This window comes from Vanellus vanellus, assembly GCF_965231255.1.
Source record: "Vanellus vanellus genome assembly, chromosome: Z".
Classification (NCBI taxonomy): Eukaryota; Metazoa; Chordata; class Aves; order Charadriiformes; family Charadriidae; genus Vanellus; species Vanellus vanellus.
Genome location: NC_138908.1, coordinates 50,812,051 through 50,954,208, shown reverse-complemented (window position 1 = coordinate 50,954,208; position 142,158 = coordinate 50,812,051). Strand labels below are relative to the sequence as shown.

The 142,158-nt window shown below is 40.1% G+C and overlaps 1 protein-coding gene across 2 annotated transcripts; it reads right to left on the bottom strand.

Annotated features, from left to right (window-relative positions):
* Positions 1 to 22,983: 22,983 nt before the first annotated feature.
* SLC24A2 (solute carrier family 24 member 2) lies at positions 22,984 to 129,949 on the bottom strand (the record flags this gene model as incomplete). 2 transcript variants are annotated; one of them, XM_082497512.1, is made up of 10 exons in its annotated part: positions 22,984 to 23,233; positions 25,314 to 25,480; positions 25,928 to 26,017; positions 32,642 to 32,770; positions 49,000 to 49,085; positions 50,756 to 50,851; positions 57,130 to 57,180; positions 72,981 to 73,089; positions 74,144 to 74,182; positions 129,014 to 129,949. In XM_082497512.1, 10 exons carry the CDS (start codon positions 129,947 to 129,949, stop codon positions 22,984 to 22,986), a joined length of 1,953 nt encoding a protein of 650 aa, XP_082353638.1. The 2 variants fall into 2 exon arrangements, with proteins under 2 accessions (XP_082353638.1, XP_082353639.1); XM_082497513.1 differs by lacking the exon at positions 57,130 to 57,180.
* Between the last annotated feature and the right edge of the window lie 12,209 nt (positions 129,950 to 142,158).

Here is a 142,158-nt window from a genome sequence, read left to right as displayed (position 1 = left end):
CAAGAGAGAGGTGGGAAGCAGGCTGTGAATGATAGCCTTGCTGGTAGGTAAGAATTAAGAAGTAATAAGCAGACAGCTGCTTAGGAAGAGACTAAAAGAAAAACCTTGAAGGAAAAGTGGGAATTGTAAGACATGTGCAGAGAAGGGAAGATGACCCACTTTGTTGTAGAAACCCATCCAGCACTGCAATGTGATTCTCTACATGAATGTTTTGGAGTGATGCCCTCCTTATAGTTCTGTCTAAAGGGATGTGGTCTGCTTCTCAGCTGGCAGTGCACAGAGCAACAATTGCAGTGTCCTAGGCAAATGGATAACTCTATGTTTCAATATTGTACCATCACAGCTGCACACAGTATCTCCTCAGAAGTGTGATGTGGTCTGTCTTGCTGACCACAGTGCCTGGACTACCTTTGTTAATTGCTAACCTCTGTTGCTAAAAGGAGAGAAGTTGATCAAGACAGCAAAACCAATGCCTAAAGTCTGCTCTCAAGAAGTCAAAATAAGGCTAGAAAGGTTCTTGGGACATCATCTAAACCACCAGCACCTCAAAAGCAGGCTCCAGCCTTCAAAAAAATCCCATGAAGATTTTTGTCTAGCCGGTTCTTCAAAACTTCCAATGCTCCAATACCCGCATTTTCCCTTGGTTGCAGTCACACAAGCAGAAAGGACTGGTGGACAAATGGGCTGCAAGCCTTTTACTATCAGCACACTTGTGCGGTATGAGGAAGAAAGATGTGGTAGCGGAAAGCCTCTCTGCTGGTCCAGTACTCGCTGGTCTGGCTGGGCCAGAGCTTTAACAGCGCAGAAGCACCCTGAGTAACGTGCCAGATAATTTGTCACCTCTGCGAATAGCAGTGAAAGGGATGGGAAGATTTTAACTTAACCTACCTTCTGAATTAACCATCAAAAAAAACCCCAAAACCCTAACCCCAAACTTAAACACAACAGAATAAAAAGCATGGCAGAAGGGACTCACTAAATTAGTGATGCTTATTACATCTTCCTGTAAAACCAAATAGGTGCAATCAAAATATGACTTCCACTGATCCTTTCTTGTAATCTGAATAAGTTCTGGTCCAGAAAAAGGCAGGACCTAATGGCAGCTATCTTTGAAGTCCCATTATGGTATTTAGAATAAATCAAGATGCAGTGATGTAAAGAGTAGATTAATTCAAAACTTAGACTGAAGCAATATGTTTCCAGAACCTGCCCTTGACATTTTCATAAAATGGAATAGTTTATCTTGGTTTCTCTAAACTCTTGGCAGTTATTAGGGCCACTAGAAGAATGAAATGTTAAACACATGAGCAGGATCATAACCTGCCCTGACCTGCTCTTTGCCCCTCAGTATATGCTCTGGATTTAGTACTTCTGAATTTTTTTCAGAAATCTTTAGCATTGTAACTTGCGATACTAGTACACTGTGTTCCAAGCTCTCTCTCTCCAGATGCCCTAACCTGTGGTTTTTCCTGATATTCATGAAGCTGCAGTCTTCTGAAGAGCTGCTGAATTGATTTTTGTGGCTGTGTTGAAGTGCTGTCCCACCTTTGAAGGTCAACGTAAATACTGCCTCTGGTGGCATGTAATCAGGCAGAGGGCTCCAATGCCTTGAAAAGCATATCACCAATGAGACTGCTCTGGCATATTCATGTATGTCTTTGTGTGAGTCCCCTGAAATGCCATTGTAACCATATCCCATACCTGCGGGGTCTTGCTGATATGCTACCCTCAAATAAGGTTCTTGCTCACTGCTCAGAGGTGATTAAGGAAATCCTCATCAAATTCAGTGATAGTCTCCTGCATGTTACAAATCTGATGACCAGGTATGAAGGCAAGACAGGCAGGCTCTAGGTATGTTGTTGTGAGCCTTTCCACAGGATCGTGAAGAAGTTTGTGTCAAGATGCTACACTATTTTAAACTGTGTGAAAGTGAGAATTCATTCTCATAGTAGCTCACACACATGCAGTGTCTCCATTCCTTGCTTTGAAATAAGAGCTATGCCTTTGAGCCAGAAATCAATAGTCTATGTTATTTCTACAGAACCAGATATCACAATCCATACACAGACCTGAGGCAGATCATCAAGAAGTTTGAGTGACCTGTCCTTCATCCATTCAGGAGAATGAAGTCCTCTCGGGCTTGGGTCTTCTGGTCTCTGAACTGCAGCATGATGTCAACTCCCAAAGAGTGCCTGTTTCTTTAATAAGGTGCATTTATAAAAGGTTTAGAGATAAAGAAAGATCTTTGTGCTATGTTTCCTCCACAGGAAGTCTTTGCTCAGCTTAGATCATGAGGAGCAGACTGGGTAAGTGGCACTTGTCTTCCCCACAGGTACAAGGGAGAGGACAAGGGTTAATGACAAAGAGCAATGTCTCCTAGAGCACAACGTGAGGCACCCAGCAAAGGGGGGGCTACATCTGCTGCCTGTCTAACAAATGCTCACTTCTTACTTCATGCTCTCTGTTCATTTTGGGTCACTTCCCAAACTGAGATGGACAGGACTATGTATTTCCACTGAGAGAAAGAGGTAATTATCCTGGGAAAGGAAGAGGCCTAGTGCGCCAGAAAAGAGCTGTGATGCCAATACCAGTTTTAGCTTGTCTGCAGAAAGGGAGAAGTGCTGCAAGGAAACAAACACATAGGAAAGGAAAAAATCCACAGTATGATAAGTGATATTGGTGAGAGTGCTCAGGGGTTTTTGCAATCAGAGACCATATGGCCCAACACACTTGTCCTTTGCACTGCTTGGTGCTTTTCCCTCAGATCTTCCGATGCTGGTCATCTATTTTGTTTGTTACCCTGACGTGTGGTTGTCCAGTTTGTCATTTCTTTGAATTTCTCATCTTTTCACAGAATCACAGAATCACAGAATCATCAGAGTTGGAAGGGACCTCTAGAGATCATCTAGTCCAACTCCCCTGCTAAAGCAGGATTGCCTAGAGCACATTACTCAGGACTGCAGAGTCCTGAGTATTTTCTTCTATTTTCTTCTATCTCTTTCCCTCTGCAGCAAATAAAACTGCTGTGTCTTGGCTTTCAAGCCAGTACCTGTGCTAGCAGTTATTCAGTCTTTAATTCTCTGTCTGTGCAGCCACTGCCAGCGATTGCAGCAGTGAAAACTAATACAGACAGGAGAGCTACCTGTTGCCATCTAACCTGCTAATACTGGTGGCAGTTTGTAGCCACGGTGTTCAGTGGCATAGAAATGCCTTTATACACTAACATACATTGGACCTGAGTATACAAAGTGTAAGAAATTTTACTGTATGCCCTAATATAAAGATCCATCCACAAGGAGTGCTCTGCTTGTGTCTAAAGTGAAAGGTGTTACATCTCTTGCAAGAGGGATCAACTCCTGCTTAAGGACTACGTTATCTCAATGCTGCACGTTGCTGTCATTTATACGAATGGCCAGTCCTCCACTGCACCATGATGAATGCCTGGCTTCAAATATAACTTGTAGCTATGAGCATCAATTTAACTGTAAAATGTGAGGGTTTGTTCCTTTTCACAAGTGCTAATGCTTTTGATTCATTATTTTCATACTGGGGGAAAAATGAGGAATACAACTCTAGATCTGTCCATCCTCAGACTGTAGCATGCTGTTTTATAGCTGATAATTATCTACAATAATGAGGAATAATTAAGATAACTTAATGTATGTTTTATCCTGTTCAGTAGTTAGGTGCAAAGATTAGGTTTTGCTGTAAGGCTCTATGGCTTTTTTTCTAATAAAGGTGAGCATTTAGATAAGAAAATAATTCTTACAATTTTAATTAACCACAGCTTGTTTCTTGCTTATTTACCGCTAGAGAAGTGTATTATCTGTTAAGACTACTACTTCCTTTTGGGAAGCTTAGATATGGCATTTGTAAGACAATTCATTGTCTGTATCTCACTGGTCGCTGAAGCAATCAAAGTTATAGCACAGGCAGGACAGTGACAAATGTAATAAAGAGTGGAAGACAGACTGAAGAAAATCACAAAAATCTTTCCACCTGCCAGCCTTGACTGGCATTTCTGGCAGACTGAAGTATTATCTCATAGAAAAGGCCCCATATGCTGCATTAGTAATGTTATTTATTTGACCTAAACAGCCTTTAAGAAGCACTTGCAATCTTGGGAATTTCAGCCCATTTAGTACCACAGCTGGATTCAGAAATGGAAGGGACAGAAATGCAGTAAGAACTGTCATTTTTTGTTATCATTTAACTTGAATGGGTGGATGATAGCATCTTGATAGTGTGAAAAAATACATAGAAAAAATCCCTAGACTGTGGAAACAGCTTTGAAATCACTGACAGAAGGTTGCAGCTGAATGCAGCTTAGGTGCTCCATGAGAGCTCACATCAGGGTCTCTGAGGACCATCTCTTTGTTCCTTTTTTATGCAGAACTGGCATAATGGAATATGTGATTGACTCTTAAGCTGTACCTATCAATAATCACACTGGCAGGAAAGACTGGACATCCTAATGGAAAAAAAACTTTGAAATATTCCACAGTGATCTCATGTTTTGCTCTGTTCCAATTGCTCCTCCCTTCTCTGACCCTAAATGTTAATTCTAGGAAAAGGATGACTAACACAACAGAAAACTGTCTGAGGTGAATGCAAGCATGTATGGCATTATTTGTTATTGTACAAATGTTTATCTTAAATGGTTGTACAGCCCTGGACCTTGCTTTAAAAGCAGAAAGGTCTTACAAGGTCAAAGCATTCAGAAAAATGGGTGAGATATGGCTTTCTGTACATACCACAGGATCTGAGTACTAAAATGCATGCTAGCTGATAGAGAAGATTAAACTGGTATTTGCATCATCTAACAAAGATATTTCCTTGTTTCTTAGAATCATAGAACCACAGAATTGTCTAGATTGGAAGAGACCCTTGGGACCATCGAGTCCAACCATCTACCCTACTCTACAAAGTTCTCCCCTACACCATATCCCCCAAGACCACATCTAAACGTCTCTTAAACACATCCAGGGATGGTGACAACCACCTCCCTGGGCAGTCTATTCCAATGCCCGACCACTCTTTCTGTGAAAAATTCTTTCCTAATGTTCAGTCTAAATCTACCCTGTTGGAGCTTGAAGCCATTCCCTCTTGTTCTGTCATTAATTACCTGTGAGAAGAGACCAGCACCAACCTCTCTACAGTCTCCTTTCAAATATTTGTAGAGAGTGATGAGGTCTCCCCTCAGCCTCCTCCTCCTCAAACTAAACAGTCCCAGCTCCTTCAACCGCTCTTCATATGATTTGTTTGCTAGGCCCTTCACCAGCTTCGTTGCTCTCCTCTGCACTCACTCCAGCACCTCGATATCTCTCTTGTATTGAGGTGCCCAAAACTGGACACAATACTCGAGGTGCGGCCTCACCAGTGCTGAGTACAGGGGCACAATCACCTCCCTACTTCTGCTGGCCACGCTATTTCGAATACAAGCCAGGGTACCATTGGCTTTCTTGGCCACCTGGGCACACTGCCGGCTCATATTCAGCCGTTTGTCAATTAGAACCCCCAGGTCTCTTTCTGCCACAGCTTCCAGCCACACTTCCCCAAGCCTGTAGCGCTTCACGGGGTTATTGTGGCTCAAGTGCAGAACCTGGCACTTGCCCTTGTTGAAACTCATACCATTGATGTTGGCCCAATGATCGAGGTTTAGGGTTTTTTTTAGAACTGGGGGATTTTACACTCCCGTTAAACACAGGAGTACTTCTTGGTGCCTCTCATCACTCAGCTAGGAAAGGCAGTGACAGGGACCCTGCTGTGCTATATAGGATGTGGACATTCAAAAGTATTTCTTTCAACATCTCACTTTACAGACCCCAGAGGAAGAGGAGGGTGCTGTTCATTTTGGATTAGGTGTATGGTGAGGGAAATGATGGGGCTGATAGCTGTCAACTGCTGTTGCACTTTACGAATAGCCCAGCCACTCCATATCCCCTTCCAAAATTCTTGGTGTGAACTGTTCCCCTTCATGGTTCCAGGGGAAGAGTTGCTGTCTGAGGTTGTGATCTTGCAGGGGTCCCATCCCATGAAATATCACTGAACAGAATAGACAAACCTAGGAACATGACCTTGCACGTGATAGAGACAGGTTGCAGAAGCTGCTATAGTTTGTGTTCCTGACTAAAAGGCAGATGATCAGTGGAGGGTTAAGTCCAAGCAGCAGGAGTTCGTTATGGTACTTTTGCTTCTTCTTTAGCGCCATCTGTGAGCTTACCTGCACTAGATTTATCATCAACTGTATGACTGTCATCTGGATGGTACTGTTCTTCAGGGAGTAAGAACAGGGAATGGTGCAGTCATTTCAATTCAATCCAATCACCCAAATATTCTGTCATTGGAGTCTCTGTTGTCTTCATGTGAACCTTAACAGCACTAAATAGACCTGCAAAAAGAATCTCTTTTCTTTGCGTCTCCGTGAGACAGGCTTTTTAAATGAAGCAATAGTTCACAACAATGATTTTCTTTCATGGTCTGGTTGGTACAGCCTGCAAATGACTCAGCTGTATTTTGTGATCCAGTACAGTAATATTTGACAGTAGTATTTCCTGAAAACCATAAATAGACCCAGCAGTATGATTATCTCTAACTGGCTAGATGGGATACTTTAGAAAGATTTCAATGGGCTTGCTTCTAGAAAAAGAGTGGTGAACTGCTAAGAAATAGTTTGTGAGGTTAGCTGGGTCTAGCAATAATTTCCTGAGCACCACTGAGACTGCTTTTGTTGGTTTTGTTGTTTTTTTTTTTTTTCCAGATGGTGGTAATTTTTACCTTAAAGGGTTGAGGTTGTCTGATTTTAAGGGTTACTGGTGGTATTACCTTTCCTTTGTTGCCAGGATGTACCCATGACATCATATTTACAATTAGCACAATCATGGGGAAGAATCTGAAAATTCTGTTAGAGTCTACTGGGGCAAGTTAGGAAACATAGTCTGTTTATTTGGGCTACATTTGGCATGTTGCCACTGTTGTCAAAATCAGTCTTGTTGGTGGCATGCAGGATAGCTTTTCTGTGAGCTAGATTACTCATTCCTTGCTGCAAGAAGTGCTGGGCTTTAAAATAAAATAAAAACTAAATGGATGAGTATGATGCAAACTCATCAGGCCATTGGTCAGTGGATACTAAGGGGAAGACCTGTTGCAAGGATTCTCCTGTTTTCAGCCAGCACTGGGGTGGGGCCCCAGGCTGTGATAAACATCTTATGAGTCTCATTCTTTTGCCACTAGAGATCCGTAAGAAAACCAAGGGCAGATTACCACGCATTTCTGTTGAAGTTAATCACTAGAGAGAAAGAATTCATCTTTTTTGTCACTCAAAACATGCTTAGCTGTACTTTAATCAGAAGGCTAGGAGTTAATCCAATAGGCAACCTTCCAAGAAAGACTACAAAAATATCATCATCCATCAGTATTAGGTCTGCAATTCAGATACAAAGGTCATCTTTCTTTCTGCATGTTTTCTTTCAGATATCCTCAATAGGAGGAATCAGACATCAAATTTCCTTCTTAATAGAATCCTTATAGCCTTTTTAGTAAAGAATGTAGAAATACTTTCTAAAAGATAAGAATTTGTGCAGTCCACTCAGAAGAAGAAACTTGTCATGTTAAGCAACTAAAGGTCTCTGACAAATGTTAGCCTTTAACAGTGTTTAAAAAACCCCACAACATATTCAGCCAGGATACACCTCAGAGATGTATGTGGTGCAATTCGCATAGAAGAATGGCCCAGATGTTACCTCATTGCAATGGAGCATGATATGCAGATTGGTTTTTTTTTGTCGTTCAGAAGTTCTTATATTTCTTCCTCCCAGGTGACTGATTTTACACTCAGCAATGCCAAACTGTTAACCCTGCTGGGGAACGATCCTCTGGAATAACTAACAGTCCTCCTCCCTGTGCTGCCTGCTGGCTGGCACTGCCACCAGGGTGGTACTTGCCTCAGCCCCAGCCTGGGGACTCTGGGAAGGAGCCTGTAGTAGGCAACCTGTGTCTTCAGACCCTCCAGTGCTCCACAGTTTTTGGAACCCCACACACTACTTGCAGGACTGCTACTACAGAAAAGGCTTTAGTCATTATAAAAGCCAGCCAGCTGGCCAAGGAAAGCAAAGAACGCGTGGAGCTCCACAAACTGATAAATTTGATCTTAACTACAGTTCGCTGCCCTACCCACAAATTGAGACACTTCATGTCATTGCGGTATTTGTAAGGTCTCTAGCTCTCCCTCTCATGACTTCTTTATGTCTAATAGTGCAGAATGTCATTCACCTCTTTTTAAGCAGAGGCACTTGGTATCAACCATCTCCTCCGCACTAAGGTGGCTGCTTCCATGAAGCTCATGGGAACTGAATTGCCTTTGAGATCTTTGCCTTTCTGTCAAATCTGAGTGAAACTAGCCAATGAGTAAAATACAAGAAAAAGTCCTGACTGGGAGAGGTATAGGAGCAGGCATCCTGCTGTGTTTCCTAGGGAAATCATATCAGATCTTTAAAGGAAACGGGGACAACTGAGATACTTGGGTAATGGGTCTATTGATTCACTATTATTATGACTGCAGTAGACTTCATACTTTCAGGCTATTTCTTCATTATACCTTGCAAGACTGAGGTAATTGTCTAAAACCAGCAATTACTGTTCTACAGGATGCATTTTATCATTTTTTTGGCCTATAACAATATAATGAATTTGACCTCAATGTACTGTCTCCCCAGCCCTTTGGTTCATGAAGTTCTGCACAAATTGTACTCATCTCTGTGTGTTTTCAATCTTTCGTATTCACTAATGGATTTATTTTGCTTTCAGTCCTCTTGATACAATCTCTGAAAGCAGTGGTCCAACAACAAAGACACAAAGTCCCTCCTTTAGACTCAGTCTTCGTGCATATACTCATCTACTACATCTCCCACAGTGAAGTCAATGGAGATTTTGCTACTACTCAGGGCAAGACCAGGCCTACAGAGGCTGTTTAGACTGTGAAACAGGCTAACTTGATAGTTAACTCAGGCCGCACTGCAAAATTAAAGAAAATACAGAGTCCAGTAGGAATAATCCAGACTGGTTAAATGGGAGAAAAAAAATATGGAACTGACGGAAATAAGACAATGGAATGTGTCATGCAGAAATGGAAATGTCCCCCCACCCTGCCTCCTTCCTTTTGTTGTCATACATGTCTCTCCCTTTTATGTTCTCTCCCTGACCTCTGCTGTCTGTAGCTACAGGATGATCATCACTCAGGCCGCAGAGCTGTGCTGACTGTGGCTTTGAGCTGAGGTCTTTAGATAACCCCATCACTGAGGTCTCCTGCCTGAACTTTCCCCCATTATCCTCCAGACAAAGGCACTGAAGGTAAAGTGAATAGATTGTTCTTCAGAGCTACTCAAGGGGCATTTTCTCCCCCCTGATGTGAATCCTCTGATTCCCAGTATTGCCCTTGACCCAGGTAACATCCCACAGTTAGGGAACTCACAGCCCCTTTTCAGCCTCAAGATCTGAGCATTGTCTATCCACCACAGAAATACCTTCTTTCACACACAGTCATGGAAAGATGAACAATGTGTTGCTTTGGTTAGATCTCTCAGGGACCAGAGATCATAATTTCTCATGGGTTTTCACCCACACTGCTGTGAATAGAAAGCTGAAATGCACACTATAGTGTGTGCTATCAGATTAAAAAAAAGTCAGTAACAGGAATGCTATAGTCAAGAGATATCACCTACCTCAAAACTATTTTAGCAGAGGGAGCTCTATTATTTATCATGTGCTGAACTGAAAAATGACATATGCACTGGTTTCCAGCAGCACTGGATTTTTAAGGTGTAAAAACTATCTCAGCATAATAATGCACACGAAGCATGTGTTTGTTTTGCTAGACTTTCATCCTGTGTTAGATACCACACCCCAGTTAGCAGGGTGTAAGGGCAGAAAGATGTTAACAGGGCCTGTCAATGCAAGGGAATCAAGTTTTCCTCTCCCATAGGTTTCTGTATGTCTTCTTGTCATAGTCCAGAGAGAGCGGGGACCTTTATGTCAAAGGACGGTTTTGCCCTAAAGCAAATGCTCACAACTCATAAAGATGAGCATCTCTGCAGGATGACTTTCAGTAGGACAAAACAAGTGACTAACTGTTTCATAGGCTGGAGGACAGAAGCAGAGGAGGAGCTGTAACTTCTGGAACTCGCTGTGTTACTACCCACAGGTTAAAAGAAATATAGGTACGGAAGACAGTTTCACCAGGAAAACATTTAGGTCTACAGTAGTCTTATGAAGGTAATAACATGGGAAGCAATGCATAAACACTGAACACCTGAAAATTGCGGCATAACCTATATTTCAGCAGTGTATGTGAAACAAGTTGTCAGACATACTGTAGCTATAGCATGTTCTATTTCATTTATATCATAGGTGACAGGGGTAGGGGAGGGCGTTAATTAAAGGGACACTGCTACATGAGGGCAAGGCTTACTCCAAGTGAAGGACACTAAATACAATAAAGCACAGATACATTTTTAATACCTGTTTTGTAATTCTAGTGGAAACAAACATACATTTTCACAATTTAAAATTTTCCAAATAGTTGAGATCCTTAGCATGGGTTTTGTTTGTAATTTTGGTTTCACAAAGTGGATTGGATTCACCTTATCCCATAGTAAATACCTCCATATTAGCATGCAAAGTGTGTCTTCCTAGAAACAGACTCATATGCCCAGGTGGTGTCTCCCAGATCTACAGAAATTCCAGATCAAATGCACTCACTTGATTTCTCCTAGTTCTGATTAGACAGCCTTTCCCAGAGCTAAATAAAGGTATTATCTTCTCAGACTAACTCTGCCCACAGTAAATGAAAAGTCCAGGAAGAAGTGAAGTTTTGGCTAGAAAAATGACCGTTCCTATATGAATTTGACTTTCCTGGTTGCTAGTTCATTCAAATTAGCTGCATATTAACTGAGATTAAAACAAGTCTCCAACCTAAGGGAAAGAGAGAGGTTCATTGAGCTTCCTCCCTTTGCTGTTTCTAGATCTATGTAGGGTGACATACTCCCCCTTCCTGGCTTCTCAAAGTCATGAAAGCCTTTTTCACACTGCTGCTGACTCATTGGTGTCCACAGATTAAAATCAGCATGGACTATGTCTCAGATGCAACCAGTCCAGACAAATCACGCCCTGCAGCCTTCTGGCAGGTTATGGGCCACATGGTGAGTTTGTGTAGCTCTGGATGCTGAGCAGATGTGTGCTTTCACCCAGTGCTCTCCTGCAGGTACATAGAGACCTTCACTGTCTCTTCCTCAGGAAATGGCAGGAAATGCCCCCGTTACTTGGCATGCAATTGGGACACATAGTGGCCTGGAGAAGGAAATCTGTTGAATTCTCAGTGTAGAAGGAAAACACCATCCAAAGTTCTTCACAGGCATGTGGTGGGGCTGAGGAAATTCACCCTGTGTGAGTCTAAGTAAGAAGCTACTCCCCACATGGCTGACAAAGAAAGGCAATGATCTGTCTAAGCCAAGATGCTGTCTGACTTAGCCGGGACTGGTGCAGAAGCCTACAGCTTTGTTTAGACACCTACCCTGTGCTGGCAGATGTAGTCAATGTTTACTGCACTCTCCCTGCTGTCTCTGTCACTGCCCTTATTTTGCAACATCCAGAATTGAAATCAGCCCAGAGGACGATGCTTTTGTCACAAGGCAGGCCAGCAGGGATTTCAACTGGGGAGGACAACAGCTGCCGTAACGCAAAGAGAAGTGTATATTTGGATCAAGGACACAAAGAGGTGTACCACCCTGCTTACTTCGCTTGCCTTGGTTGCATGGTGCTCCCTTTTTCATTAGGGGTTTTATTATTATCTCCTTGTTGTCAGCAGGGATGAGTGCCTGCAAATGTCCACAAACACACCTGCTGCCGGACACTTTGTTATTGATGAAATTCCAAGAAAATAAGAGCTTCAGCAACAATGCTTGCACCAGTTACTAATCCGATAAGGCACCTTCCGTGCACTGAGGACGTGATCTCTGTGTGTTGCAGTCCACCTACCACCCTTGGTACCTCCCAAGACTTGCACCTCTCTGGGACACCACTGTGCCCACTTCTTCCTGATGCAGTTTGCGGCAGAGCTGGTGGCTGGCAGATTTTAATTTTTTCACAGAATCACAGGATCTCCTCGATTGGAAAAGACCTGTAAGATCATCTAGTCCAATCATTAACCTAACACTGACAAGCCCACCACTAAACCATGTCCCTAAACGTTATATCTACGTGACCCTTAAATACCTGCAGGGACAGGGACTCCACCACTGCCCTGGGTAACGTGTTCCAATGCCCGATGACCCTTTCAGTAAAGTAATTCTTCCTAAAGAAGAATTTGCCCCTTCCCAGAAGTGCCTGCTCACAAGGGCCTGCATGTTGGGGGTCTGTGACTAAATTTTGCTGCTCTCAACAAGCTGAAGCAGGTGCCAAAGCACCATTATCCCAATAAATTGTTTCTGCTTCCCTTCTGTAAGCCAGGAGTGGTAGAGTTCACCAGGGCAGGTGAAGCAGCGGGTGCATGTACATAGTGTCACCTCTCTGTTGGTATCCAGACTTTGGCACAAACCGGCCTGGCCTGGAGGATGGCAGCACCTGCAGCCTACCTGGAGCAGCATCGTCTCGGCATCAGTCCCTTACACTGGTCTTGTCTGTGAGCAAAACCCACACTTCTCTCAGGGGTATGATAAGAATACAGAAGGACAAGAGGCCTACTGAGATATTAATTAAGATTAAAAAGGGTGAAAATCCCAGTTATAAATAAAACGAAACTTCAAGCCATGAACCTGAGTTACAGCAAGACTGTTTCATGCTCGTTTAGCCAGGGCTGTGGTTTTGCTTCTAGACGGGGGTCCTTCCTACTGTCCTTCCCCACTGTGTGAGGCGTAAAAAAAGGCCTGAGCCCTTCAGGCTCTGAGCATCGCCTGCCTCCACTTGCTGGGGAACCCCTTGTGTCGGCATTTATTTTGGAAGCTGGGCAGTGTGAGGAGCAGAGGGGACAGCAGCGCAGAGGCCTCCGGAGCAGTAAAAAAAGGCCTGAGGAGAGGGCACGTTTGGCTCCACCATGCTTGCCCCTGCCCTTCTCAGGACAACACCCTAGCAGTTTTAAACAGGTTTTTAGCAGGACAGGTGTGTGTGGGGGAGAGGTTGTCCAGGAAACTTCTTTTTTGGGGGAAAAATTGCTTATTAATAATAATGAAACTTAAGGAATTTCTGCTTTTCAGTCAGTTTCTGTAAGAGCTTTGCTGAAAATCATTGTTCTGAGTTGGGAGTAAACTGGATTTTAGGAATTTTTTTTTTTTTTAATTGGCTATAAAATATAACAGAAAATGGGTTTACTGACACTTTCAACGCAGGCATAAATGCTGAACAACACAGCACGTTAGCTTGGCAAGAGCCAATGTTTCCAATGCCCAAACTAATTTTTCTTAATTAGTCTTGCATGTTATGAGGTACTTAAGTCAAACTCTTCAGAACTAGTTTTGCTGGCAGTATTTCATAGCTCTAAAGGATCAGGCTACAAGCCCTTAGTCAAGAAAATGCAGATAGCAAGTTAGCAAGAGTTGGTCATTGCCAGGGGAGGCAAATTCTGACCAGTGATATGGCATGGTATCAAGGCAGGCAGTAGAGGATGACAAGAGTAGGTCTACATCTTCACAGGGGCTTAAAAAATTCTGGGAGTAGTTTCCCTTTTCCTTCATCCCAGTTAGCAGTCAAGAATAGCAAATAAGCTGGTGGGGGGGAGGGGAGCAGTGTTTTTTTCACTGCCACCGAATTGAAACAGTGCACAAACCCATTCCTTCATTTTACAATGCAATTAAACTGAGAGACAGGAAGGAAAGCAGTCTATTAAGTGTCCTTTTAGACATAAATTGTAACTGGTGATTTTCTTGCATGTTTTCCTCATAGTCTTCCCCTCCTGCCCTGTTCTCTGGAATACAGCATCAAACACACGGTCCAGTGAAGTGGCATATTTTCCCCAGCAAGACAGTATACATAAACATACCCTCACACCCACCTCCCCCTCTGCTTCAGAGAGCAAACCAGACCTCCTCTTCGGCTCTGGCCCAGCCTTGCTGCAGTCAGTCCTCCACTACAGAGGAACCAGCACCAGCGTTGTCACACATTTATGGCAGCAGTCAGGGGAAAGTTGTAGCGGAGGGCTGGTATTTACTCATCATGGCTGGTGGACAGGGGAAAAGTGGATGCAGGTAACTCAAAAGCTTTGTGGGACACCTCTTGTTCATTGAAAGATCCTTGTCAATTTTTGCTTAAACATCCAATTTGATGCTCCTTAACTTAGGGGATACTGGTAACTTCTCTGCCTATGACCCTCATATTTGGCATGTGAGAAATAGTTCAGTTTGGGTTTGAGGCCTCAGAGACAATACTGTAGATTTACAGTCTGATAACTGATAACCTCATCACCCTGCCCAAAAAATCCCATGCCCACAACAAATGTATGTTATCTGAACCATGATGAGGAAATTTGCATAAATAGGAGATGAAGGGATGTTAGGGTTATAATCCGTAGGCTCTCTCTGTATTTTTTTGCAAGTATCTGACACAAATATTTATTTTTCTGAGACATGTGTTAATGGGAAGGGAATTCCCTGTTTGAAAGGGAAGCTCTGAAGCCTTTCCAGGGGAGGGATCAAATAGTTTTAACAACACACATTGCTTTTCTCCTTGTCAATAAACACCCCAAATATAACTACTTGTAAATGAAAAAGTAATAGTAAATGAACAGAGCTTTGTTTTTTCAGGCACTACAAATAAAGCAGTAAACTACTTGCTCGTGGAAGGGGAAACACGTGGCAAGGAAACTTGCCATCATTCCCCCAGGCGGGACTGAGGAAGGTATTTAATGTATTTTTCTCCTCCTACTCACACCAGTCATATACTGTAAAGGCCTGCTGTGGTAATGAAGGATTTTAAATCCTCTAATTCCTTTCAAAAGTGGCTGAAGTTGAGGCAGGGATCCAATGTTACCAAGTAGTGAGGTAAGACAACATGCACCTACAGAACACAGTGTGTGCGGGCGCGCGCATGCATGCATGTGTTCATTTCTCAGATAAAACCTAATGCAGTCTTTCTTTCAAACTCTCCATCTCCAACCTAAATTTCAAAGCATCCCACATGTGCATCTGTGACTTGCAGCATACATCAACTTGCTTTTCGCAAGATGAGCCTGACTTTGTTTTTTTTCCCATTTGGCAGGCAGGGATGGCTCGGGACAATCACCACTCTCAACTCTTTCTTAGTCTATTTGCAAATTTCTTTCACTGTTTCTAATCTAAAAATTTTTAAGCTCCAATGTGGTTAAAGGTGAATGGAAAATCTCTGTCCCGAGCTCACACCTGTAGGGTTGGCACAATGCCTCACAAAATGTCACTGTGGAGGATGACTTCCTGGGCCTACTATGGGAGAAATAGTAATAACATCTATTGCAACCTTTTATAACTTGTGAAGATGAGAAGTTTGGTTGTTTATGGGAAATCTTTAACATTGCTGATTTTCTTTTGCTATTATTTATTGAAGAGCATTCTCTTGTTTAAAAGTATCATTCGCCCAATGACAGACTAAAAAAAAAAAAAAAGCCAAACATACTAGCTGGCAAGGATGAAAGACTGTGCAGCCTGAAGATTAAACAAGGTGTCAAACTGAAGAATGGCATTCAAAACAACCTGTGAGCAAATGTGTCAGTAAAAAAATGTAGGGCACCTTGACCCAAATGGGACCACAGGGCTTCAGACATACACAGCTCCAGGAAGTTGTCAACTGGTGGATTCATACTGGGCTGTAGACAAAAAATCCTTGCTTAGCTAAATTTTAAGCTCACTGGAACACAGATGTTTTCCTTACTCTGCATATGCACAGCAGGTAGCAGCACAGAGATGTGGCAAGAGGCAGTCAGTGCTGCTCGAACACTTACGATGAAGAGTAGCACTGCAGATCACCATTCAATCCAGAGCAGGTAGTTAAAGTACCATTTTCAGAGCCATTGCAAGTTCAAGACAATTAAGTCAGAAGACACTGAGCAAAATGACACACTGTTAAGTCTTTTTATTAGTATTTATTGTTGTTATTGTTATTCACACTTAGACAACTCAATTACATAAAGTGATTTATATGGAGAGCTCTGTATTAATATCATAAGGTGAGAAAGTGTACACACCACAGTGAAACATTCTGTTGATACAGTGAAGTAGAACCTTTGATAGAAGGGATTATTTCCGAGAGCTTATGTACAAATAAAGGTAACTTTCATATTATATACAAACTTATATTCACAGAGAATATACTGATTCAGAGATACAAGAGTTTCATCTAGTGAATAATGATCCATACACATAAACACATAAGAAAAACTGGAATTGTCAGGGGGTTGCCTGGACTGGCTTCCATGGCAATGTACTTTTTTTTTAAGTTTGAAATGAGTAAGATGGGGGACTTCTGATTTTTCTTACATTAAGTTGAAAATGAGAGATGAAAGAGTATGAAACCTACAAAGTGAAACAAACAAGCTAAAAAAGCTTTATTACAAAAATAACATCTGATTGTCAATTATAACATGCTACTATTATTTTCACATGACAATACAGTGACCTGATCTTGCCATCTTAAGTGACAGAAATAATTTCTACTCATGTGAGTCAACTCCCCAGAGTCAGGATTGCAAAATCACAACTGTGTAACAGAGATCTCAGTAATGGAAATAACACAAAACCAAGCAAAATCCCTTTGGCATTATTTAATTTTGATGGGGGATTAAAAGAAATGGTTGATTTCTGTTGGATATCCTGACCCTGAAAACTTTAACTCTTTTGTAAAACAGATGTGGCAGAAGTAATTAATCTCTTATAAACTTACTGAAATATGAGGAGCTTCCTTTACTGTAGTGGGAGTAAGCATTAGAGCAACAGGATGATTTCATTGCTTCATTGTGCCTGACTCTGCAAGCATTGTACTCCTTCTTCTGGGGTGAACCAGGATGGCAGGATTGAGCCCCTGCTGCAAAGACAGTGTGCAGCACTTTGTACAGTCCCACAGGGAAGCTCAAGAGAATGAGCAAACTCCCCCACACTTACTCACAGCTTCACTAAGGCAAAACCAGATCCTGCTTTACTGTACATTTATTTGACAGTATTTTACATTATACCTTAAACAGAGACATGAAATGGATTCTTTACTTCAAAATTAACAATCCCCTTATTTAGAAACCCCATACTAGTCTTCTGGGTTTTTTATGGCTTCTTTTTTGCATTAAGACAACTATGTGACATAAAATAAAAGTAAAAAAAAAATAGTAAAGTGCAAGATCTGTAAAAACACATACAAATTTCATTGTTTGGATTGGTTTTGTGTTTGATGAGCAGTGAATTTACAATAAATCTACATGAATGTACAGTTCATTTACCAATCTCAAATTACATATTATTTCTTACTCAATCTTGTCCTGGGCCACTTATGGCTCATGTAGGAACGATGTGGCCAGTTGTGTGTCTGGTCTACCCGTGCTCTAAGTATTTACATGGCTTCTAGGCTGGGGCTGACCTACATCTGGCTGGCTGGGAGAAGGGGCTCAGCGCCACACTAGTGTGATTACATGGCTTCTGGAGAAGACATGGCTTATGTCCAGCCAGGCAGGAGCATGGGGAGGGGAACGTGCAAAGCACCTGCACCCATCCAGGCAGACAAGTCCTGAGATGCCATACACTGACAACAAGCAACACACATCAGACCTACAGGATGACTTGTCTGGACTATGGGGCTGTGATCCACAAACGACTTCTGTATCGGATGGGTGCACTGAATTGCCTAACTTCAATCTGGAAGTTACTCTCCCCAGTCCCAATGGAAATGACGGACATCTCAGTACTGATATTCCTGTAACTGATGGCAACAGATCCAAGAAGGAGCATTTTAACATCAACCAGGAGTGAAACCCACATCTGTTGGAGGGCTGGAGCAGGACTCTTCTCCGCACTGTTGAATGCAAACTATCCTATTTGCTAATCTCAAAATCACTTTCTGCAAATATGCTTCCAGCTGTAAGTTCTTCAAACTTTCCAGGAATAGCAGGAAAACAAGAATCCCCTGCTCAAAGGAACTAACCATGCCTCCTTCTCAGTTGGTTGTGTCATTGTTATTTACAAGAGGTAAAATGGTTTCCAAGAATACAAGTGAATGCAATTTTTCTCTTTGTACATAGCTCCCAGGACAATTATGTTTGTTATGCAAGAGCATTTATGAAATACAGGATCCTAAGATAAAAATCTGTATCTTGCCCAAGTTAATGGGAGAAATCTTCTGGATTTCAGTGGGCCAGTTGTAGGAGAAGGGATTATTTCTTTGTTATAAATTAAATAAATCCATCTGATACAGACTCATATTTGATTCAGAACATAAGTTATATGGACCACAAGATGCTATTTTAAGGAATTACTGCTGAAAAAAAAATCAAAAAGCATTGTATATCCCCTTTTTTGCAAAATATGTAATGAAGTAAAAGACAAACAGAGAAATAATCCCTTAAAAAACACCCAAACATTAAGAATATTTCTAAGCATCTATTTTTTTACAGTACTTGGATTAACCACGTTTAACCTACTGCTTTGTGGACCTTCATATCCACACACAACAGTACCATGAGTGACAGTGACCATAAACTACTTCAGAGTAGCATATGTGGCAATTACATGGTAGGTTCATTGCCATTACAAACATTGAATGACATCTAGATAAGTTTCTTTGTCACCCACTGTGCTTTATGCTTCATGAAGATTATGCAGACAGCCACATCAATTCAATAAATAAGCAGAGGCATACAGGCACAGAGAGCCTGTCTGCACTACTAGAAAGCACTAGCTTTCAGTAAAATAGTTAATTTGAAACATGCAGAGCTTTGCTGAAAGATTTTTCCATGTCTACATGTAGTTCTTGAGGAGATTATCCTCATATCACACTTTTTATCACACTTCTATAGCACTTACCATGCAGATTTGACCACGGTGGCTTCTGCAGAGGGAAGCCGGCTTTTTTGGTTTTGTTTTTGTTTTCTTTTTTTTTTTTTAGTGGAAAACAGCAAGTACTTGTAGGACTCTAAGGGCATTTTGTACTGATGGGGCCCATTCTCTTCTTTAATTCCAATCTTTAAAACAGGTTACAATCTGACCCACACTACTACTCAAATGCTACTGGAAATCCTTTCCAAAAATCATGTCCAACATTGGTTCTGTTCAGGTGTGACAGTGCCACAGGGAGTTGGCTATTTAACCTGAAGGTGCACTCTTATCTTACTGACTGTGTTGCCAACCTGGTGGTGTCCTGAGAACACTAAGCTAGAGCAGGATCTTGATTATAACACTGATTTCTGTATTAATTATTCGTTTATGCTTTGTAAGGATCATGCAGACAGCAGCATCAACTGGATAAATGAGCACAGGCATACAGGCAGGTGGCAGAGGCTTCAATGCTGACCAACTTGCTGTAGAATTTGGGCAGTTTGCAGTACCAGGTCCCTAGTGAAGTCATTCAGAACTTTAAAGAAAACAGAAATTTGATTTTGACTTGTAGGTGTACAATGTTGAGAAACATTCATGGATCCCACACGGAAACAGTTATGAACAATGAGAAACGCTTTGTGCTGGGAAATTTGCTGTCATTGCAGAATAGGAGCGTTCTAACAAGTGTCCTAACGATTTTTGCCAGCATTGGGCCTGGACAGCTTATGGACGTCCAGTCACTGGGTTGCAGCAGCTCTCAGCTGTTCTCTCAGCACTCCAGTTTAATATTTTCAAGCTCCTCCTGCATGGTAGAAGGAGCCATGCTTCTCCCTCCATCCCACTCCTGTCTTTTCTCTACCAGCACAGCTGTTGCATTACAATCAAAGGGCACATCAAGCGTGCGAGGATCCTGAAACAGTTTACCCCAGCACTTATGTAGAAAGCTGCCGTGGTAAGCATAACCAGCTTTCACAGCCATCCTCCACAGAAAGCACTACACGACCGAGATCTCTCCTATTACCTCTGGAGCTGAGCTGCCCACTGACCACAGAGTTATTCAGCCATTTGAATAATGATCTGCCCAGCAGATGCAAGGCAAGGGGAGATGTGAGGTGTCTCATTCCTGAGGGGAAAAAATTACTTTGAATCCCTTCCAAGACAAATATGTTCATAGGGGCAATCAGTCCCAGGAAAGAAACGAGTCAGACATATTTTAAGACAGTATACAAATGCCATTACAGGATACCAGCCCTTAGCCCTACACAAAAATTATTCCTCCAAGCTGTTGATGCCAGCTTTTGGACTGAAATGTTCACAGTGCCTCAGGCTTTGGGTCAGTTACTCTTTTCTCCCTGCCTGCCCTCGGTGGGGCAGTAGTCTCTGCTGCTGCTGCCCTCACTTTGTAGAGTGCACCTGAGTGCTCTTACAGCTCTAAAGGTCAGGCAGGACTTTCTTTTTCCTTTCCAGTGTGGGAGTTACATCGTGCTTGTCACAAAGTCATTAACAACAGAAAAAAAAAAAAAAAAAGAAAAAAAGGAGTAATGTACTGAACAGAGATCAGACTCTTGCCCTTCCTTGGTTTCTTGGTTTGAAACACCAGACCAGTGCATCTTGGCATCTTTGTATATTGTAAGCGCCCACGTACACAGACCTACCGTGATCGCACTGAAAGGATCGCCTGTTTTGAGCACTGTCATCAGAAATAAAAGCTTTTGGTGACTGCTCTGAGACAGATTGTACTGTGGAGTCAGCTCTGTATTTTAGGGCACCCGTTTCATTTGAGCTCAGAATTTGAGTTACAGGTTTGCTTTTACAAGATCGCTGTTCTTGTCAGTAGAGGGCACTGTAGGTACGTATTTACATATCTTTCCATTGTGTACACCCGTAGAAACAAAGGTGGGCAGCTCTATCGTTAAGACAGGTAAGGGTTCTGGAGCAATGAAGGATCTTAAATACACGGACAAATTTTTGCTCACAGTGAGAGAACCTCACACTAAAAAGCACTAAGAAGCAAGAGATGTTGCAAATGTATGGTTAAGATCAAATACTGATTCTGAACGTAGCTAGGACTTAATATCGTAGGACAAGACATCAGTAGCAGACATTGTAACTTCTAGTTTTCTTGATTTTTTTCATTAGTATCTCACTTTTTTCTTCATGATAACACATAATATTAACATTTCAGTAATTTATAATATGTATTTTTTACCGTTTTCTCTACCATTGTTTTCTGTAAAGTCCTTACTCTCTAACCAGATACTGTTATATACAAACACATGTAACAGGAAAACAGTAAAGGACAAAGGGATGAGTGAGAAGCAAACAGCATGGAACACAGGAAAACAGACAAGACAAAATGTGCTGAGCCTTCTGTTACACAGCTGTGAGCATGGCATTGCCATTGTGAGCACATACGAATACAAAACAATGCTGAAACAGGTCACAGAAATGCGCTGAAATTTCATGAACTCTAACTGCACAAAAGACTTGAACAAACAAACAACGATTATCTGAAATACTTCCTTAACACCCATTTCAGTCCTCCCATTTCTTTTTTTTTAATCATCCAACCTACAGGAAAGATGAACACTTCGTTGCTTTTTCCCTCCTTGTTTTTTTGTTCGAAGTTTGGACCTTCTTCTCTCAGGATTTCAGTAAATGAATATTGCATTTTCACTCCTTCCTGTGCTTCTTTAGACATTTCAGCAATATTAAAAAATTTTCATGTAGGCTTTCTGTAGCTCCACTATATTTAAATTGTTAGTTTCTCCTACCTACTTTCAAGATTTATAAGAGCAAATATAACTACCCCAGCTTTCTACAGCAGCTGGGGATGTCTTCCAGCAATGGCTATATGTAGCTGTGAAGGTCCTTACACTCCAAGTAATAATGAAAGACAGCCTGTAAAATATACATCCACTTCAGCAATTAGGCTGCCATTTTACAACTACTTTCTGTCTGAAATACTATGCATAAGCAAATTAGCCTTTTTCTTCTGGCACGAAAAGGCAAACTCATAATGATAATAACATCTGAAAGCCATTGGTACTGTTGTTGGTATTGCTGCATTAGAAAAAATGGTGTGTTCACATAGTAGTTATATGATCTCTCTGCATGCTGTGTTGCTATTAGAGAAAAAAAGAGTATCCCCATTCTGGTCTTTGCATGTGAATGCAATGTAAATCTGCACCAGTTACAAAATGGCTAGGCAGTATGGCCCCTTCACTGCCAGAGCCAGAGTTTCTGGAATCTGAAGAGTTTTGCAAGATGTAATAAACCACCATTAACATCCTGCTGATTGCCTTTACAGACCTGTGATGCAGAAGATCAAAACACTGATGAACTCCCTGGCTTGGCCGAAATCACATCATACAAATCCACTTACATGAAGAGATGTGCAAGCTCTTCCCTGTCTGTCACTCATGTGCTCGGTGTATGCTTTCCACTGGGGAGTTTCAGCAGATTATCAGAAAAATCCCATACCAGGGTGTGTGGCGGGTGGTCCCTCCACAAAGTTAGTATTAGCATTCCCCTTAGAAGATGAGAGGTGCAAGAGCTGAGCACGCTGTGTGTCTGTGTATACTACTACAGAGAACGAGAAGTCTGCGGATATGTACGATAGGCATGGTAGAAGCAGTAGCTTTCACGGTTTCCATGCGTGCGCGTCTCCAGTACTGAGCGGCGACAAAGAAAACCTCAGTGCATCTGGACTCAGCCCTTCACGTGCGACTGGCACTGTCCAGCAGCGGTCGTTCTTCAGCTCTGAGATCCACCCTTTGTATCCTTTTCTTTCTTTCTCTCTTTTGAAATTGAGGGAGAGGAAATTTACAAATCCAAGGGTTATTCTCATAGAAGCTTTCCATTGTGGTTTTTCGCTGTTTAATTTTGGTATTTTTCTTTTAAAATATATATATATATGTTTTGTTGTTTTTTTGTCAAGAAACAGCACTTTCCACTAGACGGAGACAGGACACTGGATCACTTTGTCCTCCAGGAGGACGCTGACAATCAGGAATACAAAATAAAGCCCAAACATGAGAAAGCCCAGGATTTTATTCATCCTCCACTTGCAGAAAGCGATGGAGAGGATGACAAAGAGCAGCATGATGAAGAGGAGGACAATCGCACAGAACAGACCATTGCTGCTGACTGTGACGGGGGCAAAGCTGTTAATCACAGCATACAGGAGCCACGGAAGAGGAAGGCTGTTAAGAAAAAGAAAAATTAATTGGAAACATTGCAGAGCTGCAGAAAGGGGCACTAGAAAGCTTCTGAAAGCACTCCAAAACACAACCAGAGGCTTCCTGCATAAAGTAAAGCAGGAAGACTTTCAACTCTTCTAATATGCACATAAATCTAACTTGTCAGCTTGCTCGTGGTTCTTGGGGAGAACACATGGCTCCTCGCTCTTCCCCTAGTACACTGGTGAATTATATTTCCCTTGGCTGACAAATGACCTGGCACCCTGTCTGTGAGCAGGACAACCCCTTTCATTTGTTTCTGGATTTCAGACCTGCAGAAGAATTTACTTCCATTCTCTTTCCAAGAGCCTGCATGATAGGAGGGTGGGTTGCATGTAGACATGTCCTTGCTGTGAAGAACCAGCACCCTGCAAGGCACTGCCCCCAAAATTTGGCCCTTAAAAGCCTTGATCCCCATTTACTGTGTAAACCTGTGTTAAAATGTGAACTTCAACTGAACTCCAGATGAATTTCTATTTCTGCATTTGCTGTCATTGCATTTCTCATCTCTGATGCCCCAGAATGAGGCAACATCCCTCTGGAAGATGTCAAGCTGGAATAAATATTTAAGCCACTGATTGGAGCTTAGCAGGCTTAGAAAGCATGAAGAGAGCTGTCAGAAGCTCACAACATTCAAACTTTGAATAAGCAGCTCAAGAGAGAATAATTTATTACAGCCTCAGTATGAACTACACCAGCCTACATCTCAACTGTACCATTTCAGCTGTCAGTATACCAGGTCCAGCAGACTCATACAGGACAACAAAATTTCCATTGGCAGGAACACTAAAAATTTTAAGAAAAGTAAGAAAGCACAGCAAAAGAGAAAAGTCTTGTAATGCACCCTACATACTCTTAAGTTGAAGCACATGGTAGTGAATAATGTTTTCATATATTTTGCGGGTCTGCTGCTTATAGATGTTATTTCAAACACTTCACAATTCTGGATTAATAGAAAAAAGTGGCGCAGTTTTTCTGCTGTGTCCAAAGGTACTGCCATTAGCTAAAAGACAGAGTGAAAAAGCCATTTACTATCCACTCTAACTTCAGGATCCCTTTTTGTACTGGTGAAGTTGCTGGTATATTTTCACCAGCAAAACCCATCATCTGTTCTACAACTAGGCTGTTTGGGACTACGACTATGACTAGACCTGTGCCTCTGCATGTGCAATAGCAAGAAACAACCAAAGATGGAGAAACTGAGAGTATGGACATGATTCTCAGTGCCTCTGTCTTGAGCTGAAGATGGGAATGTGGGAATAAAGACAGAGTTCGTCTGTGTATTTCCTGCACATTTTTGAAACAATGAGGCGTAAATTACAACATTTCTGGACCTGATCTAGCTTGGTCTCAAAAGGTCAAAAAGGAATTTGAATTCCAACCACAGGCCACGCATCATTATCCCAGAGCTGCCGTGAAGCAGTAAAGTGCAAATAGCACATTTCTGCACAATCTTATGTTGCTTCACGTTGCCAGAGCTATAAAAACGGTCCTTTGTGTTAATAGAGAATTGGTTTGTAATTTGGGACGTGCCAGGTATATATAAAATCAGATGTCAACAACAGCCAAACGAGCTACACAAGACAATGACATTCTGTTTTCAATACAGCAAACATGTTGAACACTGCAGAGGCAATGAATTGTTTTCCATCATCATATTTATAAAGAAAGCTCTAGTATAAGCACAGTGAGTGGTAATATAAGCAAACAACAGCAACCTGACAAAACCATAAAAAGCTTCAGAAATTCCTTCTTGGAACAATGCTCGTCCATACTTTTCTAAGTGCAATTCATTTGCCTAGGCAGCTCTGCAATGTATCAAAGAGAGAATTAGGCAAAAAATTTGTAAAAATTCTGACATGCAAATGTCTATAAACTTCTGAGCACTTGAAATAGTAACATCCATTGCCTATTTGGATCACTCTCCTTTTTAAGTATCAATGGCAGATAAATGTTTTAGGCAACACCTTGGCAAAACCACAGCAACATGCTAAGAATGAAAGACTTGTTAAAATAGACACAATTTTCTTGCTGTAGGACTTACCCCACTGTGATGTCAAATATGTTGCTTCCAACGGAACTGGATACAGCCATGTCCCCCAGACCTTTGCGTGCTACAATGACACTGGTAATAAGGTCAGGAATGGATGTGCCAGCTGCTAGAATAGTCAATCCCATGATTTCTTCACTAATACCGATAGTCTCTCCAACCTAAAAGGGTTTAAGCAAAAACAGCAAAAAAACATCCTGCAGTGAAGAAATGCTTTCTGCTGTAAATCTGTTTAACCAGGAATACTACCCCGGAGCTTGCTGACTAGCTTAGAGAATACAGACAAGATTGGAGAATTAGTTGTTTTCACAGATTTCCACATGTTTCAGGAGAAAGATAATATTGTCAAATAGAACCAGTAGGTATTGACAAGAGGTTGCTGATGGATATGATGTTACCAGAATGATCAAGTCCTGTGGTCAGGACAACCACAGCTCTCTGAACTACTTTTCATTTGCTGAGTAGTGATTTACTTCCTCCATGGTTGCAGCTCCTAAAATAAAGCACTACTCAGCATGAGATAGATGATGGACTCCGATTCTAAATGATCTCTCACAGTGCGAAACACAATGCAGGGCATGTATTTTGTACCAGTATCACCTCCTTACCTGATGTGCCCACCAGACCATTAAGTAAGAAAAAAATGCAATCCAGCTGATAGAGCCAAAAAATGTGATAGGAAAAAATTTTCTTGACCTCTGAAACAGAAACAAAGAGAAATAGTGAACAACTACATTGAAGGCTGACGTGCTGTACTCTTATTTGCCTCTCAAAATGAGAGTGGCCTCTCATTTTTTCCGATTGCCTGTTCTGACCAACTGTTCTGGCCATCATCAGATGATCAAAATAAATGTCAAGAATGGTAAGAAACCGACTCCCTATACTGGTATATACTTATCTATGCCTCATTCTTCCAACTGCTTCAGTTCGAAAATAATACCTCCTAACAACTTGTATGATGAATGACAAGTTTTAGGTTGTAATTTGTATCATATTCTGTTATGCTGCAGTTTGCATATGTGTTCAGGGCAGTTTGACGTCTAAATTTATTAATAATGCCATGATTATTCAGAAAGAATGTTTTCAAACTGCAAAACGAGGTATCCATACCTTTAATTGGTACATCAATAACTGTGCAACACCTTTCACAGTCAGTATAACAAAGGCTGCCATACAGACAGAGCTAAAAAATACACATCTAAAATTTATTAGGGCATTTACTTTTCTTGGGAAAACAATTCACTTTCTCAATTAGAACAGGACATACTTTAAGCATGTATTTGCCACGCTTTTTTTTTTAGAGAAGTTTGTTATAAAAACATGTAAAACACACTTTGAGGCCCTTCAATGAATTAAAAAAATCTGTATAACACCAAAGTAACTTCATTTTCATTTTTAGTGCCTCCCTTACTAATGTCTAACTTTGAATAGATAATGTTCTTGCAGCCAATGAATGGGTTATATTAAGATTAATGATTTATTTTGCTTTGTATTCTTTCCAGTCTTTTGCATCATCCATATTTCCTATTGGCTAGCTAGATCTGTGCAAAAAAAAGAGTTCAAGTTAACCACTAAAGGAAGAAAACACAAGAGCAGTATTGTACCAGGTAATCGCTGTCTAAATCAAATTAGTGTTTAAAATGAAATTTGTACTGTGAATGAATGCTACCAGTCTTGAATGAAACTGAATTATGGGCATTGACCTTCTGAACACAGATCCTCACCCCTGAGGACTTCTGACGTGCCACTAGGAGAGCCCTACAAATTTTCATGAATAACCAGTAGGACTGCTTGTGGAAGTAAGGTAAATCACTTTGAATACTTGTTCCTGCTGCTGCTCGATGCTGCGCTACCTTTTCCTGTTAAGTCCTCGCTAAATACACTTCCACTTTTTCTCTGCAGGGGCCTCCAGAATTTTTGGGCACCCCTCTCCACTGCAGGGCTTGCCTCTGCTGCAGAAGGAGACTCATTAGCCTAAGGGTCATTCCTAGGTGTTGTGGGAGCAGAGGGGACTGCAGGGCTTTTCCGGAATGTGACTTTTGGAGAGAAAATACTCTTTTGATTTTGCCAATTCAGCTTGCTCAAGCCCTGCTAAAGCCCTCTTTTTTAGGGAGTTTACAGAGCTGCACAGCCAGCTTTTCTCGTACAACAGACACAAGAGGCATTTATATGTGACAGCCTCGTGTTTAGGAACTGATCAGCATGTGTGGCTGTGGACTAAGAGGTGCTCGGTGAATTGGGCTGGCCATTAGAGTGTGTCATGCCGGAATGACACTGCCTTTTGTCAGCTGAATCAGAAAACGGTGAGGCTGGTCCACAGCTCATTGAAATTGTGTAGACTTTCTGCTGATGTAAATGGAATGAGATTAGGTCATTACGGATGGGAAAAAGGTAAAGTCAGCAATGGCAATTGTGCACACTCATCCACAGGATGGGACAATTGGAAGGTCCATATCTGCTTTAGCAGCAGGTGCAGCTGTCGGCTGTGCTACAGAACACTTAACTCACTCCCTGTAGGCACTCTGCGTAATGCTGAATGCCCTCCTGAAAACTGAGCTTGCAGATATCGACTGCCACGACCTATACAACTCCACAATTGGATACACATAGGAACAAACATTAAAGATGGCACAGATTTAACAAGCTCCCCAAACCCCTCATATATAAATAAATAACTGAAATTCTATTAGAGTAAGAAAACCATTCCAGTAGGTGTTTTAAATGAATTATCTTTAAATATAGGCATAAATAGCCACAATGGCACCTGGAAACATCCTTTTCATATAAATTGCATTCCTGCCACAAGCACTGTTTCTAGAACTGCCCAGGGTACTTTGGCTGATCTGCTTCTTAACTCTTTACCAAGCAAACAGAGTTACTTTTTCAAAACACAGTTCTAAATTTTTATCAGATCAGAAAATCTGATTATGATGTTTAAACCTCCTCAGATGGGCTTTTAATTTTAAAATCAAAACTTTACATGCATTGGGGGACAGAAGACCTTACTCGGAAAAGGAACACAATTTGAAAGGAACACAAAGATCGCTTTTGAAATAGTTATTTGACACCAGTGGGAGCAGAATTGAGTCTGGAAGGGATAAATGATTCTAAACAGCAATTTCCTTTTTTTAAACTAAATAGCTAGCACTTCTTTTTCAACATTCTTAGTAGCTAGCCAACTCTTTCAGCTTTCAACATTTTTTGTCTTCCTTGTAAAAACTGGGACTTTCTGGCAACACATATGGTGAATGAGATGATGAAGCGATCAGCTTGTTGCAGCTGGTCACAAAATCTACACAGAGCACCCCACAGCAATGCAATTTGAATAATCACTATACAACACTCAAGATATAAGCATACATTGGCTTACGCAAAACTAAAACAGCAAGAGCTGTAGTGGCCAGTAATAGCTCTCTGTCAGTGTGATTATATATACCAAATGGTTCTTGCAAAATAATGAGACATTGCCTATCTGAGTCAGACACCCACAGAATATGGATGGCTAAGAATTACGAGTCAGTAACTTCTCAGCATGTGTATTCCTAGCTTGTCTTAGCCAGTCCTCTCCCAGTAAAATTACCTGATAAGCAGCAGTTCAAGACTAAGAGCACTTTAATGGGCTTAGCAGTTTAATTACCTATTTTAAAAGGGGGAACGTTTAACCTCAGAAAGGGCAAAATTTAAATCTTTTACATATTACAGGTGATGAAATCAAAAATGGACTCCATAGGTGCCCCTACATAATTTGCATATAGATGAAATTTTTTAAAAGGAGTAATGAGAGTGCTGATTCTTTTTTGGATGATGCATTTTATTTCCAGAGTATAATAATAATCATGCTTATTTTGTAACTAATGACAGCATTCTTTTGAGATTTATCTCATGGCAACTCCCTAGCTCTTGGAAATATAGAGAGCTGCCAATTCCAAGTATTTTCCTAGAAGAATTAGTCAGCGACAGCAGACAGCAATACTTCTCTCCACCTTTTCTGGTAGCTGTTGTGATGGTTGCCTTGGAAAGACAGAGAGCCCAGTTTATTACCAATTGGTTCTGTTGTGGTCATGGTAACAGACAAATGAGAAAAGCCATGGCTCATTCAGTTCATATGCTATTTTCTCTTAACAAAAGAGAAAGAATTTTGTAGTTTCACTGTAGATTGGTTGGATTGGTACTGTTCCTGTCTATCAGCTATCTTAAGGGCATTTTTCTTGGTACATTTCTGTATTGATTTCACGCCAGTGTCTAAAAAACAGGATTTAAGTAGCAAGAATGATCCAAGTATGAAGGTTTTTCTTCTAAGCACCTGATCCTGAAAGATAGTGAGTGCTTAAGAATTTGCAAAGGAATTGTCTTAATTTTCGCCAGTATTATTACCAACACCTTTACTTTACCTTTAACCTGAATGAATCATATGCTTGTCTCGTACATAAATTTATCTGCATTGCAAGCTTTGATTTTCCTTTCATACTTGACAGTGCTTAAATCTGATTACTCACAACATGCTCCTGTAACTGGATCTGTGCTAGAACATCTTGTCCTTATCCCCTTGGTAACAGTGCATCTCTGTATGGCAACAAGAGTTCATGTAAGTTGTACCTCTTCGTTGGTAATAGAAATTTGCAGAGGTACAATAAACTGCCCCATATGGGCAGTGACAGCAGGACTGGAGTCTCAATAGCCATTTTTCTGGCATGTAACACAAAGAGATGGACAGTGCAGTATGGCTATAAGAAAAGGGATGGTGTCCAGTATCTGCCACTGACCCACTGGGCCACCTTGGTCATGTCATTTTCCTTTCAATCTTTCAATATCCCTTGCTGCTGGAGGCGGATACTTACGTTTGTGACCTTTACAGAGACACTGGGGAAATAAGTTATTAGTACAGGAAAAATACCCGTTATTGTTCAAAACACCTGAACAAAAAGTCAGGTAAAAAATTCCCCAAGGGCACACCTACCTCTGGTGTACTGCCAGCAACATCACTGATGTTATAGTAAGGTTTCTAATCTATATTGGCTTAATGTAAGCAGGTATTATTAAGGCACTAAACACACCTTAAAAGATGTCAGCTATTGAATCAGCTGAGAGTTAGCTGAACTAAAGCATAGTCTAAGTATATAAAAACCTGGATATGTGTACACCAGAGCAACAAGGATTTTGCTAACTTTATAACCAGAGACCTTGTATATGAAATAATATCTGGGTCTCATGGAGCTAAATATAGCTTGGTATGGTACAAGTAAATGTAGTCAAATAATCTCCATTATGTGGAGATAAAATATACTTTGGAAAAGAGACTCTAGGAGGAAAGGAGAACTCATTTTTGAGAAGTGGACACCCACAGAGGATGTCAAAGGCTCCATATGGTCTCTCAAATCAGTATATAGCACACAAGTGTTCATTTTATGTATCTGAACGCTAATCTGAGCATCCTGATGCAGAATTTGGGTTTCTGACTAAAATTACCACACTTGCAAATCAAGCTCCTCACAGCAGGCCTACCTACAAAATCTATTTAACTATTATTTTAGGTTTGTTTTAACTTTTACCTCACAGATTTCATGGAAAGTTGTTTTCTGATGCACATGCTGAGCTGTGATATTGTTTGTGGTGTTATTTTTTTTTGTTAGGAAGGGAATAGGGGGGATGGCGCACAGGCATAAATGAGAATATTTGAGAGACAAACACACTAACGAAGTGTCCTTGAAAAGTTAGACAGTTTATGCAACCATCTGGCTAAGTCTTTGACGGCAATGTTCAAAGTAAGTAGCTTGTCATACTGATACAGCCTGTTACCTCTTCTATAACTACCACATGTAATTACAAACTACATTTCTTTTGCTTGTGTACAAAAAGCTACTCCTTTCAGTGAATGAAATTTTAAAACTCTGTCGCCCATTGACGTACCTGGCATATACAACTATGCTTATCTTTTGTGTTACGGCAGGATATTTTAGCTGTAGGATGTCAGCACGAGTTCCGTTGTGAAAAATAAGAGTGTTACTAATCACGCGTATCACACAGTTGCACGCAACTTCTTGAGATATTCACTTTCCGAGCCCATTATTGTAACAACTGTTCTCATTTGTACAGTACAGAATATTGGATAAGGCTACATGTCTACCGATGTTAACTTCAGATTTTCAAAATTCAAAATAATGCACATACTTATTTCTTAGCAGTACTTGCTCATTTTGGGCCAAATTGTGAACAAAATTATAGGGATATTTTTGAATGATAAAAGGATGGCATAAATACAGAAATAAACAATCTTGAAATTCATGTAGTATGCTCTCTGTGTTATCAAACAAAAAGTGTTTACCGGAGTTGTTTGAAAACTTTAAGAAATGAAAGCTTAAAGATTGGAAGGGAAAATGTCAGTTTATATCCTTTGAGAAACCTTTATCTAAAAACAAATCAGAGGTCTTATTTTAGCTTGTTTCTTGCACTGAATTGCAGTTTTTCAGTGTGTGGGATGGGAAAGGTTTTTCAGTGTGTGTGAGAAGGAAAAAAGAATTCAGGGTGTTGATATATAACCTTCTAAGCTGTGCATCCTCTCCTGCAGCAGTTTTAAATCTATTTTTGATCCAGAAAGGAAAAGAGATTAAAACACTACTAAAGGATTTTTTCATCTCTTGACTTTTTTTCTTTTACTTTCCATGAGCCTACCCAATCAGGTCTATTTGTATATGTGAATATAAAAGTAGTAAGACTTGATAACTTCTCTCAGTAAGTAATTTGTATTAATAATCAGTCTTACATTACTTCAAGCTGTGTTTGGGATGAAACTAGAAAGTATTTTTCACATGTAAGGACTTAATGATCTTGTTCTAGTATGAAAATTAAAAGACAACAAGTAGAAGACAAAGGTCTAGTAGAACATGCATTTAAAAGAAATGTGTATCATTACTTTTGTACCGCAGAGAAAACTTGAACAGTCTAAAATCTTCCCAGTTGTACCCTTTATGGCACTGCAGATGGACAGACTTCCTCAGCTCTTATGTGATATTCAGTGGAGATCTAGAAACACAGATGTGAAGGCCCCAAAGAAGGGGGCCTTTTTTAACAGCTTTCACTTTGTGTCATAAAATAGTAGTAAATATGAATGGCAGTCTTTATAGAGCTATTACCACCCAGTTTTCCATAAGCGCCCATTTGAAGATTTTAAGACTGATGTTGTGACCTCTTCTTCAAAGAAGAAACTATTAAAAAAAATGATTAGCTCTATTTTTACAGAAATCCACTACAGTCCCTTTTTGGCATTTAGCTAGAGAGCCACCCTGCTGTGCAGAACACACCGACTTACAGCAAGAGTTACTTACAGGTTTTCTGACATCTGGGAGGGAAGCCCACAGTGGAAAAACAATGGGTAATACAAGAAGGTAGGTGAGCTGCTTGCGTGGGGTGTCAGGCCAGGCCAGGCTGAGAGGCTGGTCCTCATCCTCTTCATTCTGTAAGAAAAGCCGCAGTGAGCAGAATATTGCAGTGGATGAATGAGGTGAGGGATTCTCTAAAGAGGAGTCCTGAGGACTGTGCTGTGTTCCAGTGAGAACCCACAGGGTCTGAAAACATTGCATTAACGCCACACCTACCTAACAACATTAGCTAGGACACAGTAAAAAGATTTGGGCCAGACTATGAAGTATCCCTGCAACACAGGCTGCCTGAGGATGTCTGTTCGTGGCTAGGCTGACGGTGAAGCTGATCCCTTGGGATGCGTGGGGCAATGCTTTCTCCCTGGAGGGGAACCTTGTGCCTGTGATACGTCTTTTCACGGGGGTCTCCCTTGGGATGTGGGCTAGTCTAGTGAGGGATCAAAACTGGTCAGTGCTGCATCAAGCCTGGCCACATAGAGATAGGGATAGAGACAGATCGAGATAGAGATAGAGATAAAGAGAAGAGAGAGACAGAGACAGATGTATGTGTGTTTGTGTGTGTGTACACACGCGCACATATGTACATATAAATAGTAATATATGTGTGTATACATATGTCTAACTCAGCTTTTACAAGTAACTTAGAAACTTACTATCTAAATATATATATATATGTATTTTCTCATTCATAGGACCATAGGGTAATTCAGGCTGGCAGGGACCTGGGGAGCTCCGCTGCTTTGCTGGGGAGGTCAGACTGGGCTGCTCTGGGCTCTGCCCAGTCAAGCTACGAAACCACCAAGGATGGAGATGGCCCAACCTCCCTGGGCCCCTGCTCCACCCCTGGGCAGTCCTCCTAGGGAAAAGGCTTCTCCTTATCTTCAGCCTGAGGCTCTTCTGTTTAGACCAGTCACAATGCAGCACTCTTCTTAATAACTGGGTGCTAAAATTAACGGAAAGATAGTCCTCTCCTATTTGTGTAGCTGATTTTCACACTTATCTCTGGTCTCTGTTTCTGTGCATGCTGTTCACCTGTCATTTGTATTACACAGTAGGTATATAGGGACCTTCTCCCAGGACAGAAAACCTTCTGGGTGCCGTACACTTCTTTTTCCTTAGGCTGCTTCTGCTAACAAAATGGAGCCCTCTCAGACTGCCACAGAAAAAAAGCAAAGTGAGCATGATTCAGCCTTTTTGTGTGTATGTATTAAAGTAACTTTTTAACTTTTAACATATGTAGGCAATGTCTTTGGAATTGCACATGGATCTAACTTATTCCACAGAATAAGGCAACAGAAAAAATGGCCTAAACGGTTCTTTCACATAGGTGTGTGTAATGCAAACCCTGTTAAGTCTGTGGGAATATTCCTAGGGAGCTAAGTGAAAGCTAAAGTCGTCCAAAAAAGAGTACCTGGTGAAAACTGTTTGTTTGAGAGAATGAGAGATATACAACTACTTCTTCATGTAGTGTTCTGGTTTTCTACTTTTGCAAAAAGATAATAATTGAGAATTCAGTCCTCCCTACAGTGTGCAAATGCTCAGAACTCAGCTTGGCCACTGCAGTTAAAGACAATAAGAAGAGATTCTTTCAGTATATCAATAGAAAAAGGAAGACTAGGGAAAATGTGGGCCCACTGGTGAATGAGACAGGTGCCCTAGTGGTGGAAGGCACAGAGAAGGCAGAGTTACTGAATGCCTTCTTTTCTTCGGTCTTCACTGCTAAAGCTGTCCCTCATGAATCCCACACTCTGAAGGCAAAGGGGAAGGTCTGGAGAGAGGAAGATTTTCCCTCAGTTGAGGAGGACCGGGTCAGAGACCACTTGGCCAAGCTGGACATTCATAAGTCCATGGGCCCTGATGGCATGCACCCGCGAGTGCTGAGAGAGATGGCAGATGTTATTGCTAGACTACTCTCCATTTTCTTTGAAAGGTCATGGAGAACTGGAGAGGTGCCTGAGGACTGGAGTAAGGCTGACATCACTCCGATCTTCAAAAAAGGCAAGAAGGAGGACGCAGGGAACTGCAGACCAGTTAGTCTCACCTCTGTCCCTGGGAAGGTAATGGAGCGACTCATTCTGGATGTCATCTCCAAACACATTGAGGAACAGGAAGTTATTGGAAGTGGTCAACATGGATTTACCAAGGGTAAATCGTGCTTGACCAATATGATAGCTTTCTATGATGTTATAACTGGTTGGCTGGATGAGGGGAGAGTCATAGATGTCATCTACCTTGACTTTAGCAAGGCTTTTGACACTGTCTCCCATGACATCCTCATTAGGAAGCTGAGGAAGTATGGGCTAGATGAGGTGACAGTGAGGTGGATTGAGAGTTGGCTGCAGGACAGAACTCAGAGGGTTGTGATCAGCGGCACAGAGTCTAGTTGGAGGCCTGTAACCAGTGTTGTCCCCCAAGGGTCAATACTCGGTCCAATTCTGTTTAATATATTCATTAATGACCTGGATGAGGGGGCAGAGTGTATCCTCAGCAAGTTTGCTGATGATACCAACTGGGTGGGGTGGCTGACACCCCAGAGGGCCGTGCTGCCATCCAGCGTGACCTGGACAGGCTGGAGAGCTGGGCAGAGAAGAACCTAATGAGGTTCAACAAAAGCAAGTGCAAGGTTCTGCACCTGGGGAGGAAGAATGTAAAGCACCAGTATAGGTTAGGGGTGGACCTGCTGGGAAGTAGTTCTGAGGAGAAGGATCTGGGGGTCGTGGTAGACAGTAAATTATACATGGCCCAGCAATGTGCCCTTGTTGCCAAAAAGGCCAATGGAATCTTGGGCTGCACAGGGAAGAGTGTTGCCAGTAGGTCAAGGGAGGTCATTCTCCCCCTCTACTCTGCACTGGTGAGGCCACAACTGGAATACCGTGTCCAGTTTTGGGATCCCCAGTTCAAGAGGGACAGGGAACTACTGGAGCGAGTCCAGTGAAGGGCAACTAAGATGATTAAGGGATTGGAGCATCTGCCTTATGAGGAAAGGCTGAGAGAGCTGGGAATCTTTAGCCTGGAGAGGAGAAGGCTGAGGGGAGACCTTATTATGGCGTACGAATATCGAAAGGGTGGGTTGAAGGAGGATGGAGCCAGGCTCTTTTCGATGGTTCCCAGTAACAGGAGAGGGGTAATGGGCACAAGTTAGAACACAGGAAGTTCTGTTCAAATACACAGAAAAACTTTACGGTGAGGGTGACAGAGCACTGGCACAGGCTGCCCAGGGAGGTTGTGGAGTCCCCTTCTCTGGCGATTTTCAAGACCCGCCTGGATGCGGTCCTGAGTAATGTGCTCTGGGCAATCCTGCTTTAGCAGGGGAGTTGGACTAGATGATCTCTAGAGGTCCCTTCCAACTCTGAAAATTCCGTGATTCTGTGAAATTACTCTGCCCATAGATTTACAATACAGGTTTCTTGTCAGTTATTGCCCTGTCTTGAGATTGCATACGTAAACCTTATGACAATGCTGTAAGAAGCAGACCTTTGAATGACCACGGCAGTTATTTTTTTCTAAGTAAAAGAGTTATTGATGAAATGTCACCATTTGTTGGTATTGTTCATAACATTTCCTACTTAGTGCTAATTTTGATTCAAGAACTAGTCTTAATTATTCTATTATGAACTCCTGAATTGTTCAACCACCCAGCTACCTGAACTGATCAGTACCTGCAGAAGCAAGCTCAACTCTTAGCTCAGGGTCTTACATCATGACTGTATCACCTGATACCGACGGACTGGACGCAAATCCCTATCTATCTCTTGAGATATTGACAGGCTGCAGCTACTTTGGCAGTTATGTGTTGATGTCAACAGAAGACAGTATTTTGTAACCCCTACACTTTGTGAAACTCCCAAGTTGCATGACTATAAAACGACAGTAAAGTCAACAGGTCGTAATAGGTATAATCACTAAAAGATTTTTAAAATGTAGATAGGCACAGTTCATAACACTCCACACAGTAATTAAGAGGCTCCTGAGCTAGCTTTCACCTTTACCTTTCCGCTCTTTACCAAAGTGGGCAGATGATCTGTATTTCACTGCTGCAATCTATTGAAGCCTGACTTTTGGGGGACTGGACGGGTGCAGGAGTTTGTGGGGCTGCATCCTAAAAACCAAATCCATTCCTTTTCCATTTTGGTAGATGCTGTTGGAGTCAGAAAATCAATCTGAGATGGATGCTCAGCTTTGAAATATGACGACTGAAATAAAATTTGAGCACAAAAGGACCAATTGAAGGGTTGCCTAGGTAACTCTTTCTGAGTGGCCTGTGTATAATTTAAGCAGCAGACTCATCTGGAATAAAGCTCCATAAATGACTGCTTCATAAACAGCCCGGAGTGACAAAGTACTTCCTGAATTGCCATCTTTAGAGTTTAGCCATGATTAACAACTGTATTTAATCACAACAAAAGCTTCACATTAGCCTGAGTTTCCACATGAGTCTGCAAAATGTACGCATGAGTCTGCAAAATTAGAAATCCTAATTCCCATGTGACTGTTGTCAGGTGCTTTCGTGGTTTCTAACGTACTGACAACCCTTACGTCTTTGCTGCTGTGTGGATCCCCATCCCCTGCCTCCACTGAGACGGGCAAGGTGCTGCGTGCATTAGGACAGGGACATTTCCAATGCGCTCCAGTGTACTCAGCACATTGTAGACTGGAGACCTTGCTAGCACACTGTTCCTCAAATACCCAAATACTGGCATGCTGCCACCAGGCTTATCTCTAGCGAGCCTGGTTTTGTCCCTTTCCCCCTTCAAGCTAGTTTAAAGACCTTTCTATGATGTCTGGTAACTCCTGGGCAAAGATCTTTTTCCCCTTTTGAGACACGTGTACTGTGTCTGTTGCCAGCAGGCCTGGTGTTTTGTAGACCAACCGATGATAAAAAAAAAACAAAATTCTGCCAGTGACACCAGTCTTGGAGCCAGTTCTTGATCTGCTGGGTCTTCCTGTTTCTTCCCTCATCATTCCCTGGAACTGGAAGGATAGAGGAGAAGAACACTACTTGTGGTCCTGATCCCTTAACCAGTCATCAAAGGTTTAGACATAAGCTGCATTAGATCTTCATATCTAATAGTAATTAATGTGTTTCTATGAAATTCTCATTAGCTGTTATGATTCTTTCCACTTTTCAGTTAGTGTATCCTCATTTCTTCGTGCTTGTGCTTGGAACTGTCTTTTTGTTACATATACATTTGCAGTGCTGAATATCGTATCTATACTCATGCCTAGATGGGATGGACATGGTACCCTAGAACATGTTAATCAATAATGATAACCAAATTAATTCTCGAATAGGAAAATGCTGCCATTGCATATTCTACCAGGGTTAATAAGGTACATCTTTAAACTACAAAAAAATAGTTATGATGCCCTCTGTTCCAGAAATGAGATCAGATGCATTGTTTTGCTCTGTGTTCTCTTTTATGTATGTGTAACAAATTTTCTTTTCTTTTAAAACAATCTATGTATATTCATAACCCTATTCTTGCTACTTCAATTCTTCTTGTATGTAACTCATTACAAACAATGAAAAAGGTACCAAATCTCTGGACCCTCCATCTTTCACAAATTTTTCATCCAAGATGATTTATCTAATACTAATCTGTGATCTCACAGAAGAAATCTTTTACTGGTTTGCTCAGGACTGGTCTGACAACTTTTCCCAATCTCCCAAGAAAATCTTTCCAAACAGGGGAAATGATGGTGTGTTTCACATTATATAAACAAGACAAACATATGGTGACATTTCATCAATAACTGTTTTGTTTATAAACAACAGCTTATAGCGAACTCCATCTGCCAAAGTCACAATGCAGCCACTGCTTCTAGCAAACATCATAAAATCATTGTCTCCATGGAGGACAATGATTTTATCATTGTTATTATCTTAGTTGCTTTTCTGGCACAACATAAAGCTGTATTTTTACACTTTTTTTTTTCTGACAGTAAGACAAAATGGAAAACAAGTACAATGAACCACCTCAAACTTATCTGAAATACTGAATCTAACACTATTTACCAACTAGTCTGTATTGTATGACAGCTATAGCATATGATTTATAAATATTACATTCTGATTATTCTGTTAGCCCAACTAAACTGAAGAGCTGAGCTATATATTCTCATACTTGCACACTTCTTGTGCATTTTAGACAGTGCATTGTAGACAGTACAGACATCCATGGCCCAGCAATGTGCCCTTGTTGCCAAAAAGGCCAATGGAATCTTGGGCTGCACAGGGAAGAGTATGGCCAGTAGGTCGACGGAGGTCATTCTCCCCCTCTACTCTGCACTGGTGAGGCCACAACTGGAATACTGTGTCCAGTTCAAGAGGGACAGGGAACTGCTGGAGCGAGTCCAGCGAAGGGCAACTAAGATGATTAAGGGCTTGGAGCATCTCCCTTATGAGGAAAGGCTGAGAGAGCTGGGACTCTTTAGCCTGGAGAAGAGAAGGCTGAGGGGAGACCTTATTATGGCATACAAGTATCTAAAGGGTGGGTTGAAGGAGGATGGAGCCAGGCTCTTTTCGATGGTTCCAAGTGACAGGACGAGGGGTAATGGGCACAAGTTAGAACACAGGAAGTTCCGTTCAAATACACGGAAACACTTCTTTACGGTGAGGGTGACAGAGCACTGGCACAGGCTGCCCAGGGAGGTTGTGGAGTCCCCTTCCCTGGAGATTTTCAAGACCCGCCTGGATGCAGTCCTGAGTAACGTGCTCTAGGCAATCCTGCTTTAGCAGGGGAGTTGGACTAGATGATCTCTAGAGGTCCCTTCCAACTCTGAAAATTCCGTGATTCTGTGATTTTGACTTCTGATGTCATTAATCAATATAGAATTAGCATTAGGACTCCAGAATAAAGGAAACTGCAGACAGGAAGTATTTGCAGTTCAATTTGTTTATGCTAAAGTATAGATATTGTACAACCTATAAAAAGGCAATTTCTTTCTTTGCCTGATAGTGCTATGAAAGACTGATGAGCTTTTTTTCTTTTGGAAGTGAAGAGCTCTGTACAACCCAACTTCTCACAATGAGTGAATCAAGAAAAAATTATGATGTCTCAAAATGTTACCTGCCTGAGAGGTAAGGACTGATTTTCAGAATTGAGATTGATTTTTTTTCTTTAGAATAGCAAATCTCACATTAATTTATTTGACTAGAAAGGAAGAGGACAAAGGCAATCGGAGCTCTACTGTGAACAGCCTCAAATCTCTGCTTTCTGTTTCTTGTCTGCAACTTGAATTGCTCCTTTGTCTTCTACCTCTCATTTGCAAAAAAAAAAATGGTGAAAGAAGGAGATACTAAGCTAGTACATGAATTCTTGAGTAAAATTAAATCCCTGAGCTTTCCGAATGCTTTCTGTATATACGGACATGCTTCTTCGGGCAGCTAATTTGTATTAATCCTCTCTGCATGATGAACTCACGGAAAAGAGATACCATTAGAGTAGAGCCTACGGGAATGAGCAAGGCTCAGGTAGATATTTGCTCCAGATTCTGCTGTTGCTGCTTGCGTCCTCTTGGGCTCTTGCACAAATACCTGAAAGCACAGCTCCCAGAGATTATATGCAGGGTTTTATGCCCATGTTACTGCCAGCACTCTTTGGGTAATTTGAAAAGTAATACTCAGAATGCAGTAGTCAAAACTGCACTCAGCCCACTAAGAGAAGTAACAGCTGTGGTGTGATGGAGATTTATCTGAAGAATAAGCCTTTGTCTTCATGCCACTTTTCACTGTCCTAGTTTTCAAGTAAGTCAAACTGGTATAGAGCAGAAAAAAAATGTGGAATAGGGATTGGCAGCCTTGGGAAAATAAGGATCAATACCTTTTGATGGCAGCACCAATCTTATTAAGTTACAAAGAGCCATACCGGCAAACAAGACGCAGGCATTTACTTTAGATTGAGTGTGGCAACTGAAGAAAACGTTTGGGCTTTGGAAAATGTATTTTTAATGACCGATCAAACAAATACCAGGGATGCTGGAATATATCATCGCCTTACAACAAAGGCAGCTCTAATCTCCTCTACCCTCTCTCTACGAAATAGAAATGTTTAATATAGTCCAGAATCATAGCCTGAGAGACAGAGAATGCAACAGTACTCTGATTCACATCATGCTAATGTGATGCAGAGTGGGTACTCCAGGGCAGGGGAGATCTGTGCCCACCAGGGGCTCTGACCTGAAACACAGCGCATCGTGCTGGCTGCTCTTTGGTTGGGGAGAGCAAAACATGCTTTACCACACTGTTGCTCAGGTAAACGGATTGGGTCCAATGAAAGCAATAAAGCATTTGTGGCATTTTCCTACAACATACAAGTTGCCTTATATTTTCATGGGAAAGTTCTCTCTGACATGGTTGGCATGTAAACATTTTCCAGTGGGGTTTCCATGGAAACAGGTAAAAGTGTGCGCATGTGTATGTGTGCGTGCGTATGTGTGCGTGTGTGTGTGTGTAGGTGGGAGGAAAAGGTGTTATCTGCAGATTGGAAACTATTTTTAGGCAACCCACAGGTTAAAATGACTATGACTGAACACAATCAAATGCTTGTTAAGAAGGTGGCGGCGGGGAGGGGAGACAATTGGACTTCTCAGAAGGCTCATTTCTCTGAAGGGCACCCTATAAAACATTTAATGAGATAGTCAGTGTCCTTTTAGTCTTCTTTCATTTTCTCATACACGCTAGGTACCACTCTATGAAGTTTTATATAACAAAGTCCTTCTCCTTTGTGGCAGCCTGCTAAAGGTTAAGAGACAGAATGCCATAAGCTGAACAAAATCCCTGAGGAAGATGCAACATCCAGCAGGAGGGAAGGCAATTTCTGTCTGCAAATGAAGCAGGAACGTCTTGCAGACCGTATGGTGGGAGGAGGTTTTGTTCCCTGCTGTGCTGTTTAGGGGCTGGGAAGGAGACTACAGACATCTGTCCTTCTCAGCTGAGGATCCCCATCTTCTCAAAGTGTAGGAGATCTACTGCAGCTTACAGTGGGAGTGGGATTATATGAGTCTTACTGTCCGGGACAAATGATTGGGTTGCTGGGGACATTTTCTGGAAAGCCTTTTTGAATTTCTGCAAGAAGCATCAGGACAGAGTTTATCTGGTTGCTCAAGGGCTTGGGCTAGCAGGAGGACAGCTGAGGTTCTCTGGAGGACAGCGGAGTAAGAAGAATGGAGCTAAGGGCCTGGGAAAAAAGGAAAAGCAAGACAGTGGAGTTTGGAAGAGAGAAATAAAGAAATTAAAAGTAAACAAAAAGAACAGGAAATGAAGGATATAAAGTGAAATTCACCTAGTTCATGAAACCTTGTGAAAATCATTAACTACCAGTGTCCTTGACTCAGTCTTGGGTAGTTTCAGCTTTGTGCAATTGAAAAAGAAGGAAAGGAGAAAAGAATAAGAGTCTGGAAAAAATATATAAAGATGACCAAAAAAACCCTAAAGAAAGCAGGAGAGGTATAAGGAAAACTAAATCATGGCATTTTCAGTATTATGCTTTTTTAAAAAGAAGTTTAATTTACAAATATATGAAAATTAAAATACAAGATAAAATCTACGTTTTTCCCCTTTTCTTCCAGTCATAGCCTGAGGCCTTCCTTTCACAAGGGTCCTTTGCTCAACACTGTCCTTTTAAAAGAATAGGGGTTTTATAAGTAAGATGGATTTATTTGCATATTCTCTTTGTTCTAGTGGAACATACAATTTTTAATGTACTTATTTTCAGACAATTCTAACTCCAGTATAGAACTTTGACAGTATAGCATTTGACTAAAATGCTTGCTTCTAAAATGCTTGCGTCTAAAATGCTTGCGTCTAAATCTACGGATTTAGACCCAAGCACCACAATCTGCACCAGTGAAAAGTAAAAAAACCCAAAAATACGACTATGCTTGTTTTTGCAAGAGGGAAAAGCATGAAGACTATAGTGGAACTTGACAATGGAGGACAAAGAATTAGATCCCTATGTGTGTCTTCTGTATCCTCACTGCAAACACATTTTAGGTAGGAATACTGGATGACCTGCCATGTGAGGACACCCATTTCCCAGCCCACAGTTTTCAGGACAACATTTTTTTGTGTATTTGTAGCTTGGTTCCTCAAGATGGACAGTGTCTCTAATTTTCTCAGTTCTAAATGATCATCACTGGGACATGGAGGCACTAATGGTAAGTTTTCTTAAGAGATTTTTAAACAGTGCTTATGGATCATAAAAACATCTTTGGACATATACAAGAGGAAAATTGCAGACAAGCCATTTCATACTATATTTCCAAATTCTGACACTACAGCACTTCCTTTTGCATGAGAGTAAGGAAAAATCATCAAAAATTCAAGCCACCAGATTGAATTCTACTCATGGAACAGAAGCAAATGATGCTCTCAGTGTAAAATTGAGAATACTTATTCATAAAAAGATGAAAATTCAAGAGCATTTGTAGGTCAAGACTGAGCTATAATGAGTTTGTTCTTGTTGCTCAGCTTTAATGAGTGAGTTTTTGAAAGAGAAGGAGAACCTATTGATGAGTACTGGCTGGCATACTATCCTGTGCCTTCAGTATTACTTCCCTGAACAGAGCTGCTCTTAGAACTGATACCATTGTCTTTGAAGATTTTGAAGACTATTTCCTAAGGGTACATAGTGTCTGCATAAAGTTTGGAAAAGCTAAAAAAAGGTTTGGGAGGGCAATGACCAATTTCCCTTCTTCAAATTCTAATCTTCTTCAAAGAAAAAGGTCACGTGAATGCTGTGTGTCTGATTCTGTTGTTGCCTACGCTTCTATAAATCAGGGGTAATCCTATTAGTGTTCTTTAAGTTCAATATGGGAATCGGAAGCAAACTGAATAGCCCAGTGTTAGCTTCAGAGTGATGCCACAGCTTGGGAAGGTGTATCAGGAAGTGGTGCAGAAAAAACTAGGCAATACATTGAGGAAGGGTCCCTGTACAGCACATAGTAGGCAGAGAACCTCACAGTGAAGTAGGGTCCTAAGTAGCATAGAGACCTATTTATTTGTTACATGGATGAGCAGACTACTTTTATTACAACTTTTCACAAATTCTAATATATACTTTTACATTACAAAATAGGTTACAGCTTATCAATAACTGAAGCAGCACCTGTCAGGTTATCACTGGAAGAGGACAAAATTAGAAAGGCCACTGGGGAGGAAGCCAGCATGGGCCATCTCAAAACATTATTAGGGGATTTTTTATTTTTTATCGTGACAGCAGACACCTACAATCCTTTCTTTCAGATTGATGGAGCTAAATCTGCAGAATCACTCCTCAATCATTTACAAACCTCCCTGCTTGCTCCATCTTGTCCTTTGGATAAGGATAAATAATGTATCCCACCTTTGATACAGCACAACAGTTTTTCAGAAGGTCCTAATACTTGCTGAAATTAACATAAAATTTCCAAACTCTGCCTCATTGAAAGTTTAAAATGTCTAAAGGGAAATGAGAGGAAGAGATTGCTGAGTAATGTACTCTTGCAATAATTTTCCCTTCTTACCCTGCAGTTGCTTGAAATTGAAACCATTGTCTTGAATGATGAGGCTGCTTGACCTTGCAGATTTCTGAACAGGCTTAGAAACTGCTTCATTATAATGCAAAATGATAGCATATGGGCATTGCTGTGAGATGTGATTGCTTAAGATTGCTTTTCCTTCATTGTATTCACTGAACAATCTCAGTGGAAAAAATCTTACAAAGCAAGACCAGTTTCCTTCTGAAGCTGCTGAACTCTATTAGAGTCTATTAGAGTTTTCATACATCCAACAGACTGATTTATGTACACCCTAACAGGTTACACCAGGCTATGTCATCCCTTATTGACCTTTGAGAATAAAAGTCTAAAAGCTGCTCTGCTTTGGATTTTTTTTTTTTTCCTGAAGCTAAAAAATAGTCAAAAGAGACATTTTACTGCAGCAGTGAGGTTGGACTCTCAGAACAGGATCCAAATGGATCTGAAAATTGATCTTTCCTTACCTTAAAATGTTGACTGTTGAAATGTGATGCAGAGATTTTTTATTACATAGATTTTATTAATCTCATTTACCTAAGAGTAATGCTTTGTTGGGCTGACAAGGATGTTTAAGTGGTATGTCAGTCTGAACAACTGAGATTAACAGAAAAGGTAATTTAATATTCTACTATGCTTTCCTTTGCACCAAAGACTCATTATCATTAGTGATCATTCTGGACATCAAAAACTACCCTTCTTTTTTAGATTTTTGATTCTGATTCTCAATTTCTATTTCCAAAGACCAAAATTATCTGCAAACAGTGAAGAATTAAAGCTATCTGCCAATATTTGGTGCACTAACACACCAGCTGGCCAGCATCACCTTGTCATTTCTCCACCTTCAGCTATGTAAAGCAAACAGAATCTTTTCCCAAAGATTCAGCCTACTACACATTGCAGTGCTTTCTCCCAGCCCTGTAGAAAAAATCAGATAACCTCTCCCTGTTATAAGTATGTTTCAGTATAAATTATGCTCCTTGTGAAGGGTAATTCTGTTTAGGAAGCTGCCAACAGACATAAACAGACTCTGTTACTCGTACACCACTTGTAATTTTTCCTGTGGCTTGCAGAACCTTTCCAGGAAAGAATTTCACCTACAGTGATATTGCTCAGGTCATGAAGAAGGCAAGATGATCTCTGACTTGGACTAACAATTTTGTTAAATGATAAATAATTGAAAGCAACCAAAATATCAAAACCTAACACTGGAATGACTCAAAATAAAACACAGCCTTTGCCTTTTTTTGCATGATTTTGCTGTATGTAAAGGCAACACATCTTATCCCACTTTTAATGCGGGGAAGCTCATAGAATCATAGAATCATAGAATGGTTTAGGTTGGAAAGGACCTTGAAGATCATCGAGTTCCAACCCCCCTGCCATAGGCAGGGACACCTCCCACTAGACCAGGTTGCCCAAGACCACATCCAGCCTGGCCTTGAACACCTCCAGGGATGGGGCCTCAACAACCTCTCTGGGCAACCTGTTCCAGTGCCTTACCACCCTCAGAGTGAAAACTTTCTTCCCAATGTTTAATCTGAACCTGCCCTCTTCCAGTTTAATCTCATTCCCCCTCGTCCTATCACTACATGCCCTAGTAAAAAGTCCTTCCCCAGCTCTCCTGTAGGCCCCCTTTAGCTACTGGAAGGCCGCAATAAGATCTCCCCAGAGCCTTCTCTTCTCTAGGCTGAACACCCCCAACTCTCTCAGCCTCTCCTCAGAGGAGACGTGCTCCAGCCCTCGGATCATCCTTGTGGCCCTCCTCTGGACACACTCCAGCAGGTCCGTGTCCTTCTTCTGTTGGGGACTCCAGAGCTGGATGCAGTACGCCAGGTGGGGTCCCATGAGAGGGGCAGAATCACCTCCTTTGACCTGCTGGCTGCACTTCTTTTGATGCAGCCCAGGATACGGTTGGCCCTCTGGGCTGCAATCGCACTTGCTGGCTCATGTTGAGCTTCTCGTCAATCAGCACACCCAGGTCCTTCTCCTCAGGGCTGCTTTCCAGCCATTCCCCGCCAAGCCTGTATTTGTGCTTGGGATTGCCCCGACCCAGATGTAGGATCTTGCACTTGGCCTTGTTGAACTGCATGAGGTTGGCTTGGGCCCACCTCTCCAGCCTGTCCAGGTCCCTCTGGATGGCATCCCTCCCCTCCGGTGTGTCTACCTCGCCAAACAGCTTGGTGTCATTGGCAAACTTGCTGAAGGTGCACTCGACCCCACTGTCCATGTTGCCGACAAAGATGTTGAACAGTACAGGCCCCAGTACTGACCCCTGAGGAACGCCACTCATCACTGCTCTCTACTTGGACATTGAGCCGTTGATTGCAACTCTTTGGGTGCGACCGTCCAGCCAGTTGTTTATCCACCGAGTGGTCCATTTGTCGAATCCATATCTCTTCAATTTAGAGACCAGGATATTGTGTGGGACGGTGTCAAACGCTTTGTACAAGTCCAGGTAGATGACATCAGTTAATCTTCCCTTGTCCACTGCTGCTGTAGCCCCTTCGTAGAAGGCCATCAAATTTGTCAGGCATGACTTGCCCTTGGTGAAGCCATGCTGGCTGTTACCAATCACCTCCTTGTTTTCTACGTGCCTCAGCAGAGTTTCCAGGAGGATCTGCTCCATGATCTTGCCAGGCACAGAGGTGAGACTGACTGGCCTGTAGTTCCCTGGGTCTTCCTTATTTCCCTTTTTTGAAAATAGGGGTTATGTTTCCCCTTTTCCAGTTGGCAGGAACCTCGCCAGACCGCCACGACTTCTCAGATATGATGGCTAGTGGCTTACAGACTTGATCTGCCAGTTCCCTCAGGACCCGTGGATGTATCTCATCAGGTCCCATGGACTTGTGCACCTTCAGATTCCTCAGGTGGTCTCATACTTGATCTTCACTCAATCCTTGCCTTTGCATTCTGCGTCACGGGCAGTGCGGCTGCAGTCTTTGCCAGTGAAGACTGAGGCAAAAAAGTCATTGAGTACCTCAGCTCTGTCTCTGTCCCAGGTAACCAGTTCTTACGTTTCCGTCCGGAGAGGGCCCACATCTTCCCTAGTCTTTCTTTTCTCACTGACATACTTAAAGAAGGATTTTTTGTTTGTCTTAATGTCCCTGGCCAGATTTAGTTCTATCTGGGCTTTAGCTTGTCTAACCCGATCCCTGGCTGCTCAAGCGATTCCTCTGTATTTCTCCCAGGCTACCCGCCCCTGTTTCCACTCCCTATAGGCCTCCTTTTTCCTTTCGGTCATGTACAGGAGCTCCTTGTTCATCCACACAGGCTTCCTGCCTGCCTTCCTCTTTGTAGGGATAAATCGCTCCTGAGCTTGGAGGAGGTGGTCCTTGAACACTAACCAATTTTCTTGGGCCCCTCTTCCCTCCAGCGCTTCATCCCATGGCACTATACCAAGCAGGTTCTTCAAGAGGCCAAAGTCAGCTCTCCCAAAGTCCAGGGTCATCAGCCTGCTGCGCACCTTCTTCACTGCCTCGAGGATCTCAAACTCCAGCATTTCATGGTCACTACAACCCAGGCTACACTTGAGTTTGACACTGTCTACCAGCCCCGCCTTGTTGGTAAGAACAACGTCCAGCATAGCTCCTCTCCTTGTTGGCTCCTCAACCACTTGGAGGTGCAATCCAAGAACCTCCCGGATTGCCTATGCCTGGCTGTGTTACCCTTCCAACAGATGTTGGGGTGGTTGAAGTCACCCATGAGAACCAGGGTTTATGAACACGATGCCGCCCCTATCTGTCTATAGAGGGCTTCATCCACTTGGTCTTCTTGTTCGGGTGGCCTATAGCAGACCCCCACTGCTCAGGCATCTCTTGCAGTACCTTTCTTGTGTCACTATAGCCTAAGGAGAAGGCTAAGAAGTAAACTGTATAAACAAAATCATTACAAAAGCTTCTGTGTTAAGGATTATTTTTAACAAGACTTTCTCTCTCTATGCAGGTTTTGCTGTGTCAGTCTAAAAGAGCAGTCTCCAAGCTGAGCAAAATCCATTCACCAGCATTTTTCCACTTGTTTGCCTACTTGGGATGCAGGTGTATTAATAAAATTTGAAAAAAAAAATCAAAAGACATTAAAAAGGGGTTGGCAGGGCCAAATTTTGCAGTCAGCTATTCTTGAGAATTACAACTCTTTAAGAAAGAAGCTAGATCAACTCTATAGCGATTTCAGTAGCCATTGTGCAAGCTAGACATAGTTATGCAATTACTTATCAGCTACAAAAGGCATATGTTAAAATAAATACAGTGGAGTATTTAATTACTTCTTTTCAGATTTTAGCCATATGCAATAACACTCAGAGAAACACTAGTATACTATTCAGCTTAATTTGTTATTTGTCTCAAGTTAACAAAGGGCAGGATGGAGAAGAAGTTTTTGTACAGCTCCTCTTTTATAACTACTTTTAACTATCCCATGAAGCACAATATGACAGGCTACCCTCTTAAGAGAACAAGTTTTGTCCAATGTGATGATAATCAGACAAGCAATTTCCATTAGCTCTACTTAGGGCTGTGAACATCTTATCAGATAAGTAAAAATACATTTCCTAAAAGAATACATTCCAGACTACCTTCTTACTTTACACGGAAGGGCAGGGGCACAGAAGAGCTTTTATATATGGCAAACCATGCATTGGGTTCCATTGTAAATAAAGATTAAATATATTGTAGACAGTTTATATTAACAGCTTCTTGCTATTAAGATGTATACTGTCAGTGAAAAGCACAATCAAGCATGCAATATATTTACCAATATAAAAATAAAAAGAGAATAAAAAAGACATTAACCTCTTCAACGTTATGGGCGATTCCATTCTGCACTGGTCCTGAATCACTCGGTGGTGTTACTGCAACTTCGACTTTCGCACTTTTTTCTGTGGCATCATCCATAAATAAGCATGGGATAACAACAGAATAGTATATTAAGTAACAAATCTATTAGTGAAACTGCTGCCATATATTCAGTCTGAATCACCAAATATTGAAGGTGGACCAACATCTACCTTTAAAACAGAGAGATGAAAATTCTGTCTTCCATTTGACCAGTATGCATTTTGAATAAAATTCTTATGAGTGGTGAGCTTGCATTTGAAGAGACTATTCTACTGGTACTCATGTCCTAGAAAAATTTACATCCTTTGCAATATTCAGTGCTCTTTGTTTATGCTAAACTCACTGAACCTAATAGTTCAGGTAAAAACTGACATACAGCATTCTCCCCAGACATTAAAGAAAGCAACATGTTGCATTTACAGGTGAGGGGATATATTCAACAAGATATTACTTTTAGAACATTAACCTTAGCAATTAGTGAAGTTACTTCCAAGGTGTAATCATCCTCCTTCTCATGCAAAAATGTGTGAAAAGAGTAAGTGGATGGTCTAATAACATCCAATAACAGAAGATGATCTTTAAAACAGAATCCTGTAGTCCTTGTACCAAACTTTTACAGGAATTTAAGGGATAAAATTGGGCCTTTGGTTTCTGATGTCAAATTTATTCAAATTTATTCTTACTTTGACTATCTTACAATTCTCTAGACAGTAATTATCTCTTTAAGTATGTCCCAGACAAAAATGTCAATGGCCAAAAAATCCCTTGGACAATATAAAGTTATGGGGAATAGCAACATGAAATGTCTAACTCAAGTTCAACATGCCTTATGGTATGCTCTTGTGCACAGAAGTAAATACAGCTGTCTAGTTACATTACTGCTATCCTGAGATTCTTCTAAATTAAAAATCTGAGATCACAGCCACAGTGGAGTGCCAGACTATCTGTAATTATTTCAGTGCATGTGTGTTGTCTCTTAACCCCACAGCCAGCATTATGGTTTATTAACAGTGTCCCACCCAACTGCTTGATTCTGGAAGCAAATAGTATCTAAACATAGCACAAGGTCAGAAAAAGTGTCAACTAACAAAACGATTCAGGTTTTATCAGACACATTTGCATCTAGTTTTCTAATGCAGAGAACATGCTGAGGAAAATTAGAGAAAACAGGACATTAGTACACATTTTCTTTTAGTATAGGAACTTTTGAACTGAAATAAAAATTCTTAACCTTAATGAAAAACCATAGTAAGCTAATTTTGCACAATTAGCATAGATGGGCCTAAATGATGCTCAGCAAGTAGTAGATAGACAAGTCAAATCTTAAATATGAAGGTTGTTCCTTTTTATGCAAGGGCGATACCACATAGAGCAGCTCAATAAATTAATTAAATTTTCACATATAGACTGCTAGTAAGCTTTTGTCCCTCTCTTTCTGTCACTTCAACACATACCCAAAATCAGCATTGCTTTTTTCTTTTCAACCCTGCCAGGAGGCTTTCTAGATGCCTTAACTGACTTTCTCTTCTTGCACTTAACTTCTGTCCCATCCATAAGTTTCATACTCTTTTGTATAGGCAATCAGAATATTTTTACTAAGACAGCACAAATGAAGTAGAAGGAGAAATTGACCACTAAGGATTTTCAAGCAAAATAAAACACTGAAAAAGGCCCTCAGGTGCAGGTGTTAAATCTGTACTGCTGCACTCACCATGATTAGCAGCTCCATTCTGCCTTTCACTGTCTTCCACCTGGCACTTCTTTTTGGCGATCTTATGCAGAATTGAGGCCCTTTCCTTGAACTTTCCTAAAAGAAAGCATTGTCATTATTACAACGCAGCCATTTAGAGAAGCAAAGTTTCTTTGCCATAGCTTAGGCTCCATAAATCAATGCGGTTAATCCATTTCCATTTCTCCTCAAACAGCAAACATTATTAAACACTACCTGATGTTTCCATATATACCTTTTTTTCTTTTTAGTGGAAATAAAAATGTATTTTTTTTTCTAACCTAAGAACTCAGCAACAAACTGAACAAGAAATTGAAAACAAAAACTATTGTTTTTCTTCAGAAGCAGTCAGCAAACTTCCACCTATGTAAGTGCTGGTGTAGGATTTCAGCCTAAACAGAAGATAAATACAGATGAATAAAGATATTCTAAACAAACACAATCTGTTTCAGGTCTCAATTAATAGTACAGTTACACAGAATTTCAGACGAACCCATAAATTGCATCATGGTGACTGTGGTCAACTTTGTCACTTTGCACTCAGCTATATGCCTGTGACTTCTACAGATACTTCAGAAGGGGAAGAAGAAATCTCCAGAATACATGATTTCCATACCAGCTTCTGAAAGGTAAATTTTCTTCACAGCCTGTCTGGTGGTTTTTGTCTCCTGTGAGTTTAACCGTGCAGCTCATCATCTAGACTTGTCTCCAGGGGCAACTCATCCCATTCTAAGAGAAGACCCAGGTCCTGTTGCTCTTTATTGTTCACTGAGTCCAAATGACACATTCAAACTAGGCAATGTGAAAGATGGCAAATATTAAGTGAAATCAATTTAATCCTTCCTCTATATTGGTTGATCTTTCTCTTTGGACAGTTTATGACAGTCTGTGTCGTGTAGAAAGATGATGTATCTGCCTTTCTTGTTATCCTCATTGCTGTTGCTCTTTAAGTATTTTTTTTTTATCTTTTTTAAAAGGAAACTGGTGGCTATAGTACATTACACTTCTAATTAAGAACACTATTACCATACAGGGCTCATGATTGTTTTAATTCTTCGTCTCCGTTTAAAAAAATCCATTGAAAACTATTGGTTTCCCTGCAGCAAAAGCAGTGCAGGCTTAAAACCAAAAGATATTTCAACAGAATCACATAATTGATAACGGTGGCCAGTAACAGTGAGAAGTCATGAATGAATTCAGCTAGTTGGATAGTAGTCACTGTTTCCAAGCTAAAATAAAAGACACACAAGAATAAATCATTAGTCAAGGAAGAAATCCTCTCCTCCTTTCTCACAAGCAGAAGCTTCAAACCCCTGTACCAACAGTTTTGTATGTGAAGAAGCATATGCACAGTCCAGAGTGACTAGCAGCTATCATTTGCTGGGAAGTGGAATTAATTTGTCAACAGCAAATCACTTGGAAAGTAATAAAAATACCACAAAGATTTAATAAGCAGAACTATCCTTTCAGCAGCCCCTATCTTTTCACAAACACATTATGCCCCAAAAAAATAATTAGCCATTCACAATATATTGCAAATATTATCTTTTTTGGTACAGGGTAACATAGAGTAAAATTGCCTACATAAGAGTATCTAAGCGTAGAACACAATCACATGTAGCGAGTTGTCTCATTATTTCAGTGCAAAGGGTCAGTAGCAGAGACTTTTGTTAGAAGGCGAAGAAGAAACAAAGAGTTAAAGAAAGAAAGAGAGAGAGGGAAAGGGAATTGCTTGGGATGTCAGACAAGAGAAAGAAAAAACAAAGGAAAAAATGCAAATCATATTTCCAAATATTTTAAGCTGAAATGCTAAGACTCAAGTCTGTTCTTAACTTCTTTTGAAACACTAGGGGCATTTGAAAAGTGCTTATCCAGAAGCATGTGTAGATACTGAAAGGTACTTGCATAGTTTTCATACAACATGTATGTCAGTTTGCTAAAGGATTGCTTTAGGCTTCAGACTTCAACTCAGCTTCATATCTTCGAGAATTTGGCTTGTGATGCCCCAAATACACAAATGCACTTTTTTGCAAGCAATGCAAATGATGCAACTGAGACATTTTCTGAGAAATATCTGTGGAAACATCCATGTCTCCACCTACTCCAGGATGGTGTAGACCTTTTAATTTAAGGCTCAATTTAAAAAGTTTAATTAAAGTGATGCAGAATTCTACAAGGATATTCTAGTCTTTTGTTTGAGACTCTTTGAAATTCTTTAAGCTTTTCTAATAGAGGAACTTGAGCCACTGTTGAACTGAATAGAAAATGTCTCCACAGAGATTCACAGTTTTAGATTAGCTTAAATGAAGTAGTCTTCAATTTTTTTCACGCTTCCAAAAGCCTCCTCCCATCTTTAGGAAGAATTTCTTACACTGCCTTTTAACATTGTAAGTTACACCGCTTCATTCAGGAGACTGTTCCACAGTTTTAAGTCACTGTCATGGAAATTAACCTCAACATTTGAAATGGAAACTACATTTTGGTTTATTTCTATTTCTCAGTACATGCACGGTTCAACTTACATTGTTTTACATCATTACCTTCCATTTGGTTCACTGTGTAGGTAACAGTGTGAGGAAACGATTAAAAGACAGAATATTGACCATCAAAAGCATGAAACTGAGGAAAGCAGTAGTACTAGCCTGCATGAAGACACTAAGACCTAAAATGACAGCAGAGCTATGCCTCCTCCCTCTCTTTCCCTGCCATTTTCCTCCTTCAAACCAAATCAAAACTCTTTCAGTGCAGGGGAATCACAGAGCCACCAGGAAAAAGGACCAGCTCAGGATATTTCTAAGTCATTCAAACTTACAGAAAGTCCCAAAGTTTTCATCTTATGCACAGATCTTCTCTCATGCATTTTTTCTCATCTTTAGGTGGGGTTACTAAAACAATCCATAGGAATTTTATGTTACTATTCCTATTTCTAGGAGAAGGTAGGAGCTTATGTTTCCTCTTTAACAGCCCTATGTACTATGGGTTTGACTACCTAAGAGTAATTTTCAGACCATCTGGTACCATAAGAGTTTAGGTGAATGAAAATGCTTGATTCCACAGACCCAAAATAGGATAGACTGTTACAGAAATTTCTTAATTAATCTAGATTCGCTGAACACAGATTTTGCAGCTCATTTTAGTTTACAAAGGATGGAGTAGAAGGAACAGGAGATCAAGCCCAGGTGATTAGCAAAGAAGGTAGCTTAAAACCGAACTGATTTTATTTGAATATATGCAAACAAATCAGTATTGTATAATATAGATATGCCTTGATCTGCATGAGTAACTCCAGCTGGCATCAGTTGGCAGAGATTCTCCTCCTGATCAAGGATACACTAAAAAGCCAGTCCTTTCACTACAATCTAAACTGCAGACTACAGATTCTCTGGGTCAGAAAATCCTTTGATTTGATAGGAAAATAGTTTATATTCAGAAATTCACTTATTTAAAAAATTCAAGACTCTACCATTCATTGAGTTTTCAGTCTCTGATCAAATGGAAATTACTACATCTATGCAGCTACAGCCAAGCTTTCATGAGTCTGAAGATGTCAAATCTGTGGCTGTTGAGTAGTCTGAACTGTACCTGAACTGTACCAAGTCCTGCTCATGGCCAGTTGTGGAACACAACTAGCGGGTCACAACTGATCTATTCCACAAATCCACCTCACATGATTTCTCCTTTAACTTTAAAATCCCACAGAAGCATCAAATGAAAATATATGCAGTTTTTCATGTTGTAAGCTGTTGGTGGAGGTTACTTGGCAGCACAAGGTTACTGTGAGGTTCTCTTCCCATCTGGTAGGGTATATTTTCTCTCGCAGCTGGGCCTGATTAATCTGCAATTAATTTAAAGTCACTTTCAGACCAAACAGGAGCAAACAAAACAATAGAGATCAGTTTCTAAGAGCTGGACCACGCTGGCCGCCTGGCCATTAGGCTATATCTGATTGTGTATTGCAAACCTAACCATTACTTTTTGTCTCTGATTGTTCTGATGTAGCAGTAAGAATACATGTGCCCATGTTTCTCCACTGGAGGACTGAAAGATTTGCTACCTATCTTCACTCAGGGTTTGAGGACCTGAAGATAAGGATGTACAACATAAGAAGGACATGGACCTATTGGACTGGGTCCAGAGGAGGGCCACAAAGATGATTAGAGGGCTGGAGCACCTCTCCTTTGAGGACAGGCTGAGAGAGTTGAGGTTGTTCAGCCTGGAGAAGAGAAGGCCCTGGGGAGACTTTACAGCAGCTTTCCAGTACCTAAAGGGGGCCTACAAGGAAGCTGGGGAGGAACTTTTTACTAGGGCATGTAGTAAAAAGCAAGGACAAGGGGGAATGGCTTGAAACTGAAAGAGGGCAGAATTCGATTGGGTATCAGGAAGAAAGTTTTCACTCTGAGGGTGGTGAGACATTGGAACAAGTTGCCCAGAGAAGTTGTGGATGCCTCATCCCTGGAAGTGTTCAAGGCCAGGCTGGATGGAACTTTGAGCAACCCGGTCTGGTGGGAGGTGTCCGTGACCATGGCAGGGGGGTTGGAAGTAGGTGATCTTTAAGGTCTCTTCCAACCTAAACTGTTCTATGATTCTATGTATTGTATTAGAAAAAAATCCATGAAACTGTAACTGGGTTTACATGTTCCTGTGACTACATTTATGTACAAAACATATAAAAGGCTCAGTCAAAAAAGGAAGAGAAAGAGGAAAGAAGAAAACAGATAACGCAAGTAAGCGTGATGCAGAGTAAAAACCCAAACAGAAAGATCAAAATATAGCACACTTTGATCTAAATACAGCTTCTGGGATATACTATTCATTACTTGCTTTGTGGAAGACATGTGAAAACGATGTTGACAGTCGTATTTGAGAAAGTAAACTGTATCATAGACTCTTGTCAGTGTTAATTCTCCTAAAGACAAAGGGCTTCCTTTCTTACTGTTGCTACTGTACGAATTTTGCTACTGCCACAGTATGGTCCTGGATTATTCCTTCATGAGGAGTGCTTTCTGAGATGACACTGCATATTAACAGCATAACTTCAGCATAGACACAGTATTAATATATACAGATGTTGTATGCATCATACTTGCAGGGGTATTTTTCCACAAAGAGCTCCATTTAACCATCAACAGAGTATTTATGAATATCAGAAGGCTACTAATGTAGTGACTGCTTTTGAAATGGACTGCCCTATGGGCTCCTACAGAAGAAACCAGCATCTTCCTACATCAGGCACAAAGGTGGAAGGAACCGTCTCCTACGGCCAGCCTCAGAATAGTACGGTTATATTTGAGTATCAACAGCAGATACAGAAAATGGGAAATAGTCAGCAGTTATCACTTTCCCCCTCTACCCCCCGGAGAAATGATCATGAGTAAGTCATATAATGAAGGTTTTCATAAAACCTTTTTAACTTCAAGATTAATTTAAACTAGAAAATAACTGTGTTTTTAAAAACAGAGAATTAAGCTATTTGTCTTATATTCCCAACATTAAAACTAAGTAGGAATAGGCTGATAACTTTTCTACAGGCCTCAAGCTTATCCCCATTCTCGAACACGCCACTAATTAGTGAACTGAACATTCATGAAACCATCTGCCTGGCATTATAATCAGAGAGCTGGACAAAAGGCCTTGATCCTACCGACAGTCAGGTCTTAGTTCAGGGAAACTTCCAAATTATAGAAATGCTGACTGCACTAGTAACTGAAAGCATGTGCTGGAAATTTAGTACACAGTTAACTGCTTTCCTGCAACACTTCTGAATCAGCAGAAAAATTTCCCAAGATTTCATTGAGCCCTGATTCAGGCCCTAATTACTTCCTTCTTGTATTGCTAGAATGAGGATTTTAAATTGCATACTTTTTGCACTGCAATTAGGCATACACTTAACACTCCAGGAATAGTCATGCCTAGTTTTTAAAGTTTATTCATTACTTTTGAGTAATACAGTAAACTGAAGTCACTTAATAATTGTTCTCAAACTGAGTGATTTGAACATCCATGAATTAATCATCTTCTTGAATGCATTGTAAAACATGGCATAAAACAAGCATCTACAATCTATGTTATACTGTGCCATATAATTTGCAAGTGTGGTTTTGCATGTATGTTCTTTAATAAAAGCATTCCATTGTATTTCCTTATCTGAAATAGCAAAACTGAAATGCTGAAAACAAAAACCTGAAAAAAGAGCCATAACTGATCGCACCGTCAATGAAGACATGCAAAAAGGAGTCACTAAAAAATGGAGAAACTGAAAATAGGACTAAGAAAAATGAAGGAAAAAGTAAACACATAAAAGGCGCATAAAGGGCTTCAAAAAAAGCTGATACAAAAAATTCTAAAATATTTCTTACCTTCTTCAGTCATTGTGTCATAATATTTTAGGTTTCCATATGATCCAAGCTCTACAACATCACAGTAAAAGACACAAAGATAAGGAACCAGCAGACATTCAAGAAATGTACACGTTTTTGCATGTGCTTCATAAACTCGAACAGTGATTATGCAAAAAAATCTGCACGACAGCGAAACACGGATTACAGAAATGGCAGTGCCTTCCCCTCCCGGAATTTCAAAAATCACTGGCTTTAGATAAGTGACTTGCTAAAGTGAGATGTAGGAGAAGCATTGAAATATAAAACTCAGCCTTTTCAAGATGATTGCTAGTTTGTTGCCTCTACATTTGGGAAAACATAATAAACCTTGACAGTACCTCATCAGCAGGAGCTCTGGAAACTAAGCTCTGCTCTTCAACATTCCCCAGGTCAGACATTCAAATACTTACGCATCCAAATTAAACAAAAAAATCTCAAAACATTTAATCTAAGGAACTGTTCTTAATGCTGTCCCACAAATACTGTTTTGATACCAGTGCTGTTGACTTGCTTTGGATGAGTTACTTAACCACTCTCTTGCGCCTTGAGAAATCAGAAAAAAAGTATTTACTCACTTCATTGGGTGGTATGAAATCTAGATTAATTAAATAGTTAAATAGATCTGAGTATATTGCATTACTATATTCTAGCAGGGCAGAGAAAATAATGGAATACAGGGGTCTCCAGATCTTTAGGGCTACTATTATTTTTTTGTGTGATACAGTCTTGCATGAAATTACCTTTTTTCTCCAGATGTTGCTTTACACTTCACTTCTTAAAGCAATTTTTCCTTAAAGTTTGGCATATATATAAATATATTAAAAATATAATATATATGTATATAAAGATACAATATACAATTTAATTTAAATATTAGTACAATTTATATCTGTAAATTAATGTAGGATAGAGAAAAATTAAGCACAAAGAGGAATTTGTAAATGATTTGTCTGAGGAATTTGTGGATGATTTCACTCATCAGTTTTATGTGAAGTTTTACAACTGAGCTTCCGAACATCCAACCTTTGATAGAGTGTAGTCATTAAAAAAAAGATACTTAACAGTTTGGTAGCACTCTCTCTTCATGTTTATGAAACAGCTTAAGCAATTAAATGTACAAATGATGTCCAATTATTTTGGTTTTAGCTGATGCACCTCATGATCTTTCAATATTTTTCCACAAAGGTGAATTGCAATTAACGTCTGGCTATTAGTTTTTAAGTGTAAAATACTGTGATGATATGCAAATCTGATACTTTCGAAGTTCTTTTTTTTTCAATCTAGTTGCAGATACCTGAATCTGCCAAATGAACATTTTTTACATCATTTGCAGAGATGGAGAAAGCTTTATGCCATGTAACTAAAAAACCCTAGGATATTATTGCTGTTAAATTTTAAAAGTATTTCTGATTGGATTGTAATGATTTTTTCATAGACTTACTTTTATCAAAACCAGTTATAAATATTGACATACTCTGGCTTGTACAATGCAGTGTCTTACTTGCACATGAGTATACCTAATAGAATATAACATTACTCTAAGTCTCTCTTAAAGGAAATAAAGACATTTAAAGACAGAATTTAATATATTGTTTTATAATGATATACAATGCATATACTGTTTTTTAAAAATGTTCTTAGTGTTGCAACATAACCTCTGTAGCTGCTTTCACATAAAAGAAGCTATTGTCCTACCATCTTGATTTTAGTGCTATAGATTTTCGTTTCTTTCCTGGGAAGAGCTCCTGATAACTTCAATACAGCATCTGGGATCTTATGTGGTGTTTAATTAGGGCTCAGTACCTGCTGACTCTACAGCCAGGACCTTTGCTTAAACTTATTCTCACTGATCTCTGCCTTGATGTGTCTGGGGTCAAATTTGCTGGAGCCTGGGGTGAGGCATCTACTGGAGGATGAGGACAGGAGTAGAAAACAGATGCCAAAAGGACTCCGAGAGTAATCAGAGAAATGGAAGAACACGCAGGAGACAAGACTGCCAGAGAGGGTCTGTATAAACTCATGGAGAAAAAAGAGTAAGGATGGGGGAGCAGAAGGACAAAGCTGAGAAGAAGGTTGTACCATAGCAACAAACTTAAGAATTAACAGAATGATAGCATGAGACCTCTGACTTAATGGATGAAGCAGAAGATGCTTTAGAGGAGGCCAACGACAATGGTGAATTATGCTAAATCTGCAGAAGAAATAAAAGCAGCAGCAGAAAGGCAGGGCACTTGACATACTGGCAATCTGGTTTAGATCTATTTGCTTCCCATCTGCAGTGAGAGGTAAACAGGAGAGAAAAAAAGGAGACTCTGACCTTACTGAGACCAAAGAGAAAAGAAACAAGGAGATGCATGAGAGTGTATGATTCTGATGATAATAATGTTCTGGGCACTTCAGCAGTTCAACATGCCAAGGATTAAACCAGGTTAATTCTTGCAGTTATAAAAATTATTTCCAGGAAAACTCTAATCTTGCTGGTCAGATTACGTTAGTCAAAGCTTTTATAGTCCTATACCCAGAGCGGAACATTTTAGACAATAACCAGCCCACTGACTGCAATGGACAATGATGATGCCAGAAATTGTCAGCTGCACATATTCATATAAATTATTTTGTGGATTTCAAGATTACTTGGGTCAGTGGTGCTCAGCAATATGAAAGGTCTGCCTCTATACAGTCTGCCTCAAATATAATGCATTGGCTTCTGCTGTAAAATTTGAACTAAATCTGCTCTTTGGTAGTTATTTTTGAATTTTCCTGTTACAGTAAGATTCTGTTCAATATGACTCTAAGTAAACTCAAACTGAATTGAAGTACTTTTTGAAAACAATGTGGTATTGGAAAAAGTTCTCAGCTTTTAAAATAAACTGATTTTAAATTGAACTGGAAGTCTGAAATACTGTGAAAAAGGGTATTTGAAAAAAATATCCCCAAATCCAACACTATTAAAATTTGGTAATTCCGGTTTCATGAACATGCTATGTGGTTCCCACAGGGAGGTCATAGCTGACAGACTGGCTGACAGCCAGTACCTGCATCCCTGCTGGTCACATGAAGCAGAGAGGATGCAGAGATGAGGCTTAACAGCTGATCCTCGACAGTGACAGAGTCATTGAATTAATTTGTTCCCTTCTGCATATTTTTACACCAGAAGAGAACAGAGGGTTCTTGGTAATCCTGTCTGACATTCCTGAAGTATTACAGTAACATTTGCCTTATTACCCACTGTTCTCTGCTGTGTATGTAGGTGCCACACCATATCAAAGTAAACAGAAAGAGTAATGTTTTCAGTCGACAGTGCTACATTATTTGTAATCTCAATTACATTTGAGACAGCCAGCAAGGCTTCACCAAGGGCAAGTCCCGCCTGACCAACCTAGTGGCCTTCTATGATGGAGTGACTACATCAGTGGACAAGGGAAGAACCACAGACGTAGTCTATCTGGATTTCTGTAAGGCCTTTGACGTGGTCCCCCACAACATCCTTCTCTCTAAATTGGAGACATATGGATTTGATGGATGGACTGTGTAGTGGATGAGTAATCGGCTGGATGGTCGCATCCAGAGGGTAGTAGTCAATGGCTCAATGTCCAGAGGGTGGTAAGTCGTGTCACTCAGGGGTCTGTACTGGGACCACTATTGTTTAACAACTTCATCAGCAACAGAGGCAGTGGGATCGAGCGCACCCCTCAGCAAGTTTGCAGATGACACCAAGCTGAGTGGTGCAGCTGACACACCTGAGGGATGATACCATCCAGAGGGGCCTGAACAAGATCAAGAAGTGGGTCTAAGTGAACGTCATGAGGTTCAACAAGGCCAAATGCACAGTCCTGCACCTGGTTCGAGGCAACCCCTGGTATCAATACAGGCTGGGGGATAAAGGGATTGGGAGCAGTCCTGCTGAGAGGGCCTGGGGGTACTGGTGGATGAAAAGCTGGACATAAGTTGACACTATATGGTTGCAGCCTAGAAGGTCAACCATATCTTGGGACGCATCAAAAGAAACATGGCCAGCAGGTCAAGGGAGGTAATTCTGCCCCTCTGCTCTTGTGTAGACCCCATCTGGAGTGTGGCATCCAGCTCTGGAGTCCTCAGCACAGGAAAGTCATGGACCTGTTGGAGCAGGTCCAGAGGAGGGCCACAGAAACAATCAGAGGGATGAAACACATCTCCTATGTAGAAAGGCTGAAAGAGTTGGGATCGTTCAGTCTGGAGATGAGAACACTCTGGGAAGACCTTATTGCAGCCTTTCAATACTTAGAAGGGGACTATAAGAAAGATGGGGACAAACTTTTGAGTAGGACCTGTTGCAATAAGACAAGACGTAGTGTTTTTAAACTACAAGAGAGTAGATTTAGACTAGATATCAGGAAGAATTTTTTTATGATGAGGGTGGTGAGACACTGGCATAGGTCACCCAGAGAGGTGGTAGATGCCCCATCCCTGGAAACATTCAAGGTCAGGTTAGACAGGGCTCTGAGCAGCCTGATCTAGTGGAAGATATCCCTGCTTATTGCAGGGGGTGGTTGGACCTTTAAAGGTCTCTTCCAAACCAAACCATTCTATGAAATAAAATACCTAATTACTCAGTTTATTTTCAATGTTCACTCACTAAGCATTGTAGGTGAAGTCTGCGGTGAAACACTCATTTCTCCCTTTTAACCATAGTGCCCCGGGCTACCACAGAAGGAAAGCGTAGTCAGTATTTCTCTTTGCTCTCCTGCTACAAAGATCTCAGATATAGACTGCAGTTGTCCTTAGTTATGTCTGAAATGAGACTGGCTCAGAGTTTCTCAAAATACTCCTAAGACATACAGATATTTTACAGATAGCAGCCTGCATTGCTAAAGGTGCGTATGCCTTCATGAAAAATGTGAACTCAGACTCTCAAAACAAAGCAATGCATTGTGGGTTTCTTTGACAAGCATAAGATTTTCACTTTGCATAAAAAATATATTTCTATGAAAATTCATGTCACACTTCTCCAAGGTAATCAAACAGCTTCAGAGTTGACATATCTGTTATTCAAAACAAAACTGCTACAGAGAAATCACCGAAGGCAATCCCTGAATTTTTAATGCAATTCCACCATTGGATTTACTTGACCTTTCTTGTGTTTGACTTCCACAGTTATGAAGGTGTCACGGCATAATCCTTTATCAGCGCCAGTGGGAGCTTCGCTTAAAAGAAATTCTGGAACAACCAGATGGAGAGCATATATTTTGCTGAGTTTTCATACCCATAAATTCAACCTACCAAAAGGTTGAGTATGTAGGTCACAGAGAAAAGTGAAATGAGACAGTAAGGGCTCAAAACAGATAATGAAATTGAGAATGAGCAGACAGCCAAGAACTGCAACTTCAAAGGAAGCAAATAATTCTTAAATAGATTGTAAACATGAAGCCTCACTGAGTATTGGAGACAGAAGAGCATTTTTGTGTGAGAGGTTGCACACATAATTCTGAAAGTCAGCAAGTTCCTGACAGCGAAAGACATTAATTTGCTAATCCACTCTTCCTCTTTACATCTTTCTGATATGACCTCTGATTTGCACTTACTCTTGTCATCATGTTTAACAGGATCTCCTTTTTTTTATTTTCATTTTTTAAAAGAAGGCTGAGGAGTTATATCCCATCAGGGATAGACTGGGCTGGCTGTGGGAGTTTGTATGTATTATCACTGCAGAATGCAGAGGAGAGAAAACAAATGTTGTTCTAAAAAGCAAAAGACTTTTTCTCCTACTACGTCCAGATAACCCAAACTATGCAAGTTATAATTAAACATTGTAGCCCAGAGTTTTACTTGTGGACCTTGAAGCTGCCATTTTTTGCAAAATGGAGGCTTTGCCACTGAGCCGGTGCCATGGAAAATACAAAGGGACCTCTTTTGGATCTGAGTAATACAGTAAATAACAATAGTTGCACGCATTTTAGAATTACATCTTTTTGGATTATGCTACTAACAATATGCAATACATTGGGAGTAACGAAATTATGCAATACTTTGTGCATCTGCGCTCTAAAAACACATGGTCACCTTTTGTCTTGTAAGACTTCTATTCCTGTTCCTGTCTTCACATGTCCTTATTCTGTTTTTCATTGTAGGTGTTTTTGTCCTGATAGTGATCTTATTAAAGTTGTCTGCTTTTGCTATTAGCAGTTTATTGCAATTTTAACAAACTGGAGTGTGACTAGAGATATAATTAAAAATTTATACAATCATACCAGTAGAGTTCTGGGCAGCTCAGGATAGTCACAACACCCAAAAGCACGATCTGCCTACTTGCTCCTACTGGAGAGTTTAAAATGAAGACTGAAACTGCCCCACTATTCTTACAGTCCACACTGTCTAGCAAATCTTCTTGTGGTGACAAAAGGAAATTTGTCAGAGGATCCACAGGGTTTTAATTGATACGGGTTAAAGAGCAAATATTTTTAAGGAGGTAATCAATGGCGTGTTATTAACACACACCACAGAGAATAATATAATTTAAATTACTATTATGTGTCAGACCCTACTTTCAGTATTTTTAGTTTTTTTTTTTAAATTTAAGAAAAGCGTGAAGTTGCTTGTTCCTGATGGCTTTGTTTCCTTTTCCATCTTCTTTCACTCATAAGTTACCACTGTGCCATCTGCCACCGAACTCTTGAAGGCAGGTGCCATACATTCCCTAGAATGTAGTAACACCAAAAGACAACCGTTATATAACAGAATTGACCCTGCCTGGATCAAACATAATTCCTGCTGACTTTGAAGGGCGTATTTATCTTTAAAGAATTTTCAGATATTCACAAAAATGGGAATTCCAAGATGTAGAGGTGAAAACCTCATCCTATTGATAATATTAGCTTTACCACTGATTCTGGTGGGGTCAAAACTCCACCAAGTGTCTGTGGGATACCGGACACATACAACTCCAACTGCAGTAAATTCCAAATGTTCTGGTTTTCAGCATGTCCAAGGAGAATAATGCAAGGGCAGCATATGTTTCTGTCACTATCCAGTCATAAAATCCAACCAACCTATGCAGGATAAAGTAATTTGTCATGTACAAACTGTACCGAAGGAAATCTTCCACTTTCAGCTTCAATAGAAAGTCCCTCATAGCTACTATTATTCCCTGATGTGTACAGGTTTATAAATTATTCATGTTCTTTGTTGTTAATATTTTTAACAAGGAAAGTCAGAGTTAAGAAGAAACTTAAAATGAAGCTAATGCCATTAAGCATGGAAACGCATAGTCAGGACAGCTGTACTCTGCTCTGGGATCACACTTGTATTTAAATATTCATGTCTTCCTTGCACACTCTGTAGGGAATCCCAAGAAGAATCTGCTGTCTGAAGAACAGGGCATCACTGGAAAATATCATGGAGATGAGAGGCAAGAATTTTGCCTGCAGTGAGCTGCTTCGGTAGATTCTAGTTAAAAGAATAAAACATGACATGCAGAAATAATTTTTTGCGACAACTAACATTTACCACAAAACAAACACAAGGATTAAGTTTCAGATTTTCAAAAATAAATTTAAAAAAGGCATCAGAAAACTTTCATTATTTAACATTTGCTACCTATAAAGAGCAATACTGATTTTAAAGGGAGATCTGTTCTTCAATTTTCAAATAGCTAGAAATTCCGTCAGTGAAACTAGCAATGAGTGCTGCCTTCTCTCTGCATTTTGGGATCATCTCGAGTTAAGCACACCTGACTTTTATTGCTGCAGAGTTTGAGAGCATCATAACAAAGAGCTACATTTTGCCATTGAACTGGCCATTCTGAGAGAAATTTGTAAGGGTTTCTTTGCACCCCCAGTTATGTATAACAAAAACATACCCAATCTTTGACACGTCACTAACTGTAGACACATTCTGTGGATAGGATAAAAGCAGCAAGCCCGCTCACCCTGCAGTTATGGAAGTGCAGCCACTGGCTTTAGAAAAAGCAAGATCAACGTCCCCAAAATATGACAAGAATTTAGTGGTCCCAGCATGTATGCCAAATAAACCCACTCAGCAAAATAATTCAGACTTCAAAAGTCTACTTCTTTGGTTGTAGATATACATTTATGATTGACATTTAACTAAATCAGCTGAACCAAAACGTAATAATAAAATTCTCTTCATTAGCCTACGATATTTTCCCTATACCAAAAGCACACATCTTTGTAGACAGCTCAGGTTCCACAGCTGTTACAGTGACATTTATATCTTGTGTGTGTACTATATGGAAGTTTCTAAATTCAACAGCCGTTCATTTTTGGCTTTGAAATCTTAAGTAATACTGGGGGAAACAGCTACTTAATGTCCCCCTCTCTCAACTTTCTGACAGATATTAACATGTCTATCTAAAATATCATTTCATGTAGGGACTGGAGCATCTCCTATATGAGGAGAGGCTGAGAGAGCCGGGACTGTTCAGCCTAGAGGAGAGAAGGCTCAGGGAGATCTTATCCACATGTATAAATACCTGATGGGAGGCAAAGAAAAAGAGGGAAGGAAACTATTGTCAGAAGTGCCCATAGACATGGGGAGAGTCAATGGGCACAAATTAAAACCCAGAAAATTCCATCTGGACACAAGAAAACACCTTTTACTGTGATGATGGTCAAACACTTGAATGGGTTTCCCAGAAAGATTGTGGAGTCTCCGTTTGTGGAGGTATTCAAAACATGACTGGACACTGTCCACGGCAACCCGCTCTAGCTGATCCTGCTTAAGCAGGGGGTTGGACTAGCTGGATTCTGTAACTCAAGATGTGCCTTCCAACCGACATGAAAAAAATATTTGTGAAAGCTATCTGCATAAAGAGGGTATGAGTATTTGCCTTCGTAAGACATGACACTCCATTTTGAAGGTAAGCCTAATTGCTTTTTTATTGGTTTCCTATCTTCATATCAGACTGAGATACCATGGGATGGAGATAAAGGGAAGACACTAGATTATAACTAACAGCTATTAATTTGTATGTGAGCCTGGCAGGGAGCCCCCATCTTCTCTGGCAGAAGTCTCTTGCAAACATTTCAGCCTTCAGCAGAGAAGGAAGCCAAAATGCTCTGAACATCCTGCTCAGAGGACTGTTTTTCCCTGGTGGGCTGGAAGAGGAAGCAAGAACTGTTACAAGCTGGGTAAGAAAAAGTATGCAAGAAGGATGCTGAGCTCCTTTGCAAGCCATGAGTATGCCTAAAGGACGCTCAAGAATGATGAAATATCTAAAGCAGAGATGGTTAATAACACACACAATTATTTTTATTATTTTTGTTTAGATTTGCTTATTTCCTCATGTTAGATAAAATGGTTGCGCTTATAAGCCACTGAAGAACTACTTCTTTCATCTCTGGCATGGTGCTAGGAAGTCCTGCTGCATCCACACACTGGAACTGAGGAAAGTGGAAGTGCCCAGGTTACTTCAGCAACGCAGGAGCTGAGCGCTACCCATGAGTTGGTGTAAGCTGAGCTGCCTGCTTTTTCTTCTCCGATGACATAACAAATGAACAGCTTCAGCCAAAAAAGGTTCCCAATGGGAGTGAACACAGACATGATGGTGCAGCTTACCGAGGCCAAGGGAAGAACAAGAGCACAAGGGTTTTGCAAAATGAGACCAAAGCTGGGAGCCTGCTAAGTGACCAGGCAGCTGAAGGTTACCCAAACTTTTTCAGCCGTCTTTGGGGTAAGCTGACATTTTTTGTGACATCTCAGAAAAGAACACAAGTAGCAGCAGCAAATTAAGCAAAGGAGTTTGAGGTGAACGGAAAAGCTGGGAAATTCTTAAGATCAGTACCTAGGAACACAACAGGATCTAGTGAGTAATTATAAATAATTCACTACTATGTCAAAAACTTGGAGGATCACATCATTCTTTATTTTCCTCAGAAGCATGAATGCAGGTTTCTGTTTTTTCTTTGTCAGAGCAGACAGTGACAGTACTGTATTTTTCTGCATTCATTGAAGGAAGTGACAGAATTGTCAGCTCAGCTTTATGTAACAGAAGGTTACTTCTCTCACCAATAACATACACCATATTTACGCTTAAAAAAAGTAAAGCACTTAAGATAAATAACAACTTTTCTGCAGAAGTACATCCTGTAGTTTTCCACTTTGGAAGTAGGACTAGAGATGGGAATAGGAGAGAACTGCCAAAGGTACCTACTTCTGACTGGGGACTGAGCCACGACAGAGATTTATATCACACTCATTTTCATGCAGAGGATGCCATTTGCATATGAGTTACAGCCTTGCCACAGGGGAGCGAGGGAGTCAGCATCTACCTAAATACTCCCTTGTGGTAGATGTTCTGTTGGCCTGTGGCACCTTATCAGCAGACAGAAAAGGGGCAGCATGATAAGGAAAAGATCTCATTTTTCCTGTGCCCTGCTGAAGCTCAGGTTGCACTGGTGCTCTGAATCCTCACTTCACCACTAGTATCTTCTCTTTTCAACAGAGTACCCGTAGGAGCCTCCAGAGAGGAAAACCTCGCTCCACAATCCTGAAGGAATCACTCTTTAAAGTGACCTACAGCTTCTAGGGAGAAGGTAGGCTTACTAGTCATGGCAGACACTTTCATACAAAATACTTTCCATGCTTTTCCTTTCCCTGCTCACAACTGCAAAACAACATCACTCTTCTATTAAAAAAATGTAAAGAGATCTTTGTAAATCCTACACTTTCATAACCCAGGAATGTCTGTTTCAAAACTAGGACAAAGTTATATGAGGTATGGGACTCAGAAGGAAAAAAGGCACAAATGATCAATGATTGCCACAATTTATGTTTGAATTGCTTGGATTTTGGATTGGGGCCTGACCAACACAGCAGGTCTGATGATGCCATCTTTATTCATACGAGTAATGCTGTTATGAACAGTCCAGCTCTCTACTCGATGAATAAAGGATTGCCAGACCAGCACTTAAGCAGAAGCAAATATGGCACAGGATTTCCTGGGGATTAATGACTGGCTGGGAGTTGATGATAGCCTGATGCACAGGCAGTCATTAATCTTAATCCTCAGGAAATGATCTCTACCAAGGTCATTATTTCTGTAATAAGATAAAAGCAAACAAAAACTAATGTCATACAGATATTTTTATTTATAATGAACGATGAGGTTTCAGCTGTAATGTAAAGTTCATGTCCTATTAACGAATACCCTACGTATTTGCCTGTTAGAGTGGCCAAACTCTTATCTTCTTAGAAGCTTTATGCCACGACCAAGATTTTGAAGAGGAGAAGCCTCCTTTGTCTTAGACTGTAAATCCACAGCACGGCTGCACACCTGCCTGAATGCAAAGTGACAAATGTCCAGCCGCTCCTGCTGATCTTGGATGTTACTCATCTGTCAGAGGTGGGCCGAACACTTTGCAAGCCCACGGATTCCAGACAGTTTACAAGCTGACTTTTGCAACACAGGCACAAGCCACAGCAAAATCACACTTGTGTGAAAAGAGAAAAGGAAGGACAGGTTCCCAAGTGTGTGATCTTATCTCAGGATTGCTCTGTTTATCTACATTTTGTGGAAAGTAAAAACTTCTGAAGGTCATTTCTCTCTCATTTCCTATTTTCCTACTTACAATCAAGTGCATTTTTAAGAGGCTCTCAATTAAAGTAGAGGTTGGTTCTGACTTCACAAATGAATTATTCAGGAGTAAATATGATGAGCTGGTTTTCTATAAATACTTTGCATGTTAATGTAAGAACAATACTGTGTAGGTCAAGCTGACCTTTAATTGTCACACAGCCTGCTTATACATTCTATACTGCTTATGCTATCAAGAGGACTTAGATGGGACTTCTTTTCTGTCAGCCTTGCAAAGCCCACACAAGTCCAAATGACAGAGCAGTGTGCCTTTTCATGCCCCCATTTTCCTTGCAGTTATTCAAGACAATGTAGCAGTGAACTTTATGATTGATGTAAAGAGAAAGAAAAGCTGGATCTTCCAGCAGCAGTCCAACAACTAGAAATTTTACTTCTAACGGCAACATTTTCTTTGGAAGCTGTGAAGAGTCAAGCACAGAGCTCCCAGACTTTATGAGTGCTCTTCCAGTGACTGAAAACCCAGTTCACTTGGCCGTGCCAGCGGCAGGGCTGCTGGCGTCTGCTTGGGAAGTGCACTGACTGATGGACCCACCAGCCAAGAAGGAGAACAAGTGCTGAGGAAGCCATCCTACGGGAAGAGACCAAAAGAAGGTGGGTGCAGGCTAGTGAGATGCAGTATGAGGAAAGGGAAGGGAAGTCAACAGTAGCAAAATGGGGAGAGGGGAAATGAGAAGGGGAGCAGGACAGAAGGAGTATGCTCAAGTGCAGGGGGTGCCAGAGTACCTGTGTATGTGTCAGCTTTGATTTACACCTTTCACACTTCTTTCCTTTGAGAATGGCACTTTGCAATGTTGTTTGCTGCAAACCCAACAAATACAGCTAATGATGCAATGTTTTTGACCTATTGATCTGAGTCATCATCTGGCAGAAATACTGAGGGGATCTAAGCCGACTAAAATGGGACAGAAAAATGCTCAGAACCTCTTTCAGCTATTTCTTTGAGTCTGATCCATACTTGCATTAAACGATTTCAAGGAAATCCTTTGATCTCACAGGTTGTGCACCAGGTCCATCGTCAGTCGTTTACTTTATTATGTCTGGGGTTTGTTTTTTGTTTTTTGTTTTGTAGTAGGAAAGGGCGTGTGAAGTGGAGAAAGCCATGTGGGCCAGAGAAGGCACCAGGTAACCCTTTACATTTCTACATCCCCCCAAATGATGGGTTTATATAGCAAAGGACGGCACTTCTCAGACGCTTCTGATAAATACTACCTCTTCTTTTAATTCTTAACAATGAAATGCTATCAGCTTAAAAAATTACTTAGCTAGAATGGTAAAGGTCTTTTAAAGTAAGTACCATGCACCAGTTGATTGTTCGATGTCCATTACACACAGGAAGATTAAAACACAAGAATATGGTGAGAGTTTGGTAGGTAAAATTCATACAGAGCCAAACAGGTAATCAATATTGTATACAGCAGGTACACGTATCAGTTATCACCCATATTTTTGAATTGAATGTAAGATTCAAGTACAACACCATCCAAATTAGTTAACTAGTATTACCTACCTTGGCCAGCCACAGTACTTACATCAAACTAAAATGCCTTTTCTTTTATGGAGGTTTGCAGAATTATCTGAATATAGAATAACGAATGTGCGACATTTAAAAGCTCAAAATCTCAGGAAACAATATGCGTGTTCAGTGGAGATATTCAACACTCCCTGTGTCTGCCTCCCAAACTGCCTGCAGTGCAAAAGATCTTGAAAGCCAAGTCTGCCTACAAATGATGTGGAGCCTCAGAAAAGGTTAATGACCATAACGTGTGACAGAAAAGTGGGTGGATTTTTTTTCACATTTCTCCTACACATCTGGGCGTATTTCTTAAAAACTAAAAGCAGAGTTGCACATGCAAACATATTTGTTGAACTGCAGTCCTATATCATCACTTCCATGTTGTCACGTCAGTGGAAATTCGAAACATTAGTTCCTTTAGTATTAACACCAACTTAGATGTCTGCATGTATGCAGGCTATTTTTCATTGTCTTCTTGGCCACTTCTTCATGAAAGTTGTGCATTAAAATACAATATTTACAGCAAATGTAGGTAGATTTTTTTACCTTTTGTAAATTTGCACTCAGTGTATCTGTTTTCATTAAACATACAGGTGGTTACTGCCTTGCATTTATTTAAAGGCCACAAGACCTTTATATTCTGTTTTTTTAAAGAATATTAATTCCAGAACAAATATAAAGAGTTTGGAGAGGGAAAAACCTCCTCAAACAAACAGTAAAGTATTATGAGCAAAGAAAGGATGAAGAAAATTTTACTGGAGTAATGTAAATAAGATTTATCCATTGCAACCATCTCTATTAATCCACATTGATCTCAAGTGTTTTACTTACATAATAAATAGCACTGAGTTACTTAATAAACTTAATTATAATACCTAATTTTCAAAAGTGCTGGGCTTCTGTGACTCCCAAGATAGTTTTCAGATTTCAAACCCTTTTTTCCTGTGCTGTTGTGAAGGGCGAAGCCTCTGGATTACAGTATATGGTGCAAGCTTGCTACACGGGAAAAGGTAGCAAGGAAAGGTCTGAATGCTGAAAAAGCTGTGTCTAAAAAACAAGTGAAATAAGCTTGAGCAATGGAAAAATAGCTGAGAGCTGATCTTATTTCTGAATCTTTGTTAAGTCCAAATTGAACTCCGGTACTCCAGTTAATGTTTCTACCTTTCCTGTGGCCTTCAATCTGTCATAAAGGTTCTGTCCCTATTAATGAGCTCTTCCCAACCTGATTCTGTTCTCTCTTGTTTTTAAAACATATTTGATGAAGTCTATTTACTGCTTCAGAGGATTGTTATTTTTGTTTGTGCTAGCACTATTTGAGACAACACAGATGCATCCACAACCCAGGAGTTCTGCTTTAAGGGAAAAGAGGAGTGCAATGGATTGGAATGAAAAATTAAAACTTTTCATTAAAAAGGGAAAAATTGAGATTGGAAGTCTTTTCTTCTTCTAGCAGAGTGAAAAGCTTGGCTACCAGGTGGGTAAAGATGAGACTTACTGGGTGCAGCAGTCAGAAAGCCTGCTGACCTGCTGTAATGATGCAAATAAAGGAAGCCAAACACGTAACTGCAATAAATTTCCTATGTCCTTTTTCCGCATTTAATGGGAATAGATTGGGCACAGTCTGTGATGACTCCACTCTAAGATGCGACAGACTTTGGCAGGGAATAGTGCAGCATTAACCAAAAAGAGAAGCGTTGTGAATCATGAGCAGAGTAGAAATAATGGTGTGGAGATTGCAAGGACTAAAATTTCCCTTGTGTTGACAAAATGAGTGTCAGCTTCAGCTTCTGAAGGGGAAATAATAAAGTAGCTTTGCCTTGTCCAAGAGATACAGAGCAATTTTAAAAGCTGTACGCAATGTTGCAATGACAAACACAAAGGAACTTAAATGCAAGGAAGTGCTACATATCCCTTTTGATCACTGAAGTTTGGAAGGTCTCACTGTCAGTAATATTTTAGGTCTCTCTAGTACCTCACAATTCCTTCACAAGTGCTGTTCCTTGAGACATTTATTACTACAGCAAGACACACGTTCCCCAGATAAACACCTGGTCTTTAATTTCTTTGGAAGTCCACCAGAAGCTGAGATTCAAATCACCCCGCAGTTGCAAAGTAATTATGGTGTTCCTGCCAACTTCTCAGACCAAAGCAATCATGGTCTTCCTGCTAACTTCTCAAAGAAAAAAAAAAAATTACACCACATTTGGATAAAGCTAGCAAACTGTTAACATGTATGTAACACAGAGGGACGTCGCATTTTTTTCTAATGTCAGCATTAAAACACCTGAAGTCAAACCAGCAGAGCCTCATTCTTTTCTATATTTCACATGACAAATTACCCACCGTTTTGACTTTTTTTTTCTGATGTACTAAAATCAAAACCAGGAAAGAAAACCAAAAAACTCTTTACAAAAGTACAAGATTATAGAGTTTTTCTAACTTTTAAATTGCTGCTGAAGCTAGAGGCAAAGCAAAACTATGATATGCATCAACCAAGTGATCAGTTTTAGTTAGCACTGCAAAGAACACACTTCCTAAGTTGCAAGTCTTGGTGGGAGTATGTACGCCATGCCATAAGAGTGCAAAATTCTCTCAGAAAACTCAGACACATTCAGAAAAGGCTGGTGAAAGCAACAGAAATGCAAAAAATAGTTTCATGGGGAGAAGGGAAAAGGAAAGTACTTGTTTGCTTTTGCAACATAAACCCAAAAAAAATAACAAGAATACCTTCGGCAAGTGGGTCAAGTGTGTGAATCATGAGTTGGAAGATGCTGTTCCTCATTAGACTGTTGTGGAGCGATGCAGAGCTTCCTCCCCGCTGGAGCCGTGGCTTGGTCTAGGTGAAAAAAAAAGGGAAAGAATTTAGGTTGGTGTTTTTTGCTCTTTGTGTGGAAACAGGTCTGAAACACTATGAATTAATCTCACACTCACCACACAGTAAAATATTTTCAATCGTCACCTATAGCTGATTATATGAAACTATACACTGTACTAAACCTTGCCACACGTATAAACAATTTCTCTAGAGGGGATGGATTATCAGATTAGTCATAAGTATCCCAGGGCTCAGGAAAAGAGCAGGGAAGAAAGAATCCTTCTCTGTGAAAACTCTTAAAAAGTTAAGAAATAAAAACCTCATACTTGCATCAGGAACAATTCATAATCTGTTTCTTTGTAGAACCTGAACTTCAATCCTTGAAGTAAGTTCTAGTTTTCATTGCCTGGGTACCTTGCAAATATGTGTCCTATCAAAATTATGCAGAAAAGGGGCAGAGGGTACTCTTTTCAAATGGCAAAACCCTAAAGCTTAGTCAGAGCGAAACATGCTCCTTGCTTTGGTTCAACCCATTAAGTACTGATTGCAAAAACAGACTGCAAGTGAGGTGAGGAAGTGCAGACATCTACAGCAATGGAGCTAACACACAAGCATCTTTTACATGCTTTTAAAGAAATTTAAAACATATCCTGAGGTTCTTTTCCCCACGCCATTGTTTAGTACAATAAACGATGCATTTAATATATCCCATAGAGTAAGACTCCTTTGTGGATGGCTGTCTGCTTGTTTCGATAAAAAGGATAATCAGAGCCAACAGACTGCTGACTAATAAGACCCTGAAATCCAATTATAGGGAAAAAACAACCCTGAAGAAAATAGTGTTTTGCAATAACACATGGTACATGGATTAATCTTTGGTGTCATACAAATACTAAATATGATAGAAACTGAACAAGAAAATTAATTCACTGCTTTGTCTTTGGAAATAAATTATTTAAATTTTCTAGCAGCATAGGAGGGGGAAAGAAATCCCAGTAATTTAGAAGAACCCTGATGTGTGTCAAACCAATGCAAGGCTTGTCTCACCACCCTCCTGAGAAATAAATCTGCCTACCGTCAGTGTTTGGTCATCCTTGTCGCCAGCATTAGGTGACTGCATGAATGGGAAAAAGAACAAAAAGAAGTGTCAGATGGAGCATGCATAGAATGGAAATGCAGTAAAACACCAGACGTCTGATCCTATGAATACTGTTGTGATAGGTTTTTGAACCGCCCCAACTAAATCATCCTAGTTATCAAGTATTTCAGAGTAAATTCACACTGCAATGTTGCAGGAATCTTTTATTCTTGTCAGTTTCTTGGACAGGAACTGTTGTCATTTCAGGGCCTGGCACACAGCAGCTGGGCTGCAGATCACGATGTTCAGTTCGTACAAATAACGCAGGGAGGCAAACTGCCTGTACTTCAACCAGTCTGAGATAGTGAGGACTGAAAAACTAAAAGCGATAAGAAACTCAGGATTGATCAACTCTTCAAAGGAAAGCCTAAAAAGCGGTAACATTACCTGGGTATTTTGCAGGAAAGAACTAGCAAGGAAATGACAAAAAGGTGTTTCATTTTAACCACTTCCAGCAAATAGCCATTGAGCCCAAACTGGCAGCTCGAGCTAAGGGCACGCAACATGGCACATACTGCTCTGCCATGAAGGCGAATGAGACAATGAGACTCCGAATGGATTTTAAAGGCAATTAATGCTTTCAAGTAAGTGGTGTATCCTGGAGATGACTTGAGGTCCTATCTCTAGGACAAAAGCAGCAGAGCACATCACCCGGAGACACTTCTGAGGAAGAACAGAATTTGCACTGAAAACAAAATGCAAAATTTTGTATTTGATTGGTAGTCCTGAGTTTTGCTTGTTTCTTTAACAGAATTAACACTTGCGTTAAATGGAAACCTAGAACTTTTGTAATGGAATCTGTTTTGACACCTTAAAAGTTGTGTGATAAAGTCGTGTTATTTTTCTAGTGATTCTGCTTATCCCAAGGAAGGAAAGTTAACACCAGAATACAAGAAATATGAAACTCCAGTCATCAAGTACTAATTAAAATAGGACACAGTGCAAACTCCAGCTGTCTCACATTCATTCTTATTTGATCATAACCTCTTCCCCACAAGCTGGCATATAAATAATTTCCTCCGTCTCAAGCCTCATGTTCCATCCAAGTTCTGCTTTCAGCTGGGATAGAATTAACTTTCTTTCTAGTAGCTACTGTGTTCTAGATTTAGGATGAGAATAATGCTGGTAAAGCGTATTGTTTTAGTTGTTGCTAAGTGATGTTTACATTAGTTGAGGACCTTTTCAGCTTCCCATAGAAACTGAGAGGGTGCATAGACAGGACAAGCTGGCCAATGGAATATTCCATACCACAGATGTCATGCTCAGTGTATAAATGGGGGTTGGCCAGGGGAGCTGGAATCCGTGATTGCTGCTTGGGACGGGCTGGGAAACCAATCATCGGGTGGTGAAAACGACTTGTGTTACATCAATTTAGTTTGTATATTCTTTTACCATTATTAATGCTGTTGTCATATTATTATTGCTGTTGTTGTTGTTGTTCTATAAAACTGTCTCTATCTCAACCTATGAGTTTGCCTTTTTTGTTTTTCTTTTTTCCCCCTCTCCTTTTCTTTCTCTTCTCCCTTCCCTACCTGCTGCGAGCAGCTGCATGGTCTTAGACACTGGCTGGGGTTAAACCACGACAGTGCATTACATAAAAAACAAATTATGTCGCAATTGTTCTATGGAAAAATCTCCCTACTGCAGTGAAACCCAGTTTTTGGATACACATCACCACTAACTTTCAGGACATGCCTTTTGAGTTAGTGAAGGTTAAGTGGAAGGCAAGCAGTTATGAGCAAACACTGATAACACAGAAGATCCCTTCTCTTCCATAATAAGTAAAAGAATAACCAGAACTGAACTCTTTGTCAAAGACTGCATATCAACTTCAGTTGTGCATATCAACTTCAAGAAGAGATAATGAGGGAAAGATCTGTTCTGATAAAGGAACTACCTGTCTCCTCTGAAATTCGACTGCCCTCGTATGAGAAAAGGTTAGGAAAAAACAGTTTTATGCCTCTACTGAAGACCACCATCATGGACAGAACTGTTAACAGAGTGGAAAGAAAAGGAAAGAAAAGAAAATACAAAATCTGTGTTCTAAAATGTCATTGAAACAGTGGATGTATCTTAGAAAATTTTTGTATAATGCGTATATATATATACACAGTATAGATACATATGCTCTTTCAGATACAAATCTGCACACACATTTGCAAATCCATGATTTATTTGTGCATACTTTGAGAGAACGTCATAGGAGGGAAAATTTTTCTTGCAACAAAATTTGCAAGAAAGCAAAAAGGGCAAAACAGGAAAAGTTCTTATTGTCTCCAAAGAAACAATTTAGGGCAGTAAAGTCCTAAAGATCAGTGGGTATACTTACAGAAGTAAAGTTTGTGAGATGGGAATGAGTGTTAAGAACTGCAACTTTAATAAAAGTTTGAAAAATTACTATTTGGGAGTTAGAACTTTTGAAGCTAGGAAATTTGTTTCTTAATTTTAATATTGAAAGACACGAGAATATATAATTGATAAATCTGAGTAATTTTTCATGTTCTACCCGACAAAGGGCTGAAGAATGTCATTTTTCTTACGGCCAAGAGGAGTTCAGTGCATTCAACATGCCTCGAAAATGCTCTAGGCTCAATATGAGGGCATTCCTAAAAAAACAAAATCATGTTGAAGGGAACACTATTATTTACTTGGAAGGGCATGTGATGAAGCTGCCTGAATGTGTAAAAACAACTAGATGACAATTTTTTACCATATAATTTAATTGGTAGAGGATAATTATGTTACAAAGAGAAAGAATAATGAAATACATATTGCATACACATTAAGAAAATAAAAGAAAAGTGAAAAACACATCTGAAATAATTTAATTCTTTGTCAGTACAGAATGGGATATAACACCGTGAAACAGGTTTTTAAATTGTTTTTTCCACACATGATTAGTAACGCAATTGTTTCTGAGCTTAACTTGCCAGTCAAGTTACATCCTAGAAGAAACGTCCAAGACTGGAACATAAATGGAATTTTAAGGCAGAAGTGCCTCCTCAGTTTTAAAAACAGGAAGGTAAACAATGGTTTGACATTTTGGTGATATTAAATACTTATAATGCCTGGAAAATCTCCTGGATTAACAATAATAACACTTTAAAAGTGTTTTGAACTATGGCAGTGAAACATTGAGTTGTGGTGGAGTTGTTTATATCATGTATTTGATGGCATTTTGTCCCCATTAGGATGGCAAATTAAACTATTTTCCCTTTGTTTACAGTGAGTTTTGCATTTACATGTTCATTGTCATGTAATTTGGGTATCAAACACTGTATGGCAAAGTACTTTGAAGTACCATTTTTCCCTTGTAGAGGCATCTAGTATTCAGACATTTTATGTAACCTTTTAATTTAAGACAACACTTTAAACCTGATCCAAGGTTAAAATGGTTGTGTTTCTTTGCACTAGGAGTGAATACTATGTTTTTGGACATACTCAACAGTGATTTCTTTAAAGAAAAGACACATTCTCTGTAAAGGTAAGTTTGCTCTTAAATCATGACAACCGTTGCATGTGAGTTCCCGCAGGAGACGAAAATTCTGTGTCAACTATGCATTACATGTATTTCTGAAGGAATTACTAGTAAAAAAAAAAATCTTTTGCAATTACATGTTATAATTTATTTAAACCCACAAATTTATTATAGTTCTGCAAAACGCAAACAATGCATTCTTGTATACTGTCTTATTCAAAAGCACCTGGGGCATGATCCCTTATTATGTTTTTATCAGAATTATAAAAAGATTAATCATGAGACAGCTCACTAATTTTTTTTAGAGAATTCACCAAAATATTTGTTGGTTCTCCTATATGCCATGGCAGGATGTAGGAGTTTGTCCATATTCCTGCCTCTATCGGTGATCATGTAGTCAAGTTTGCTCCACCTGTGCTAAAAGTCTTAAAAGATTTTAATTCAAGAATAATAATAATAAAAAAAGTCTACTTGCTATGAAGAAAGGGCCTATGGTATCCTTTTCACACATCTATTTTTCTTAGTGAGGTAAGTCCATCAGTGATCAAGCCTGACATCTTCCTTGCCTTTTTTGGGAATGTGTGTTCTTGAGAAACAGGCTCCTGAAGTAATTCATGCAAGAGAAGACGCCTCACTAACTATGTGGCGCATCTCCTCATGCTTTCCTTTAAAATAAAGGGCATCATGACAGTCAAATGAGGAGCGGAATCTATAAAAAGCTCTGGGTATTTGATACCAAATATCCTTGTTAATAAAAGATGGCTATTAACTTGAATCATCTATTAGACAGTGATTCCAAAACCAGAACCAGAGAGCTGACTGCCGGCAGCTCCAGCAATTGCTGCTCTCGTTGAAGTTTCCATGTTACAGGTTCAATAGCCTGAAACGATTAGCGAACTGGACTGCCCACCACCTTCTCCTAACAGGAGAAAAGCATAACTAAAAAGTTTGTGTTTTTTTTTTTTTTAATCAGCTCCTATGGGAATAATGAAAGTTCATGGTGTTTTGTGGCTGGCAGTGTGGTCCTGAATGCAGCATGGTGTCTCTAATTACGTCAGAGTATGAGCCCAGATAGGGTTTTGCTAAATTGTCTCAAGATGTTTTATAGTGAAGGACTTCTGCTACTCTCTCTTATGCCTGTTTTCAAAAGCAGCATCTGGACTCGGCAATTTTATATCTATCAGTGAGTCACTGCTTGTCAGCCCTGAAGTAAATTACAGGTGATAGTTTTCTTGGTGCACAGGGCTCTCTAATCTTTGCAAGACACTTATGCTTAAGGTCTGTGGATTTTTTGTTAGGCTGAACTGCAGAAAACAGAGATGCATTTCAAAGACAGCCACTGAATTCAATCTAGTTAACTTAAGAGGCTCTAGATCATTTCTAAAAATCGGTATCCTAAGGAGCGCTATTAATGTATTTGGAATAAAACCATTCTGCATTTATTTGAAATTATATCACAAACTAGGTTAATGCATAACTAATATCCAAAGCAACAAACTCAGATAGACAGACTTCAGAAATAAGCATAATAAGCTCAGTAAAGGAACAAAAAAATAAAGTAAGGTATAATTTTAGCTAGTTCTCGTAATATCTTTGGATTTTACCAAATTAGAATCCCTTAGACTTCCTTTCTGCGAATATCCCCAAACAATCCAATGTTATAACCCTTGCCAACTGGATGGTTAGGCTTTATATGACTGGCAGAAAGCTGAAAAGTGCATGTTCCAATGGTCTCAATATACTTAAACTAAAATTTATGTAGATATGCATGGAATTAAAAGTTGACCAACAACATCACAGTCTACAGAAGCTCTGTCAGGTGCCGCAATGGGGCCAGTACAGCTCACTAACCAAAGGGGACACATCTCACTGCCCCACTTTCTAGATTCATTATGTAGAAAGGCTGTAAGTGGCTGTAGGGCAATATTTCTGTATTTAAGCTACAGTAAACTGATGGTAAGGATTTTAACTTACATATTACTGCTCAGTAGATCATTACCTGAATCCAGATTGTGAACCAATGTGGGCTACAGAACCTTGGACCTTACTTAAAACAGAGGAGGAAAAAGCTTTAGTAAACACTCTGTAGAACAACAAACTAAAATTCCCTTTCACTTTGCCTGCCTTCTTCCTTCCTTTTTCTTTCCCAAAAGTAAAGTAAAACAGGGAATTCTACCTAAAGAAGCAGACTTCTGTATTGCTGAATAAAATAAATACGATTCATAAGAATCATATCCAAAATTAAATTGAGGTTGTAAGCTCGCTTTACTCGTCAAAAGGAAGAATTTGTTGAATTAAGCTTGAACTTTTAAAGACATTGAGCTGGATCATCAAATTGGGATACCTGGCTGCATTTACAACTGCTTGTTTACATGCACCTAGTGTGAAAGTTGTAGCCCTGGGCAAAGCAAAATGGCTTTGTTCAGTCAGATCCGTTGCCTCTTTTATGCCACTTTGTTCACGCAATTACCCAATGTGCATACACATAGTGAATCCCCATAAATGGTCAGAAGAGATGCATCCTAGCTGGTCTAAGCAGTGACAAATGGCTGGTTTAAGGTATCAGTTGCTAAATCACGTGCTAATGTTAGATCAACTGGTTTAATTTTTATGCATACCATTACATGAAATAGGACTCTTCCCGTCAGCCTGTAGGACAAACCATAAGATATTTAGTTATTCAACATGTGTAAGAAAGTCAGAGACTGCCCCATGTCTCTTACCTTCTCTGAACTTACTTAAAGTCAGGTATCTTTGGCTTAGGACGGCAATGTAATAGCTCAAGCTTTAAGAGTTGATAAGGTTTTAATCACCTTAATGTCAGATGCAATTATGCAGCTTTAAGTTGTCCTCTTATCCTCGTTTCAAGACGTGTCAATGAAGTCACCTTTTGCTATTTTTTAAATTGTATAAATTAGCACCATAGCTCTATGTCTACGCAACTTTCAGGGGGACAAAAGAATCTTTAAAAAAACCCCCAAACCAAACCAAAACTGAAGCTAGGTACTTACAGCCATCATTAGATACTCGTGAACACAAAACATTTGTTCCTAAGTGACAGTTTAAGTACTTCATTATGGATTTATGTGGCTAGCTTTAAAATACCTGGATTTAAAGCGTTTAATATGCTGCTACTTCATCAACAATATTACATGGGAAAGCATTAGTAAGTGTTCCAAGATTAAGTTCTCAAAATCTAAAAAATGTCTGAATTAAAGTCACCCATGAAACAAGCTGCAAATTCTGGGCAGGGGGCTGAGAGGGTTTTCAGCTGAACTCCAACTACACCACAGAGAATACAGACAGAGGAAATGCCTGCTCTTCATTTCTTACAACTCAATCCAACATGAACGGCTTAGTAAGAAGCCAGCAAAAAAGCATTTCCTAGGACCTCTGCTTACGTAAATACACAAAGGATCTGCTACAGATTCTGGAGGTTTTAGAGTTTGCCTTATAAGTAGTCACAATAATTCCCAGAGAGGAAAGTGTTTGACAAATCTTAGTGCTTGCTGATGCTATGCTGATTTGCAGCAACTGCAGAATAAATCTCATTTCTGTAAGCTGGCTGTGCATTGCAGAGGATTCATCACACAGGCAAAAAGGCTGCAGTTTCACTGCTTTTCCACCTCCAACGCCCTGGAGATCCTGAAGGACATGGGCACCTCCAGCTGCAGAGAAGAAGAACCCAGCCTGAACAGCCTGTAGGGAGGAAATGCTGAATCAGTGCATCCTCAGCTGCCTGGTCACGTTACCTTTCCACCAAGCTCTGCTTGCTCCCGTCTTTTATTTCACAGCTGCCTTTCCCCTTTAGGTGACTTTTTCTCACCAGGATCTCTGCTGACTTTAATGTCAGCTGGCAGAAATTTACCCAGATCTCTCTCTCAGGACAGCGACTGCAAGAAGAATGTAATCAACTGTGAGAGGGGCATATAAAATAATGAACAATATTGAGAAAGCTAGCTTGAGCATTGCTAATGGTTGATGTTTCCCACCGTGTTGGAAAGGGACAGAGAATAGAAGGTAGAAAGCCAGCCCTTAAATGAGACAAAGGGAAAGGCTCGGCATGCTGTATCTATCCTGCAGGACTACCTTTTCTATAAGACAGTAATAACATTTAAAGTCGTCTACCTCACACATTTTAAAAAAGTGGGAGCAGGGAGAAAGGGAAGCAGCAGCAAAACAGTTAGGATGATGCTTAAGGGACAAATATTTCTAATAACTGTGCTTCAAAACGCAAAATCCTCATTCACTGGGAGCACACCACCAGCTCCAGGCTGCAGGGTTCTGGGTGTCAGTTTTACACCAACCTAATAGACAAAATCGAGCAGTTGGCTTCTGTTCCCCCGTTTCCCCATCTGTAAACTAGGATTAGAGATGCTGTTCGTAAAGAATTTTGTTGTGATGAAGAGGGCTTTTATTGCTTCAGGGGCAGGTTACCAGATATGACTGCCTTCTCTTCAGCAATTAACTGTGCTCTTTGGGTTTTGCATCTTCTACTGAGCACAGCACACATGTTCATCACAGTAATCTACAAAGCAGAATTTCTCTGAGAGCAGCATCTCCAGTAACTACAGATAAAGGATCAAAATGTATGTCTTGCAATATTTTGTTAGCTAACAACCATAATTTTTTAATTTTATTTTATTTTTGGACTATTTATGTCTCTAACAGGTCTGAGACTATGGGTTCACAAGATTATGTGACAATCAATGCAATCAAAGCATACAAAACACTTGTACTTTTTACATCCAATAGGATGTTACACTGAACATTCAACATTGTAAAAGGAAAACCAATGAAAACATGTTGGTTTTATTTTTTAATTCACCCCCTAACTGGATTATATTACACTTTCTTGGTTTTAAAATGTGGAACTAGACATTAAGTCTGAGGCAAGCCAAAGTATTGCTAAAAGCAAACACCTTAATTTTGCATATTAGACTGAACAGTATTTCAGGCTCACTGTCTTTATAACTGACATTGAATAGCATCTGCCTCCATATTCATCCTTCAAATAAACATTTTCAGCTATTTTCACCACTGCCTCCTAGGTCTTTCTGATCACTTGAAACATGCAAATGCTACCTAAGAGTTTGTCTAATACTTAGTGAGGGTGTAAGAAATGGCAGGGAGGAAAACTGCTAAGGAGAAATAGAAAATAAATTTTATAGATAAGATACGTAACCAGCACTGTACTGCTGGTGAGCCTGATAGAGCTGTGGACAGAAAGCAAGTCCAAATTTGCAAATTTCATCTGCAACCATGAAGCAAAACAAATTGTTTTCTTCACATTAGGTGAAGAATAAATGGACCACATCGACTCCTGTCTTACTCTGGTTCCTCCTGCCTTTTAACTATTTTTCTACAATGTTTTGCATTAAGATGAAAGAGATCTGTAGCTCTGAAATCAAGAGCATCCCTGTATGGTGGGATTCTGGAGACCACCAGGCATGTGTTCTGGAGAATCTGCAGCATGCACGTGCCAGGTTACTTTTAACTCCTTTGGAGCCAAGAGGTGAAACCGAGGCAGGAAGACCCGAACGGTACTGGTTCTAAATGCAGAGTTACAACATTAAGAACTTAAACCAGACATCCCCCATTTTGGCTCTCAAGTGTTTGGACACTTCATTTGGAGAATTACGTCCTACATGGCATAGCAAAGGATAGACAGAAAATCTTTGTGCTTGCCTTCCTTCATCACTCTATTTCACACTGCCTTTCATGCTGTTGATTTGTCTCTGCAGCTATGAACCAGATGCCTGCAGGTAACCCACTGCCATACATAATGCAGAAGCAGTGGCTCTGCTACTTTCCTCTGCAAAGCCTGGTCCTCCCAGAACAGCCTCCTAATATTTAAGGTGAACCTACAGCTCCAAACGGAACTCCCACTGTGGTCAAAGAGGCATTAGGGGAAACAGATGTTCTGGTGTTAGGGAGGACTGAATCATGGAACGGCATAGTAGGAGACCATAGCTACAAGAAAGCACGAGGGAGTTCATGGTGAAGTAGTGAGGGTGGCAGCAGAAGCAGCTAGTGGCCCTAGCTCAGGCTCATGTCTGCTTTCCACCTCTCTTTCCTGTTCACAGCCTAGGACAAAAGCATTTCTTTACCTCCAAGCTGCCAGGTAAGCTTCCTTGCAAATCTTGAGATTTCTCAGAGACTTTTGCTGAGATATGTTATTTTGGACACCAGCCAAAATCACAATCTGCAAGGTTTTTCAATTAGTAACTCCATCCATCTTTTACATAATCCCATTCCACTACAAAAAAAACTTGAAGTCTGGTTTCAGTAAGCACGGCAGGAGTCACAAGCAGGAGACCATGCCATTAACCCCAGTGGTAAGCCTCCTTTTAGCCAACAGTTGCTCCCCAAATGCTCAGTTTGCCTCTATCTTTTCTTCTTATGACTTTTCTCCCAGAACCTGTGCTTCTTTCATCATGTCTCGGACTTTACTGCTGCTTTTTTTTTCCTTCTGTGTCGTTGGCAGGCACATCACACAATGCCCATGGAAATGCAGTCTAGCATGAATACCTCTGTACCAGGAACTGGCAGACCTCTTTATCCGAGATGGATGCTCCTACTGTTTCAGCTCTCTGCCTGCACTAACAAGTGTGATCATCACTATCTGCATTTACTGCAGGACAGCGCTGTTATATCCCACCGGCTCCACCATCGCACCACTCCACCAGGCTTTCTCCAGTGTAAAAGGTAGAAGAAATGGAAAGATCAGGGGAAGCCTTTAACAAAAACAACGCCCTCGCATTAAGTGAAGTCAGCATGACAGAGGGGATACTTGGACTTGCATAGCAACGCGGAGCCCTCATAATGAAACATACTGGGTGTGAATTCCATTAAAACACATAAGAATATTTTCTGAGCCTCAGTATAAATACTTGCTGATTATTTAATAGCCAAACTCCAGTTCCTGTGGCTATGTTCTAGGTTGGCTTGCTTTTGGCTTCAGTGATATCCCAATGTAAATCCGTGCTTTCAGGTAATGCGCATACTGCTGGAACTACAAAAATCTGGTTGTTCCAAGAGGGAACAACCTAGTTCCCTAGGATAAACCTTTACTACAACTTTTAAACATAAATTCAACAATAATTAGTCATATAAAGAAAACTGTAAGGCGAGGTAAGCCAGAAATCATTATGCACTTTGCAGTCTTAAGCCCTCTGGAAGTAATCCATACACTAGTTTTTGGTTCTATAGAAAATTCCCATTGCTATGAATCTACATGTTTCTGTTTCGACATGACTCTGCAATCATTCTGCCAGCATGTAAAAGCTTCAGTAAACAGTGCACACATGATTCTCTTCACAATATTCACTTGAACTTTGAACTTCAACTCCAGCCTCTATCAGGCTAAATTGTCAGTAAATATGGTTCTCTCATGTGGGAATTTGTGAGGCTCCTATCAGGACTTTATGAACGTAAGACACTTTTTATTATATTGTGTTTTATACATGGTCTTTTATGTTAACCAGCTTTTCTGCTTACAATGCTGACCAAGGGAGTCAGAGAGAAAAAATGTATTTGATTCTTGAAATACTGTCTTTCTATTTGTAAAACACTGTGTGGCCAGAAAAAGAAGAAACAGATTAAAACTCCCTTACTCTGCCTCATGTTTGTTTTACTGGCAATTTTACTGTAGATATCTCTATGCATATACATTTTTAATATGCTTCATAAATAGTATTCCTGCAGTCCTGCTGTGGATGTCTACGGCAATATCTGAAGAGTGATTTTTACATTAAAACCTTTTTTTCTCTTTAATTCAAAACTGCGCTTTTTGAATAGGAAAGAATCATTAGGACTGCTACTGTCCAATTCCTGTTAACTGTTCCATTTCCAAACTGAACTCCCTTATACACAGTCATAGAAATCTCTCAAACCATTCATGTTTTTCAATATTCTATTTAAATCTGAATTATCAAAACCTTTTCATTCTGTTTCATAGAGATTTAGCAATTACATGACAAAAATTAAGAAATCCAGATAAAATAATGATAAATAAAGAAATAACAAGTACAGGGGACACCGGCACAGAAAACCACCAACAGATCAAAAGAACAGAAAAAAAACTGGCTCAAAGTCTTGATTTCACACCACTGTGAAATAATTTCATGGGATTAGCATAAAACTAAATGAATTGAGAGCAGGATCCAGTCGAGCCTGCACGAAGACATGTGGTATTTATTCCACAGCACACTGATGCAAGGTGTCAGTCTCATAATTTGTTACAAAAAAGCAAAATACAGTGTAAATAAAAGATGCATTTTGCAATACACATGTTTTCCACCCCAGGGGTCTACTGGCTAACAGATCCTACTGCATTTGCTATAAGAATCACTAAAGCAGGAGCTATCATATGCTACTAAATAAAAAGTCTCTCTCTGGATGTTAGTGCCTGCTTATTAAGCTGTGGTCTTATCCAAGTTCATCTGTAGGTGCTCCTGTTTCCCACCTTCTCCCAGAGCTCGCCTGGCAAGGGATTTTTCAGTCACAGTCAGGCTTTTCCTCCACCCTGCGGATTGTCAGAACTCTGACAGCTCAGTCTGGAGACTCACCCAGCACAGAGCCAGTTGCAGAAATTTTGAGACCTTGGTGTAGTTTGAAGTCACATATCCCTGCCACGCAACGCTGCAACGACCAGAGCTGAGAAGACTGGGGGCTCTAGAGCCAGTTGCTTACCCTGACAAGCAAGATCAGACTGGGCTGGGGGTCTGGAGAGTTCAACAGCTCCAACAATACCAATTGCCAGGATATTTTCGGAAAAAGCATTTAAGTGAATTCATGTCCCACCTATGTTAGTTGGCTCTCACAGCAGTAGCCATTTAAAAAAAATAAAAATACGTGGTTAAAATTGCTTTCTTAATGCTATGGCAAATTATGGTGAGTTGTGCCACTGCTTCGCCCAGCTGAAGGACTGCCCGGCCACTCTCACGAGCAGCTTTACACAACACCGGAGCAGTCACGCTGTGGTTCTGCCACCCTCCACACCTCTCGCTGCTTTTGCTCCTGGTCTCCACCACATTCAGAGTCACAGGCAAGTAAGGACAACATTATAAACTACTCGCTGAGCTCATTAGAGGATGGCAAAGCAGGAACTATAACAGGATGCAAACCCTTTCGTGTCTCATTTCTAGCTGAAAGCTTGTTCAGGTTGGGAATAAACACGAGCTGCTCCTGTCTGATGGATTAATAGTGCCATCTGTGAAAGAAAAGACTGCTGAACTGACCCAGGTGATAGCAGATTTTGGTGTACTAACAGAATCTATTGCAACATTGCCAATGCCTAGCAGTCCTCTAGGCACAGCTGGAGAAAAAGCAAAGTTCAGATTTGCATGGGGACCGACTGGTCATTTCACCAAAGACCTTGGACCAGCATGGAGTCAAAGTTTTTGCACGGCCTTTGGAAAAACTGCTCTCTGGACTACTCTCTGTCCTGTGGAAGAGCTACACGTATTCATTACTCTGATGGAAATAAGTTAGTTAACACAACCGTACAAGCCCTATTTACAATTGTGTTAATACAGAAAAGGCTCATCCTTTGGTTTAGACCACAGAGAATGACAAGGTATCTTGGATGAAAACAAGTCAAGAGATACAAAAAAGACAAAAATGCTGCCAAACCACAGAAAGTACAGGGTTTTTTTGTGAGCATGAAGTGTTCTACCCACAGAAGCAGGGGTGCTTTTCACTTATCTACCTTCTTATTAAATAAGGACAAATACTGATAGCCTGGAAACTCTATCTTACAAAGCATTTCTTTTCTGCCCAAGAAGCAGCCATGGACCCAGGGGCAGACTGAATTCTAACCATTGATTTTTTGGGGGAAGGTGCTGAATTTATGTCATTTAGCTCTTGGAAACATGGGACAGAAATCTTCCAGAGAAATAAAGACCTGCTGGCTAAATCTTTCCAACTACGACTTGACATGGAAAATTAATCCTGAGATCTAAGACTACATCTTTTTGTGGGAGAATCATAGTGACCATGAAACATTTGTGGAGGAAGTTAACTATGCCCTCCTGTACCATGAAAGCAAACCCAACATGCTGCTTTATCCTTATGAGGCCAACCTTGTAAACATAGATTGACGTAAACCACTTACTAGGATTAAACAAGTTAAAGCAAGCAAGTTTCATTTCTGCATTAAAAGGCTGAGAGTGGTGATGTGGTCGCATGGAAGACCTAGTCTAGCATACAGTGAGAAGCAAACCTTCTTCTTATACAATATACCCCATATTTTTGTATTTATCTTCCCCAAGGTATCAGCAAAAATTTTCAGCAATGACTGCACCAAGATCAAGGGTTCCTTAAAAAAGTCACCGGTAGAAGCTTTCGGCTTCATGCTAGCTTCTATTTCTTACATTCTTCTTAGTGAAACTTCAGCTTTAAGTAGTAGGTGACTTACTCTTGCAAATGAACGGAAATGAACTTTTCCTATGCCTTTTTAAGTCCTTTAAAGATAATTACAATTTTAGGATGTTAAACAGACATAATCTCATACATTTAATGAACAGGGTTTCAGAATCTCACACAGAAAAGGTTTGATTCAGGATTTTTAGTCTGTTTACATTCTGGTCTTCAGATTGATATTCTCAGAAGAAGGACCATTTGATTGTGGGGTGGTTTTTTTTCATCAGCACTTTCTGATTCAGTCTTGCTTTCTCTCTCTATTTTTTTTTCCTTTTTATTTTGATAAGGTCTATACCACTAACACATGAGCTGTCTTCTCTTGCATTTTTCTTTAAATGCAGTTTTTCTGTAAGGTCTGTCAATTACCTCAGAACTAAAAGTTACATATGACCTTTGTTGTGGTCAGAAATATCTGACAGAACTTTTAAAACCAGAGTGGAAAATGCCATGCAGTGCAAATCTCACTTCTTCACAAGGGATCAACAGAACTATTCAAAAAACTGCTGATAGCAGCGCATTCGTCTGCTGCAGATGAAACAGACTCAGTTTTGAGTAAGTGTCATGGAGAGATGCAATTATGTCTCTTGTCTGTTCACTTCAAATGTACACATTTATGCTATGTGGGCCAGAAAAGCTCACAGCAACGGTTGGTCATTATCTCCTCCCTGAACCACACCACTGAAGGCAAGAAACATCTGGAGGAAAAGCCTATAGAAATACACAAATGACAGTCAGTTGTCAGTGTTAAAAAAAAAAAACAAAACAACAATGCAGCCTGCCAACTAGAGAGCCCTGGACGCTGAGGAATCACCCGCTTGTGCATAGTTTTTTTAAGTAACTCATTTTAATTAACTTCACTACAATTTTTAAAGTAACTGTAGATGTTTTCAGGGCTATAGCTATAGTAGCTCCCACTGGAAACGTAGTCATATGGCAGAAGTCCCATCACCATCAATTTTGGACCATGGATGCCAGTATAAAGAGAGAATTGATGTCAGTGTATATGATCAAGGAGACTTGGTCTAACAGGAAAAGATCAACATCACAAGGCAAAACATAAAGCAAGGCTAGGAAACCTCATGATACCCAAAGGGATGGGCACCCGGCAGTTCAGGGGATAGAGGCAGTGTTAACTTAATCCCTGGGAAAGCCACGGCAAACTAGGGGAGATTTATCTTCGAGTATATTCATGCCTGCTTGTGAGGGGCTGGTTTTCTGAATTCAAATGCAGCTGAACTGACTTTGTAGCCTGACACACCTACAGGAGAACTAACTCCTGCGCCATGCGTGCTCCAGGCAGGAACTCCTCTGTATCCCCAGTGTCACCCAAACTCAAAGGTTTTAAATAAATATGTTTTCGATTAACATCTACCACGTAACAATCCATTTGCTTTTTGGTTAGCTACAGCATGAACGCAAATGGGGCAAAAATCCGTTGCAGGGACCAAGTAGAGTAGAACATAATGGTTTCATAGAGTAATTGGCTCCCCTTGGGAATTTCTTGCACTTTCCTGTCTTCTGCGGTATTTTTGCAAGCACAGGATGGTGATTGTGCAGTCCCTTAAAGATCACTGACACTAAATCAGGCAACTCGCTGAGTTGCCCATTCAAGTAAGAGTTTTGGGGACTCAGCTCATAATTTCTAAGAGCAAATACATTAGGATTTTATAAGCTCAAAAAGGCTTGTGAGAGTAATAATCCATAAAGCCTATTAAGCTATTAAGGTAACCAAATAAAGCATCTGCATTTTGATCTGTCTCCAATCTAAATGCTCAGCGTGACGCTTTATTAGTGATATAAAGAAGACTGAAGACATCATTCTCCAAAAGACAATTTTCTATGTTTCCGCTTCTGTTAGAAAAGAATATGAATCCCTGAAACTTCTTCCACTTTTACAACTTTTTATATCGGTGTTACGCTTTCAATATTTGGAAACATCTTCTCTGTTAAAAGTATTTTTCACTCCTTAAGACAAAGGATAAAATACACAGGTTCCTCTAGCCTATTTATATTTTTACATGTTTGCACTGTTTCACCTGCTGCAAAATCCATCAGCCACGTTACTCTCACGGCCATCTCGGCTCTGCTTACTACTTGTTACTACTGCTCCACACCATTGGGTGGATGTTCCCCACAAGCATTTGTTTCTTTTTCATTCTTTTCACTTTCATTCAGCACCTGCTTAAAGACAAATTTCTGTGCTGATTAAAACAGGCAAGTTCATGACCTAACAAAACTAAATTAAATGGAAGTTTTTAGCTAATGTTCCTGGGAGGTTGCCATTTTGCATCCTAACTATTTTGTTTTAACTCAGTGAAGTGGTAAGGTCCTTAGACTTTATATTCTTCTGGTACGCCAAGTAGGGCCAAACACATGGCTATAGCTAGCTTACAATGTATTTCTTAAAAATTTTTATTGAGTGTCATGTGCTAACATCTCAAGCAATAATCCTAGCTTTTCTACCACAAGCAAATAGGTGCACATTAGCTACCCTCAGTAGCAGTCTATGTAATTTATGTTGTAAAACAAGCTTTCATCCTCCAGAATTAAAATGGTTTACAGTCTTGGTTTTATAATTGTGAAATGATATTTTCAGATGTGAGATTTCATACACATATCTGGAAATAATCATAATCACATAACAGGAAAAATGTTAATGCATTTATTACATTCTGCAACAGCATTCACCAGTTCATCCAATATTAGTTGTAGAAATACATTTGGTATTTCTCATCTCCAAAACTTTACTATTTCAGAGATACAGAAATGCCATTCTTTTGTCTTTCTACTAAATGTGGTTAAATTGAAGCCATTCAGTAAGATATGTACTGTTTCTCACTTAATTGCAAAGTCCCTATTTTGGTGAAATATTTCTTTAAATTTTCTTTAACTTTCCTTCCTTTTCCAGCCCTGGAAAAGTTTTACTTCCAAGACTATGTGCAATTATAACCCAAAAATAAAGACTAGAAAGGCTTTACAGATAAGCCAACCAACCAACCACTGATTATGATGGGAAATAAAAAGATGAGTCTGTTTCCATGGTAAAATATAACTACTATATTAGACATGGGCACTGCGGTAATAAACAGAACCTGCAGCAAAGACGTCTTTTGCCTGAGTCCTACAACAGGCCAGAGTCGATCTTCTTAAGTAATGCTGCTTTTATTATTTTTCCCCTTTACTTTTTTTATGTCAGGTGATATTTACTTACCACACACCGTGTCAAATGAAGATGTATGTGAGAAGGTCTTGGGTGACAAAAACTGTTGGTTCAGAACGTTTATTTGGAGGACGAATTGAGAGGACACAGAAATATTCCCTTCATCGTGTTTATCATTTTAACTCTCACCAAATACTGCTCACTGGCTGAATGACTGAGCACTATTCAGAATGAGTGGGCATGGTGAGCTTGGATTTCTAGAGAATATATTACAAGCAGTTGTAAAGAGTACAATTAGATGATTTTTACATTTTTCCTCCACTTATTCAGATACAGGTACTCCAGGTTTAGTCTCGATGACAAAAAATTAATAAAAATATTTTCACAGTGTAAGCTAAAATAAAGTACCCTTATCTGAGTATCAAGCCTTTGCCTTGCTGAGTTGGATGGCTTGCAGGAGGAAAGATTATAATATTCAGTCATTTCATTTATTCTAAGCCTCACGTAAATAACTGCAATGATTGTGTATTTATTTTACAAAGTATTTTTCAAAAAGTGGACTGAAAACCACTAGGCCTACTCCTGAAGCATTAAAAACAAAATCCTACTGATTTTTAATGCCTGTACTTCTCTCTGTCCATCAAAGAAAATCACTTTATTTACCACTGAAATATCTCTGGCTGAAAGGCAGCTACAGTTCACTGTAAAACAACACAATAATTTGAGACGGGGAGAGGCCAAGAAACCACTTGGGAAAACTGGGTGATAGGGCCTATTTGGTCTATATTAAGTATTTATTGAACAGTGTAGTATTTCTCTTCATTTTTATTTACATTGCCACACACTGTTGTAGTACATTGCCATATGGGTGCTGTGTTGCACCTGCATTTCGCACATCTGCCAAGTGGCTCATGAAGTACTCTACATGTATTTTACAGTATTCCTCATCCAGAACCTTTCCTGGGTAACATGCAACAGCAGCTGATTCTTCCAATATTTTATTATTAAAAGACTTTTTATATAAATCCCAGAAAGGCTAAGCCAAATCTCAACAGAGGCCCAATGCTTTCGTGCTGTCATTAGAAAGGTTTCTCTCCTTGCTGTGTACTGCTTCTCATAGCATCCCTGGAAGAGCTACACATGACCAGTGGCAGGAGTCCCATCATTCCTGGGGACTTCTCATTGTTGTCTCCTGTCCTACATCTTAATATGATGAATGGCTTATACAATTCAGCAGATTAGACTAACTTACCAGAAATTTTGCTTAGGCGCTTGTACTGCAGTTGGCTATAAACCACTTAAGTCAGAACAAGAGCAGTCCCTTGCGGATTACCCTGGAATTTGGGGCAAACACTGACCTGCTACTTCTCCCACACAGATGATAAGCACCGAAGGGGAATAGCAGGGTTAGTGGGGAAGACTGCAAGCTTTCCCTACAGCCCCTTGAAGGATCCACAGAAACAATGCTGAAATTTCATTTCCATCTGTATCTGGAATTTGCCGTGTCTGACACGTTAGATAAATAAGTTATAAGTAATTCTGCATAAATATCTTCGCTTCAAATGGAACAAAATTAGTAGCTGACATAAGTCGCATTTAAGTATAAGATCATAAGGCCATCCAAATCACTATTACCAGAGGTGTTTTACAGTCAGCTTACATCAGCTCTGCTGTCCCCTATGCATATGGAAAGGATAAGCAGGATCTGGCATTTGATAGGACAAATTTGTGACAGCTCATTCCTCCCTGTGAGCTTTTGGGACACAGCTGGGACGTAACTTTCCCTGGCAGGAGAGAGGGAACAAGACCTTGCTTGCAGTTCTTCTGTAAGAACAAGCACTTCATTTGTCCCTGGACACTTCCTGCTTGCACTACTGTAGCTTTCTGAGTACTCCAGCATTTTTCTCTTAAAAGCCTCAGAACCCTTTCACATGCTTTGTTAAGAGGAAAAGCTATTCCCACGTTAAGTGTAAGAATATCCATTTCTTACAGCTTTATAGATCTATATTTTCTATGGAAAAAAAAAGGGAGCCTAATCCCAGCTGCATAATAAGAAAGGTCTCTTCCCCTCAGTACATCCACATTTTTATTTAAAGGTTAATTCTCAAGTTTACTTAGAGGTCAGAAAATTGTACACTAGAGGAACTCCATTCACCCCAGTAAAGCAGCTCCAGATTTCCCATGCGATAGGTACAGAATTTGGCTCAATACACTCTATCTTATTAATATTTTCTTTAAAGAGGGGTTACTTACCTGCCAATCTATATATGTTGGTAAGAACTGTTTCTGAGTGAAGGCTGAGTCCCAGATTTATCACCTATCACCTAGGGGAGTGCCCTGACAAAGCCCTTAGGAGGCTGCAAGGAGTACAGCAAGGAGCACTTCGTACCAGTGCTTTATAGGATACCAATAGCTCTAGAGGATCTGACACAATCTTTCAAAGTTTTAGCATTTGCTCTGTTTTGGACGGGTAAGTGGTCTCAGTTACGCACTGTAAGGAAGAACCAGAAAGAAATGTGAGTCCTAACACAGAAGGTGTCAACTTCTTGAGCTAGACTTAGGTCTGTTTCCTGTTTCCAGACAAAAAATGGAATTGCATTCTTTATACTGCTGCTGAATTCTTGGTCTAAATGCCAGTACAGACCCACACTACACCAACTAGTGCTGCTGAATCCCATACATCCTATCACTTCTCAACCTCAATGACAAAGGCAGGAACAGCACCTCTCTTACAAGGCTGAGGGCGGGAAATGGTCCTACAAGCTACTGAAAGCTCCTGTTTCAGTTTGGAAGTAGCTAAGCAGACACCCACGCAGAATTTGTAGGGTTTATTTAATTTTTTAAAATACAAAAGTAAAAATATTATTGATCAAATGATAAGCAATAGTATGCGTAGCAATGTTTATAGTCCTGTAAGGCAGAAGCTGATCAGAATTGGTCTTTATTTGCCAGTAAATGTCAGGTTTAAAAATGTTTTCAAGCCACTGGTTCTAGTCCTGCAAGGATAATGGTGACCTAAAGTAGGAGGACCTCAGCTTTATTGAGGCTTTGCTTTTTATTAAGACAGGTAAGACTTGGAAGACCTTGGCAGTCCCAGTAGAGGTGGAGGAGGAAAGAATACAGAGATGCTTACAAGCACTTCTTGTGATATATCTAGCTAAAGATGCTAAAATAAAATAGCGGTAATGTGAGCTGAAGCTAAGAACAAACCCACTTTCTGCCTGTAACTGGCATATTCCTTTCCCCCTGTGCAGGCTCTGCATCCATGCAGAATACTTACATTTCTCCAGATGCTCAAAACTGCAGGGTCTATTCTGAAATTGAAAATCTGATTAAGTTTATCTTTGATCTGACTAAAATGTGTGCTTGAGAACCTTTGTGAAGTAGGTCCTCAGTGAATACTGTGGCTTTTTGATTAGCCACAGAGAATATGAAAAGAGAGCAACCTTCCAAGACATAAATTTATCTTTTCTGTGATGATCTCCCTTCTAGAGACGGCTGCCCCATTGCTGCACATTTAGGACAAACTAGAGAGTTTTAAATTCCTACAAATAAGCACTACTTAACTCACACCAAACAGTCAAAAGATTAAGAAGTATTCTTCATTCCCCCTTTGATGTACTGTATTGCTGTTTGTTTCCCCATCTGCAAAATTAAGATAATAATACAGACTTTTGGGGAAGTGATTTGCCAGTCACACATGGAAAACTCAATAAGTGAGCTAAATATTTGGTTCAATCACCCAGTACCTTCACTACTCCCTTGTCAATTGATATTTCTATTTCCATCTGCTTCTAGTTAAATCCCATGCATCTTGGGCAGTGGTTTTGGTCAGTGATAAAAACAAACATTTGAAGAGCTACTCTTTCTGGCTGATGCTCAGAACTCTTTTTATTGTTGAAATGCATATATAAATTCAAACAAGAGATTCAAAGTACATCTTAGACTAACTCTAAATCCGACAAAGCAGAAATATTTACTTTTGATTTATGAAATTTACAAAACAAAACATCCTTTCAACACTGTACTTAAAGTCTGCCTAGCAATAAGCATGTACCAACATGTTAACCTGTTATAAGCAGGGCCCAAATCAATGTAAGTAGAATCATCAGCAGAGTGATGAAATAAATGTATAAAACCTTCCTTTCTTATTTTCTAGGATTCTGCTGCTATGGCAAATAAACTTTCCAGTTAATTCTCTAGGAGACAGGAATCTTCTGAGCAGAGCAAAAGGGAAGCCTGATGATGAGCTGGATCAGGTCCACCTGAAAATTCTTCTCTGGTGTACTTTGTTCCACTCATCCAGATGGGTGCTTGTGTCAGTCACTTGGGGCAGGCACTTTACACCGTTTACATGAGAGCCCTTAGCTCCTACAGTTTCTTATTCCCTCCTTGGACACAACACTGTTACTTGGATAATGGCAAAACCTATCAAGAAATGAGCAAGCCCTTCCAGTCAAAATGAAGGCATGCACTTGTTTGTCTGGAATCAGCAGAAAAATATCTACTGATTGCAAAAGGGACGCTCTATATATTGCTCTGTACCCTTTTGAGAATCCTTAAGAAAAGCAGGATCCTGCCCTTTGGGTGTGCACTTGCTGGTGCTGCTTCTGAGGTCTTGGAATGAAACGAGAATAAATTCCGTATTAAATCTTGCTGAAAAACTACAAGAAGGAGTTCTGACATTCAACAGCCTAAGAGGGCCAACGCAGCATTTTGAAGTTTTGTGAATCTCAGATTTCGTAGAAGTTACCTATCAATTCCTTTAGAAGTCTTAGTCTTTGTTGCTTATGCAGTTAGTGATAACCAGGGAAATGAAGCCACATTAAATATTCCAGTCTAACTCAGCTACCACAGTTTTCACTGTTGCGATCATTGAAACTGTGAGATATCATCAGGGTTCTAAAAATGCACTGCTTTAAGGTACCTTTAGCCATTACAACAGCAGCATTATCAACACATAAGCAGTTCTTGTATGGACCTATCTTTCCACAGTGGTTGCAGGCATTATGAGATATGAGAGGGATGTTGACATTGCATTAACCTTGGAATGGATAGCTAAAATTTTCTTAGTTGTTGTACACAAGGACAGACTGTTAAAATGGCAGGTTCTATTAATCTCAGTTCAAGATCTGTTCTTTTCTTGCTTTAGTTAGATCTTTCTCCTAGATCTGATGTTGCTGTACCAGCATTTTTTTGTTTGCTGTTCAAGGACTAAAATGTATGTGCATTGTCACAGCTGTTTCTTGCTCTGCAGAAAATGGCTATACTTACAGGTGCATGCATAGTGCGTCTTCCAATTGTTCAAGTGGTTCTTGGCTTTATTTACTGAGTTCAAGTCAAGGATGCTGCAAATATGGTGCAAGGAAAAATTAAGCCTTAATGTACACATTCCATGAACTTTCTTTGTTCGATCAAACCTACAGAGAAAGATTTGTTTCTTGTCATTTTCATATAGCCTTCCCAGCCGCTGTTTTTCTCCTTGATTGCAGTCCCACTTGGTGGAATTTTAATTGATGCAATGTCTTCCATTGCATCAATTGCAATGGAATGAAGGGTTGTTTATTTTTGTTTTGGTTTGTTTTGTTTGAGTACGTATTTTCTGCATTTTCCAGAAGCAGTGTAAAGTAGGCTGGCTTCCAGCTTTTTTCACCTGTCTTTTATCATCTTGTGATTTGTTGGACTTCATGAAGAATGCTGAAGCTTAAATACTGCATTTGGCAATACCAGTCATTTGATGGAAGAGTTGGTTGTACTGAACAGGAACTGGAAATCAGTCCACGTCCTTCTCTGCGTGTGTCATAATATGACTCTTACTGTGCAGATAAGGCAGCCAGGCTGACAACACTGACTGCAGTCTGTTCTTGTTTGATGAAAATGGTGCAGATGTTCCCCATCAGACAGGAAAAGGTCAAAGAAAGTGACTGAATGTTGCCTTAAAAGAGACATACTCAGGCATTAGTATTTTTCACTTGAATTGGTTTGTGACTTAATGAAAAAGGGAGCAAACCAGTTAACAGATGATTTGGGCACTTTTTTTTTTTTTTTTTTACCATTGTAAAGCTTTCAAAGCATTTTGTAGCACCTAATATATAACCTTACAAAAAGTACATGTTGGTTAAAAAATACACAACAGCAACAACAGCCTATGAGAAGACAATTGAAAAAAATCTACCAATCTGTGCATGCCATCTGCCCTTACACATTTACTGAGGCAGAAAACCAGCAAATCAAGGTATGTTGTCCCTATCTCACTTCCTAAGCATTTTTACCCCCTTCAATACTGATGAAGCCAAACATGACGGCTAATCAAATCTGTGAAGTCAGTGTTCTTGGTTTATTAAAACATTGTTCAAATTTAACAAAATGATAATGGAATTCTTTAGCATGATTTCTAATGAGGTTTTGGTCCACAGAAGAACTTCATTGCTTTCACCAGCTTGCTCTTAAAACAAGGATATCCATTTGCTTTCAGAAGTCACCTATCATAACTGAACAGTGACAAAGACCAAAATTACATTGCTAAGTAATTCTGGATAGGTCTCTACAATTATGTCCATATACAGAAAGGTGTTTTATAAAGGCATTCCATTACCTCCATTATGTGGAAATGTTCAAAACCTAGAGAATCACAGCTCAGTAAGTAAAAACATAACTGTTCCATAGTTTCTTCTATCAGCAGGAAGCTTTTCATTAAGAAATGATGGACAAGGAAAAAGGTCACATTCTGTCTCAGGATGATGATGAGCCATTTACATCTTTTCACTGGGGAAAAGGTAAAAGCTAGGCTGTGTCAAGAAAAATATTTCCAGTAGACACTGGCAGCCCTTCAAAAAGGCACTGACAAAGGCTCAACTGCAAGATGGTGAAAAACTCTAGTCATATGGCAAGAGGAAACATGGGTTCTGGCTAGGGCAGGTTCTAGGAAGGACACACAGGTGAACAGGAGACAAGAGGAGACCTCAGAGCTTGATTGCTCTATACAGAAAAAATGGCAGAATGGGGACACAAAGGCATTTTAAAATTTTTTCAGCTAAACAAGGACACAACAAAAGAATATACACTGGCCACTGATACAATTAGTCTAGAAAAGAGAAGGGTTTCCATATGTGGGAATGGTGGCATTCTGAGCACCAGCACTTCTATCTGCCTTTTTCTTGGGGCTTTGACCAGTGTATACAAAGGATAGTGCAATGTAATTGCCTCTGACTGCAAGCAACAGGACACAAAAGTCCATCCCAGTGCTACGTTCTCAGGTTTTGCAATGAGTACTTGCAGCACATCCTGATGAAAATCTAGGAAGAGATTCAAATTTTACTAGGATTTATCAAAAGTGCATATCATCCATTTGGTTATTATGTGCAAGTAATCAAATTGTCCTTCATTATAAAATGGAATCTGCTGATATTCACAGTTGTAAATTCAACACACACACATACACCCCCACCCCTGAAAATACTCCACGTTAGAAAGAAGCAGAACTTGTTTTTTATTTATTTAGGCTTTTATTTTAATAAGCAAAACCTCTTATTTTTTCTGAATTGCCTTCTAGCCAATATGATTCACTGGTGATCCATCACTTCAACAGTTGTTGATAGACTTCTGCAGAGTCATAGTAGGATGGGATCTCATTGTCTCTGTTCCCCACTTAAAATGTGGAAATGGAGAAGAGAAGATTGACAAATTGGGATAAGTGGTTTCCCAGGAAGAAACTCTGGCCAGAAAGGATACTTTGGAAAGCTTTATAGTCATCTACAAAAATAAAACTCAACTACAGAAAGTGAGCAAATTTTTGCGCCTCAGTGATGTGTATGTGTCACTTTGAGAAATCTGCTTATTTTCAGGAAGGAAGAGCAAGAAGGTTCATATAATTGCTTTGTCTGTGTACACTAAATGAAAATTTTGAAACAAACACCTCTGCCTTGAAGCAGTTTTGACTATAGTCAGAACTACTACAAGTGAATTAGAACTGCATGTGAAGCGACAGAGTTAAATCAAGCTTATACATTATTTCTTGGCTATGTAAAATTCTTGTTCATTCTACTAGTACCTAGGTGGTACTAGTGGGATATTTTGTGCTTAAGCCATGGAAGATAGCAACTAACTTCAAGGACTCAGCAAGAGACTATATTTATATCACTGCCTTTTAAATCCTCCCATCCTGGCAATTGTAAAACGCCATCTTTACTGTGCTATAAAAGCACTTAAAATTAAAGGCAGTACAGATGTTGCTAGATGCAACAGCATTAATTCCCTTGGAAATCACGTGGTTGACTAAGTTTACTATGTAAATGTAATAGTATATTTAATTTATCAGAACCTATGCCCATTAAAATACTTAGCCATATTAATAAAATATTACAAAATCACATGAAAAATTTAGAGAAATCTGATTTACTTAAAAAATTATACTTTGACAACAGAGTACTGAATTTTTGTGTTCACATAATAAACCCACTTAGCACACTTTGTGAAATAATCCCATGTGGCGGAACTAAAAATTATATTACAGGAAGTCCAAATAAATGTTACTCTAATGCTTCCATTTAAAGCCAGACTATTTAATTTGGGTTTTATAAAGGAATTTAGTTCTTGTGTAATACGTAATAAGTATGCAGATAAGAATGCAGGTATTAATTTGGATGCAAAATGACCATAGCGATATGATATGAAATAATGACCTTCAAATGCAAAAAAAAAAAAAAAAAAATTTACTAAAACAACAGGAGAGGACACTGCCTTGAATACTCATATTTGCACATGAGAATATTTAGGTAACCCTTTTAATAACTGGAAATCTGATGGAGCAGCCCCTTACTCCTCCCTTGGCTTAATGCACATGCATGCGCACACATGCACGTGCACACAAGCATGTGTGCACACTGCTGTCCATGGTTTTGAAAAGAGACAGCAAAGCCAAAAAAATCCCAACCCATAAAACCCCATTTAGTTCTAATGAGTTAATTTTATGTAACTAAATTAAATATCCTTCAAAACCAGTAATGCGAAAGTATACAAGTACCTCCTTATGCTTAGCTAAAGCACTAAAGTGCTTAGATTTAAGTCAGAGTGACACTGCAAAAAAGTGCCTTAAAATAATACTAAAAGATAGAGATGTCATAATTTCTGTAATTCCCCCTTCATTAAAAAAACTCACCACCACCCCCGACCTGAATTTCCTGTTTCAAACCAAGCACTTAACCCACCATTCTGAGTCACGCCATGGGTTTGGCAAGCATCAAGTTGCGGAAACCAGATGACGTTTTAAACTTCAAACATACCTTGGGTTCCTTAAGGGGTCTGGGTGACTAAAGACACCTTAAACCCATTGTACCTTGACATTTTGCCTTGCATAGCAGATATCTTAAACTCCTCCACAGCCATTTAGATAGCCTAATCCCTTCAATGATGCTCATGATTTAAGATGTAGACAGGCCAGGACGCTGACTTAGAAACCTTCCTATCTCCGAGAAAACCCTCATTCAATTTCCCCTCAAACTTCTGATAAGGCAGAAGTTTAAACCTTTCAAAGTGGCATCTATGAAACTTCAAGCAGCTGTAGCTTTGGGAAGCATTGCACACATGACATTAAATTGCAGAAGAGAATATTCCTTCCTCCATTGGCCAAATGTTCTTCTCTCCTGTTTTCACCAATCCACTTCTTCAGAGGCTGCTCTCTTAGGTCTTATCTCTCAAACAAAAAAAAATTAAGGGTGAAATTTTATCAGGAAAAACTTTAACTAAGACTAAAGTTTTCCTTTTTTCTTCTCTTCCACCTCCCTCACCCCCCCCCCGCCCCAAGAAAGGAGCAAAAGTTCAACCCCTGCAGCTCAAAGATTAAGTGTTGCAAGGCTTCACTGTGCAGCAGTGTCTACCCCTTTTCTTCCAATTTTTTTGGTTTGTTTTTTGAAGGAGGTGGTTACTTACTAGTGAAAAAACTTTTTTGATGATGGAGTCTACTCATTTGTTCATAGCATTCATATGGAGTTATTTCAATGTATAATTCATTTCTTTTTAATCTTTGACTGAAAATTACTTTAAGCAAGAATAGCAGCTAAATGTCTGCTTAAAATTTACATATATAGTCTTGCAGAAAAAGCATAGCCAATTTACTTCTTTCACTATTCTGCCTTTAGATTCTTTTGCCAGCAATAGCATTGCAATGTGATAATATGACACAGTGGTATGATAACTTCAGTAAATTTTTGGCTAAGCCAAAGACATGGACTTCAAGAAAACTGTGACCCTCACTTTCATCTTTCAAAATGCCAAAAAAACATGTATCAAAGCTATCATAGAGATGGAAAACAGCTAGAATAGCTTGTAGCAGTGAATAGTCCTGTCTCTAGAGCAAGGGGAAGGAAGGAATTAAATCCCTAAGGCAGAAGTCATGGCCCACGAACGTTTCTTTACGAAAATAATGGTTTTTAATGTCTATTATTCTTTTTCAAGGACTGGAGAAAGAGATCCTGATTTCACATTTCATGACTTTTATAATGGTCTTCAGGTAGAACCACATTAGCCTTTGTGCAATGGCTTTCTGATCATGCTTGCTCCGGTCCCTTCCTCTAGGACCTTCCATGGAATCAGGCAAAGAGACATTTTGCTGACTCAATGCCATCTGTAGCGACCTCCTAATATTGCTGTTCCACAGAAACCACTAGAATGTTGCATCACTGGAACAAATTGTTCATGAGTGTTATTTCACAAACGGGATATAAAATGCACTAATGAAAACTGTTGCATATTGATGAATCTGAATGTAATAAAGCATGAACTGAGTTAAAACACTGTCATTTCCAAGCACTACCTGCCACTGCACAGACCCAGCTTAGTCACACAGGAAATCATTTCCACTCCTGTGATCATACCATGAATGGCATCAATATTTTGCTGCAAAGCCTAAGGCTTCAAGTAATCCTCAGCATGAATGCCTGGGTGCTAAAAAGATACGCAAAGCGAGCAGAAAGGGGAGAGATCCCTTCATGTGGATACTCAAAAATTATTTCAGTTGCTGGCAAAACTGGCATTTCGCATTTCCAGAAGAAAAAGTGACCCAGTGCATCAGCAGAGCTGTTAACGGGGAGCTGTGTGGTGAATGTGAAGCTCACTCTGTTCACCAGGGGCACTGTGGTGCCCGGGAGAGCACTGGCACAAGGGGCCACTCGCCGCTAGGCAATCCTGTCCCTACGGGATGGTGCCATGGCATTTGCCAAGTGGACTGCTGCAGCTGCAGGGAATTATTTGTTTGATAGTACTAATATGTAAGTTAAAAGCATGCAGTCAGAGGAATAAAGCACTTCAAAAGGTACCTTCCTCACTTCACAACTGCAGCAGAATGTTAATTATTTATGATAACACCTCAGAATGCACTAACTGTATGCAACAGACATTGTAAAAAATAATGGCTTAGGAAACCTGGCTACAGCAACCCACTGTTAAATCTTTCCTGAGAAGAGCGGAGACACTGCCAATTTTCGTGTGGATTAGTGATATGTGGATTATTGTGGGTCTGCTGTATTGTCACTTTTAAGTCATCTTATCAATTTTAATTCTTTTTAAACTAATCCCCTTGGTAAACAGGTCGTGAAAAACACATAATTTTAAAAAATCATAAATTCACCTTCAAAAATTAAATAGCTTACACAATTTGAGCAGCTGACTCATTTAGAATCAGTTTTCCATAATGACATTAAAATATTTAATTATGAACATTGTTTATAAAAGAATTCTGTTGTGGTTTAGGCAAAGTCAAACCCTAATCAGCTGTATTGTTACAGCCTATTGTCTAATATAGTAGATTGAAATCTTATTAATAGAGGAGTATTTTATGGCAAGTGTTTCAATAGCAGGACCAAGTTCATTACTTGAGTAACTCTGCTACAGACAATGAATATAAATTGGAAAATCACATGAAGCATTCTGGGTCTTAATATGGCAAAATGATTTTACCTTGAATAAATCATTTTACTTAACACCTACAATATTCTGTAAATACCAAGTGAGTATGCACACAGTAACATTAGAAAATTGAAAACTTTTCATTAGCAATTTTGAGTTCATGAACTACAAGTGACAATTTAAAGACCAAGGAAATGAAACAAACATCATAAAATTAGATAAATTGTAACAACAAATGCAATACAAGCATAGTATTTTTCACATCTTACAAAGAATACTGCTTATACTTTGGATGTACAGAAATTACTCATAAATATTTATACTGATAATTCCTTTTGGAATTTGGAAAATCCTCAGTTAAAAACATAACCTATAACTGAGCCAAGAACTTCTGGAGTTAAACATATCGTCCTGTTCTTTTCTTGGAGTATTAATTTAAACTATCCTGCACAGAACTAATTTGCCAGCAGCTGTGTAGCAGAAAATGTCATTGTGAGCTGTTTGAGGCCTGATTTAACGATCCCATTTGAAATTAATAAGGAATCAAAAAAAAAGCTGTTAGTTCGGTTCTTCCTGTGCAGGCTTATCAGTCACCATAAGTAATGTCACCCTCAGTAACTTCTGTTTCTACATCTTCCCTTACCATCATGTCAATAGTTCCTGCTTAGCAGGACACTGTTTGCATGGCAGAGGAGCTGTATTCCGACTACACAGACATGAGGACAGCTCCAAGAAAAGTCTTCGGGCCAGTGAACATATTTTTGGTACATCAACCTGGAATCCAATTCTTAAGTGAGGTCCATAGGCTTCCCATTCAGTGCATGAAACAAGTGCCATAAAATGGGGTCCTGCTCAACCCAGAACCCTGAGCAGGGAACCTCCCAAGACAGACAGCAGGACATGGTGAGGCTGGGGACACAGACAGAGGAAGGTTTTGGTACCTCACCCCAGGTGGCAGGAAGGTGCACCTTTTTTGCTTATGTGCCCCAGCTCATGGCTGGCTCCCAAATGTCAGCAATTGCTCCAAGATAGCTGGGCAGGCATTCCTCCTGCTTGCTGAAAGGTCACTTCTGCTGCTGCTCCCCACATTTCAGTGCTGTGGGCACACAACCACCACTGCCACTGCTGTTGAGGTACACAGGAAAAATATGTGTGTAGCCTTTCAACCTTCTGTTCACCTCACTGGTTGTGCCCCTCCTCTGCCTCACCCTTGCCCAGAAACAGAGAAATCCAGGTCCATGAAAATGAAGACATCAAAATTCATTTAAATACTCTTCACAGAAATGCATAAGACATCTGTCATGCTGGAGCCCTCTCTAGCAGGCAGACGGGTCCCAGCTGCAAGCCCAGAGTCAGCCTGCCCCATGCTTCATCCCTGGGTCAGCAAATCAATGGCAGACTTTCCCTCAAAGAAGCAGAAGCGTGGCCCCAGTGGTTTGAGCCTACAGCCTGATGGTTAAAATACTCTCCTGGGAGCCAAGAGAGACAGCACTGATCTCCCACAGGCCAAACTGAAGTTAGATCTCCAACTTGCTTATTGTGGACGCTGAATTTCAAGGGTGTTATAGACCCGTCTGGGCTGGAAGGGGCCTAGGAAGGTCTCTAGGTCAAGCCCATGCTCGAAGCAAGTGCACCACTGAATTCAGCCCCAGGTGCCCAGGCTGTGTCATCAAAAACCTCTGTGGTACTTAATTTTGTGAGAAGCCCCAGTCCTCTTGTGTGTTTGTGTGCTGCCCCATAAAAGTCTTCCATAAGGAGATGCCTCAGGCACTATGTCAGAGGATGGCTGATTTTCCATAATTTGTCAAGACTGATGTACAAGCTAGTTGCCCAGCTATCAAACACTACTGATAGAGAAGAGTTACATACATGTGCAGATCCACAGTTCAGGAACACTGGTGTTGGGTCCTTTCAAGATTAGCAAATGTTTTCAAAATCATCAAAATTTGACACTTTGTCCATATTCCCCATTTGATGGGATACAGTCATTTCTACCTAAAATCTCTCCTAACGACAGACATTATAATTCAGAAACTCACTCTTGGCTAACATCACTTACCTAAGAATGACCAAATGATATTAAAGTTTTCAGAAAAATCAACCGATGAATATAAAGGAATCATACTGCTGTTGTTGGCTTACCTGATGGCTAAAATCAGCACAGGGCCCAAATGAGATGACAGATACTGTAACGCAGCAATGTAATACTTAAAAACTTAATTGTTTCTATTGAGAGATACGGTAGTTACTCAACAGTTGGTTGACTCTGTCAAAGAATCATCTTTGCTAATTAACAGTACTGCCAAATACAGACTTTAATTTAAAAACCAAATAACCACTCCTCATGGTGGCAACAATTCCATTCCGAGCTAACCCTACACAGTGCTGTCCTTGTTCAAATACCAGGAACTGTGGCTGCAAGCTGTCTAACCGAGCCCCACTCAACAAAATGGGGTATAACACAGTTTACATAACAGTGCTGCCGAATATTAAGTCTGTATAAAGCAAAGAGCGGTGCCTAAAGTAGGAAAAGAGTAAAACGATACTAAATCAAGTATTTCTGCTTCCTGCTGGATGGCTGGAAGAAATGGTATTTATACAGAAAGACATGGGCATGTCTGTTAAAAGACAGCTTTGCTTTGAATCACCAGGACGCACTGACCTGCTAGGAATTGAACATTCTGTGAAATGTGATTTTCTCTCCCTTCACAGTGCTGAACTGTTTTATTAACCAGCAGGTACCTGATAGATATGTGGATACCTGCTGGTTAATAAAACAATTCAGTTCTGAATTTCTAGCTATCATGCAGATACTCACTTGAAGTAATTACTAGGCTTTCTAAGCTTTTAATATGACAGAAGAAGCATTATCCTCGGTGGCTAGCTCTTAAAATTAATTGCCCATTATTCACCTTTGTTTCAAGAATTTTTGCATAGAATAAGATGATGCAGCATCTGAGGACTGATTAAAACATTTGGGACCCGGCCGTGTCCCCAGACTTTGAGCAGCGGCACTGTGGAAGAATTACACACCACACAGTAAAGCTTGCTGATCAAAAATGTACCTTTGACTCAGAAATAGATTTACTCCATTTCTTCCTTGCTCCAAAGGATGCACAGAATGTAATTTGTTTGGTTTGTTCCCGCAACAATTTGCAGACTGTTCACACGAGCTCAGAGATTCCAGCTCCCTTGCTGAACCACTGCTTCTCTAAACACACAGCCTTAGTGACCTGCTTTTCAGAACCACTTCTGCAAACATTGACCATTCATGCTCCCACACATTAATTGGCATCCCAGGAAATATTTGATTTTGTTAATATGTAAAGGAAGTCCTGCTTCGTTTACCACCTTGTTTACTAGAGAATGTGACACTGAGGAAGTGCATGGGCTATATGCCCTGGCTGTTTATTCACTCTTGATTTCAGAATTCAAATACCATCTCCGTGGAAAACTGTTCGCAGAGGAGGATTCCCTATGGACCTTTAAAATACAGTTGTCTTCCCTGCTGTATTTTTATTCATTCTGTGCCTGAGCTATCATACACAAGTCTTAATAGCCTCCTAGGAAAAGCTAAAATGATTAAAGTCTAGGAGGAACTGTGATCGGGTCACAAATGGAAGGTTTTGTGGTATTGCTTTGAACGTCTGTTTTCTTATCACCATGCTGTATACAGGATGAAAGACCACCATCTGCCTGAAAGGACAGAAAGATTACCTTCTACCCAGAGAACCATCAAATAGCCAGCTGGATTTATAAGAACCTTCTTCCCAGATATTTTGAGTGCTTCCATGGAAGATGAAATAAACACATGACCCAGCAATATTTAGGTCTTGTCTAAGAACCGATTTTCTCCAAACACTTTCAGTCAGGTATCCCAGAGTCTTAATCCACCATTACCATCATCCATTGCCTTTATCTTACAGTGAGACACAAAGACAAAATGCCAAACAATCCTCAGATGCACATTACTTTTGGGCAGGCTTCTACAGCAAGAAGCCTTTTTACAGCAAGTTTAACTGAACGACTTTACGCTGCCTATAAGCACGAAGCAACCTGCCTTTGGCTGCACAAGCCACCAGAATAGAAGGGATTGGTCTTACAAACAGCAAGCATGGCTAGTCACATAGCGCTCTTGCTTCACAGTCCATATTATGACAGTGAGTGGTAGAACAGATACGTTTCTGCCGCTCTTGTTGAGTAACAACCCCGCACAGCCCTACTTAGCCCCACCATAATTTATGCAGAGTGCATAGTTAATTGCAATTCAGTGAGGACTCCTACACAGATCAATCTCCTTGCAAAAAAAATTTAAATCTTAAAACATTTGAGCTAGACAACTGCTTTAAAATTACTCCTCGACTACTGAACGTGAAGAACACTGCAATGCCAGAGCAGCTCCTGCAGAAAACTGAAACCACTACAGTGCACTGAATACTGGTGTGGCAGATACTAGCAAAGCACAGCCTTCACTGCCCTCTGCACCGCGTCCTAGTGGTGAGAGTGTGTGCTGTGATTCCTATGGAAGTTTAGGCGTTGGTGTATCTTAAGAGGATTTATTATAAATACTTCTATGTTTAGCAGATGGGCATAAAGCTAGGAGCAGAAAAAACTGAAATAAGTAAACTGGTGTGTGTGTGTGTCTATTTCAGTCAAGCCCACAGCAGCCACTGCCTGTTCCTGCCTCTTCCCAAGAAGCTCATTAAAAACTGCAATTAATCCTTTTGCTTGACAGCTGCCATTCATCCTGTTTAACTCTTCAGTAAACTAGTTCTATTTTTATAAAGATTTGGGACATTTTTCTATCATGGGTGCATGGTAGATAGAAAATAGCAATGCTACAATGCCTGCCAGATGATTTTTCTACTCCCTCTCCCTCCTCTTAATCATTTACAGTGCATTTGGCAGTCACTCATTACAATTCAGTTGTTTTAATCCTTTCTGCTCCTCCTGATGTGGTGATGTGCTTTCTGCTGGGGAACGAAGGGGGTGGCAATTGAAATCCGTGTGACTCTGATTTGTATATTGAAGGTATTCACCAGTTTCTGGCAGTTCAGTCTCATTTAAGGATTCATGGCAATGCCCTCCTAACACCTGCCACGCATTAGGAAGAAAACCACGTCCTACCTACCCATCGTGGTTGCCAGCTAAAAGCTCCCAAACAGAGGTTAATCCCGTATTAGAAACCTTGGTCACTCTTCTGCAGACTGTTTGTGCTGCCATATATAATGAATCTTGCTGAATCTAACCTGAATCTAATGAACAATGCAGACCTCAAAAAGGTGGGTTGCAGCACCCCACTGCACCTCACTTCATGTCTCACATACCTGGTCAGCTATTTGTCTCTTTCAAAAAGATCTTCATGTTTAGGGACTGTCAGACACGGTCTAGTAATTGGAAGTAAAGTAGCTGATGGTAGGCCTGTTTAGTTAATCGATTACTTTGGTTTAGCCACCAAATCTAACAAAATAAAAACCTAAATAGAAATGTTTTCCTGGTAAATTTGCTCCGAAATTGACTGAAACCTCATTCTTTACAGTGAGTAAAGGATTTTAAAAAAACTTTGTTCAGCTGACTGAGATCGGGTGCCTCTGTCTAAATATAGCAGTCTACTCTGATCAAGTTTTATAGTTTCCTCCTTCACATAATAGAGAAAAAAAAGCATTTCCTGGGTGCAATTCAGGAAATTTTGTCTTAGATATCCACTGTAGATGCGTCTACTGGTCTTCATGGGCTACAGAGACAGGCAGATCACAATACCCACACTGGAGGGGTCTTATGCCAGACAAATCTCACCTCACTCTAAGCGTAAGTAAGCAGATGTGACCTTATATGTATTTTTATTGCCCTCTACATTGAAAAGGCTGTGGTAACTGTAGGCAAATGTAAGGGTGGGTTTCTTTCATTCTAAGAGGAAAAATGTCAAAAATCTGCGAGGCACACAGGATAAATCTGTTGAGGAAGAAACAGTTGGTAAAATAAAGGTGATAATAAACTTATTTTCATTTTGTGAGGGAAAAAAATATCAGTTGCTCAGAAACAGGCTCTGTTACTAGTAATTTCAGAAGAAAAATGGGGGAGACAACTGAATTTTAATGCTCTTGAGAGCTGCTTGGAAGTCCAAGTTCTCGATGAGAAGTCACTCCTATGGTAAACAGATCCATTCAGTTAGTTCTAGTTAATACTTCAGAGATTGCTCACAGAGAAGGCGTTTGGCTTCCACTGCAACAAGTTAGTGTTGCCAGCTCATAATGGCAATCTAAAGCAGTCAAACAACTCATTCTGATCTTCTTGATGTTGTGCCTGAACAAAAGTTCAGCAGAGATGGCTATGTTTCTCTATAGGACTTTAGAGTGGGAAAAAGAATTGCTTAAAGTAATTCCTGGAATGTAGTCACATCGTTGTTTCATCTGTTTTCTCATATAACTGCCAGGTACTAAGGTATGATTCTGCAAGCAAAGTATTAACTGTTTTCATTGGGTAGATATATTTTTCACATGTTTTTTTGTAGTTTATTACCATTGAAAATGTATTTCCTTATGTCTCACTGGAATTATTCATTTACTTACACACAAATCTTACGTGCTTTGCTTTTATCTCGCACCCAAAAGGCTTCATAGGAACTGAGCAACAACAAAAACAATATGCCCAACACTATACATGTGTCCACGGCAAAAACCAAGTTCTTACCAGAAAAGAGGTGACCGAATACAGCTGCCTGTTTCTGCTGGCAGATCACAAAGCTCCTACTGTGATGGACAACGTGCCTGCCCTGGTAAATAATGGCTACCAAAACTTCTCAAAAAAACTCCCCTTGTGTCAATAGTCTTTACAAACTGCATCTACAATTAAGAAAGCAAAATTTCAGAAAGGTTGACACTAGGCTGCTTGGTTTTAGATATAATTACACATAAAATAAAGTAGTTTTTGTCCCTGTTAACCTTGTTTCTTCATAAACTCAAGGACACTTCATATCAGGCTCATGCGCCAACAGAAATGCAGAGATTAAAGGATTTCTATAATGTTCACCAACTCTCCAGAACTTGGCATTAGTGATGCTTTAGGACACCTGCTTTCTGTTCTCCTGGACTGAATCTTTCCTGGCAGCTCAGCACTATTTGGTTTCTCCAGCAAGAGGAACCCATGCAGCTGTCCTGTGCCAGACAGCCACACTGATACATAGGACCAGGTTCGTGCTATTAAAAAATGGCATATCAAGCATTTTCAACAAACATCTTTTATCCTGTAGTCCCACAAGAAAAGTGCCCCATTCCCTACTTGTTCGCATTCCATCTGAACGAGAAGGACAGGTTGTTCTCCTTTGGCTTATATCATGCTGTTCGTGGACGTCAGTAAATGAGTTCTTTTATTTCCTCTCTAAATGCACATTTTTTATGTGTTTTCTCTGAGGTATCTTAAATATGCAGCAGCGAGTCCACGAGACCAATGTTAAAGCAACTCTCCATATCGTTCCCTCAAGCCTAGTGCTGCAGAGAGCAGTTTCCTCTTCTGAACAGATATTTAAGCTGCAATACATCAGAAAGAATTTAATCTGCAAAATCTAAAACACTAATCTGGGACAAGAGTATCTATAGCACATAATAAACAACATATAAATACACATTGCCCAGTCTTACTGCAAAGTGGCTAAAAACTGGACTCTGAGGCTGCTGACAAGAATTTTGCCTGAAACACAATGAGCTACCTTGATGCAGGGACTAAGCCTGTGACTCAGCTTTATTTAATTTCTTGCTTGCTTTTCATTTCATGCATGAAACAAATGTGTGTGTGGGGGGTGTCTGTACAAAAATAATGACGATTTCTAACAACCCACAGAAAATTAATACCCATATATGAAAATAATGATTCAAAGCACTGACCGCTTCCAGTCTCCGGAAGGAGGTTCAATTCCTGAATTTGCCCATAGGAAAGAAAAATAATTGGCCGCTTACCATTCCAGGTGTTCAGGGTAGTATGCAGACCAGAGCATGTCATAGGAGGAAAGGCTGAGAGAGGTGGTCAGTCTGGAGGAGAGAAGGCTCAAGGAGCACTTACGTATGTGCACAAATACCTGACAGGAGGGTGTGAAGGGGCCAGACCCTTCTCAGTGGTGCCCAGGGAGAGGACAGGAAGGAACGGCACGGACTGAAATACAAGAAATTTCTTCTTAACCTTTGGAAGAAAATCTTTTTTTTACTGTGAGGGTGGTCAAGCAGTGGAACATGTTTCCCACGGGTGGTGTGGAGTCTCCCTCCTCGGGGATATCCAAACCCAACCAGGTACAGCCCTGAGGAACCTGCCGTAGCTGACCCTGTCTGAGGCGGAGTGACTGGACAACCTCCCAAGGTACCGTCAGCCTCAGCCCAGGTGTGATTCTAAATGCAGAACCTCATTAGAGGTACTTTAATGAAAGCTGTTTATTTCAATAAGCTTGCTTACGTTCCCTGGGCTCAGAGGAGCAATATATACAATCAAGCTCCTTCAGGGAAAAAAAAAAAAAAGCTAAAACCTGAAGTTACAATAGTCTTTTCTTTCAAGCTCACAAAATATAACATAGGCTTCTGACTTCCAGAATTTAAGGTCCTGAAGTGCAAAATACTTTTGCAGGTGTGTGCTTTGCAGTATTTCTCTTTACTACTACCAGAAACTAAAATCATACTATTTGTATCTATAGTCTGTCTGTTAAAAGTACTTAACTTATTTGTACATTTATGTTTGTACCTGCAACTTTGTTAACTTACTGAAAATCATCCCCCACACACCTGGGCCTTTACATCAACTTATTTGTTGTACATCATGTACACAAGGACTGACCTGTGCCGGCATTTATTACCTTCTAGCCTAAGGTCTGGATAACTAATTATCTGCACAGTCAGGTGAAGGGTGTTTATTACAAGTGACTATAGTTACTGGAAAGGAAATGTGATATCATATTTTATTATAACTACAGTGGACATGCACTAGTTTTCTGTTACTTAGGTCTCAAACCAAAACAACCGTATCTCCTTCCCACCCCCCTCTAAAAACAAGGTGGAGAAAATGGGAAACGTATCTAGAAAAAACAAAAACCAAAACCAAACACCATGTTTAAGATGATCTTTTATTATCTCAACTGCTGTTGAGCAAGACACATTATCAGGTTTCTTGTCTTTCCTCTGAGTAGGCCCAGCTGGGACACAAAGACAGGCTTCCAAGCCATCCACCTGCAAAGCTAGGAGCCTGCATGTATATTTTATTGTTGCTCTTTTCAGCTGAGAAGTTGAACAGGATCTTAAGCCCCGTTAGCTAAGGATCAAGCAAGCGACTGCGTGCCATGGCTTGCAGCAGTGTGGAGAACCTGCCGCTCCCACAGGAGCTCAAGCTCTACGACAAACGCCGTGACGAAACAGCTCTAATTAACAACAGCGAGGCTGACTGTTACAGGAGGTGTCATACCACTTGCTGAAGAAGCAGTGTTTTAATAATAATCTGATTTCATCAAACTGTCTGGGTACCGCAGTTCCCAGCTAAAGCGAGAAGCTGCATATGCCTATCAGGATATGTAAAAATTGTTCTATTTTTTCAGTGTCAATATCACTAAAGAAACAAACACCCTCCAGCATTTTATATCCATGCTGAAACAGCATAGCCTTAGCTATCTCTAATGGTCTGAAACAATACCCTCTCTTGATAACTCTGAACTTCGAGGGAGTTTGAATCTAAAAAAATAAGTTTAAAGGCTTATTTTGTTTCTAAGTGAAATGCCTTATGTTGAATCACGTATTTTCACTCCATGATCCAAAACAAGGTCACCAGATGGCACTATTACACATTGTCTTTCTGAGTTCAGTCTCTGAACACAGACACCAAGTTTTTAATTGTGGAAGAACTGGTAGTACTGGTACAGTAGCGCTACAGTTATTTGGGGACAAGTGTGATGAGTAGCATCTCTGTTATAATCTCTGCAACCTTAACAAATCCTTCCAAAGGATATGTCCTCTGAGAACCAGATGCTCTTTCACAGGTTTAAATAGAGGCATGAAAAAGGGAAGGGACTGTTCTTCTGTTATTTATGTCTCTCTCTGCTCGAGGACTAGCATGTATCTGTAATGGGAACACATCACAGCAGGAATGCACACACATTTGGCTATGCTGATTTGTCCTCTTCGGTAAGCAGAAACCCTCTGCTGTCATTACACAGAGATTAAACGCTCTAGGCATACTGTAAATATGCACTTCTCTCAATTATACTGACAGAGAGCCAGCACATCCAAGCCGCATCTTGGACCTAACTAAAATGCATCTGCACACCTATCAGCAGAACACTGCATATATCGCAGTGAAAGCTGACATTTGAACCTTTCTTGATTGTCCTCAGCTCTGCTTTTAACAACATGAGCAGAAATATTAACCTCAAGATGCCTAATTGACATGACACTTACAAATGGCCTAAGCAACTCTTGATACATATATTTTATAATAGCAAACCATTGCTCATTTCTGTGGCTAGTAATTTGTGATCCACTAATATGCATGTCATAATTAATTCCATAGCATGTTAGAAGAGCAATTTAGAACAGTAATTTAGACTTGCTAATGCTTTAAGGTTGTAGGGTTCTTCTATCTTTAATCAGATATGGTTTTGGTGAAACCTTATATAAGCTGCGTATCAGTTTTTTCCTGACTCACAGGACAAAGAAATAGGCTCAGTAAATTGTTATTTTGCTTTCTACATATCCTATTATATACATTTTTTTTGTGAACTGTATCTTATACTCCAACAAACCTGTAACCGGCAAAAGATTGAAAAAAAAAAAAAATAAAATCAGGCCATGAACTTTTAAGTAGGTGATGGAAACGGCCAACTCTCACAAAAAGTCCCAAACCACACACAGTTGACTGGATCTGCCTCTGACAAAACACAGTCACTCCTCCTATATCTTGACTGTGATTTATGTGATAGCAGCATTAATAAAAGACGTTTACTTCACGACAAGTGTATCATTGGCATACATGTTGCATTGGCGATACTAGCAGCCTTGCTAAAGAAAAAGACTGGTAAACATCAGAAACACAACTGTTTCTGCTGATAAGGAGCCTAACTTTTCAGTATTGCATCTTATCGTACCTTCTGATCTCAGTTAAACTTATTCTCCTAAATCACAGTTTGGAGGGTCCATGCTGGCCTGCACATGTAATACCCAAGTGGAACTAACCAAAACCAACAGAACTGCCGCCACAAGGTGCAGGGGACCACTGCCAGCAGTCACCCCACGCAGTTCAACCACATGAAAAACATTTCCCCTATATATACATTTTTAAGCTTTTATGCATTTTAGAAGGAATAAATTCACCCAGTGGACATACAACTTTGTCTATAGTAGCACCATATTTGGGAATTACACTGAATAAGGCTGATTTTTTTTTTCACAGGAAATGGTGCTGCATTTTACCAAAAGTAAATTCATAAACTCAGAAATATTCTGTATATACTTCTGCTCACAGAAATGAGTGGTTCTGCTCAACACTGAGCTTTATATTCATCCCATGTAGATTCATGGACTCAAGTAAGCTTCTTACATGAGGAGCACAGCACACATCCTGTGGTAATAGTTCCATTTTTCTCAAGCCTAGAAAAACTGGATTTCCAGCAAAGTTCTCCTTGCTAGTGGGTGTTGATATTGAGCAATATAGCTCCTTTCCAATAGAAAAAGTCAGCGAGGTATAGGATATCATCAAGAGTTAGAAAATCCTGCTTCTTTTTTCCACAATGTTTGCTGTCAAGCAGAATCATCATGGTCATAGCTTTCTGCACAGAGTATGCTGCAATTACATACAGTTCTTCTAGCACTCTGAATCTATCCAAAACCCATTAAAACCAACAATGGTGATATCCATCTACTGCAAAAAGAAAGCCAGTGCCACACAGCTGGTCAGCTCTCTGCAAGGCACAATCCCTGGCTAATGTTTGGACCTGGAGGAACAGATTCTTCTCCTGCTCTTGGTGTCAGGAAGCACTTTGCTGTGTGATCTTTCAAAGGCTGCCAGGAAGGGTTTCTTGGCCTACACTTTGGGAAACAGTGACACAACAATCTCAGCCCCTGACAGCATCTGGCAAACCTGACACATCAAAACAGAAATGTCAAGATACTAGGAAAACAGGTAAGTCACAGCTCCTTGCCCAAAACTTGCTGTTTTTTCTTATTCTCCCTTTGCTAAGATGATTGGTGAACAAATTGCAACCAGTGTTTGCCCTCAAAGAGGTCAGGGAGCACTGACTGAGGCTTGGCATTGGCTGGTCCTCTGCACTCCATCCCCTACACTTAGGAAGAACATATATCTCTGAGGGGTGCCCACCAAAGGGAAGACAGTGAATTTCAGGTTTTCCATGGCAAATGGACAGTGGCACAAAATCTATGGTTAATATCAAATAACACACGCATAAGAATGAGGTATGGCATCATACCTCATGCATAATGGGAGGAATTTTGCCCTTTAAAAAGCACCCGTTTCTCATTACCAATTTCCTACCCTTATGCCTTACTCTTTTATCCTTATACTGAGACAGGATGACACTATGATCACTACTTTGACTATTCGATGATGTCAGAAAAGGCTGGTGTTCAGAACATGCTGCAACAGGAACAAACAGACAATGCTCTATATTTCATGAGTGAAATGCCACCGTCTTCTTGCCACACACAGACGTTGTATTGCAGATTATTTCAACAAGGTGACATCCAAGGACCTCCAGGTGTTGTTTTTTTTTTTTTTTCCATCAATGAACAAGGCAGGCATATGATTTTACAAGTCTGAGGGGATCTGAGACATAGTGAAAGAAATTACTTGCCCAAAGTCAACCAACAAGTCTGAATGAGCGATGACTGCAACCTGATTTCCTTTTGTTAAGGGACTGTGTGCACATATGCTTCTTAACGGCAGGCTCTATTCCCTCACTATATTGTAAAATATTTGAAAACAACAATTAGCATTTAATTGTGAAGAACAAACTTCCAAAGGCAGTGAAAAGCAGATGGAGCAAGAACAATGTAATCTGAATTTTCATAATTAACCACTCATTTTTCCTTTGGAAGCTGGAGTTGCAAAATCCTAACAAGGGTTTTCTCATTATTTTAGGAGCCGTATACAATTTAATTCATTCATTGTAAATGTTCAGTCATCCACATTGAAAGCTAATGAAAATTTAATTAATTAATTAAGTAATGAGTTAATTACTTAACCAATACTGTAATTCTCTGAAAGCTAAAATTACACCACATTTTATCAAAAAGATAATCCAGAAAAATCTGCTATGAATCATACATGTTAACAGTCCGTGGCTGCAGTGCCCGTGACTTTTCTATAAAAAAAACAGTAATACTTGCTAAATAGCTTATTTGCCACATGCACCCCTTTGGAAGCACATGTGATATCTACATACTAACCTGAATACCAAGGGAGCAAATGAAATGTTCACTGACTTGATTAACACCTAAATAAGCATTTTATTTTGCTTAGTGGTGGAGAAAAAGAGCAATTTGGAATCACCCATATCTCGAAGGTGACCCTGTGCAAAAGGACAACAGGTTGTCACCCTCACCACAACCTGATGCTAGTTGCGGTGTTAGAAAAGGCAACACCATGATACATATCCAGGCTATTGCAATAAAAGCAGAAGAGATGGCCTTTCAGATTTTACCAACCTATTGCTGTAGGTGACACTATTTTTCCATAGGAAGATCAGGTTATTCAGAGAAGAGTTCTCTTCCACTGTATCACTCACAATAATGTGCCTGTGTGTGTAATAATTAATTAATTGTAGAGCAGTAGCTTTTCCTACATTTCAGAAAGTAATTAACTGGCTGTACCTGTACCCAGTATTCCCCTTAAAAAGACGGGGCCCTAAAAATGATGAAGGCAGCAGTGGTTTCTGTGGATGAGGCGTCTGAGAAAAGACTATTATGGGCCCACCATATAATAATTGCTTTGAGATTTATCAATAATCCAAAAACTACCCACATGACAGGACAGATCAGGCTGTGAAACACTGAGTGCCCTTTTCCAGTTAAAGTCCAAGGGCACAGAAAGCTGATGAAGCCTGTTCTGCTTGCTCCGAGTCCAAAAGAAATTGCTTTGTTTTGTGTGCTAGGGGTGATTTAATATGGAAGGATAGCAGCTCAGAGGCTTGCAAGTACACAGTGGCAGAGAGAGACCAGAGAAGAAGCGAGATCGTAATTCTCAATGTCCCGACTTTTGGGCTTAGTTTCCCTTTCATCAAAATCAACAGCAAAACTTGCCATCAACTTCAAACCTACCTTATATTCAGTGTAGTCCTGTCTGTCACCAAAAAATACCCCAAATTCCTGGAATTATAAAAAGCCACACCTACAGGTTTGTTCAGGTCCAGTTCCACTTTTCCCCCTAATTTCTCCTAATATTTCTAAGGAAGGACAGTAACGTTAACGATGGGAAGAATTCTTAAGCAGGAAATCTACTAACACTTAAAAGTTTGGCAAAAATGGCTGCTAACAAGATTATGCTTACTGAGATGCTTCCAAAATAGCATGCCACTAAATGAGCGCCTCATACATGGTATCTCATTTGCCTGACAGTTTGCTTTCCACCAAGCCTCACCACTGCTGTACCTACCACCTTTCTCTCAGATGCCACATGTTCTGCCTTGCCTCAAGACCATTTTGCCGTTAATATGCTGACCATTGTTTTTCTTGCACACAGTAATCCAATCAAGCAAGCAGAAACAAAGCTTCCTACAGCACACTGTACAGCCTTCTACAAGGCTTGAAAGCCACGGGTTTCTAAGAAGATTAACTGAAAGAGAGAACCACATCTTGACCCTTAAATCCAAAACTAAGGCATGAGTTCGCAATTCAGTCCATGCTTGTTACTGAGCCTACTGCTGTTATTTTAAGATGAGAGTCTGTATTCCTTTATGCATGTCCACGTGTGAGACTATAAATCAACATTTATTTCCCATGGCCCTTAATATGAAAGAAGAGGTTGAGTGTTTTTCGGATGCTAAATATATATACACTATATATTACCTTCTAAATACCCTTACAGAATTGCTTGCAAGCAAACAATGGACAAAGGAAGTTATCCAAATAATTTAGTACATCATTTCAATACTAAAATATTTTAATATACTGATTTTCAATACTGATATTTGCAAATAATTACTAATATATTCACAAATGTATGTACTAATATCTTTGCAAATAATTAGGGAATGGGTCTGGCCTCTTTTCTATTCCTTTGCTTAAGAAGACTTATGGTTTCTGAGTAGATACTTTAAGTGAAGAAAGTAATACTTTACATTCACGTCCCAACTTACTGCACAGTTTCTTGCTTATGTAACAAATTTTAGTTACTGTAATTCCAGCTATTGGCCTTTCCTCTGAATAAGAAATGGCCTTTCCTCTGCATGAAATGTCATGTAGTAAAGAATAGTGCCCTGGGCCATTCCCATGATAGAATCAAGTCCCGATTACCTCACTGGAAAGCGAGAAATCATCCCACTCCAGTGATGCAGACCTCCTATTTCTATCCCAGTAGAGGCACAGGCTAGCAGGAATTGCTAATACGATATATTAAGGTATAATAAAATATGTCAATAGCTCAGTACGTCATGTCCTCAGCCTCAGGCAGGAGTGATTTGTTACTTGGAAGCAGTCCAAATTTAAGGAGAAAACACAGACATATTTCTCTGAACAGCTAATCTGGATAAAACCTATGAGAAATGTGCTGCTCAGAAATTTTAAATATTTGAGTAAGTCTTATGGAAACGGGTTACTAGGCAGAGGACAAGTGGAGGAAGCATGCAAATTACCATCCTATGGATCTGCACTGTATCTCATTGACCTTTTATATGGCCTACATGGCACCTTTCAGACTCACGATGATGTGTGCATGTATATACACAGGCGTGCCTATGCGCACACACACACAAATGGTAAATGGTTCCAGTACAGACTGGGAACGAGACAATTAAAAGTTTACAAAATCATTTCAGTATAATGTGTAGAGTAGCATTCTGAGTGGCAGCAAGTACAGATTTTATCTCAGAAGCTGAACACAAAAACTAATGGCAATATTCCTCTGAAATTTAGTCCACAACCATTCTCTGACTAAATTTTAGAGGAATTTTGCTGTTGGTTTTGAGTGAGAGGAGACTCAGATATTCTGTCTGTGACTTCTAAAGAGAAACTAGCATTGCGGTGCCTGCTTCAAAGATACACATGGGTTAAAAATTCATTCTGAACTGGAGAACTTAACTGTTTTCCATGATTTTCAATATAGGGAGGAAATAATAACCACTTCTTAATGCAAATTTGCAAAGTATTTCATAATTATTTATATCTCCGCAGCATTTAAAAATCCAGCCAATATGAAGCCTTCAAACAGGATATGGCTCCACCCAGAAACATCTAAATTAAAATAAAAGTGTAGCAAATAAATACAATGAACATTAAGAATAAAGCAGAAAACCAGGAATATTTAAATAGCAATAAAAATATAGCTGTTAGACAGGATGATGTTTTCAAATTATTTCAGATGACTGCTTTAAAAACATGTAAGTAACTTAATAATACGCACTACTTCTATAAAGCAATTTCTAGAGTTCCAAAATCTGGGGGTTTTCCACTCAAACACCATTGCCATAAATTTTAGCTAAATCATAACTTGCTGGTTGTGCCTGGTAGCAATAAAAGGGATTTAATTAGTAATTTGATAAAAGCTTGCACCACAAATTAAACGACAAAATTAACATCTGATTAATCCCCAAAGAGGTGCTCATCCTCTAGGGTTACAAACCCTGCAAGCTTCAACCTCCTCCCTCGGGCAGAAGCCTATGTAATGGCACAGGTCTCAAACGATGCCCTGAAGGTCACCAAGCACAGGCTGTGACAGCGGATGCGCCTTTTCCTCAGTGCTCTATATCCGCCAGAGCTGTTTTACAGCAGTGTGAGAGGGTGAAAAGTTTACACTAGCCGGTTATGCAATAAATGTCACTGGTATTACCACTGACTTTAGACTAGATTCTCAGCAGTAAGCAGTTAAGAGGTGATAAAGCAGGATTAATTCCTGAGGAAAATTTATGATTAATTTGTCAGTGTAGTATGCAGTACACATTCCCTGCTACCTTTTTTCTTCCTTGAACAAGAAATTATTTTCGCACCAATATATTTGTCCCTGAGGTGTAGCATTTCATAGCAGTGTTAATATTATTGCACACACACCTTTAAGCCTATTCTCACACACTCACCTGAAAAGAAGTCATCCAAGATCATTGCTATTTATGGCTATTTGTGTAAATGGATACAGCTTCAATGATACACGGGACAGTGGAATAGTAATGGAATAGTGCAGAACACAGTAACCGAGATGTAACTATTCTTTGAACTGCCCTGATGAAATCGCATCTGACAGGGACAGTAAAATTACCCAAAGTGAGCCACTGTTGACTAAGGCAGAGCAGCAGTTACACCGCTAGATACAGCTGCCTTTGGAGGCAATGAGAGCTCTGAACCCTCCACCTGCTGTAGAAACAAGTACATGATCAACACTTAACGCTCTCATTGCCCTCCCAAGCCATGAGGCTCAACTCTACGGCCAGGAAGGCAATGGCTGTTTTTCCAAGACCGCGTTTTTTTTATTTCCCCTTTTCAGATAGGAACACACATAAGGCAACAGACCACCAATGGCAGCAAATAGCAACTGCATTTCCTCAAAGTTACAGGTATTGCCTGCAAAATAATGAAATATATGGTAATGTACTACAATATATTTTCTGCCAGAGGTAATTGGCTTGCCAAAAGTATTCCCTGAGGCTGCTCTAACTTAGGATTTTCAGTTTGCCTGCGACAGTGACCTGTGCTTCACAATACAATCGCAAGAATTTCACACACACAAATTTACAACCAAATCAAACTAAACCCAAACCATGTGATCTGCTTGTTTTCCCAAAAATCGACCACCAACACTACTGTTTTGACTTGACTATACAAAAGATGCTGCCTTCCGCTAGATGCATCATTGACTGATACTTGCAAAAATCTATTGCTAGATCATACAAAGAAATAAACTATTTCTTTAAATTACCTCCTGGACATCTATGTGTAATAAATAACCAGCAACTCAATGACAGCTTGGGTGATGAGGAAAAAACTGATGGTATGCTAACTATACAGAAGGGTAAGCATATATCAATGTACATAAATTTACAAACATGATGAATCATATTCTTCTTATCAGGCACTCTGAATGGCATTTTTCCACCATGAGCTACTGAGGGGAGGAACTATGATTTCATGCAGTTGTCTAAGCACCAAGTCTGATGGGACCAGACTATCATCTCGGTACTTCGGTATGAAAATTAATAACAGTTAAAACACTTGTGTCTGTGTTAGAACAATATGGAGTCAAGAGCATCCTATAAGAAGGGGTTCTCACTGACAGCCCAAATTTCCAGAATTTTGAAATGCACAGCTAGGTATTACTGACATATTTGGTTTGTACAGACAAAGCAATATAGTGATTTTCAAGAGAAGTTCTTAATGAGGGGGTTTGGATTAAAATCACAAAACCAGTTGCCTTTCTTTTTGTAAACCACCTGTATCCCACTTTATAATGCATAACAACTGATCTGTGCATAATAAATTCATTACAATTATTTGATTTTGCTTGATCTTGTCATTCTAGGTTCTAAAAAACTGGCAGTGCCAAGAATTTGAATCTCTAGTTTGTGCCAATAGCACACTTACTGCTGCACAGATTAATGGAACCAGCTATTAAGTTAAACAATAAAAAGTGATATTTAAATAAGAGCTGGCTGAAATACAATAGAATATTGCTAATCCAGGTTAAGGTGAAGGAAACACCATTCTTTATTCTACAGAATTATCAACACCACAGTAGTCATAGTTTGCAAGTTAGGCAAAACATTGTAGATGATGGGAGAAATTAAGAAGTCTTATTCTTTATATTAAAGTTTATTTTATAAATAGCAAAAAAGGTTGCTAAATAGATGAGATGTCTTAATCAATTTTTATAGGTACTACAGCTGTTTATGTATACTCATCTCTAATACATCTTCCCATCTATTCTATACCTCATGTACAAAAGACTTTTAATACTCATTCATTCCACTTAGGTCTTTTGAAGTGCAAACTTTCAGACTTCCTTTGTCTTCGTATTTCTTTGCTTTGCTGACTAAAATTAAATTCTGAATTTTGGGTGAAAGGACCAAGGGAAGCTATTTTAATTTTGAAATACTGGTACTGTATTGATCACTGTTTACCAGAAAGCACTCGCTGGTTTTGTATGTTTGTGGCTGTACCTAAGGGTTAACAGGCTACCCACAGAATGTCAGCACCGAGGAAGGCCAAGGCCACCCTAACGTCAGCAGTGCCCAAAACACCACTGTACTGTGGCACCCTAAACCTGCAACAAGCACTGCCCTAGGGCAGCTTCCACCACCCACATCCCACACTTTAGAAGAGAGAGGTGCCTACAGCTCCCCTCTAAAAACATGGTGTGGAGGGCTCACTATTGCCTTCTAAAACAAGGCCAGAAAAAGTGGGGGAGCCAGCTGTGCCTTGCCACCCAAAACTTTTATACAATGAGTGGGGCACCACATGAAATGAGCAGTGAATGTGGGAGATCTGTTTATAATCACATAAAAGTTGAGCACTCTCACCACCAGGATCTGAAGAGCCTGGAAAAGCCATTGGATTTTGTTAAATATTAGTCTGGGAGGTAAACTTGGAGAACTAGCATGGGGCAAAAAGTAGAGGAATGTGGGTTAGATGGAAAAGCAGTACCATGTTGCTCCACCTGGGTCTGGCATTTCTGAGCAACTTGGGAAGCAAAACTGGCATCTGAAGACCTTCTCTGTTTAAAAGTGAATCTCTTTCAGCGTTTAAAGTACCTCCAAGGTATTTTGAGGTCTCGTATGTTGATTTAGGGACTGAAATTCCACCTGCAGTCTCCTGGAGCTCTCACATCCTGTTGAGGATCTGGATCAAAGTACCCAAGACTGAGATGACAGAAGGAAAAACTTCCATAAGTTATGGAAGACTGCGTATTCCTCTCTCTATACAGCTTCTAGCACAATTAATTTAATAATGTCTGGAGTTCTTCTGAAATACAGAATGGTCAACATTTGCCAACACACCTGGTTTTGTGCAGCCCCTAGGAAGTATCATCTGACTTCTTTTTAATTACATATGCTTTTTATTTTTTAATATATTGATGGATGTGTTGTCCCCTTGCTGTTAATTAAAGGTGGCACAGTTTTAGCTTTCCTTTTTCCAGCACAATTAGCAAGGGTTGCATAATGAAACTTAGTGGATGGCCATGATTTAAAAGCATTTAATCTATACTGCATTTCCATGCTGTCACTTTCTGCTCATTACCAGGGTACATACATACAAAACCAAGAGACTCCAGTGGTGAAAACCACTATAATCATTGCTTTGTACTCAACAAATTACTGAGAGGCGCTAAAATGAACTGAGAATAGTATCCATTTCACTGTACTAATGGTTGCATATATAAAGTATCAGCCTTTGGGTATGTCAGTAATACCCCTAAATTGAATCAACAATGCTAAATACTCAAGGCAAATTAACTAACAGTTACTGCTACTGGAGCCACATTAAGTTAACACAGAAGCAACTTGAAAGTTTTTGAGAAAATAAAAGCAGATAAAACGTAACACAAACCCAGGCTTTTATCGAAACAAAACACAGTACAAGGGCAGTGATGCTCATGTTCCAAACGTGTACTTAAAATAATGCAACCATCTCATAGCCCTGTATCACAAACATGCTTGCACAAGTAGACCAACTGTGAAATGTCTGTAGAATAAGTCTCTGATCTCTGTATAGACTACAAAACATCATTTTAAAATATCTTTTGTTGGTGATGAGAGAAGAAAGACTATTCTATCGAGTTACAGTTACTGGGTCTGTGGATTCAGCATTAAGAAGCCCTGAAAAAAAAACATTCAGGAGTTCAAACCAACTACAAACTCAGACCTTTTGCAGATGCCAGTTTTTGCTGTAGGCTGACAGGTAATTAGTGTTTTTCCTTAAACAAATATATATTAGTTCATATATTAAAACAGTGACTGTGCTTTTGCAGTGTTAATACAGCCACCAAGTAGAGAAGTATCTAAAAATACTGTTAACTACCTTTCCTTTAGAATGCAAATACTGCCATTAAATACAATGTGGCAACACTTGAGATCACTATAGATCTTAAAATACCACACACAAGCTATTCGGGTTTCTTAAGACAACAAAATTGGCAATAAAATAAAATCAAACTATGTCTTGTTGGTAAAAATAGCTCATTTTCCAAATGCAGTTCTCTGTAAATGTAGAAAAACTGTAACTGTCTTGTATATACCATAAGCTATTTATCTAAAATGGTACTGTCAGTGAAACAGATGTCATTGCACAATATCCCCGTGCCACCCACATTCTGTTCTCCTAGTTGCCAAACAGAACTGTTTTGAGTTATTTACTGAGCGATCAGATTCAAGTATTTCTGCAATGATCTCCATGATACAGTAAAGAAAAAAAAGTACTTAAAAACTGAAATGTAATTTCACATGATGTTTTACCATGATCTAATATATTCAACATGCCTTCACCAGTGCATACTGTGAAGAAAAGACTGAAATATTAGCAGAAGATCAACAAAGTCTTATTTTTAAGAACTTTGTACATCAGCTTTTTCCATTTCCCTCTTCCTGTCTGTTACACTCAATTTCAAGCTTCTGTTTTTAAATATCTTCACTCAATTGAGGAAGCTGTAGAATTAATATCAAAGTTTCCTCCCCCATCCGAAAAAAAAAAATCATCTGTTCTTTGCAGGATAACTACATAAAATCTAAAAAATCACCCCACGGAGTAAATCAAGCTGGAAGGGACTTTTGGAGCAGGATCACACTACCTACTGTTTGGCTCGCTCAGGGCAGCCTACAGGGCTCGGTGTCACTTGACGCATCTTGGTCTGCATATGCCATATGCCACCCTACATTATAGAACTTAGCCATCTGGTTTTTATTCTGTCTTTTCATGCTGTCTGGCTTTTTCCTCTTTCCTCCTTTTTTCCATCCTTGTCACAGTGACCTCTGGAGTTCATCAGTATCAGACTGCCATCAGTTTTCCTTGAGGGTGAGATGGGGCCACACAAGACTATCCACAGTTCAAACAGGACCTTCCCAATGCACCCCATGAACTCTAAATGCAAAAAGCTTGTAGTCTGCTCTTATCAGTGTCACCAAACTGTTGCCAAATTCAAGTTACCAGATTTTCTCAACCTGTACTATTTAAGAACTCAGACTCTATTTGTTTGAAAGTTTGTGAAGGAAAATAGTTAAGTACAATGAAATTCATATTGAGTGCTCCATGTACATTCACATTTGTACAAGTAACTGACACAAAAATAAGATCAGAAAAAGTGGTTAAGTTCAAATATTCACAGTTTTCTAGTACAGAAGAGTGATTTTACTCTTAAAAATGGGGAAGAGAGAAAGGAATCTAAAATACATCCAGAGACATGTATGCATTCTAGCAACCCAATGAATACATCTAGAGCAAACGACAGCTAAGCAGAAAAAATCATTTTGTATCTAAGACCTTTTTCTCATGGGAAATACTGTCCTTCTTGAGAATGCAAAACTTCCTTCAACATTTCAAGACGACTGATAATAAAAAATACTGAAATTAACATTAAAATACACTTGAGTACCTCAAGAGGTTTTTCATCTGATCAGAATTTTACTCTTTGATGCTTGTTTGCTAACAAGTCACCTAACCCTTCAACTATCCAGCTTTATGATGCCTTATTTAGACCTCTCAACTTTGTTGAGCTGCTTTCAGATTACAACACAAAGTCTTAAAGATAAATATGGCAGGCATGTTTTTTTAGCAGAACACTTGCCACTTCGGCAACAGTAGAATCAAGAACAGACAGGCAAAGCAAGTGTTGGTTAGAGGAGAGACGAGAATTTTCTATACACTCTTAAAATAAAGTTCTTTCAAGATACTCTAACCCACCGATTCCAGAGAGCTGCCTAGCAATTCTCTGCCCTAATGGGGATAAAAAGATTGAAAAATTTTCCATTATAGCAAACAACTGAGATCATAAACTCTGCATTTGATATACTAATTTGATTATATACAAGTTTCTTTTGCATTGACACAGCACACTCTTGATGATTGGAAGCAATCTAGGCTAACTGCTAACACTGGAGAAATGAAGCATCCTTTGCTACCAAAAGCCAAGACTATCACTTCTGCAATACTTATATTATAATCCCCACTGGTTACAAAATAAGCACCCATGTGCATCACATTCACTACTGGGCACCAGATCTCAGATTACAAAAACATTTTAGCCTTTGCTTTAAGCAATAACTTTCAAGCTGAACATCCTAGGCATTTCTATCAGGTTCAGGAGTACACGTCATAGTTGGTTTTGTTTTTTAATTTGAAAAGCAACAAAACCAATTATCTAATAACGGTAAATAAATGAACACATAATCTCAGTGAGGTTCTTTCCAAAGAACATAATCTGTGACATCCTTGCTATCAGAAAATCAGTTCCTTCATCCTGCTAAATGCTGTTCAACTGTAAAAGTAAATAGTAAAACAACAGTAAAATAATTCATAATGAGTTATAATTTCAAAGTGTTAGCTGAATATTTTAAAATCTGTCTTTACAGCATAGGTCATAGAAGAAATACATGGTCTGATACCTTCAGACCTATTTTCCCCCAGAAGCAGAAAATACATATTAGCTAAATTGCAACAAAATTGGAGCATATCTTTCACCCCCCTTTACCCCTCAATGATTTACAAATACCTAATTTTATTATTTTAACTAACTTCATGTTAACTGATGAAAAATATCTTCATGAAACATACGATGCAAAGCTTGTGTTTTTAGGAAAAGTAGCCAGTTTTCTGATTTTTTTTCATCCCTATCTGAATTCCATGCACCTATAAGACGCATAAACTCTAAGAAAAAAGTAATTAATATATCAAACAATAAGTGAGCGCTCCTGAAGGTATCTTTTTAAATCCAAGTCCATCTAGAATTCTTTAAAAATTTATTATGTTCAATGGGGCTCGCAAATGATTTATTCTTCTACCCAGTTGAAAATAATTGAGCACTTACCACGGTATATAGCTACTCTACTCCACCCTATAGCCTGGACAAGCCAACGCAGTTGCTTTTCATATTGACTCTTGTTTAAGACCAGTTATAGATTCACATCACCTTCAAATCCAGTTTACGGACAGCTGAAGGTGCATTAAACGGTTGCTTCATATACCATAGTCTCTTCCTATCCTTACACACATTTAGCACAAACTGTGAAAGTACTTAAAACACACTGGAAATATTACATTATGTAGAAACCAACTGAAGTAGTTAAAGCAGCCCTTCATTCATTAGGGCAAATACTTTGTTGGTGTTGGCCTTTCTTTTCATTTTCTTATAAAACCCCAGTTACGCATTTTGAGAAAGATGAAGATAAGCATGCCAATTTTGGAATAGAAATGGGACAAAAAGGAGAACATAAAACTACATGTAAGTGTATAGGTGTTAAACTTGGTTAGAAAATTAAAATATTGAGAGCTTCCTGGGTTTATTTTCGGTGGACTTTTTTGTAGCTTGTCCTGAAATGGAAAGCACCTGTCTGTACTGCTGAAATACCAATCTCTGTCTTCAAAGTTAGATATACAGGCAGAATTATCAGTTTTCTGTGAGTCACAGACAGATAGCCCCCCTCTATAGTTATATGTGCTCCATCTCTCTATCCTCCTATTTATATGCCCATACATTTATATCAGTGGGTTGCATCTCTCCTGAACCACTCATACAGTGCTCTTAAAAGGCAGAAACAAAACAGTGAATAGTTCCCCAATACTCTGCATAGTTACTGGATAATAAAACCTTATCTGTTTGATAATAACCCTATTGTCATATAAAACCAGACATTTCAATTTCAGTATCAAACATGCCGTTAACATGCTGCTACATACATAAGTTATTTACCGATTCAGCTTTGTAAGTCCCTTAAATACAGCCTGCTTTAAGAAGAGAGCTGTTCAAAAGGTGATAATTGCTGAAGACCCACTGAACCCTCTGTGCATAAAATTCCCGTCTCTACTTGTGGCCAAGTATTAGGCCAAAAATTAGTTTGCTTAGTTGCAAATACCATGAATGAGAAACCATCCTGCTTAAACAGAAGACCTCTGCCTTTTGCCACTGTGGTCAGTTTGTCCCATAGAGTTTTTTTTCATGGAATTGCCACTAATTACAACTGGAAGTTAATACTGGATATCAGCATCAGTAGATGAAAAACATGTACAAAAATACCTTTGTATACTGTTCTGAGTGATTTGCTTTTTTGAGGAAGAAAATGCATTAAAAGTCTTTCAAAAGCCAAATTTTGTCACAAGATCCTCCCCAGATATTGTTACTGCTTAATCCAAAAGATTAGGGAAAAAAATAGCAGCTATATCTCAGACCTCATCAATGTGCCAAAATGCTGAGTAAAGGTTCATGTCTTTTTGCTGGCATTTTTTCTTGCTTTCTGTGTGACTAGGATCATTCTGGAGTTAAAAGGTATTGATTTACTAGAAGGCTGCCTCACACTTTCTATTTTTCAATCCTATTGGACTGATAAAACAAAAAAACCTTTTAGCAAAACAAGGAACTTTTTTATATTGCCTACTGTACTATATTCGGATCTTTATGATATAGGAGAGCTCAGCACTTACAAGGGCATTATTACTTATATGCTAATTAAAAATTGACCAACCTTTCCTTCAGCATCCGCTGTTGTTACCTTCTCAACCTTGTTCCTGTTTAAAAATTTCTTCACCCATTCTTCTACTTGAACATTGAACTTCATGAAAGTCACATAGCAAAAATATGCTGTCAGGAGTGTTAAGCTTTCCCACCACATGATCAAGTTATCCAGAAAAAAGATGATTAGCAAGATCAAGTCAACGATGTAAAAGGACACATCTCGAAAGAGGGGCCACCAAGTAAGGTTCAAGATCTCTCTAGAAAATAAAGCACACATTCCAATAACAAACAAGATATTGAACACGGCAGATCCCACTATTGTACCAATGCCGACGTTGCTGTGGGATATAAACACTCCTATTAAAGAAGTGAAGAGTTCTGGGGCTGACCCACCAGCAGCCATGAAGGTTGCCCCTGCCACATCATCGGATATGCTCAGTTTTTCAGTGATGACAGTCAAGGAAGGAACAAAGAACTCATCGCAGACTATGGCTAAAGCTATGAACATGTAAATCATTCCAGTTACATGGAGGATCACTGCTCCCTTTCGTCTCTCCTCAAGAGAGAAAAGGTCCTTGGGGTACTCTCCCTTGGCATGATCATCTGTTGCATTGTCATGCTCAGCTTTACTTTTCATAGAAGCATGTGGGTCTGGAGTGCCATTTTCATTCTGTTCTGTCAAATCCAACAGAGTTCTTTGGTGCCCATGCACCAGCTTTTGGCTATCTAGACTGTTGGCCAATGCCATGCTATGTGGTTCCATCTTGAAAAAGGCACTAATTGAAAGAGAGAAAGTACTAATGGCTGCTACACTGACAAGAAGCCCTATAATTCGTATCAGTCTCAGTTTTTTCCTAACATTCTGGTGTCGTCTGCAACCAAACAGTGGTTCTTCCAAACACCACTCCTCCAAGACGCTAGCAACAGTTTTTTTCTGAAGAGCCATTTTGTGTTCCGTGTGAGATGCTGAGGGAGTCAGATGGATTGTTCCTTCATACTTTTCTCCAGCTCTGAAGTTAGAAGTACTTTAAGACTTTTCTCAGAATCAAGTACTTCACAGGAAGTATTTCCTTCATTCGTCCTAAAAGGACAAACAGGTATTATTAATACTAGTGAAACAGCATGTGATTAGAAGCTTATAAAAAGCATTTTACACACTGGGTTAAATTTAGAATTTAAAGCAGAATACTACCTACTGCAACATAAACCCTGTCACATCCCATCAAACACAGCAATGATGTTTGTTTCAGCAGCAACCCTACGGATAACAGTCTATCAATACTCAGATCATTTTATGCCTCTCAGCCACTGCTCTCCTCAGTTGCTGACAAAAAATCCTAGTGGAAGGTAAAAAACATCCCCAAATGCTGCATAGAAATAAAGAAATTACTATTTTAATTGATACACCAAAGATTATTACCTTCTCTAATTACTTTTCACCATGATCATGTAATGTCCAAATCCCAAATTCAGGGCAATAACGTATGAAAAAGCAATGAACGTGCTAACAAGTATCTCGTCAGACCTTTAGGCAGCTGAGGTGGTATTAATTGAAGTGTTATGCATGCATAGAGCAAGAGTCATTGATGGGTAGGTAAAACACTACACCATTGGAACAGGACCGAAATTAAGATCTAATGGATCCACAGTTTCTGTAATTCCCCTGCCAAATTGACTCAGGTTTACACAGAGAACTCACCTTGCTTCTGATCAGACCTAGGACATTCACTTGTACTAGCTAAAACAAAATTTTCTTTCACCTCTGGTTTTGTTTTGGTTTGTTACACATTCAGCTGTAAATGTAGGAAGTCACTAAGAATATCTGTGTGGTAAGTATCTTTAAAAAGTGCTCCTCTTACAGATCCTTAAGAAAATAGTTTAAATTTACACAATCATGAAACAACTGAAACGGTGACAAATTAAACTATGTGCGAAGGACTATTCATGTATGCCAGAGCTGAGCATGTTAAACAAACAGCACCTTTAAAACAGAAAAAAAACCACTATACAATAACAGGTGCTTTGGTTACTGCATTTGAAGAGTATATGTAATGTAGAAATTAGTTATGTGTATTAAGATGCAATCTACATGACACAAAATATAAAATACTTTCCTAAAAAAATATTAGTAGTAATTACTATTACAGTCAAAAAATACTTTGTTACGCCACTTATTCAAGTAATTTGTAGTAACAACTGAATACTGAATAATCTATTAATCAGAACATTGATTTTGTGCTCTCAATACTACTGTTACATGCAATTATTTACATAAAAGTTTTTAAGACACGCGCTGTTTCTCCTCATTTTTACAAAGAGCTTCCATGCTAAGAAGATGCCGTAGGGACATAGCCCATCCGCCAGATAACAGCACCACAGCGGAGATATATTTTATTTTTCGGCCGCAGCGTTACCGCTCGCCGGACCGCCGTGAGAACACGCGGCAGTGGAGAGAGGGGAAGGGCGCTCCCGCCGCGGGGCGCGATTCGCGCCGGATGGGCCCATCGCCCTTATAAATCACGCCCGTGGGAAATGGGAAAAGCGCCCGGGATGTCCCCCTGCCCCGAAACTCAGACAGCATCGCCCAGACAGACCGATCCCGACACCGATATCCCCCCACACACCCGACCCCGACCCCGTCCCCCGGCGGAGCGCAGCCCCCCACTGCCCCGCGCAGCGCGGCCCCGTCCCCCCCCCCGCCTCCCCCCGCCGGCGTGCCGCGGAGCCCAACTCAGCCCAAGTTCGCACCGCGCCCCTCCGCAGCTCAAAAACTTTCTTTTTTTTTTGTTGTTGTTTTGTTTTATTTTTTCCCTTCTCCGACGAGGGAGGGGAGTCCAGCCCCGCGGAGCCCGCCAGCCCCGAAAGCCAGGGAGGCACTGACCAGCCGGCTCGGGGCATTACGGGCACCCCCTCCGCAGTCGGGTATCACCCATGGGGGGCGGGTATTTGGGGAGCGGACACCCCGCACCTCCGCAGCCCGCCCCCCCACCCACCGCCCCCAACACACACACCCACACACCCATCCACACCCACCCGCCTGCGCAAACCGGCCACGCTCACCCGGAGGCGCGCTGCGCTGCGCGCCGGCCCGCGGGCGCTCGCCAGGGGCAAGGGAACGGGCACGGGCAGGGCTGCCCACCGCCACGGCCCCTGGCCTCGCCGCGCCGTCTGCGGCGGCCGCGGGATCCGCGCCGCCCCGCACCGCCCCGCACCGCTCCGCACCGCCCCGCACCGCCCCGCGCAGGCGGGGCAGGAGGCGGCCCGCCCCCGCCCGGGGCCGCCGGGGGTGCCGGTGCCCGCGGCAGTACCCACCCCCCCTCCTTCCTCCGCGGTCGCACAGGTAGTTTGGTTAGTGGCAAAGGAAGGGGGGGGGGGGGAGAGATCTTTTTATTATTATTTATTTTCCCCTTTATCTTGGGTTATGTGGTACAGATTAATTGAGTTGAAGCTTGGCGCTTCTAGCAACAGTAATATTTTTTATCAGAAGACTTCTCCTTTTAAAAATTATCCTTAATTCCACCTGTTTTCTCAAGGGAAATGGGGAAAGAAAAGGAAAGGATGCTGTATTTTGGTTCTGATTTTAAGGAAGGCCACATGTCTGCTATAAAGGTACTGATCATCATTAATTTGCTCATGAACAGAAATTTCTTCAAACTGCATTTAAAAGTTTTCACAGGGAACAATAAAGATGCACTGAACAGCCTAGAAAACTGGAAGCTCATAGCCAGAACTATCCCTTTCTATTTTGGTCTCCGTATTTCGATATAGGTATTTCCCCAATAAATTCTTTAAGTAATTGCTTCAAGATTCAAATACAATGGAACTGTTACAATGCAGCTCTGTCATAGCTAATTCCTGATGCTACATGCTGTAGATCCACTAGATTATACATGTGCTGCTCTTTTGAAATACTGCGTGTACTCCTACTCTATTGCCATGGTTAGAAAAATCCATGTGGCAATCCGTGGATAAATGGAAATAATCTTGTGTAGGCAGACCAACACCCCAGGAAGACCCTCACTGGGTTCAGGGCAGCTGGGACCAACCTGCATGTGGAAATTCTTGAAAAATGCAGAACCCAGGCGAGAGCAGGGAGATTCAGGTGGGTTGGACAGGACGGTGGTTCAGATTTGGGAAGAGTTCAGTGAAGAGCTCACTAGCACTACTCTGCTTTCAGTGATGCCCTTTTCACATTCTGAAAAAGTTTGCTGTAAACGGTAAATTATCAGTCCCTTTGGTCTGAAGAATAACTTTGTTTTTTAAAACTTGTGCCTTCTTCATTTTGAACTCTGGTTTCATAATGTGGCAAATGGAAAATAGCTGTTACTTGGTGCTTCATGAAGAATACAAAAATGTAAGAGGTTTTATTAAGTGGTAAAACATGGACGTTCTAAGTACCTTCAAAGTTACTGTTAGGTTACTACATGAAAAATAAGGATTGTCTGGGTAGGCCTGGGGTGCGTAGTCTATTTTATGTCTCCATACTGGCAGTTTGCGGCACCTGGGCCGTTTGGGTTGCCTTGGTGTTGATTGGGAACCCATAAGATCTTCTAAGGAGATATGAGGCCGCAAAACACAATAAGCATCTTAGAGACTGTGTGGACATGCAAGAGATATTTCCAAAATTTCAACAATTTCCAGTGACAGCCATGGCTGACTTGCACATACAAAGTGCCCTTCAAAGCCAGAATTTGCACAGGTGGTTTACATTTATTTCACATTACACATTAGGAGGTTCTCATTAGTGGCTAACAGCTAATAGAGAGTGCCTGTTGATTATCCAGACTTGCATTGTTCAGTCTCAAGATGATGCAGAGAGTCATGTGGAGACTGATTTCACCATCTTTATGGAGTCATCACATATATAAGAATTAGTTAAAATGCAGATTTACTGTCTGTATCCACATATGCAAGGCACAGATGAATTGGCTATACCTCAAATATCCAACCTGTGCCTGCTGTACAGTGAAGACAGGCATTAAAGGTAAGCATGCTTACATGATTTCTTGTGGCTGGTGTATTGTTGGTTTGCCGTCTGTGAGAAGTGGCCACTTGAAAAAGATACCTAAAAGATGTTTTCACAGCTTCACAGATGGTCAGAAGCAGGCTGTGATATGTGTGTAGTATTCCAGCTTCTATCAATTTCTGAACTAAAAGTGGAAGCAGGTGAGTTTTGCAAATGACCACAGGGAGAATATGTAGAAAATCCCCTATAATTATATTATAATATCTTCTGTAATTACATTATCTACTAACCAAAAATCCATGTATCTGAATTGTAATATCCATCTGTTTCTCTGTACTTGTAACAATTTTGCTCCCAACAATAAACATGTATTGCAGGCTAAGGACAATAAAATCTGTAACAAGAATGATGTGGCTCACAGATGGGTGTCTCTACCAATAACTTGAGCACTTTGAGTCTGCTGACTTGTTCACACGTGAATGCTGTGTAACTATGATAACAGAAACAAAAAAAGTACAGTTAAATCAGTATAAAAGGATAATTAACAATAAAAAAGTTCCCTATTTTTATCACAAAATTAGATGTCAGAGCATATCCTGGTTAAATACAGAATAATGAGATTATTTGAATGAAACAGTCTTTGGCTTACATCTGGCTCAATCTTTCTCTTCTTAAGTGAGGAGAGAAGAGGCATCTGCTAAGTACTTGGATTCTGCATCTACACGTTTGTATATATAACTAAGTATTCATTTTTACATACACTGAATATGTAGTTTTTCATAGTTTATATGTAGTTTACTGCACCATGTGTCATGAGCCCTCTGAAATCATAAGCCACTCTTCTTCACCGCTTCCTATTTCCAGGAAGCTCCATGGAGTAGAACTTTATTTTTGTTACAGTATTTCTGGTTTGGCTCTTCTCTTACTGTTGTAAACCTTCAACTTGGTAAAAGCAAGCACGGAAGTGTCTTTAATGCAGGAGAGGGAAGGAGGAGGTAGCCAAATGAAAAATCCTGAATGACAACATCTCTAAGTACCACAGCAGTACCTTCTAAAGCTGGCAGATAAAGCTGATGAGGAGGTTACCATGACTACAGAGGCGGCATATTTGAATGAAAATTGATGCTAAGCTTTTAAATGCTAATTGCAGCTGGGAAGAGGTGACATATCAAGTATCAAAATTATTTCAACACTTTGCAATGTACAACAAGTGAAAGAGGGTGAAAAAGATGACAATATAGAGTTAAATTAAATCAGTGATACAGTTTTTCTCATTAAAGTATACTTGTTTGTAGTAATAAGCAAACATATTGCATATAAATCACAGTGCTTGAGGGGACGAAACAGTTCACATTACCCGAGTAACACGTTCTTGAGGAATATATTCAACATATTATATATTCAACAATATATTGAATATATATATTCAATATATTCTGTTCAACATCTTTGTCAGCAACATGGACAGTGGGGTCAAGTGTACTCTCAGCAAGTTTGCTGACGATACCAAGCTGTTTGGCGAGGTAGACATGCTGGAGGGGAGGGATGCCATTCAGAGGGACCTGGACAGGCTGGAGAGGTGGGCCCAAGCCAACCTCATGCAGTTCAACAAGGCCAAGTGCAAGGTCCTACATCTGGGTCGGGGCAATCCCAAGCACAAATACAGGCTCGGCGGGGAATGGCTGGAAAGCAGCCCTGAGGAGAAGGACCTGGAGGTGCTGATTGACGAGAAGCTCAACATGAGCCAGCAATGTGCGATCACAGCCCAGAGGGCCAACCGTATCCTGGGCTGCATCAGAAGTGTGGCTGGCAGGTCAAAGGAGGTGATTCTGCCCCTCTACTCCACTCTCGTGAGACCCCACCTGGAGTACTACATCCAGCTCTGGAGTCCCCAACAGAAGAAGGACATGGACCTGCTGGAGCGTGTCCAGAGGAGAGCCACGAGGATGATCTGAGGGCTGGAGCACGTCTCCTCTGAGGAGAGGCTGAGAGAGTTGGGGCTGTTCAGCCTGGAGAAGAGAAGGCTCTGAGGAGGTCTTATTGTAGCCTTCCAGTACCTAAAGGGGGCCTACAGGAGAGCTGGGGAAGGACTTTTTACTGGGGCATGTAGCGATAGGACAAGGGGGAATGAGATTAAACTGGAAGAGGGCAGGTTCAGATTACATTTGGAAGAAGTTTTTCACTTTGAGGGTTGTAAGGCACTGGAACAGGTTGCCCAGAGAGGTTGCTGAGCCCCCATCCCCGGAGGTGTTCAAGGCCAGGCTGGATGTGGCCTTGGGCAACCTGGTGTAGTGGGAGGTATCCCTGCCTATGGCAGGGGGAGTTGGAACTCGGTGATCTTCAAGGTCCTTTCCAACCTAAACCATTCTATGATTCTATGATATAGAGCAAAATTAAACAGGCTTCTTTAAATTAACTACAATAACAAGTTTCCAGCAGCATGCGTTAAAGAGGCTATTAAAACTTAATATTCAGAAACTACTTTAAATTCACAGTGACGAGTAAATCTTACAAGTGCCTGAAGTTAGGAATGTTTCTTATCTCCACTCCACATACTGGGAAATAAAAGGTGAACATATACACAATGGTACAGAGTCCTCACTAGGGTCAAAACTGTAAAGTAAAATGGCATGTAGACCAGAATCACTGTGTAACTACTACAATTTGCTGTCATACCAACATCTAACCAGACTTAGGGCTTTAGCTGTAAAAGATGCCAAAGGTGTGCTTTACCTTCAGCTGTAAGCATTGGCTTACTATTAAGCCTCAAAGATCATCTGATATTTCTGTTTCACTTGCAGTGGGTTAAATTCTACTTGCTAACACATATGTTTTGAAACAGTCTTGATATTATTACTATATGTCATAATCAGGTGTAATGCAAATTTACATTTTGTAACAAATGATTGATTTGAAAAGCTTTGAGAGTTTTTGAGGGTTGTTTTTTTGTTGTTGTTTAATATTTAAGACAAGAAATCTGGGGGCTTTACCTGTGTTCTGTATAGTCAGAGTGAGCGCTGTAAACACCTTTATTAAGGGGACTTAAGCTAACTGCTTTTTTGATTCCAGTTTCTGCTAGTGAACACAGTGACAAGAAAACATAAATTGAGTATACCTTTAAAAGACAAAAGCTTTTTTGGCCATGTTTGCAGAAAACTAAACAATATGTTTTCTAATGTAATATTTAATATACTAATTAGACATATGGCAGTTGTAAATGTTGGCATCATAGCATACCAGTCACCTTAAAGGACAGTACAATGAAAGTACAAATTTTCCTCCTCTTTATCTAGGCTTGAGAGGTCCATATCAGACTAGAACCACCACAGCCAAAAATCTAATCATATGACAATAAAAAATACTGTATGAGATAGCATTATTGGAATCCACTTCAAAATCTGGGTATATTATATCCAGATGATTATTTTTACTTACAGGGTAATTGCCCTTTCCAAAAAGCAGCAGGATGGAGCAACATGACTTTCTCTTTCAGACGACTTTCTCTTTCAGACGTGATAATTTGCCCCTCTGAAGCTCCTTGTGTCTAAGTGCTGTAATGCAACCCCAGTCAGCTGCCCTGAAGTCAACGGGAGTGCTTATTTCACTGTCATCTGTGGCCTACCAGCCTCATTTATAAGAACACCTGCAAGCTGGCAAGTCAGCAGCCTTAGGAGCGATAGTTGGTTCAGTGGATGAGCTCCAGCGTCCTTGCCAATTTTCCGGCAGTTTCATATATCACGTTGCTCGGAGCCTCGGCTTGAAGCCCTCTGCTCCCTGTGACTTGCAACACTTAGGAGTGCCTCAGGGATAGAGGTCAAATTTGATATTAGCTACAACTCGGGTTTCTTACACAATTTATTTCTGACCACGCCATTGTCCAGGCAGAGCTGTAAGGAAATGCCTCCCACTGACCATACTCCTCTCGCAAATTAAATTATCTTCCTTGCTATACCATCACACAGTAATTACCTGTTTCTTCCTTTTCTCTGTCCTTATGTTCAGCTGTCTCATATTCCTTGCAATTGATGAATTACAAGCTATTTGTCTTCATCTCTGCAGTGATCTAGTTTTCAAGTAATCTCCTCCACCCTCGTGGAACATTTCAGGGAAATAAATATAAGGTAAAAATTTTCCTCAAATAGTGAGATGTGAAATGGTGAGAAATTACGAAATAAACATTACAATCTGCTGATTAACTGACTACGCACAGAGCTGGTGTGCAGAGAAGGCAAGATGAAAGACAAAAAGATAATAAAAACACTTTAGGACTGAAGTCAATGCTAACCCTTTGACATTTCCAATGGAAGGACAGGAAAGTCATGGAGTCATTTCCCTTTTGCATTGCTAGGTCCTTGTGTGCATAGTTCCAATCAGCATTGCTCAGTTAAAGAGTCCTGCCCACTTGCACTGAAAGTGCTTACACCATGGACTAAAACATGCCCAGGTCAACAGGCCAGGGACCCCATCTATCAGCAGAGTTTCAAAATTTTCAGTGGTTGCAGCAGAAACAAAAATCTTTCAAAGAATAGCTGACATACTGGGCTTTGTATTTGGTAGTGGTCACAGCACTGAGTCATGCTATATTGAATTTTAGAGTAAGATCAAAAGAGTGGTTTAAAGCAGCACCACAAAATTAGTCCCATCAGATGAAAAAAAGCCAGACCTTTCAAACTAATCAGTGAATCTGGAATCAGAACATAAAAGGAAAGTTGGAACCGAAATAATGTTTTGAGAAGCTTTCAGAAGACAAGACACCCAGGTTTTTTAAATGGAAGACTCTCCATCACAAACTAAATAATTCAAGTATGGGTAATCTTCCTGCATTCATTAAAGAGCTTTTTACAGAAATTAATCCCAAAGCCTATCCAAATTTCCCAAGCTTGCAAACTTGTAGGATAATTCTGATCACAGAGGAAGTGCAACAATCTTTTGGGTGTACTGCAGTAGCTTTTTTAAGAATCAGACAAACAAAACAGACCAACATAGCAGTTCAAGAGAAGCAGCAAAGAATTATTTCTACAGTTGAGATTTAAGAGAAAATACAATAATGGGATCTGGAATTAACCATATGAGGTTGGGGTTTTTTGTTTGGATTTTTTTTTTTTTTTAAATCCATCCTGATTATGATGCAGTTAAATGTGCAGGCTAAGATAGGAATAAACAAATGAGACATAATTTGGAAGGTGGCTTAAATATTCAAAATGCTCAAATCCATCGCCCATTAGACATTCTAAAGGTCACTGTAACATGTTCATTACATTAAGGACAATTTAAGAAGACAGATGCAATTACTTGATCTGGGTTTTTTCCAGATATGTGATCCTTCATGCTGAGAACCTCTGCTGTATGTCAGATCTAAAAGATACTGACTTTTGCAGCTGTCTCCAGCTGGATGGACCACCAGCATCAGTTCCTGCAGAATCTGAAAGGCCCCCTACAAATACCAAATAGCCAGCACCACCTTGAATGCAATCTTCAGTATTTGATGCCAAAATTTCTGGGAAGATGCTGCTCAAACTTGTTTTTCCATTGCTTTCAGGCAGATTTGGGCTGTCTTACTGACTGTTAATGACTTGTGACAGCTTGCTTTACCTCTTTATCTGTGTTTAAGGGACATGAAATTACATATAAATATAAATAAATATTTTAAAATACTTAGTGTGTGGCAAATTATATTCCATTTAGCTCTATTTTAATACCAAGAAATAGTAAAGATCACTGATTTCTGTAATCACTGGCAAAGAGTAGGCCTTTTATGATTTCTTCGTATCTTCATAAATGGTATGCACCATGCCTCATCTCAAATAAGATTTCTCATGTACACACACAGTTAAAATGAAACCAAGCACTGCAAGAGTGGTGTAAAATACGGGTTGGTTCCCTTTTAAACTTGGTACTCAAGATTTGTATTTTCAGCACTAGCAAGAAAGAGAAAACTGGACAATCTGGCAGCTTATGAAGTCTTTATCACATACATCCATGATCATTTCTGGAAGGGGAAGTCCAATTCGTAAACACGTATGACATCAATCATCAACAGGTATAACATTGACTACACAAAGTTTCTTCAGGTGTCTGGACAGTTTTAAGCTTGATACTGGACTGTAATGACTACAGGTCTATCATTTTAGCTAAACTTCTAAAAACTCTGAGGAGATGAAAGTGGGACTAATCAATGCTATCACTGGAACTAAGGTTCAAGCCAGTGGGAGAAAGGAGAGTGCCTTTACAGACTTTTCGAAAGTGGTGATACTGCAGCTGATGCTACAAGGGGAAACTTTCAACAAAGTAAGAGAAAGGTGATACTCTTCACAAAACCAACAGACAACTTCTCGCACACAAGCTCTGGTTCAGGTTTGAAACAGAATATGGGCTTTTCCTAATATGGGCTGTGTAAAGAGTTAGAACCACAAATGCTCAGGATTAAGGACATCTCTTTGCTTGCACAAGGAGAAAGAAGTCTGCCTCTGTGGACTATGCCTGTGAGGCAACAGGGAGGCAAGAAAGGGAAGCGGTGCCTTGTGGTACTCTCCACCTACGCAGGAGGCCCTCCAGCAGGGCCCAGGTAATGAAGGTCCATACAGCTTCTCTGCTCTCCCTGATACTGTAGAGCAAATGATTGCCAACCCTTTGCTGGCCTGAAGATGGTTCTACTCATGTTGCTGGCATAGTGTGAGAAAAGAACAAACTAAAACCTGAAAGAACTTGTTCAGGTCTACCTCAGGATGTTTTGAGGTGAAAGCTGTACCTCTTTCTTGAAGTTTTCTTACTTTTTCTAATGCACACAGTTTTGGCATTTATTTAGGAATTTCTTTGGCCTGGAAATCAGTGTGGTGATATGCAGCTATCTAAGAACAGAGTTGCTCATTGTCATGCACCAGCTGGTCAGATATCAAGCAGGCCAGTCTATGACAGAATGATTTCTCTTCAGCAATTAGTTTATTGTCAGACCTTCTGGGAAGAACGGTGAATGAATACCATGTGAGGTGGAAGTTTTGCATGATTTGCTGAAAAGGGTGACTGTGTGCTGAAATTTTGTGTCTAAGCTCAAGTGAAAGACTGGAAATTCCTCCTGGCAAAAGAAGGGAAAATTGCAAATCTACTTTTTTCGACAAATTCCTTCCTTTTGTCCTTTAAGGGGAAATCCTTATTCACTCATGTACAGCAAGAACTTGTAGGGCCAAGCAGTTCAACTCTAGCGTTCAGGCATAAAGCACTGGGTCTGTCACTACTTCGAACTGCCCAACATGTGGATAAGAGATGTCCGTGTCCTTTGCTAGCATAAGCATCGATGCTTCATGGTTTGCCTGGAAAATTACTTCTCCAAACCTTATCCTTTGCATACAGTCTGTTTGTTGTGTTGTACCAACGCACAATGTACAGATGCGCCAATGCAGAAAAATTTGTGACTGGCAGAAATGTTGTTTAGCAAAGGCTGTACCTTACTAAAGGGACATTTTAGGGAAGAATGCTAGGTGTGGGAAGCAAGCTTGTGCTGAACACATGCAGAGTTGAAAGTCACTTGGGTCAGTGTAGGAGTTTATACAGTAAATAAAGAATTTGAGTTTTAGGTATCTTCAGGACAGAGCCAGCTCCACTGCAGTGGCTTGTGTGGTCTTGCTTGCAAAACATAAAAGCCAAATCTACTTTGGCAAAACTGTTCCCTCTGTGAATGATTTCTACCACCTCCTAAAGGGCCCAGGAGATATGTTTTGTTTTATTTAATCTGTGGCCTAGTTAGTACATGAGTTCAAATTGGATGAATCAGTCGTGGGATTTACCTGAATTGCTGAGTTTTTGTGTGGTGTCTGAAATCCTGCCAACCTAGCTGTAAATCAGTTTTATCCCAGCTTGATGTTTTATTTTGGGGGAGTGAGAGGGAGAGGTTGGCTGCCTGTGATGCTACTTTCAAAAAAAATGGACTTTGCTGGCAGTAGAAACTGGAAGTGTAATTATTTATTGGATTTGTTTTCACATCAGACACATTCTGTCAGTGATTTTGTTAAACCGCTGATTAATACATTTTAAAAAACAAAATTATATATGCAGACAGGTTACACTCTTCTTCATCCACTCATCTTTAAAGTTCATTTTCTGAAAGTTTATTTGGAACAGAAATTAATGCTTTCTCTTAATAAATCAACACACTTTAGTGCCAGTCTCTCTCTGCTCTCCAACAAACTTAGATT